Raw genomic sequence first — 144,179 nt, forward strand, 5'->3', positions numbered from 1 at the left:
TTTCGTTCTTCGTTTCTCCTGGCCCCCACCCGCCTGCTCTCCCCCAGCCCCACCGCAAGCTCCCCTGGGGCAGCCGCTCTCCGCCGGCGGACAGGCCGTGCCCTGGCTCCCCGGGGCCTCGAAGAGAAGCACTGGAGCCCCTGCGGCGGGTCTGCGGTGCCAGCACCGCTCGCCGTGGCACTGGGAGCTTCTCCCTGCCCTCATCACCCACCCCTCCACCCCCCCTTTCCCTACCCACACACATCGCCCTTTTCCTTCTTTTTTCTCCCCAGTAATCTCAGATGATTTGGGAAGCTGTGCAGCTTCCAACGCCATGTGCCCGCTAAGGATCCCAACCCAAAGCCCACCGGGAAGAGATGGAAGGAGGAGGAGGGGAGCTCGGCCGCGCTGCACGCACACCCGGCAGCCCCAAAGAGCACAACCCCAAACCTCCTCCTGCCCGTTTGAAGATCTAAGCCAATTTTGATGTGGGGCTGTAATGAGGCGAGGACCTTGGGTGGGGGCTGGGGGAGGGAAGGGAGGAGTGGAAAGGCCGCTGGAACTTTAAATAAGAAAAACGTTTCTAATGCTCTAATAGAAGAGGGAAGTCGAAGTGTTGGGATTGCGTAGATCTAAGGCCCCCCTTTTTGGAGGAAAGCTTTTCTTATTCAAAGCAGCATCACAATGGGCTTCACATTGAGCCTTGCCACATCCCCATCTGAGTAGCAGCCATTCATCAGGCTGGCTGGCCTATCAATGACATTTCTCCCATCAGGGCTTCTATAAAATGATGCTTTTTCCCATGAAACATCCGCAAACATTTTGACGGGTCTGGCTTTGCCCTGCTGGATTACGGAGTGTCCTCTCTCCCGCGCTACACCCCCAACCCCCCCCCCCAAACTATCTGCCTCTGCCCTCCCCCCCCCCCCCCCTCCTCCTCGCCGCCACCCTGCTCCCTCTCCCCGCACAGCTCGGAGACAGGGGCTCTCCACACCCCGGGACCTTGGGGCTCCCGTCCCGTCCATGGGAAGAGCATGCATTGCGGGTTGCTGGAGGAACCCGATATGGACTCCACAGGTAAGTCCTGCCCGTCCCCGTGTCCTGTGTGTGAACCCCCCCCACCGGGCAGCGGGCTCCTCTCCCTCCTTAGGGAGGATTTCTCAACTTGACCGTGGCGGGGGGGCCGCCGGCCTCACCGGCCCCGCAGGGAAACGAGCCCGGGCCGGTGCGGGGCAGCGGGGCCGCCGATGGGGAGCTCCCCCCTCCCCGGGCCGGAGCCCTGCGGCTGCACTTGCAGATGCGATGGAGCAAAGGGTGGTTTTCCCCCTTTCTTGTATTTTTCGTTTTCTCCTCCAAAGGCTGCCGGCCCGCGAACTCTTTTCCTCGCCACTTCTAGTTTTAGGCGCTCGCTTAGGTTCGAGCGGAGCCTTTCAGAGGGGCGAGGAAAAGAGGTTCCTTAGGGACGATTGTCGGTGGGTTGGGGCTAGCCCAGCACCGAGGCCACCTTGTCCCACCGGCAGCACCGGGGCCGGGCTGCTTTGGAGGGGAGGGAGTTTGGGGAAGGGCAGGGCGGGATTCTCCCCCCGCACCCCAAAAAGAGCATTTGGCCGGTCCGACAATCGGACGGGAGAAAGGCGGCTGCACTCCCACCAGCGAGAAGCCCCGGCGGGAGGCGACGGGGACGGGAGCAGCTGCGGGGCCGCTGGCCCCGAGGGCCGCAACCACCCGACGGCAGCCTGGCACGGCCCGGCCCTGTCCGGGGCACACGGCATGGAAGGGCGCCGGCTCTCCCGGGGCAGGGCCCAGGCCTAGGTCTGCCCAGCCTCGCTGTCAACCGGCGGCCTCCCCAGAGCACGACCCCTTCTCGCCGGTTCCCTCCCGCCGGCTGTGCCCGGGTTGTCCTCAGGCTGCGGAGCCCCGTTTGCGCCGCGCTCTGTCCCGCACGCAGCGGAGGGCAGGTGGCAGCCGAAACAACCTTCGCGGGTTTCATTTATTTTATTAGCACCGGAAAACACCCCTTCCTTCCGCCCTGCCTCCCTGCTTCCCTCCCTGCTTTCCTCCTTGCCCGCCGGTCTGGCAGGGCAGAGTCTGGGGACGGTTCCCAACCTGCCCCGTCTCCTGCATCCCCGTGCCCCGCTCCGGTGCCCTGGGAGAGGAGATCAGGCTCCCCCCGCTCCTCCCCAGTGGCCGCGGCGGGCCGCGTCCTGGCGCTCCCCCGGGGTCCCGCAGCTCCATCCCGGCTTCTCCAGTATAGCTGGAGCGGGTGGGGACTGGGAGGCCCCGGCGTTGGACCCGCTTCTCTCCCCTCCGCTCCGAACCCGCCGAGGGCTTCCCCACCCATCGGGCCCAGCGCTGCCCGAAGGGATCTTTGTGAAATTCAAATATCGATTAAAACCAAAACCAAATCACAAAAAGGGAGAGAAGGGGAGGGGAAGGAAGGGGAAGGGAGTCTGTCCGGCCCTGCTCGGCCGCGTCCCCGGAGCACCGGGTGGGCTTAGCCCTTCACCCTCCACCAGCGACACCAGCCGGGTTTGGGGCACTTTTACTGCCGGGACAACCCCAGGGGGGCCTGTTCTGGGGAGAAAGCGCTCGGCGGGGAAGGAATCGTTGTGTTCAGGTCCGGGCGTGTGCGGGAGTTACCGGGGTGTTAAAGCAAGTTGTCCTTCTGCCTAGCGGAGCCGCCGGGACGGAGTTAGGGGCACTGCTGGCAACTTCTCGTTGTCGAGAGTAACGAGTCTTTAGGGAAAGAAGAAAATCAAACGAAACCAAACCAAACGAGCCCGGCGTTTTCTGTTCCTGCCTTCACAATTGTTCATCCTCGGGCTGAGCCTCCGTGCTACTCGTTCCTTAAATTCAGTGTGGTTATAATAAATGGCAGCGTGATTGATTAAGTTAATATTAATCAGAAAACACTTCAGTCTTGCTAAACAGATGGCAAGAAAAGTGGAGCTTTGCAGTTGTCTCATTCAGATACCTTAACCTCCCTTTCAGAGGACTTAATCCAATTAGCTTTTCTCCCGAGTTTCAGTTGTTATGTAAAGATCCGTTTGCATTATGAAGAAATATGGCTTCATTGAAAAAAATCAGTCATGTTTTAATTTATCCTTAACAGGGTTGTTTTTTTTTTCCCTAAAACAACTGGGTAAATAAAAACAAACCATCCGCGGCTCTAACTTTAGAGCAGGGGGAAGCTTTGGTTCTCTCGCCTTCCCCAGCACCGCCGTGCGCTTCCGTCGGGTCCAGCTCATGTCCCCCCACCCCAGGCAGGGACCCTCGGGAGCTGTCATCAGCCTAAACCCGTTTTTGCCGTCTGATGGCCCGAGTAACCTCCATTCCTGCCCAGCGGGGTGGAAGGGCTGGCAGGCGGCTGGCGGGGAACCGGCACCGGCAGCGCCCGGCCCCGGCGGCCGGTCCCGGTCCTGACGCGGCAGCCCCCGGCGACCTTCTGGGCTCTTCCCCTGCCCGGCAGGGCACGGGGAGCGGAGCACTCACCCGGGAAAGGCACCCACCCTTCTCGGGCGGTTTGCGGCATCCCTTGTCTCGTCGTTTTGATGCTGTCGTTAGCTCGGTAAGGCGCCCGCCCGACCCCAGGGCGTAGTTTGCAAAGCCCGTAACCCCCTCACCCCAAACCGGGCCGGGGCCGAGAGCCGCCGGGAGAAGCCCGCAGTCCCCGCCGGGGCTCTGCCGCCCGCCCCTTCGCTGTGGGGCACAAAGGGGTCGCTCCGGGGGACCGTGTATGCCTTCAGGGCTTGCAGGAGCGCGCCCGCCGCCTCCTGCCCCGACATTCCCGTGCCCGCTGCTTGCAGGGTGCTGGGCACGGCTGCTCCAGGACCACCCCCCCCACATCTTTCCCTGTAGAAACCCACCGGGGCCCTAGAAAGGGAGGGCAGCGGCGGAGCGGGAGCTCGGAACCGGCAGCCGGGGACCCCCGGAGGGCGGCTGGCCCCGGGGAGGGAGGCTTGGCGGGCGATGGCGAATATTAATTAATAACAGGTTTCCACAGCCGCAGCCCCCCCTAGTGACACTGGCACTGCGGGTGCGAGGCGCTGCCGGCGGGGGGGGGGGGCAGGAACGGGGCCGAGATGGGGCGTCCTGCACCGGGTGCCCCCCCCGTTGCCCCGCCGGAGTCTCCCCACGCAGGACTCCTCCACGGGGCTCTCGGGTGCAGCCAGACAGGGAGCTGCCTGCAGGACGGATACCCCCAGAGCTGCCTCGCTCCCTTTCCCTGCCTCAGCACTCCGAGAAGCAGGAGCCGAAGGGAACGGAGATGCTTTCTTGGAGTGCAACTTTTCTGCGTGACTCCATAAACATCCCTGTCCGTTTCACTGTCGGAGCCAGGCAAAAACTCCGCTGGTTTCAAAGCACTAGATGGATGAGATCCTTGGGATGTGGAGCTGAGGTTTAGGAGCTGATCCAACCCCCCTTAAAATCAGCAGAGAGCCTTTCAGTACTGTCAAGGACGTTGGGATTAGGCCCTTAAAGCAGCTGGTGTGAATCATGAAAAATGGGTTCCAGTGCCCAAGCTGGACACTTCGAGGCAATGGCCAGATTTCAGTCTCATGTTTTTACCAATACACGGGCATTAGGGCCGTGGTGGGTGATCTTTTCTATGAGCTTGCCATTTAAAAAGGATCTAGCATATAAGCACTGTTTGAAGACAATTAATGGCTTTCATATCCTGGTTCAGTTCATGAAATTGCCAATATTGATAACAAATACTTGAATGCTAGTTAGGAAAGCTGTTGTGACATTACAGAACATTAGTAGAATGCTGAAGCCTGTGATCCTAGAGCTCAATTTTTTCAGTCCAAGTGAGTGGCTGATTCTGCGGCTGGAAACTCTTCACTTTGCTTATTGCAACACACTTCACTAATAGATAAAAACGAACTTGCTATTGGCTTTTTGTCCTTGCTTTCCTGGAGTGCTTTTCGTGGTCCAGCAAAAATGTGATTTATTCTTGTTCCAGCAAATAATAAAAAAAACTCTTTACTGTTCCAGGATTCGTATTTATAAAGGATTTGTGTTTATAAAAGCTCTTACTTGCTGAGCAGCTTAGATGATCCAACAATCCTTCACATCGTGAATTCAATGTGATATGGACATGCAACAGAAACGCCACTGGTCCTTCATATAATTCAATCGGACTGCTTGTCTTATGTTATTTTATATCTTATGAGATTTCACACATGAAAGAAATGGAGCAAAAAAACCAAAACCAAAACCCCCAACAAGATATTCTCTTTCCTGCTGGCTGCAGAGTTCCTGCGGACAGTGTTTGCAGGAGGGCCCGATCCTTGGCAGCTCCTTCTGCCTCCATCAGCAGCAGAACTGGGAGCTAAACGCGAGCCCCAGCACTGGATCAGCTCTTCATTCCTGAGGGGATTTTAATAACCTTGTAAAACCCACAGGGATTTTCAGAGGTTTGTAAATTGCTCAGAATTACCCTGAAATCAGAAGTTTATCTTCTACGTTTGACCCAGGGGAAAGAATGATTTTATGATTTTTTTTGTCTGCTAATCAATTAATTCTAAAGTACTTAGGGAGGGGGAATTGAGGTACTTTTCATTGCTCTGCGATCTGTTATTTACTTGCAGTAAAGGTCTTTGAAAGGATGGAAGTAAAAACCTAAAACAAGCTTTGGCAGAAGAATAGCCAATAGTAGGAATCTGTTTCATTTGTTTAAGTGACTGTTTAGGGTTTACACTCCCCAAGATTTCATTTGGGTAAAGCCCTCATTAAAGAAGGGACTCTGGATTCAGGGGACACTTTTGCCTGTGAGGCTGTAAAGAAACCTGTCTCTTCAGCTTGTCTGTTGATCGCAGCTGCACCTTTACTGCAGTTCAGTACTAGTGACAAAAAGATCTCAAAGTTCCAAAACCATTTTGTGTTAAGATACTTGCAATGTTCTTGGAGCTGTCCCACACAGAGTCACTGGTACAGTATCCTGCTTTCATCAGGGTTGCTGGCTTGCTTGCTGCTAGAAAACAAGGTTGGTTTTCAGCCCATGGTGCGGTGATTGTGCAGGCAAGGAAGAAGGGTAGCATAGCCAAAAAATCTGCAGCATCTCCAAATGTAAACACCTTTACATTTCTCCAGCTCAGTTTGCAAGTGGTTTGCAAGTTAGGACAGCCTAAGGAGGTGCATCCCTTGTGATACTATTTCTCTATGTAGGATTTCACCACAGCAACATGCTGAAATCGTGTGATCACTGAAATCTGTGTGGTGGAGAAACACCAGTACCTCTTCAGATGAAGACATTTAAAGAGGTGGCCTTAAATACAGCTGGGGCTTGGTGGTTCATAACAATGCCTTTAGAGCAGCAGCAGGCTGTCATGTAACTAATACAAATATAAGGTCAGTCCTTTGGGAATACTTGATGTGACATCCAAGTCCAAATAATTAGCTCACAATTCCGGCAGCACTGAGTTTGTGAATTTTCTGAGCTCACTCACTCGTCTGTTTCCCCACATTTGGGCTGGGTTTTCTATTTGTCTCATTGTGTCTGAAAATGAATACCCCATGCGATCCATCCCTGCTGGAGCTCAGTGCCCCAGCGGCCGAGGGGATTTGATTGCTAACATTCTAGTTAGGAAGATGGATAGCATAAAGGATATTTGATGGCTGAGCGATCCTATAGATAAGAAGTGTAGGAAAGAAGAGTAAGTGGTGATGATTAAGCTAACATAGGCCTCTGTAGGTTTGTTTAATATGTCTGTACTAAAAACATGCTTACCCATCCTTGGAATTGTTCATATATTTTGAAGAGTTTCTGTATTTAATGCTGTGACACCACTTGCTGTCAGAGACGGGTCCTGATCCTGCGATGGCTCCAAAAGGAAAACACCTGTTGAATTCCATGTGTGTTCCTTGGAGAAGGCAGGTGCCCAGGGTTAGCCCATAATGATCCCTCCCAACGGCTGGGGATGTGTAATAACTTAATTGCAGCTATTTTACATGCAGAACTAGCAGTCATGGCCTCTCTTCATTTACATTTATTTTCTCCCGGGAGGTTTGCAGCAAGAGCAGTTTATTAGACATGAAACACCAGCCAGGGTTAGGAACAGTACTCAGAGTCAGTGGTGGAGCCCTTCTGGCTTGCTGCAAGAGCTGCGGGTTTGTTCTCTGTATATAAAGAAGAGTTGGGTTAAATACTCCTGGCCATTCTTCCCTTCCTGATAACTTCGAAATCAGGAGAACTGGAGAGGGTTAAATAGAGCCTTGGCTCTCGCTGCACCCAGTAAGGAGAAAAAAGCTCATTTGCAGCCTAAATTACCTCAAGACTGAAACACGGGGCTCAGCGCTGTCTCATTTCCTTCACTTCAGCTACAGTTAAGCACTTTGTTTTCTTTTATTGGTAAGTGAACTTAATTTCTCTGAGATGGAATTTGTTACAGGAACCAAGGAGCCGATTCACAGCTATGAATGATGGCTTCACAATTAATTAGCAGCTTATCCTGGGCATTTTTGCGTGGGATCCAAATATTATAGTAATGGGAAGCAATACATTTTAGATAGATGGAACATTCTCTGAATGAGTGATTCCCTGAAACTTACAGCCATGGGAACCAGAGGCATTAATTGCAGAGCAGCAGGCTGGGGATGCATGTTGGGATTTCACTGGATTTTTAAGCTTGCTGTAGTCTGATGCTACCAACATTGCTCTGAGAAACTTTCTTCTGGAGTTGTGGATGAATCCCATGGCATAGACTCAAGGACTTAGAAACACAAAACCCTCTTTTCTAGGGGTTTTAATTTGCTTGCGGAGATTGTAGTTAGAAGAAATGGAAGTTTGCCTGGTAGTAAGGGATGCAAGTTCTGAGGGCTGGAAACTGTTGTCTTTTTAAGGCTGCTGTTACTGGAACTACTTGTGGTTGCTCACCTTCCCTTTTTCTTTTTTTATAAACTTTCCTACCCGAAAATAACACTGTCAGCCTCTCCTGATTTCTTCAGTGCAGCCATTTTCCCTCTTTTTGCTGCTTGGGGCAAGAATTACAGACCCATTAAGTTGGGGAGAGCCCATTATGTGAAAAGATTGCTGGCATGAAAATGCAAGTTTTCAGACAAGACCCCTAAGTCAACACGAAGGCATGAGTTTCTGGTCTTGTACAGATCTGTAAATTCAGATCTAGTTTGTGCTAAGCTTGTAAGGCAATAAAATATCAGAAATGCAGTTGCAAGGGGAATTTAGAAGTAATGAAAAAAAAAAACCAAAAGTAGGGATAAATACAGATGCCACTAAGTGCAATAATAGAAGGGTTTACATACTTACCCCCTGCCTTCCTAAAATCGTATTGACTACTTAACTATTTCTGAAGTTCTAAAACCACCTCAGCTGTAGCTGAGGGAGGGCAGTATGGATGGGGAGCCAGATTGCTAAGTGGAATCTCAGGAGTGGTCACCCAGTGCTGGGAGAAACCACCTGAGTTCCTGAGCTGGGTAGCCCATGGTGTCAGCAATGCATACCTAATTTGAAAGGCCCTACAGAATATCCTTTCTACAACCCATGACGCTTCCCAGCATCTTGTAACAAAGGTACAAGCTGCTTCAAAAGACCAAGAGTGCCTGTGTATGTGAGGACAAGCAGAAAAGGCTGTATGCTTGATAATACTCTTGAAGAAACAGGCCATTTGTTGATTAAAATTCAGGGATGGTCATAGGAAGCAGACCAAATCCTATCCTTTAAGGGGAGGGTGGTGGGGGGGAGAATTCCTCATCCACCTGACTTGTGGGGTTCCCACCTCTTGTGACATTCAGTTTAACCATGAGCATGTGGAAGGATGTCCTAATGAAGCAAAAGAGTGTTTAATGCTGTTGGCTTCTGCAACACAGCTTGTAGGTGCCCTACTTCTGGCTATTGCCCTCTCTGATGCTCAGAGGAACGTTCTTGTCCCTGTACTGCCTACAAAACTTGAGCAACATGAGGAAACAATTCCTGGCTTAAGGTGTCAGTGACCTAATAGACAGTGGAAAAAAATGTGGTGCAAGAAAATGTGGAAGTGGAGTCCTGTTCCACAGCTGCTGCATGTCAGGGTACTGCAGTATCATGCCATCCTGTGATGGGAGATGCCTGCTCCTGTGACGGGTGTTTCCTGGATGTGTGGCCTCATGTGGTGCATGGAGGAACTGGACTTATCTGCAGAGCCTCACCCACCCCTCAGCACAGCCATTCAGCTCCAGGTCTCCATATGTCAGGCCTGGCTGAGCAGTGGGTCAGAGATTTGCTGGCTAGCATGCTTGGCATGCTGGTCAGCAGGAGAGGAGCCATGCCCAGTGCTGCGTGTGAGACAGAGATCCCGCCAGGGGCAGATGCAGCACAAGAGCCAGACCAGGAATCCTCATGCTGAACACAACAGGCTCACAACACATGCCTTGTGTCCACAAGACACTTTCTTCTGGGCCTCTCAGAGTCAGGGTAGAACGAGCTATATTTTGGTTACCCAGGAAAATTTGGCCTTATGAGAGGCTATGTGCAAATGGCACATTTGCTGAACGGCATGTTGTGTTTCCTTGCCAGCCTGTGGCCCAGCTTTTCCTCCTGGGTGCTCGCTGTGTGACACCAAACACACTAACTCAGAAGAGAACTGCTTACAAGACCATGGAGGTCCACGGCAGAGCAAGGCAGCTGCTGGGTGAGATTTACTCGGTGCCTTATGCAGGCTGAGAGCAGGGAGACACAGCAGGGTGCTCTGTTCCTCTGTGAAGTCCACCTTCCTCCTATCTTCGCAGGTGGTGGCGATAACACATCCCACTAGTCACATTCACTGGCTAAGCCCAGGTTTCCCAACTTTGGAGCTCACATTCCTCTCCTGAACTGAGTCACAAGGACAATACTGGTGAGGGGGCCCCTCTAATGCAAACATTTTTCTTTAAATGAGTCGTGGTAGGGGTAGCAAACGGCCTCCATTGTAATGAGGTGGGGAGAACTGGGGAGGACTGCATTTACAGAGCAGTTTAATCACATGGATGGAGCAGCGTGTTCACCTCTCCTCCTTGCTGGGTCATTTCCACTTTGAGCTCTGCAAACAGACTGTCTATTGAGCAGTTAGTATCCAGTGCTGAATATTCAATACTAGACTCTTGTTTTGATGAGTCTTAGGCAAAAAAAGGAGGAGGAAAGAAGACTTCTCTCTTTTTCTCATGTTCCCTCCCTGAGTTTGCTTTGCATATTGTTCAGAGGAGACTGGAGGCTTCTCAGAAAAGCCAGGCGCCTAGTTTCATAGCACTCTGTAGGGGAGGGAAGAGACAGTGTGGAAGGGACTAAATTAACACAAGGTTTCTGAATCTGTAAGTCTAGGCACATCAGGACTGAGTGAAGACTTTCCGGCAAGCACATTGAGGCTGTAAAACAAATAGCATGCAATGCATTCTCTGTATACACTGAGTAGTTCTGAGAGGTACCAATCTTTGTGGGAGTATGTTATGATGGTTTATTAATGTCCTCTCTGCTACCTTTGGTATGCAGATATTCTCTGGTTGCTTTCTGAGAGCTGAAAGGAACAATGCCCTTTGTTTCTGTCTGGTATGCCATATTTGCTCACAGAATGGTTGTGAATAACGTAATGGCTGCATCCTTTGGTGGTAGAGAGAAACAGCTCAATTTGGAATAGGTATTCATAAAGTGAGGAAAAGTGGCCACCATCTGAGTAAATGTAGTGACTTTTTCCTTACATTCACACTCTTTCAATTAAATGATTTTATTACTGCTATGATTGTGTCCTGACACCTGAGTTTTCTTTGCACGTGTGTATCTGCCTGTCATCTCTTCTGTTGTCAGTCTGCCTGACTGGATCTTGTTTCTAATGAGAAATATTTACCATGGTCCCATTCCTTCAGGAGCTGACCTCTTTTCTCCTAATTTAAAAAAAAACCCTCCTCTCTGTAGTTACTTTCTTTTCTCCTGCCCTTTATTTCTGACCATGCCCTTTTCTTTGTCATTCATTCTTTTGTTCCTTTTCCTTTTCACCTCCTTTGCAACAACCAGCCTTCTCCCTCTTCTCTTGCCTCCCTGAGCCCCACAATCAGTGTTTGGTGTATCTCTCACTCCTCTCTCTCATCTTTTCATTTTGACATCTTTGTGGGCCTGTTTTACTCATGCACTACTGTTTCTGTGCCAAATTGGCCTGTCTGACGGATTCACTGGCTCCTGAGGCCAAAAGAAGTCCTTCATGGGTACTTGATCCAAATCCTGTTTCTTGTTGAGTCACAGCCTTCCTGTTCAGCTAAATGACTCCAGCCTTGTGCACTCGTGAAGTGGAGCTGAACTAAGGATGTGAGGGCTCCATACCTTTTCATGCACACCGGTTAGCCGAGGGACCATAGTAGTAGCAGGGAACCTTTAACTGAAAAGCTAGTGAGCAGAGACTGCTGTAGGGTACAAGTGTAAGAGATGTTGCAATACGTACCCAGAAATGAAGGCCTTAAGAGCTCTCTTGCATGTCTCATATTAATTCTTTATCCTAAGAAACTAATGGAATCTGGGACAAAAAGACATCAAGAAACTATGACCTTTATTCTGGGAGAGGATACAACTGGCAGTAATCAAGGGACATGTTTGCATTTCCTTGGAAGGAAACATTGCAGCTAAATTGGAGACAATGACAGCATTTACACTGGTTCATACAGCAGACTCTGAAGGCCTGAGGATCTGTGTTGTGGAAGCATGAGGGGACACTTGGCTATATGTAGAGCTGGTGCTTGGAAAGCATGTGATTGATGTGTGTGATTATGCTGCTGGTGAACACATTGGCTGCATGTGGCATAGCCATGTAAGTTAAGTACCCTGGGAGAGCTGAATTGGTGGGATACTGGTGTCACTGACTTAAATGATCCTAGGTGAAAGTGAGGAAATGTCACTGCAGAACCAGGTGAGGTTCTCTTTGCTGTTAAATGAGGAATGGCCTTGCCGAAGCAAAACCCAAGAGGTTCTTTACTGGTTTGGTGAAACTTACTTTTCAAAATAAAATGATAGATAGCATCTGTGTGACTGCACCCAGTTAAAGTGCATACCGAGTTGGAAATGTGATAGCAATATCATACATGATTCGAAAGAAGAAAAAACAGATTGGACTTCATAAGTCATCTCTGATCCAGGTTAGAGGCTCCCTTAAATGCCAGAATCAATATGCAGGAGGGATCTTGTGTTCTAGGATAACTGAGAGTGCTTGATCTACATTTGGGATGCAGCTTCTTAATAAGGAATATTATTGACAGGCTACTGTCAACAGTTTTCAACAAAACTATCACATTTAGATCAACTTATGCATAGTATGAAGGGTGTCAAGAATGCAATATCTTATAAATTCCAGTTTTCCTACCCAAGTATTTTAGAGGAGTTAAAAGATGATGAACTATGGTGCTTTTTGTTATATCAGTTTGAACACATCATGACTATTTTTAATACACCTTTTCAAATGGGTTATCAGAAAATCAGTAATAGGAGCAAAGACCTGGCTAAGCACAGCAGAAGAGCTCTTACAGGTTCAAGCGAGTAATTCTCTGCATTCTTATATCTTACAATGCTTCAACAGAATCATGAGTCAAAGAAAAAGAACAAAAACATTCCTGCCAGCATCTAGTAAGTGCCCTGGACCAGTGTCCATTAACTCTGAAATAGCTCCAAGAGAACTGTATGCCAAGAAACAAGAACAAAAGAAAGGACAACAACAAGAGTGCCTGACATTTTCCCCTGTTGGAAATGAAATAAAAAGTTAGATTAGCAAACAAACCACCAAGGTATCTGGCAGCTTGTCAGGGTAGCGGCTCTACCATCTGCACCAAGGCCATGTGTCACTGTCATCCCTGAGGAGCGGGTCTCTTGAAAGAACAGAAGATGGCTATGCAGGACCAAGGAGGACACTGGCATGATCTCCTGTGGAGCTTGAAGATGGTCCTGACAGCTCACACACAGACTGAAGGGTACATGCCTTGCCAGCCAATGCACTGAATGAGGTCATGAAGAGCAAAATGAGGTTTTACATGGCAGGTCTTCCTTGATGGTCAAAGAGGAGCTGTTTTATGAACTAAGAATGTCTATGCGATGGAGCGATCAGAGGGAACAGCAGCTGGATGATGCCCCTGATATGGTCTCGCAAACCTTTCATTTGACAATGGAGAGGAGGGAGATAACATAACCTATGAAAGCCTAAGTCTTAGAAAACCCTCACGTGTATGATTCACTGTCCCTAATAGCTTGTTCTGCTTGATTTTTAGTTGATTTGGATACGTTTAACACCCTCCATGGGAACCAATGACTGCCAAGCCCTGACATGTTACAGGCACACAGCTGTGTGCAGACATTGTGCAGAGGCCAAGCTAGAAGATCTTGTTCAGGTCTTAGTTTTACTGTAGACTGAGGTTTTGGAGGTAAGGTGATTTTTTGTTCTCTTTCTTTCAGGCAGTGTGGTTCTTTAAAAGCTTTGAATGTGCTGCTGTAACCAGCCCTTGAAGCACTCCAGCAGCATTACACTTCTGAGGTGGGAGATGCGCCTGTAACCAGGAATGCTGCACTGCAGGGTGCAAGAGAGAGTCAGAACATGAATCCTGCTTCTAGTCAGAGCAGACGTTAAGTGCAGCAGGTACTAGAATAGGCTTTTTATAGTTTGAGGGACAGATTTCAGGTTTATGTCCTTATTGTTACCCCTGACAGAAAGGGATAGTCTCTTTTGCATTTAAGGGACTGTTTTAAACTAGCAATTTGTCTTCTAAGTTGCTATGGCCAATTGATCCAAGACATTGAAGTGTTATAACGTGTAGTTTTCACTTGCACCAAAGAAAATATTAGAAGTACTGGATAATGATTTTTGCTTTACTTCCATTCATATGGCAGTTAGAAATCAGGTTGCAGCACACTAAGGGATAGTCAAAGAAGACAGACTGTTCAGATGTTATGAATTTAACAGCTGTAGCAGCTAGAAGTTCTCTGTCCATGACAGTTGTGCAACACAGCATGAACAGAGGGAGTTTTGGGTGGTAGCATGTCTCAGACTATGTTCAGCAAGATAAGCTTTGCAGAGAAAAGGCTTGATGAATCATGTAGACCTCGGTATTTCTTTTGAGACAGGTAACAGAAGAAGCTGTCAGGACACTGATGGTTATCCTAGAAAAGCTATAGAAAATCATCCCATCAACTCTACTGAAAAGAAAATGATAAATATGATATCTGCTCAGTACCATGGGCTGGCAAACTGGTAACAGGAGGTTCCATGACCTTCAGTCAGCCTCCTGAGCTTTTGAGGTACTGCTTTCACCTGCTAAATCTGCTGTTTGCAATCACTTTCCTGTGGCCTAACAGATCAGATGAGCAGCTAGGCAGTATTGCTGGCCAGCTTGGTACAGAGAAACTTGGCAAAGAGATGCTGCAATAAGAGATGGGTAACTCTTCCCTCAGAGAACAATGAACAAATAACTCAAAGGGGTGCTAAGACTCTGTATGCATGACAAGAATCCCTCCTCTGTCACAGGAACTAAAATTAAGTCTGTCATCACTTCTGAGTTGATTTTTCCAACAAGTCCTTTTGTAAATCCACTAAAATTTGATGGTCCCTTTGTGTTTGTATTATCTACATATTATAATCTTTAGCTCACAGTTGTTACTTTTTTTCTACATCTGCCTTGAGAAACTGGGGAAAAAAAAATTACAAGAGCATCCATGAACAAAAATGAGGAGCTCGACTGTTGGAGCTGCACCATCCAAGTTGGTACATGGCTTGGGTAGTGGTTCGGGTCCTGGAACGTCTTTTACTCATTCCATTGATAACTCTGTTTCAGTGATGAGGAAACGCTGGTCCATGTGCTGACACTAAATAATTGTCATGCTTGTTGATAAACTGCTTTGGCATTTGGAGTATGTGAGCCAATCTAGAGCTAAAGACATGAGAAGGATTTTCCTGCAACTGCTAGGGCTGTGGTACAACCACATCCAGATCAGAGGATATGGCATAACCAGAGAAAACCAGTGCTGCTAGTACTACTGTTGTGTAATGAGGCAATGCAAAACACAGCTCAGATTAGGTGACCACAGTGTTCTATTCTTCCTGTAAAATCTCTTAATTTCATAGAATCATAGAATGGTTTGGGTTGGAACGCACCTTAAAAATGGTTGCAGTGGATGCAACTGGGTGCAGTTCCAACTCTCTGACATGGGCAGGGACACCTTCCACTAGATTTGCCTTCCCTTGCCTTGTGGCTGCCCCATCCCTGGCAGTGTTCAGCTTCTTTGGGAAACCTGTGCCTGTGTCTCACCACTCTCATAGTGAAGATTTTTTTTTCCCAATATCTAATCTAAATCTCCCCTCTGTCAGTTTGAAGCCATTCCCCCTTGTCCTGTCACTACATGCTCTTGTAAAAAGTCCCTCTTCAGGTTACTTGTAGGCTTCCTTTAGGTACTGGAAGCTTCTCTAAGGTCTACCTGGAGTTTTCTCCAGGCTGAACAACCCCAGCTCTCTCAGCCTGTGTTTGTAGGAGAGGTGCTCAAGCCCTCTGAGCATCTACATGGCTCTTCTCTGGACTCACTCAAGCAGATCCATGACCTTCACACCTGTTGAGGTGTCTTTCTTATGTCTTCCTTCACGACACACACATGCCCACAGAGCTGCAGCTCTGGGAATGCTCACTTCCCAGCTGTGTGGCACAGCCACTCTAGCTGCTTTAGCCATCCTGCTTGGGTGCCGAGCAGGACACAGTGGCTCTCAAAGGCCAGAAGAGGCTGTGATTACAGGTTTTGCTAACATTGAAGCAACTGTTAACCCTCCTGGTGGAACAGCAGCTGCAGAAGCCACCGTTGGTTGTGATAAGCTTGCCTCCTCTTCCCCTCCACACAGCAGAACCCAGGTGATGGTGACTCTCACACTGCTCTTGCTATGGCCACGCACATGTAAGAGCAATGAATGCTTTATTTTCTGGACTGCAACCATGCTAAGCCAATAACCATTATACAAACAAGAGGGAGTAATTATCTCATTAAATGTACTGGCAGTACGCAGGCGCCTCTACTGTGTTCTCCCACCTCAGCTGAGGCTTTGTAGGGAGAAGCCTTTCAGAGGTGTCTTCCAGGAGCAAACCCTTCTGATGGGTGCAATGTGTCAAAATAATTGGTCAAAGATTTATATTTATGTTTCTAAAGTTCATGCTTCCCTTTTCAGGTAGTTCAGGGAAGTTCCTTTCCCTGAGCAGCTCTCATGTGTTTGACTCTATTTCAGGGAGTCCCAACCTGCCTTCCCAACTTGGTGTTTGAAGCATCATACAAACAAAAATATAGTGGTTAGTGTGAAGAGAAGCAGCTTGGTGGGGGTGAAGGAGACAACTTCTTATTAAAAAGGCTCAGTTTAATCTCCTGTTGCTTGAAGTGTGGTGGGCACGTTTAAGGAAGAAAAATACTTTCGTGCTTGAGGTTCAGTGGATGTGTCAGTCTTAGCAAGATCAGCATGAAAAAGGGAAGAGGCAAAATGAGGGCAGGAACTATTTCCGTAGTTGTTTTCAATCCATCTTTCAGCAGCTCATTTGGAACAATTTATTTTTTTTTTATTTTTTTTTTGTGTGTGTCATAATAAGTTATTTGGCCAGAAAATTGACACTGGAAATATTATTGTAACTTGAATAACTATCTCTTTTCTTTCATGTTGGAATCCTGAAGAAGACACAAAAGTGTTTGTAGCCAGTGGTATACAAAATTACACAGTGAAAATTGTAATGCTGAGGGATATTGTTGTGTGCTTCATTATAATTCATTTTTGATCTTTGCAAAATTAAATAGGTGATGTAGTATTTAAAGGGGCATCTTCCAAACACCACTAACTGCACTTTATTTGCATTCTTTTCCTAATAAGGTTGTGATGGTTTCCTTACTGTGTCACAGTAACTAGATGTAAAATACAGAGTAACCACATTTTACTGCTAGATATTAATTAATCTATTTATTTTGCCTGGATGTCTTTTGGCTAGTGCTAGAACAACTCAGGGTACAGTATGCTGGGGCTCAGGGTGGGAAAGAGTCCTAGAAAGCAGAGAGAGGAAATGTTTGAGAGACTGAAAACTCCGTGAATAAAAATACACCTTTTGTGAGACAGGGTATGCTTTCTTTTGTTCTCAAAAGCACTTCCTGCTAGAAATACATTTTTTCTACATGTTGTGTGATTGTTTCATCATTGTTATCAGGTCTGATATGCACTTCTGCTTAGCCACCGCCTAAACTCTTCGTTACTCCGTGACTGTTCCTGATGTGAAATCCTGTTTCTGGGAAGTTTGTAAAGTCCAAGTGCAATAATTCAGGCTTTAATCACACAGACCCTCCATACCGCGTGTCTCAAATCTTGCCTAGAACAGTGCTGTACAGCGTGATTGTCATCAGCCTTGGGAGCAAGTGATGAGAGCTCAGCCTGGAGACACCAGGGTTTAGCCATGGGTCTCTTCCTCCAGCTCTGCAGCTAGACTTCCCGGGGCAGGCCCCAGAGCAGACGAGGTGTACACCCTTGTGTCAGGAGGATGAGGGCGTTCAATGTGACACAGGGCTCTACACAGTGTGTTTGTTACCCTGGGACAGGATCTAATGGAGTTAACTCTAGAAGAACTTCTAAAAGACAGAACTAGTTTTGATTTTTTTCAATTGTTTGCCTCTTTCTCTTTTTTTTTATTGTTCATTTTTGTTTTGTTTTAGGCAGGTGCTATTTTATCTGGGATCTGTAGGCTTCTGAAGGAAGTACTTTAAATTTCAGCAAAACTGTGGTTATATTTTCTCTTAATACTTGAAGGCATTCTTAATATTGGGAGTTAAAAAGAAGTTTTTACAAAGCTTTTGATATACAAACAGTTAAAAATAACTACTTATTAAACAAAGGTATTTATTAGAATACTTACATCACTTGGTTTATGAGGTAAACCAGCCTCTAAATAGCTAGTTGGTTTTGTTTCATTTTGTCATCTGCAAAATCATTTGACAAATTTGCCATAAACTCCCTGACATTTTTGCTCAAAAGAGTTAGTTTTCTTCATTCTTTGCTGCCAGACAGGTCGTGTATCTTTTCAGGCTTGAAGAATTTCTCTCAGCTATTTAAATGCAAGGCCACAAAGACAAAGCCAGACTCAGGCTGCAGCGAGCTGAACCAGGGTGATTCAGGACCAAGGAGTTGCAATACATAATTAAACAGAAACAGTGCCTAACTCCAGAGACTTTGTATCTTGCAGTGTAAACCGGTTGCTTTACCGATGAAAAAGGGGTGTATGTGCAGCTACCAGAGACAGTATGTGAACAAGGATGGTGAAAATTGTCACTGATCAGTGATACTTAAGTATCACTGATACTTAAAAGTTTTTTCCCTACTACTTAGGCAGGGAACATGACTAAAGATGGCTGCTGCCAGTTCCCTGCTGCTGAGGGAAGGGGATGCATCCCAGCTTCCCAGCTCTCGGTGCCGAGAGGAAAAGAAAGGGCAGAGCTGGGCATCGGTCTCGCCTTGGCGCTAATGGCAGCCGCCTTTGCTTTTACTCCCTGCAGCTGGGCTCAGAGCCAAGGGAATTATATACAGCCATGGCTGTGCACTGAAAGGAGGAGGAGGAGGTGGTAGCATAATCTTTCTCAAGGCTTCTTGCACTTCTGATGCTGCCCTCAGCAGCAAGTTTCTCTTCACCTTGTAGTGATGATCCAAGCTCCTGTCCCCCAGCTCACAGTGTTGAAATGGGAAAGGAGAAATGGTATTAGTCAGTTTTAGGGCAGTAAAAGAAATCTGGCATGAAGCAGCTGTACTGTTGTGTTGGCCTTTGGACAAGGAGGTGATACACCCCCCACCCAATGCAGCTGAGTGGCATGAGAACGGAAAGCCTTAAAGTTAGAGCTGCTGCAGGCTTGGGGGGTGGTGATGGAACAGGAACTGATTAGACAGCACAGTCCTCGCTGGCAAGTTTTAAGTTGTAGTTTTAGCAATGCAAAAGTGATATTTCTACAAGGCTGTGTTGAATTTGATGGGAGAAGAAATATCCTGAGAAAATCTATTGACAGCAAGAGTTATTTTTGCTGATTTTCAGAGAAGTACCTCAAAGGAGCAGGCTGTAGGGAAGAGGCAGCATGGTTGGAGGCTTCTCATGCACAGGGCAGTTTCACGGTGAATGAGGAAGATGCACATAGGGACGTGCTTGTATTGATGTAGGCAGGACTGCAAGCATTTTCCTGCTGCGAATATGTGGCAAACGGGCAGAAGGAAAGGAATAGCCTTGAGCTGCCTCACACCTTTCTTGTGCTGCCTGAAAACAAGAAGCACACAAAGCAACGGTACCTGGAGTCTCATGTCAGGGCCTGGAAATCAACCCTGAGGGGCTCTTAGCAGACCCTTTCTGAAGTCCTATGCAGATGCCATTGCCCTTTTGTTTGTGTGGCAGTGGAGGGTGTGTGTACAGAGGAATATACACAAGTTTGTGTGGGTTAAGAAGCATTTTTTCTTGCAGGATGTTTTTCACCATGACTATTCATGTATTAATTTATTGGCATCCATTGCTGAAATGAAGTCCTACCAACTTTTGCCTTCTATAAACAAGATGAGCAGCTTTCCCAAGACACTGGGTTTCTGCTTTCCTTTCAAGTATGCAGCTGTGATGGTCTTTGGCTGGGCAGACTGCTGCCTGTGCTGTTCAGGTAGCCTGATGTTTTTTTGGGGGTGGCTTATGGAAAGGAATTTGAAGCCATTTCCGCGTCTTTGAAGGTTTTTCTGGCTCTGGCAATTTGCTGACAGTGAGGCCTGTTTCCCCTTATTTCTTGTGCATCTCTTCACTCAGTGGGATGGTTTCCTGTCTTAACTTGTGAGGTAACTTTGCAGCCTTCCCACCTAGCCGTTCTTTACCTTGCTTTGACCACAGGGAGCTCTCTGAGCATAAGTTCATTTCTGCCCAAGTGCATGCCCTTGAAAAATAATCTTATGAGGAAAGTCAGCCTGTTGTAGCAATATCCAGGGACTTCAGGCAAACTCAAGGACTCATATTTCAATCTTTGTCCAAGGAAACATATAGGAAGGTGCAACTTTTGCCCTGAAGACCTGTAACAGTAAATTCTACTGGGCCTGCTGCATCCTCTAAAGTCATCAGGGGATGTATGTTACAGCTTACAGAAAGAACATCAGAATCAAATCAGTATAATGCTGTACCTCATGTTGCTGATGTGAATACATGGGGAAAAAAGAAAGAAGGACAGGAGTAGTTGAGTACATGCTGTGGAGTGACAAAGGTTTGAGCAGCTCAGTAGCTGCTGACTTGCCACATTGGACTTGTAGCAGTGTGGAAAAGATCTCAGTAGGGCCTGGGATGACACTAGTGTGAATGGGGCTGTAGGACTGGACTTCAGAGAGCACAGTTTAAGCTCTGCTGTAACAAAAATTCATATGAATGGTTGATTTTGTGCACGTTAAGAGTTTTTTTTCCGAAAGAAAAAGTAGAAATACTCCAGTACATAAGCCTTTGACAGACTAAGAAATTAATGTATTTGATGTGTTTCAGTTCCCCACATGAGATTATTTTTTTAATGTATCGTGTGATGGGGAGGGGAGAGAATATCCTGAGGAGCTCTGCTACATGCATGGAACTGTTTCAGCCTCTGTCCTTTCAAAACAAACAAACAAAAAATGAAACTAAAAAGCAACAGCTAAGTTTGAAAGCAAGAAAGGATTTTCTTGCCAAATTACCTCAGATGGAGCATGTTTGAACAGAAATGCTACGGAACACCATCTGTTGAAAACTGATGCTTTGTTTAGTTTCATGCAAAGACAAACACAAAAAAAAGAGCATCTTTGTTCTTTTACAGAGAGTTGGATTGAACGATGTCTCAATGAAAGTGAAAACAAACGTTATTCCAGTCACACCTCTCTGGGGAATGTTTCGAACGACGAAAGTAAGTAACTTGTCATTCATTTAAACTGAGTGTGAACGTGTCCAAATGCTAATTTCCTGCTATATAAGTTGCTGCATCTTGGAGATATTTTTAATACTAAGCAGTTTGAAGAGTCAACTCACTTGACACATCCAATCATTTCAGTAATTTATTTTTTTTTTCCCTGGAATATTTGCTCTTTTGCATTGTTGAAAATGAAATAACGTTATCTGTTAGTTAAAGCAACCAGAATAATTTGTGTGTCACTGAGTAAAAGTTGGATGACCTCTAAAATATGCTGTTAGTATTAGCTTATGAGTAAAACCATCTGCTTTGCTTTTCACTAGTGAACACCGTGTGGTTGAAATACAGGAAAAATTGTGCTGCTTTTCAATACTACTGTACAAAATCATATGTATAAACCCCTTCTTTTAAGAATTAATTGGATTAAAAGAATTAACATTAAATCATGATATAACTTCCTTTCTAGTCACCGAGAAGAAACATCTATAAATCTAGTTGACTTTAAAATAGTTACTTTTATCTCTTCTATTTATAGCAATTTTAGATCTTGGTTTCTAATAACAGGTAATTAAAAAAATACCCCAAAATACCTTAAAATAACCTAATTGCTTCTTTTTTAAATTTTAGGACAATTTTTAGTTTATAGTTTTGTTTTCCCTGCTCATGAAATTTCTATTCTACTTAATTTGACCAAAGCAAAATACTCTCCATGTTAGTTTTCCTCCCTGCAGTTAGTATGTTAGTTCAAGTTACAAGACATTAATGCAGACTGAATTCTTTAATTCAGAAAGACTCACATTTTTTATGATATTCAAGCACCTAAGCTTAGAAAATGTATTTTTAGTAACTTCTTCTTTGCTGAGTGTCCCTTTTTCATTTTAAGAGAACTACCTTATTCTGATGTCACAACAAAATTCACATGCCTTGCAGCACAGTATTTTAGTGGTTCATGGAATTTGCTATACTGGGACCCTACTCTTATTTGTCCTGGGATCTCTTCTGAGATAATCTCTCTTCAGAAGGAGAAAGGAGGTGTTAGAAATGTGGGTTTTATTCATGACTCCCAGGCTAAGAACAGTGAACAAGAATCCTTACAGATAGACAATAAAACTTGGACAGGTTTGAATTTTTGCTTTTTAAAAAATAAGGAATTAGAAATCAGTTTCTCTTTAAAACTAAAATTGTAGTGAATTATAGTGGAAAAGCAAACAAAAAAGAACATTCACTTGTTAATTTGCATTTTACAAGAGCTTGTGAGACTTATGAAACAAGTTTCAGTCTGATGCCACTGAGAAAGGAACAGAAAGAATCTGTGACGAATGTGACTTCAGACTCTTAATAGGGTCAGAATTTAGGATTCAATCCTATGGACTTTAGTGAGCTTTTCCTTAGACTTACAGTTCAAGGCACTGTTGTCAAGGTAATTATTTAGTACCACTAGCTATATTAAAAAAAATTACAATGTCATAATTATGTTGTCTTCTATGTTCTGTTCTAGATCTGTTACTCTACATAGGTTGTAGCAAACCTAGCTACAACTAAGGGTAATTATATATGCTTTCAGTTTACATGTGAGCATGAGAAATTCCACATACCTAGGGAGAGTAGGAAGGGGCCCTTGCATTATCAAGAGCAGGTGTTTCAGACAACGGATGGGGTTTTTTGGCTGTTTTTTTTTTTTTGACAAGGATGTTTTTTTCATTCTGTTTGCTGGTACTGGAATTAAGGGGCAAGTGATGATAATGGAAGGGGCACATTTAGACCTGATAAAACAAATATATAAATGAATTTATGCCACAATTTGTGCACAGAAGGCATTGTCACAGTATATAATGGAAACCCAAATGAGTTGATTTCATCTAGCTTCCTCTTAATAGCCAATTCTTCCAGATGCTTCCTTTGTACTGATACCAGCATTTCTGCAGTACAGATAAGAGAATTAATCCACCTGTAAAGTCATCCTTGTTTTGGGTGGTGAGGTAGGGGATGGAGAAGGGAAAGAAGAAAGAGTATGAAAGAAAAATAACTCACTTGCCCAGCAATAATCTGTGAAATCCAGAATAAACTAGAATTTTCACCTTAGAAATCATTGTACTATGTACTTCTTTTCAGCAGGAGGCAAAATGTTTGGAGAAAATGTATGTAACCCTATTTGAATTCTTCAGAATGGTGGTCACATTGCTACTGTCAATGGAACTCCAGTTTTCGTCTGCAGCTGAAAGAAGGCATCATCCATCTTTCTCTTGACTACTTTTTTTTACCTCTAAATATATAAAGTAGCTGTTGGCTGGCCTCTACCAGAGAAAATGTAGGTTTGGTATTGGGTTTCTTTTTTTTTGGCCTTGCATCCAGTGAAGACTATGAAAATTTGCACTGTGAACTGATCATATTTGTATTCGGTATCATGCTTTTAGAGTTCATGGGGTTTTAGGACAAGAGTAACAGTTTTGCTGCTCTCCTTTTCTTCAGCTGAAGTATGCTACTGAACCATACTTCAGGCCACAGGGATCCTCTGCAATCTTCTGTTCCCATCCAGGCCTCTTGAACATACATTACATTATGAAAAGAAGGAATGATTCATAAGCGTGGATTCCCATGGTCCCACTGCTTCTTGGAGAGCTTCTTATTCTCTTGGAATCTTTTATGACTTTTCCCAAAACACAGCTTTTACACTATTAAAATTCTACATAAATTTGATTTCACTTTCCAGTTTTTTAAATGTTCTTCATTCCACCACTTCAACACTCTACATGTTAGTCAAAAGATCCACAGGAAAACAGAATGATGCAACCTCATATTAAATAACTGAAAAGCCCCTCACAATATTTTCTGTGTACCACGCATTCTGTCAAATTCTCCAGACTGAAATAGGGGTCTGGAAGAATACAATTCAATGATTATGAAAGTTTCAACATCAGTTCCATGGGGAAGAAGCCATGACATTACATGATGAAGTGGGAAGGTTGCTTGTCCAAATTTTCTCACATGTTTAGAAATGTGAATGTGTAGACAGCCTAAATAAGACAAAAGGTTTAGGTTACCTTTTGTACTTCAAAAGCAGTGTTCAAAATCCATGTTCAATCTGGCTGAAAGGGACTTATCCAAGAGTTTTTGGTTAGTTTTCGGGTTTTTTTTGGAACTAAACCCCTTACTCTTCCAGTGAAAAAATGTTTTTAAAAAAGGGCTGCTCTATTAGAATTATGCTCCCATGCTCCTGACAGGGATTTTAAAAATCCCATTATTTTAAAAGCATAGAATACATGCTAACAAGCCTGAATTTTATTTATGGCTACACGTAAAAAGAGACAAGCTAGCTTCTAACTATTACTTAATTTTAGCTAAGGGCAAGTCACTTTTTGAGAAGAGTCGGAACCTGGTCAGAACCTGGACTGCAGGGGTTATAGAGGACGAAGCTATTTCTCTGAAAGGTGTGGAGCTACCTGAACCAAGGGAAGGATTTTATCTATATAAACATGTTAGCTTCTTAGTAGTTTTGAGACACATGCAGGCAGCACTGGAAACTACAAAAGGGTGTGCTAATGCAGGGTCTTCACTCCACTCACTGTGTTTAAGGCAGCATGCTTGTAGATGTACTGAGTATCGCTCCTATTGTCTCCACATCTTGATCCAAGATGCAAGAAATCCCTTGACCTGTACCTAAAATAAGACAGCAGAACGTTAGAAGATACTACTGAGAGTTCAGGGAAAGCCACAGACACATGCAGAAGGTACAAACTTAACTCTACTGTGGTGGCTTTGAAACAGAATTTTGAAAGGAGAAAGATGGAGCTGTTAGCAAAGAAATTTCCATGGAAGGTGGGAAGAAAAAGGTTCTCTGATATCTCTGGAAGCCAAGTAAATACTACTTTTTGTAGTAATTGATGATCCCAGTTTTTAATATCTTTGGAGGCCTCTTCTGTGCTGAGTACTTGCAACTGTCTAAGCTATTACCTGCTTTCAGTTTGGGATGAGTATACCTTTGCTCGGAATGCTGGTAGTCCTACTGACAGTCAACACATTAGACCTGCTCCTAGCAAATGGTTTCTCCCTGAGGTGCTATGCAGCTGCTGTATGTATGAACACCTGCAGCTGTGCATCAGGAGTAGGATTTTTCCTCGTGATATCAAGTAATTTTGGGTTTATCACAGAAGAATTGTCAGGTCTGTTCTTTGACAATGCCTCAAAGCAAGGCTTCTTCTCAGTGTCTTTATTTCCTTTTTTTACAAAATAGATTGGATTTTAAAAGAACTTTAAAAGGTGTGGGTTCATTTTAATCTACATGATTTTTCTGATGGGGACTGATAAAATGACAGGTCAAAAACTAAGGGAAAGCAGCATTATAGCTCTTTCATGATGTACAAACACATCTGGGACATGAGTCAAACATTCCCTGCTCAATAAGGAAGTCATTAAGGGCCCTGTTACCAACCAAAATATAAGGAGCAGGGATACTTATTATACTTTGTTAGTCAATAACCTGATGAGATTATATTGTTAAACTGTATAAGGCAGAACAAAGTGCTTGTATATGCGATAGTGAAAGTTTGTATTTCTAGGTCCCCTCCGTTCCTATACCATGTGCAACTCTTTCCATCTATTTAATTAAAAAGTAAAGTTTTCTCTCAGCCAACATCTGGCAAAAATGAGAAACAGTTTAGCTGACAGCTGGTCCATTAGCAGAAAACAACAATGTTCTATTTTATTGTACAGACACTTGATTTTGGGGGAGACAAGCACTAACTGTGAAAAATACAGTTTTGTTGAAAGTCCAGTTGTTCAATGGCATTGAAAGAAAATAGAAAATGGCATTGAAAGAATTTTTAATAAGTTCAAAGTCCATTGTTCTTGGTTTTAAGAGACAGTGGAAGGTGCTGAAGAGTCTTGAAGGATCCCCAGGAAGCAAACATACCTGAGGAGGGACACTTAAATTGCAGTTTATGATATCATTGTTTCTGTTGTTAAAACAAATCTTTAGGTGGGAGGAGCTGAGTATGGCTGACTTACAGTGTGTCTGAGGGCAGGTTAGGTAAAGCACCTGCTCACAGGTGCTTACTCTTCAATGTGAGTGAAAAACAACTAGTGGCGGGATGGAAGGGATGTAGAGACTCTAATATCGAGTCTAATACAATTTAGATATTGGCTCAATGCCTAATAGTGTGCCACATATCTAGAGGAAAATTGAGTCTAGTTAGCACACCTGAAAACCATCTAATAGCAGACCTTTTAATACTAGTTCCCTTAAACCAAGAAAGAACACAAAGTTTTATTTCAGGGAGGGTAGAGTTTTGCAGGCAGAGGTTTCAGATGTCTTCACCTTAGATGAGGGGTTATTTACATCAGTGGTTCCCAGTCTCCGCAGTTTGCATCCTTCCAGCAATTTCCAGCAAGGTAGAAACCAACTGCACACTGAACTTAAACCAGTGGATGGAAGGCTTTGACACTGACATAAAAAGTACTGATTAAAAAAAGGGATAACTTTCACCTGAGAAGCAGTAACCTTAATTAGAACAAGACAGTGGCACACAGAGAGAGGATTGGACCCCCTCTTAGACTGGTACCTAAGGTAGCAGTGCCGGTGGCTGTACCTGGCCGTGGTCCCTCCTCCCTGCAACAGCAAAAGCCTAAATCCCTCCAGTCAGTAGAAAGGTGCTGCAGTGCCCTGTGTTATGGGTCCCTGTTTGTGAGGCCACAGGATGACAGATAACATTTTCATTACTAAAGCAGGGGAAATGCCCTCCCTCCTGCACCTTCACTCCAGGACTGGACAGTGCTCCTGCCTGTTGCCCCTCCACGGTGACTGTGATGTCTTCCATGCCAGGTCTCACTTGTCCTCCCAGCAGATGCTCTTGCCCCTCTGAACCAGGCTCCCTCATGCCCTGCTGCCTGTAAAAATGTAAAACTCAATCCAGAAAGCTCTTTCTGCTGCAAAGCAGGGCCAACATGGCTGTGCCCTCCTTCCCAAGGCTCCCTTCAGGAAAGGCTGGAGACAAGCAAGCTCTTCTTAGGGTGTCTGTGCTATCAGTTAAGGGCAAGAAGGAGAAAATGGTGTGAGAGGAGGCAGCTCCAACTATTTTATCCACCCAGTGGTTTAAATCTGTGCCGCACAGCTCTGCCTCCTGCTACAGAGAAGGCATTTGTCCCGCTGCCGGCGAGGCCAGGGGCTGCTGTGGAGCATCAGCAGCCTGCGGCAGCCACGGCCGCTCGGCATTCAAAGCCCTGTGTGCCGAAGGTTTGTTGCATGCAGACTGCTTGTTTGGGAGAAACAAATGAAAACCACAATTTAAAAGTGATTTGAAATGTGTATGTTGGTCCTATGCGCTGAATAAAAGCGGGCCCCTGAAAGGCAGGGAAGGAGTGTGCGGTCCAATAATTAGAGGCCCATTGTCATGCAGATGCAGAAGAGGGGCTGCGAGCAGTGTCTGCGGGTAACTGTAAATCTGGATTTTCCTGACGTTCAGGGGACCTGCCTGGCTGGCTAAAGGATGTTCAGTTAGCTTGACATGCCCTATATGTAATGAAAGAAATATTGTGCCGTGAGGACTGAAGATGGTGTTTTCCAAAGTGGGGTTTTCTTTGTGTGCGTCGGTTCTTGGGACTGCACAAAGGGCCTCCGAACGGGGTCTGATGTTCAGAGGACATGGCCTGGCCTGCTTAAGATTCACTGTCCTAAAGGCTCACTTAAATAACTTTTAAAACTTAATTGTATGATGAAATGAGACTTGCAGCGTGGTTTACCTCATCACTTAGGTATCAAAGCCCTCTAAACTTAATGCTTTAATTGGGGACAAAGTTTAAATATCAACCCGTGTTTGATACAACAGTGTTTTCCAAAGAATACTGTTCTGGAGATGTTATTTGTGCTTCACTCCAGCTTTCACTTAGGATTGCTTTATATGTTTCACAAGTTACAATTTCATAGAAATTATTCTATAAATACTTTTAAATTATTTCAAATGAATTAATGTGAACTAGGAAGAATCCAGTATTTTAGGAGATTTAATTATCTTTCTTTATTCATCTTTTATTCAAATTTTCAGAAAGTCAGCAAATCAGAGAGTTACTTTGGAAACAGTTAATGAGGAATACTATTAGAGAAATTAGCTGAAAAGTAATGAAGTATATTATAGGATGCTTTTAATTTCAGTTTGTCTCATTTAGAATTAATCTTTGTGAATTTATAAACATCTAGTACCTATCGTATATTATGATCCCAACAGTGGATGAAATCCATTAGATTAAATGCTTTATCTAATACAAAACTTGGGCAAGGCTACTGTTGCCTTAAAGCAGGTAAAAGTGTTCTTATGTTCTGACATGCTGCTTGAGGTCTAAGAGTTGCTTTTTTTCTTCATATGAATTTATCCTTTCCAATGTCTTTATTCCTGCACACTACTCTGCTCTTAATATCAGTGATGTTTGCAAGGTTTATTGCCTTAAGCAGCATCTACAGCTTGCTAGCCTAGGGAATATCCTTATTTACATTTCCATAATTCATCTAATATTTTGAGAAAGCTTTGGCACTTGAGAATATTTTTTATATATTGGAGGATTCCTTACCAGTTCATAAATGCCTGAGCAATTCCCACTGAAATTACATAGCATTTTTTTGTTTCTTAACAGATGAGGAAAAAGAAAATAATAGAGCATCAAAACCACATTCAACTCCAGCGACACTGCAATGGTAAGATGCCTTTTAAAAAAAAAACAAGAAAACCTGTTAGCGTTTTTTTCTTCTGATTTTTCCAGCTGAAAAGAATAGAGGTCTTGGACATCTTAGTCAATTCTAAAGATACTTTCACTGTGAGTGTTTAGTGCTCTCATTAGTATCCTGTACAGCATTTCTCAACCAATAACTTAACACTTGCTGGATTTGTTTCAATGTAGGAAACCTCTGATGTACTTTAGAAGTTCTGTTTGGCATATTTGTTTGCCACCTTGCCAGCTGGTGATTTGTGGTTTGTCATCGTTGTTATATTTCCTACAAAAAGAAAACTAGAACTGAGATCTTTTTCTCAAGACATAGTACAATGAAGCCCACCTTTACTGAGGGTTTTACTGAAATGAGATCTCTGTAATTTAAAGTAGAAGACAACAAGAGACAGAGTTTGATTTGTTTGTCAAAATCCCCTTGCAAATTTAGTGAGGGGAAAAAAAAGAAATGTAATTGGGAAAAGAGAAAGAGAAGATGGGGAGAGGAAAGTTTGCCAGTTACTGTGCTATGAAAAATGAACAAGTGCTGCTCCCTGTGATTTACAGCAGTATTTTAGGCTGCATGTTCTGTAATGTTACTTATACTTCTGACATCCCTTTCTATAGGTTATCGCTTAGACTTTTGTTGACTTTTCCCTTAATTTAGGTTTTTAATTCTGGTTTAGTTTTCTTAATATTGCAAGTGATCAAGCACCTTTCAGGAGGTTCCTTGTATCTGGCAGAACAGAGCTCTGTTACAGGGAAGACTCAGAGCATGCGTATCTGAAAACCCATCTCGTTAGCTTGCTTTAAGTCTTTTAAAGAAAGGCCTTCACTTCACCTGTAAGTACTTCTCATAGTTTTATGGGTGAAAAGATAAGATTATTGGCAAAAAATCTGGGTGTTTTTAACAAAATGTTGGCAAAATTATTTTTTCTGCTTCTGTCAGTCTCCTGAGAGATCTCACTGACCAAACAGGAAAGAATCATTTATTCAGTGAATATTACCATTTTTCTCTGCCTGTGAAATCCTATGACTTTGTGAAATACACATAAAAAGATCTGAATTATTTCATCTTTCTGCCTTTTAAAGTTGATCAGTCAAATTTCAGATTTAAAAAAATCCCAAGACCTGTGCATTGATGTAGTAGGTTGCTGCAAGTATTCAGTGTTCTGCCTTGAAGAAACTTGCAGGTACTTCCAGTGCAGGTAACGACATGGACAAACATAAATAAAGGCAGTTAATTCGGAACTATTGCTTGCTTGTCCCTATTTGTATCACAAAAGTGCTGTTTTTCAGAAGTTTAAGCAAATGGAATAGACAGTCTCTACAGACAGAGAGAAAATTATTAAAATAATAGTGAAATGTCATAGAGCTATTTTATTACTTTCCATTATTCACACACATAACTTCAACACAGTTCAAGCAAGATAACAAAGAACTATCTAACTAAAATAAAATAGCAGGCAGGGCTTACCAGTCCCAAATTCAGAACAGTATTTATTTTGCAGTAGAGTCAGTTAAGATCAAATAATGTAGTAGCCAAGAAGTCAGAGTTAATTAGAACATGCCAGTGATACTGTCCCCAACAGAAAACATGCAAATACTGTAAACAGTCTTTTGCCAAATGCTCTCAAGTTTCCTCAGTCATAAAGGTTAGTAAATCCCTAAACTCCTGGGATATTGAGCCCTGCTGGAATGCAGCATGCACGCTAATGCTCATTCAGCAGTGTTTGCAATAGAATCCTAGAATTTTGATTCTGAAAAGGCTGCTTACATCATCTTCCCTTCCACCTTGCTAGTATACTGGCTTACTACCTGTGTGTTGTGTTTGTTAGACATTTAGCCAGGTCAGACATTTAGCCAGGTCAGACACTTTGAGTCTTCTGGAGCATCCGTAATTTTCTCCATTCCATTTTCCACCTAAAATTACACGGAGGAGAAGTTTTCAAGTTTGATTTCTTTAGCTGCTGGCAAACTAAATTATCTGATTGGCTCATTTATTAATAGACCTATGGGTAAAAGCTTCCCAGTTTAGTAGCTATAGCATAGAACAGTTTTTGGGTGGCTTCCATATGGTTTTCAGCCTATGACTGCAGCTTTGAATTGGTGTTTCCTGCAGAAACTGTGTTTGATACATTAAATGAAATTACAGGCTCAAAAGGTATGGTAAATTGTTAAAGTAGTTAGGTTTTTTTTGGGTGAAGATACTGAATTTCTATCTGGAAAGCTGGATGCAGTAGCATCAGGTTATGTGCACTACAGAAGCAGCTAGCAACCCATGGTTGTGCTCAACATGTCCAAATGCTGCACTGAGCACTTCCTGTAGGTTTAGCTTTACATGGTTAACAGTTTTGCCTGATGCTACTATCATTTACAGCTAATGATGGCAATGGAGTGTTAGAGAGCAGAAACAGAGGAAGTATCAGTAGCAAGCAAAAAGAGGAGGAAGAAAGTAGTAGGGTAAGTGAAACAAGACGTAAGGGAAATACATAAAGGGTTCATATTGCCATCAATTTATTAGTTATTCCTTTCCTGACATCCTGCTGAAAAGAACCAACAACATCAATCCCACGGAGATGCTTATGACTTTCCAAAGGCAAAGTGTGTTGAACACTATAAATGTCCTCATTTATAAGGAAGAAGTAGCTGAAGATGCCAAAAAGCATCTCTGGATGACTTTCAGCCTGGCTAAATATCCTTTTCCTGGAAACAGGAATGGTGTTTTTGTTTCGTTTGTGACAGAAAATGAAGTGAAAGGCCTGGTAAATGTCACATTACTGCCAAATACATCATAATTGGGGAAACTAATGTTAGCACAAATTTAACCATTATGGCAATAACAGTATCTAGTATCGTGTTCTTATCCCATGTTCCTGTGCTCATTAGCATTTATAAAGTGATACCTTGCTAAACACTTGGTTCTAAAACACTCATGACCATTTCATTAGTGGACTGGTTGATCAGATTGTAAGTGTGAAACTTTATTTCACCTCATTTGGGGTGTGTGTGTTTACTTCTGCAAACACAGAATCATTCAAAGCACGGACAACCTAATTCCATGAAGTTTAGTTGCTTACAGTGTAGGTGCTCCGCATAACAACAGTGTTGTGAAGCTAAAGTCAACAAAACTATTCTATTTTCTTCAACATTCATAAAAAAAAGTAAAAAAGAGGAAGGTAAAGCATTGCTAGATAATGGATTCTTGCCAGATTATACCAATTTCTGAGAAACTACTAATGCTTTGAAACTAATCTGTTCTAGAATCCTTTGTGATTAGCAATGGTTAATACCAGAGTTGTTCTGTTGCCTCCATGACTAAAACCCAGTCTGACTCTGCTATAGAATAATGTAATTTAATCCAGAAGTATGTAAATGTATAAAGAGGAAAACAGTAATAGGGACAGATAAAATGTTCATTCCTGTAGAAGGATTAGGGGATTTATTGCTATATTGTAGTGATACAAAAGGTCTCATTGAAGACTACTGGATTTCACATGGCTTTATTATAACATTTAAAATGTTATATATATATTATTATATTATATTCTGGTAATGATTTGTTAGGTAGAAGATTGAGTTCATTATCTTTCTACAATACTGTAGAATGAAGCTGAATTCAAAATATGATAAAGTTGTTAAATAAAAGACAGGAAAATAAAAGAAGTGGAGCAAGATGGGTTTTTGATCATTAAAAAAAAAGTTCAGGTATAATGGATCATTGTTCAGTGTCACACTAATGACTCTCTGTGAAAGAGAGGAGAAAAAGAGAAAAATTCATCAGATATGAAAAGAAATAATTAACTGCTTTTCTTTCTGTCCTGTCTTGGTCACGGAAGCTGACATTCCAATTAGCAGCTATAGTATACAAACGAACTCTCCTGGTTTTGAAAGGAGGTTTTGTTAAAGCACTATGAATTTGAGGAAAGATGCCATGACGATATTTCTGTAGAAACCAAGGAAGAATAGATGTTGCCCATACAAACCGATTCCATTCATCTAGCCGGATATCTTATTAAAATAGTTTGCAGTCACAAATGATCACGGTAACTGAAATGGAAGGTAGGTAGGTCCTGAAAAAGGCAATGGAGGAGACAAATTAGATATTTGGAAGGTGTTCTATAGCTATTAAATGACAGGCAGTTGTTTACTGTAAAATTGGAGGTCTTTGAAGATATGTAATGATTTTCTGATACATTTAAGGAGGAAGTTGCACCTATCTTCTCCTAGCCAGCAAGGCAAACAAACACATATATAACTATATATGCATACAAGTGACACCATGGATGACAAGATTGATGGGTTTAAGTTTATTGGTTTAAAGTTAAGCATGTACGTAAATACCTCTTGAACTTTGTTAGATCAGCAATCATTAAAATGTTATTTCAAAGGAATGTTTCTTCTAGTCTGTTTATACTGGTCTTGGTATAAATCTTACTGAGATCATTTCAGATTTAAAGATTAAGCATATGCCTATTCATATGTCTGATGCATAATTTAAAATCTTATAGTTGTTTTTGTGTGTGTGTAAATGAATAATAATTTCTACAAGACAGAGAAGGATGTTATTTCATTATTTTATTCAGCACTGTATTCAGACCATAGTCTTTTTTTTTACATTATCCATAAGCTATAACAAGAAAACATTATACAAATATGATTTTGTGCATATCATATCTTGAGTATTTGCAAATAACTTACTTTAGCCACATCTGCTTCCTCAAGGTAAGGAACTTTGCAGCCGGACAGCAGTGAAAAGAGTGTCATGAACCAAAGGTGACCTGTCCTGTAAAGAATTAGAGCGTGCTTCTCCCCAGTGAATGTTATTTTGTAGTCGTACATTTGTTTACTATAGAATGCCTTTAGGGTATAACAGAACACGAGAAAATTTTTTCCTAAAACTGTCATTTTGGAGCATGTTCAAAACCCAATATCCCTTTGTGCTAATCTCAACTTGCCTGAGAACCCCCCAGCCTATGTTTTTGATAGCAAGTATGAACCAAATCAAGCAAGTAAGTGTTACAGAAGTGAACTGGAAGGAGCATTTGGGAACAAAGCAGGGAAAATTTAGTACACAAGCAGAAGCCAGAATGCTTGGTCTTAAAGATACAGCTTTGTATACTGTTTGTCATACAGGACATCCAACATACTTGCAGTTCTCTCTGTTTGATATTTGCTTTTCAAGGCTGGAAGAGAACTATGAGATTGCAGAAGGTGTTTGCATTCCTCGAAGTGCCCTCTACATGCATTACTTGGACTTCTGTGAGAAAAATGACACGCAACCTGTTAATGCTGCCAGCTTTGGGAAGGTGAGTCTAAACAGCAGTATGAAGCCTTGAGCTACCACCTGGTTCAGATGAGTTCGGATTACTGAAAAGAATTAAATCATCATTTACCATTAGAGATAGAGGTATATAAATGGAATCTTCTGTATTCAAGTTATTGGGGAAAGGCTAAGATTTTAAGTATTTTTATGACTGGGACAATGTCTAATCATGACTAAGCTTCAGAATACACTATTTTTTTTTATGACTTCATTCTCCAGGCTAGCTGATGTTGGAATGGAATACAATATTGGCAGCTTGGAAGTTGAATACAAGCCAATGTAAACACATTTGCATTGTGACCTGCACTGCATTAACAAATACATAGTTTTTAAAAATAGAAGAGTAAAATATCAATAATTGAACTCTGGAGCCTGTCTATGCTATTCTTGTAAGCAGGAGATGGGAATCCCAGAATTAATGATACCAGCTCACACTGGCAAATTCACACGGTGGAGCACAATGCCTCTAGATGTGAAAGTCTAGAAAGCATACAATGATGTCTGCATGGCACTGCAAGTACAAGCTGCCAAGTTACCTTTGCACTGTGACGCCTCATGCTTCCACTTTCCAGTACAGCTCTAGTAAGAGCCAGTGCAGTCAATTCCAGACTCACAGCAGAGATGCATTCTTAGCACAGATGCAGCTGTGCATTGTCCAGATGTGAGAAGTAAAGCTCTTATATTTATACACCACTAGCAGACATTAATGACTGGATAGGATTTCCATAAGTAAGTATGAATGAAATTGTCTGTTGCACATATTACTGCTACCAAGTAGTACATATAGTGGCAACATGTAATTTAGGAACACAAGAAATAGATTTCATTCAGGCTAACACATTTGGATCGTGGGCAGAATTTACATGATGCTACTTTTGCTGCTGCTAAAAACTTCCGTAAATTGCAAGGTGTAAATATTCTGAAATTATTTAATCAGAACACAAATCTGTCAGGGACTTCACCAATTCTCAGTACATGGCAGTCCAGTTACAGTGTACATTACTCCGTCCTCTTCCCCTTTCCCTTGCAAATATACCTATTCATTTGTAGGAGCAGCTTCACCTAGCAGTCAGGTATGGTGTCTGCCATCCAAAACTCATGGCATTCCAATGTGGTTTTCATGTGCTCTGCTTCCAAGTACTTTCCACTTGCTTGCAATAAAGCTCTGAAGCAGTGATGCATGATTTTTTTCCCCTATTTGTTTATGGAGAAGAAAGCATACAGAGTCATCCTAGTAGTCTCTGAAGCTAGTGCTTTGTGTGGCCATTACTTCCGGATCTGGGAACTGCGGCTTCTGCTGAGGTGTGTCCAGGAGCCTCAGACAATGCTGGTACAAATATTGAAGTGAAACAGGCTTCTGCATCCGTGGAACCCAGAACAGATCTTTTCAACCTGTTATTGCAAAGAAAGTATACTGCACAGTCCTGAAGATCTGTAAGGCAGACCCTCATTCGATCAACAGTTTGCAGTCAGCTTCTCCTTAGAAGCAGGATGAAAAGAAAACATGGATGAAGTTTTAGCTTGGAGTTGTTATCATCTCACTTAAATACCATACTGGCAACCTGTGTTGCATGAACACCTTGGAGGCAGTGCAGTGAAATAGGTGCTGTTTGAGGGGTTCTGCACTTCTTAGCTGCTGAAACAGAGACCGCAGACATGGGAATCATCAGGAGCCCTGCAGCTGTCGTCTCCTTCAGAGAAAGGAGCTAGTTGTTCTGTGAAATTGTAGACAGTTCGCCTTTCAGTAGACCACATTGAATTTATGATTCATCTTTGAACTTTAGCTCTGTGGGCAATGTTAGACATTTAAACTTCTTCTTTACCAGACTGGTAGTTTTTACAAAGAGACATGGAGTTCAGCACATTAAACCAATCTGTAATAAGTAACATCCTAATGTATTGTTACCTACTCAGTTACATCTCCATTATCAGAACAGTGTTGCTTTCCCTTCTAAGAATAGCACTGAAGACATATGAAACTTGCCTGAAAGTGATCTCTCCAGATTAAGGTTTTGTAGACAATGCTTCAGCCTATGTTTACTCCTTAAGCCTGAAGTGAGTCAAATATATCCACAACAGAGCATGGCATGGAGAACAGACAAGTTGTTTGTGAACAGCTGAACTAATGGATTTTGTTTCCTGCCATCTCTGATGTTCTCTAAATCCATAGCCTTACCTAAATCTTGTATAATATCTCCATGTTTCCCTGCAGTATGTTCAGTTATTTCCAGGTCCTAGTCGCTACATCAAGATCTTGATTCTTTCAGTTTTCTGACACATCTGCTGCACCTTCTTTCTACGTTACTTTTGGATTCCTTTACATCTCTCTATCTATTTGCCTATTTTTCTCTCTTCCCCCCACATGCCAACAGTTGGACAAGAAGCAGCACAAGCGGTTGCTGGTTCAGAGCAATTAAAGTGTTGCCTAGTTGTCTCACACTCATGGCTGTCCAGTCAGGTAGTGCCAAATGGCTCAGCTACAGCCTGAGCTTTCTTCCCTGTCTTCTCAGTTTTAACTAAGCTCTCCGTACTACCCAGCCAGTGTTTTCTATTAAACCTCTAGGACATGGACTGGATCCCAAGCATTTGGTAATATTAGATTAGTGAAATAAAAAATGGTCTGGGAGGTGGAGAGATTAAAAGAGACAGTAATATCTCATAGACTGCTTCCTGAGGAAACCAGGCTAATAGCAACATAAATAAGAAGAGGAAAGAACACAATCACTGGGTAAATATACACCTTTTTAAAAGCAGCTGCTTAAAGTACAGACAAACCAAAGAAGACTAATATGGTTATTAATGTGATATATTCTTATATGACACAGGCAGCTGTAGCTTTAATATGATAGCTAAGATTTCAGTGCTTTACTCACCCAATTAACATGTGAAAATTACAGACAGTTTTGTTGATACCAGCATTTGCCAATCTGCTATGCTACCTAGTCTGTCATTACAGAACTTTTTTTCTGCCTGCAAAAGACAGGACTAAGCACTCTTTTTTACCCATATACTTTAACTAAGCAGTGACTTGGAAGGGCCCTGTGTTTGCTGGATACAGCTCAGCATCAGCAAGTGAAGACTCCAGTGTTAAACTTCTGCTCTTACTGAGGCAGCAAAGCATATCGTATTCAATGGGATCATGATTTCATCCAAAAGTGAAGCGGAATGAGTAAAAACATTCCTTGCAACCAGTGAGAAGACAGGGAAGTACTGTGAGGAGGGGTAGGTATGTCACTGAGTTGTTAACAATAAAATGTTGTATATAAGAGAAAGCTTTCTCACAGTGAACATGATTAGTCTGTGGGTTACTCTTCAGGCAGAAGGAATGAAAGCCCTCTTGCTGAGGTCACTTAGAAGAGTTGGTAACCCTGTGCTGCAAATGCCCTGGGCTTTGCTCTGGGACCCTGTGGTCTTGGGGTCATTCACTGGAAATTCTGCCACTGCCTGCCACAGGGAAGGCTGAGAAGGTGTATGGTTTTTTTCTTTCTGGACAACATGCTAACGTAAAATGCCAGTGATAATTCATACATTGAGCTAGGAATTATGGTGGATGAAGGCTCCAAGTCATTAGTCTCACTATGTCTAGTTGCAAAAGCCAAATCAGTCTGAACTGGATCCTTCACTGAATCAAAGAAAAAGCAGGAACGTTCTGGGCGTTTCCAAGCCCCTCAGTAGTTAATTGTGTATGGATGGATATCGTAAGGCTTATCAGTTCTCTCCTAGCTCTAGCATGTAACCCAGCTGCTCAGGTGGGTTGGCAGGTCTTTGAGCTTCCTTTTCACTTTTATTTCCAACACAGATTTTTGTTCATGTTTGTTTTGCAACCCAGTATGAACCTTATTTTCTTAAGCCCCTTGGAGATGTAATCTTCCTCCTCTGCACAGGTTTCCCCTATACTCCACTTCCTCAGTTCACTGCTTTAAATTTACTGTGTAGTTCTAAGTCACTTCCCAGACACTGCCACATCTCTCACAGAGAACACTTAGCTTCTCATGATGCAACCTCTTCTGTATCCCCATGAAGTGTTCTTCCCAGAACACTCATATGCCCCCTGGAGGTTAAATACTTTCTTCTTTTGTTTTGCCTTAATTGTGGCGCTTTCCTGCCATGCCTTTTGACAAAAAATAATAAATTGAGATCTGAAAAGGAAAACGAAGGAGGTTGACACTTTGCAGGCTGCTTCTCCCCCAGCCTGAGGTCCATTTACACCCTTCTGGCAGCACAAGGAGGTCTAACAGGGATGCATGCTCCCACAAATTTTAGAGCCTCTTTGTTGCTCCCTGACTGGCTTTGCCGTAAAGTACAAATTAGACTCCAATAAATTTATTTCACTAAATAAAGAAGGGTAAAGTCCACGATCGATTTCTGATATTGGCTAGGAAGAGATCTTTTACATTTTTGACCAGTATTTTCACCCTGCTTCCAAAAAAAATGGGCTGAGACGCAGTTATACCAGCAGAAAGTGTTTTCTTTCCAACAGTTTTCTTTGCTCCAGGGAGGTACAAGCTGTACCAGCCAGAGTCCTCTTTTATCACTATGCACTGTCTCTATGCCCACAAGTTTTGCCAGCAGGACTGCTCCTCCAAGCATGATTAGCATAAATAAGATTTACAGCTTCATGCTATCATACTTTATGTATTTAATGTTTAAAAAGGACAGACGTAGCCTTATTGAAACCTTTTTGATAATGATATTGCAATGTGATTGTGTTCTGGTTTGTCTTTGTATTGAAAGGCACGCCTCTGGAAATTGCCTGCTCTGCATAAGGAGATACTTCTCTGGAAGGTGTGGGGATTGCTCCTTTGCTTTCCGTTTGCTTCTAAGTAGCCTCAATAATAGTGGTACAGCAAAACCAAACTTACTCTTAGTGCTGTCTTCTCATAGACTAAAGCAGCGCTTGCTTTATATGAACAACTACTACACATAGGATCTTTTTCCTGTTAGAATTTTTTTTTCTAGTCACTACAGAAAAGAACTGGGGGAAAAATTCAATCTAAAGCTGAGGATGTGGTTCCTGTTATTGCATGGAAGGACTGTATCAGTCTGTCAGTGTTATCCAAGCAGTCCGTGCTTCTTCTTCATCCCTTTTTAACAGCTGAGGCTCCTGATGGAAGGACAGTTAACACCAACATGACTTTTCTTCCAGATCCAGAATCTTCTAAGCTCCTCTGAGGAGTCCATAACCCAAATGCCACAGAAGCAAGCAGTCATGCTGGTGTGAGGAGTGAGGGTTCCACAGTGTAGTTGGAAAGGTTCTTTCACCCTTGGCTTTGCTTCACTGATCTCTTATATTATTGCTGACTTTTCTCCATGGGCTTGGGGAGTAAGAAAACCAGCTGGGACACCTCAGTTTCTTTGGAGTGATTTTTCCTTTCCCAAAAGTTTGCTCTTTAGCAAAGAGATTTTTACTGGCATCTGGCTTCTAGTTAGGTCTTCAGCATGAAGTAGAGCGGCCTCTGGCCTGCTTTACCACATGCCTTGTCAACGCATCCCAGAGGCTGTTCTTACAGCACAGGGTCTGCCAGAGTGCAGGGATCCTGGCGCTCAGCCTTTTCCCACAGATACGCTGGGTGATGGCAGTAAGCATGCTGGCACCAGTACAGAGCAGGGGGAGTTGTGCAGTGTTTTAGATCTGCTTGGCTTCAGCAAGTCAGCACTGAAAGTGGCTGAAGCTCAGCTAAGCATCTGAGTCAGAGCATTTGATGCTTGCATCTTTTGTTGGGATGCAGTAATCTGTTTGATCATGCCTTAGGCTGAGTTCCATCTGGCCAGATGAGATGCTGAAGGACGATATTGTTGTATGTAGATGAATCTGAGGAGAGGTCTCACAAGCTTCACTAAAGGGTCCAGTTCAGTTGGAGCTCCTCACAGAGTCTAACCTCCACAGCAGGCAGAATTGGGCACAGGCATTAGGGAGAGTGCCAAAGGCTCTCCTCAGTTGAATCAGTTATAGAAACAAGTTCTTACCCTATAGCCAGACCATGTCCTGTTCCACAAAATTATAAAAGCAAGTGAATAGGCATGGGAAGGTTATTGAATCTAAACAGAAAACAGATCTGGAGTCAAGAATACTGGATCTGTGCACTACAGTCTTCTCTCCTGGGCCATGCAAGTAAATGAGCAAGGATTAGAGAGGGTATAGACACAGTCATACCTCTTCTTTTCTCTGCACAGTTTGGTGGATTTGGGGGACAGAAATGCTATTTTCATAGAATCATAGAATGGTTCGAGTTGAAAGGCACCTTAAAGATCATCTAGTTCCAACCCTCCTGCCATGGGCAGGGACATCATTTTGCAACAGACTAATTTGATTATGCTCTCTCTTATTAGTAGATGCTTCTTGGGCATAGCTTTCTTGACCTTTTTCTCAAGGTAATGTGGTGTAAGGCCAGCCCCAAGCCATCTTTGAGCCCACAGGTACTTGTTAACGCAGATGTTAATAGTAACAGACTGTCTCAGGGCATGATTTTCTATGGGGAAACCTCAAAATGATTCAGCTGGAGTAGTATCAGGCCAAAGATGAATGAGCCTAAAAATTCTACTTATCATTTAAGCACACTTATTATAAGTTATGGATATCAGCATTGTTTATGTTTCACAGTAGTGAATAAGGAAAGCATACTGTGTGGGAGTATAGTTATATTTGTCATTACTGGTTTCTTTCCAGCTGCCATGGCAAAGAAGTTTAAGACAAAAAAAACGCAACAGAACTTGGTCTTCTGTGCCTGACTCTGTAGAATAAATGCATGACCTCTAGATAGGGGTCTTGAAATCTGAGTTGAGATAAATAGAGCCAGACCCTCACAGGAATAATGGTTATCAGAGGAAAGACAATTTATTCCCCTATATTTAGAATCTCTCTAGAACCTCCCTGAACTACGGAGTGTAGAGCCTGAAATCTGTTTCTCATTCTGGCAGAGTTGTGGCTGCTCCATCCCTGGCAGTGTTCAAGGCCAGGTTGGATGGGGCTTGGAGCAGTCTGTCTAGTGGAAGGTGTTCCTGCCTGTGGCAGGGGAGTTGGAACTGGATGACCTTTCATGTCCCTTCCAACCCAAACCATTCTGTGAATGATTCTATGAAGACGTAATATGCTTTATAGCATGGTTTTGGTTTTGTTGTTTTTTTTTTTTCTCCTAATTTGTTTTGGTATCTCATGTCATAGGAGATACAACAATTGGGAAACAAATTTCACAGTTTGATAGTAAACGCAATGAGGAGTGTTAGGATGAAGGCAAAATAGACAATAGATTCTTCATTTTAAAGTTGCAGCTGGCCCTGGTTGTGCTGGAGATGTGAGGAGAGATGCAGTAGTAGAAGTTACAGCTGGCAGTAATCAGGATAAAGGAATGCACCTTTGCAGCTATTTGTGGGTAACGGAACAACTCCTGCAGTTAGCCATGTCTAAGGTTAATAGATTGTGCAGATTACAATACAGACCTTTACAGAGCAAGTGGATTTTTCTAGGTGTTGCTCATGAAGCTTTCTGTGTTTTGCATGGATGCTCAAGTAACTTGTTTATTTTTTGTTGCATTATTTTAAGAACAACCAATAATACAAGCAACCAGATATTTAATTCAAGTTTATTCAGACACTTCCACTAGATTTAAAAAGCAAAAGGGATAAAAATCCTGTTAGCTCCAAGATTTGTGCAATATGTGTTGAATGTTGTACTCCCAATGTTGTAATCTCAATATGAGAGAATATGAGAAGACTTTTCTTTCCTGTGTTCACTTTGGCTGCCCCATATATTCAGAAAGGAAAGGCCTGTCAGGAAGAAAAAGGTCCCCTTATGCTCCACCTGCATAGGCGTTTCTAATACCAGGTATAAGGAATGTCTGCAAAAGTGTTATGTTGATGCGGGTCTACTAGACCCCTGAAAACATATAAACTATATATATGTTTTATCATGTAACGACTTGTATTTGGCTCTTATGTATACAGTAGGTAATCACCAAAAAAATCTATGGAGTTGCAGATGGGCAGTTCTTAATTATTTTTTTAATCAAAAAAGGCATGAAATCTTCTATAGGCAGAAGGCAAGATCAGATCTTGAGCAGGGCTCAGAAGAAAGAGAGGGAAAACATGACTAAAGTTTAGTAACTGAGAATGAAATTAAAGGGGCATTGGTTTCTGAGGCTAATATAGAAGGGACACAAGTTATTTGCACATGAAACTCCTGGTCTACATCTGTCTCAAAACCAAAAAGCCAAGTAGCATAAAATAATGCCTAACAGTCAAAACTGCCACATATTTTAGGTGGAATTTTACTTGGGAAAAAAGTAAAACCTGTACCCTTTTACTTCGCATATCTCATAGGGCAGCTTGATTTGTGGTTACTTTGGAGAAGTATGGTATGAAATTTCAGTCCCATTGAAGGACAATGGTAAAAAGCCTGTCCACTCCAAAATCCCCTTGGTACCACCCATGAGATCTTTTTACCACTGCTTCTGTTGAGAAGCCAGCACTGCTGTGAGAACAGGGACTGGTCTCCATTCAGAAAGCAGCTCAAACTGCATGGTCTGGTCCTGATTCGTTTGATTGTGCAAGCCCACTGCAGTGATGGATGGAAAATGATCCAACTTGGTTTTTAGACTGAAACCTGAATTTTCCTGTCTGACAGTTAGGAGCTCCCTTCCTTCCCCACCCAGCTGTAAAATTAACTCATTTCGTCTGCAGATCATTAAAAGTTAATAAATTGGAACACAATGATGATGTATTTTATAGGGTGACTTCTCAGGCTGAAGGTATGACTCTAAAGATCAGCATTTTGGGCCCTCTGCTTTTGCGATTGATTTCAGCACACAGTGAACTCCACATTGTCCAGCCTTGATCTGGCTGCATCTCTCCTTTTGGGGAAACCTCACTCCCTTTGGCAATATCCTTGCACAGGGATTTGCATAAAAGTAGCTGAATATAAACTTTTATATGAACAGCTAGTTCATTTAGTACTTCATTTGTTTTATTCCAAACACAAATACCCATGCTCACGTGTATGAGCACCCATGCATGAGTATGCCATGTTATACATACTTTACATATGCAGCATTAAGTCAAAAGTCCTGACTTGTTTTTTTTCCAAAGGTTTGCTACATTACTGTCTGTCTTCTTTAAATTACTGGTATAGAATATTTGAAGTGATGAATACTTTCCAGCTGCATTTTGGAAGCTGTTTTTCATTGTTTAAATTGTGCTGGGATTAAAAAAAGAAACAAACAAAGACAAGAAAAAAGGATCATCTGATCAACTGCTCCATTATTCTTCTCTTTTTCCTGATCACCTCTGCCCTGGTATGTAGAAATTGGCTGATTTATTTAAATCCCAGGAACTCCCATGGCTTATGGTTCATAAAGTAGCATTTACAGTATGCATTGCAACACTTCATCACTACTAGGAAGACTTGAAAGTAATATGGGTTTATGTTGTTACAAAAGAAAAAATAAGGTAAAAGTATCTCTAATATTAAGATTTACTTTTGATTCTACTGCTGTAAAATCAAATTTTGGAGAGGAATGGTATTTTCTGAATGACAGCTACCACCAAAAAAGGAGGAAATATTTATTTTTTTAAATCCCCTAGCCCCAAACTCTCATCCTCAGAAAGAAGTTCTTCAACACTGCCTTTTTTCCCACAGCCCTGTGGAGCCCCCAACCCTGTCTGCAGAAAATGAAAGGGAGAGGGGTGGGATTAATGTGTAATTAAAGGGAATTTGGAAGGCTGAGATGTTGCGGAATGTTAGATCAGTAGCTGGAACAGCATGTGGTGTTCTTTAGGCAGGCTTCATTGAATCCATACAAAAAAAGAAAGAAGGGCTGCTTGCCTGTCTGCTCATTTATCAAACAGCTAGGCTGAACTTTCACAGCTCCACAAAAGTGTTTTACTGTTTGCTGAAGTTTTGCTCAGAAATTAAAGCTGAACAACCTAGCGGCTCTGAGTCTATGCTGTGTTTCTGACATGAGCCACGTTGTGCAAAGCTCTTGGAAACCAACACAGGTCAGTTTTTACACGACACAAAGAGAGGCTGATTATACATTTGCTGAAAAAATAAATAAAAAATACAGAAAAAATGGTCAAATATGTGACATTGTAATGTCTTTATTTATGTAGCACCTTTTGATCCAAATATGTGTTCCAGAGCTTTCAGTCATCAATCAGGATTAAATATTTATCACAGTGGCAAAATGGCTAATGGAGAAAAAAATCCATATTATTTAATCAATTTTAATTGACGTTTTCTTCTAGATGAACAGTTACATTTCTTCTTGCATGCTTGTTTTCCTTTAATATTAGTTGATGTTTGCCCCAAAGAGTAAACATGTAGTGATTTATTTGATGAAAATACAGTTAAAACGGATTATAAATTTAAAGAGGAAGAAATCCCTTTTGGAGGTGAATCTTCAAGGCTTACTGAAATCTTTCTTGCATGACTGTTCTGCCAGAAGAGCTTTCCTCCTACTGCAGATCACACTGAGAATCGGGTTCAATCCTATGAGGTGCTGAGCCCCGCAGAGCTTTTTCATCAGCACTAGTCTGCTTGTCAGAGGCTCTGATTAGTGAAGGCACAATCTGCATTCATTAATCCATTTCCTTAAACGCGTCTGGCACTAAAGAAGTTTTGTTTTACAGTAGCAATGTTCTTTTAATCTCTGCTGACAGACTAGAGTCCAGATTCTTGATGATACCCTGCTGTTTCTGAGATGCACTTGTTTTCCACAGAGGATAAATTGATTACAAGTTCTCTTTGCAAACGCAACAGTGAGTCTTCCCTGGTAGAAGTGTTGCCCCTGTCAAGTACCAAAATCTTTTCAGTGAATCATCTTTTAGGAAAAGGAGTGTTTAATGGCAGGATTGTGAAGGTCTTTAGAGAACTGTAGCCTCCAATACTCTCAAAAGGAGATTTTCCTCTATTTGTAGCAAACCCAAGTTTGCTGATCCTCCAAACTGACATAAATAAATAGTAAGCAAATTCTAAGCATAATTCTTCTTAGTTTAGAGGCAGAACTAACCTTAGATTTTTTAGGAAATTTATTCTACTCCAGTAATTCTTGAATTTTTTCTATGTAATGTAATTGTAGTTAATGGAATTATACTGAATCCTAAAGTCTTTCTCCTCTTTAAGTTACGGAAAAAAATAACAGCTTTATTTCTGATTTCTCCTGTCACGTATTTTGCTGACATTGCAGTACAGTTTTTCTGCTGTTTTGCCTTAGCAGTCTATATTAGCTACTATTTAGTGTGCTTTTCATTTTTTCTAATACAATTTCTATTTATTTGCAGATAATAAGGCAACAGTTTCCACAGCTAACAACAAGAAGACTTGGAACCAGAGGCCAATCAAAGTAAGCAGTGTATGGTATTATTATCATCTCACGCAGGGCCCCATCTGGCTCTGGCTTTACTGAATAGAACGGTATCAGATGAGGGAATAATTTGTCCACTTGGGGACTTAAACACCAACTTTGATGGAGGTTCCATTATAGTCTTTACATTGTCTTATTGATTCAGTGGTGATCCTGCAAAGGTAGTCCAGTGGAGGCCTTTTACTGATTTCATCAGTGTTATTTTCCATAGTGTTGCTACAAAGTCTTTCATCTCAACTCACTTTACACAGTGTAAAGGACAATCACACCCAGGGGTAATGGAGCTACTGCTGGAGGCTCGGAAATCACAGCTGGTTAACATCATGCTTCAGTTTAGAGGACAGGTGGCAGAATGTTATCTGGAATTTGGGTAGTAACATACATTGGCCTAAGACGAAATTGTTTCCAAACCTGGATTTAACCACCATTTTTCCTGTGTAAATGAAATCCAATGTATCGTTTAAGTGATCAAGGAATTAATTTATTTCTTTACCCAAAAGATTGTACAGTTCATCCTAATACCAGAATGAAAAATTGATTCAGAAAGAAGAATGCACTTCCTGGGGTATTTGACTTTTTCCAGTTGTTGACAATATATGATTCTACCAATTTATAAAGAGGATACAGTGGTGGTTTTATACGTCCTTTTCTGCTTGTGGACTCCATTAAATTTTTCCAGTGGAGCTGGATCTTTGGAGCTTTGAATCTTTTTATGGCAAACATAAAGCCTCCTAAAAAAATAAGCTAGGGGTCTGCTTTTATTGGTTAGCTTTCAAAGAATCCTACAGGGTTTTCTAAGGATAGCCCCTATAGATCTAAAGTGGAAAACTACATAGGGGAAATGAAAACCTGGAGCAGAGTGTTTGCAAAATTCTGCTGGCAAAGTTTCTCTTTCAAAACAAAGCCTATAAACACAGTATTGCTAAATGCTGAGAAACAAATATGTAATGAGAATTGAACATACATGCTAAAGATAGGATGACCCACTCTTTAAAGGAAAAAAAGAAAAGAAATTAAGATGCTAAAAGAAATGCCATTAAAGTTAACTAACAAGTGGTCCATGCCAAGCAGTATCTCTTTGATGCGACTAAATGTCTTCTCTCCTACCTTGAGCTTCTCCTAGATTATATAAATCAGCTTTCTCAGTCTAGACTAGCCATATTTAAGCAGCTAACTGAAGACTTAAAATCTCTTCCCAAATGCAAATTCAGAGCTACCATAACATGACTCATAATAAAGGTACCAGAAATCTCTTAGGTGCAATTTCTGGGCTAGACCAACAACATGTGAGGAAAGCATGGCAGGTCCAGACTCAGAGAATCAGGATTTAGCACTGAATATAAGTTCTGTGGAGGTTCATAAAAATGGAAAGTATGCATAAGTTGCTTTATGGAAGCATTTGTATGAGAGTAACCATTGTTAGCCATCAAATCACTTTGACATTGGCTACAACTTTGGTACTTGTCCTCCCCTTTAATTAAAGGAATGAGAGCTGCTGTATTTCCAAACTGGAGCTCCTCCTACAGGTCCAGTTTGTCTGGAGTCTCCCAGAGGGGCAAGATGCTCTTGATTTGCTGACTGAAGATGTCTTATGTCTTCAAGAATTACGTCTCTTTACTCTCAATGAGATTAAAAAATCAATGAGACTTATTATTTCTTGCATAGTTCCACCCTAAACTTCATATCTATCAGAGAGGCTTTCAGGTCACATACTCCTCCCATGCCACCTTTGCAATGGTTCTGCTCCCTATGTAGCAAATAAGGGGTTTCTGTAAAGCATGCTGGTTGTGCTGTACAAGATGCTTGGCCCCTGAGAGTCCCTGGTTACTCCTGTGAGGGAGATCACAGTGACTCAAATCTTGCAGCCTCATAAGTTATGAAATTAAGTTCTGCTCCAAAAGAGGATGTCTGCATCTTCATCAACGGTTAACACCCCAAGGATTATAAATAGCATACAGAGGAGTCATTCTCATTGCTTCCAATGAAAAGGATATATTGTACAAGAAGTATAAACACACACAGAGCACGCGCACATTGTACTTCTTTACAATAAATACACTTCTTGCTAGATGCAGCACAGATGTAACAGATCTCTGGTTTTGTTTTCGGGAATATCTAACTGTATTGCAACTAAGAGTTATGTAAAGACGTTAACGCTGAAGCGTTAACGCTCCAGTCTCTTTATCACCAGCTGTGGTGACCAATTGCTGCCAGTATGATTTTCATTCCAGTTCCCTGCTACTGCCAAAGAAAATTTGGCCATAGAAGTGGTTAAGATTATCTGACTTCACACTGTTCTGCCTTCAGTCTTTTTATAGCACTGCTGCTTTGTAACATTACAAAGTTCAGAGCTACAATGGTGCTATACTCTTGGTCACCAGTTCTGAGGCTTTCTTTTTTTGCAGCTGGGTTTATTGCTGCAAGCATGCAGCTGTTCTCTATTGCACTGAGCTTAAAAACAGTTCCACCGCAGGTGAGCCGTGAGAAGGCAGCTAAACATGAAAGCCAATTTCTTTCTGTAGTTTAGTTTGAAACTCTACAACTATGTACACAAGAGGTTAGTTAAACTGATGGAAACTACATGTCGTGAAGGGGAATTTTCTTTCTTTCTTTCAAGGAATGCTGCAGATACTGGATCCATGAGAGTAAAAACCATTCTACTATTCACCACAAAAACGATTGTATTGTCTGCTTATTATTCTTCTACAGGTCAAACTTTCAGGCCCTGTTTACTGAATTAAGTTAGTTTTTTTTCTGATATAAATACAGAGAAGGGCTTGGAAAAGAATCTTTGTAAACTGCACCAGTGAGTTTTTGCCATTTGGGATGGTAGAATTACTGAAGGAGGAGGGTATCTGGAAAACCTTTGGAGTTACTTTGGCTATTGCTGTCTATATGATTTTCAAGCTTCCTGGAAACCTTGGATTATTTAACACTGTGTTCAAGATAGCTTTTATTTTCAATGGACAATAAAGATCATCCTCAATGGGCATGGCAAGGGAGCTACATCCTAGAAGTTTGCTTCAACCCCCCAGGCCTCCTCTCAGTCCATCTGTTCTGGTAGACAAGATTAGGGCTTCCATCTCTTTGCCACCACTTTCTGCTGGAGATTATCACATGCACTGATCTGTGGGTGGATAACCCTGAGTGAAAAAAAGGAAAAGAGTCACCTGAGTTAGTTTAAACTACTGTCTCTTAGACGGTACTCTCTCACTGATTTAATTGGTGACATTTGTAAAATAAGTTGATTTTGCCCAAATCAAACTCAAGTCTATTCAGGTGAAAGTGAACAGATCTGCTGGGAGTGTTCTGAAATCACTGTCTGGGGAGTATAACAAACATCTGGAGATGGCAACTTCTCCTGCCACCATAGTGGGATCCAGAAGACACTCTCTCACCGTGGTGTGATAGGCTTCTGATAGGCCATAAAGGGAAAACTGGAAGTTCATTGAAAATCCCCTCTAGGAAAGTCAGGTGAATCAAAAGTATGTGAGCAATACAATCTTGTCATGCATTTTGTAATCATTAAAAATCGTTGCTTTGATGCCAGAGTTAGACTGGATAATCAGTGCTTCTATTAACACCTACAATAAAGTTAAGTTGTAGAACAGATTGTGCTATAAGGATATCAATCCATTCTTATAGCACAGCCACACTCTGTAATCCCCGCTATGGTCTGCACAGAGTTACAGTGCTGTGTAGTATCCGTTGCTGATCTAAACCCAGTGCTGATGCTAAGTTAAGAAGCAGATAATTTGAACTGTACATTTCCTACCATTCATTGCTTTCCAACATAAGCCTTTTTTTCCTCTTTCTCTTTTCATTAAAGTGTTTTCAATTTTTGAAACATTTCTGATCAGCTCATTTGCAATAAAGACTCGGGCTTCTCAGGGATCAAACCAGCCCTCAACAGTCTGAGAATCAGGGAGCTGAAATAACAACAGAAGGGCCAGTCCAGAGGGTCTGTACCTCTGCTTATTGCTAAACTAAAGGAGCAGCTGCACGGCAGAGCTCTGCCAACAAGTAGCTTTAGGATGCTTTTTTTTTTTAATAATAAGAAAAAAGAAAAAACAAGTCCATTATTTTCCTGCCCTGCAACAGAGTCAGCTTTATTAACTCTGAAGAGAGCTACTTTTACCAGAAGGAAAGATAATTGGAAGCCCAATATATTACCTCAATGTTCTGCTACTGAATCAATGCTTATTAATAATGTATAAACTATTAAACAATCTCTTTTGCTGTAGAAATCACTGGCATTATCAGTTTCTCTTTCCCCATTTTTTATTATTTACTTTTCAAGCAATCTGTTCCATAAAATATGCTTCTCTATGTATCAGGTACCACTATTATGGGATTGCAGTGAAAGAAAACTCACAGTATTATGATGTGATGTATTCTAAAAAAGGAGCAGCCTGGGTCAACGAAACAGGAAAAAAAGAAGTAACCAAACAGACAGTGGCGTATTCACCACGATCCAAACTGGGAACATTACTGCCAGAGTTTCCAAATGTCAAAGATCTAAATCTGCCAGCCAGTCTGCCAGAGGAGAAGGTAACAGTTTGGAAATCTTTTCTCAGCTTGTCTTGTGGCTTTTTTCCCCTGCTCTGGATGAAAGATTTATCTAAAACATAAAGACTTTAAATCAGAGTAAGTTTAATAATGCTTTGAATTTATTTATGGGGGACTTAATTACTTTATATAATAGGAAGAAATGTCTTCCCTTAAAACAGGCAGCTGACACTATAGCTGTACAATATGTCTAAAGCTCATGCACACTTATTATTAAAGTTACATTGCATATAGCAAGTGAGGTTTGAGGGGAACTGTTTTTAAATATATTATAGCTCTTTAACCTGTGAACACATTTGACAAACTGAAAATCAGTTCTGATGCTTCCATGAGCAGAGAGGGACCGAGTACATTTCTTATCCCTGTAGACTAGAAATTAAGAGAATCCTATCTGCATATATGAGAAAAGTGCTCTGGCTGCTCTTGGCTGAGCTTGCTAGTTTTCTGATGCTATTCACATGTGTAGTATCAATGTAAAGTGGACAAAAGAATAGGGTTTTATAGTTCTTTATGTCCTAATTAGGGCCACATTCTCGTCTTTGATCTCACTGAGGCTTTTTGCTCCTCTTATATTTGAAGAATCCCCATTGACATAGAAAAATCCATGAATTCAAAGGGAGAATTTACTTTTAAGAAGAAAACTCATCTTAAAGCTAATCTAACTAATCTAACTAGACTCTAACTGATTTCATTTTTTTTTTTGCAATTGTGCATAGGTAAGATAAAACTTGGTTTTTTGTTCTTTATATTCTGATATTTTTAAAAGCAGATTTCTTAAAGTAGAATGATCTTTTGTGTGTTTCCTTCTCATTCTTTTTCAGGTTTCTACCTTTATTATGATGTATAGAACTCACTGTCAAAGAATACTAGACACTGTAATAAGAGCAAACTTTGATGAGGTATGGTTAGAAACTACAGTTGTAGTTTAATGATATGTAAGGTATTAACGGATCTGAGAGCTTATTTTGAATGTGGTATTACAAACTTATGGTTTTGTGGTGAAAGATCCTTTTCATGAGTAATGAACAATGGCTACACTTGAGTATGTAAAGTGACCAATAATGTTAAATCTCATAACACTGTGCAAGTTAGAGGAATGAAAGCAACGGGAAAGTTTTTGTTTCTTCATTCTCCAGCCAGAGAGGCTGGTAGCAATATCCCCTTATAAGATGCTGGACAATCCAGTTCTTACAACTCAAGAAGTATGTCCATGACACTTTTCTAAGCTTTGAGTTGGGGCTGAGCTCTGTTTGAAGGAATCCTTCTGAGTGTTCAACACAAACCCAGGGCAGGTGCTCCGCTGGTCTGTTAACAACGGTGCAGGGTGGTGGGGTGCCTACAAAATCCCAGATATCCCAGAAAACTGTACTGAAGTCTCTGATTGCTCAGCTCTATGTAAGTGCAGCTAGGAAGACACACACAGCAGTTCACACCATCCGTCAGCTCATCCAGCCATTCATACCATCCAGCAGCTCAGCAGTTCATACCATCCATTAGAAATGGATAAGGTTTGTACCTGCTATGTATTTAACTGACTTTGAGGGTTTTCTGGCAGTGCATGCAATTAGAGCTGAAAAATAAAATATCACTGGAATGCAAGCAGGTTTATATTACATGTGGAGAAGGCCTCTAGTTCAGGAAAAGAAATCTGGAGAGATGCTGAGGGCCTGATTCAAATATGACATCCAGGTCCTGGAAAAAAAAACAACAAAACAAAGGAAATGGGTCTTTTGATTCTGCCTCCTGAACAATGGCAAGAAATCCCCTGCTTTTCTTCCTTTCAATGTTTAATTCTCATACTCTTTTGCTTTAAAGCTGAGGGTATTTTAAGTCATTGTACCCAGTCTAGATGTTTCCATGTGAGAAATACGTGACGCATGTTTAGGAAATGTTGCTGGATGAGTGTCAGAATACTTTCTTAAGAGCAGGATGTTATATTTTATTAGGGAATGAGTCAGGATCAATGTTGGGGAAAGAGATGAGCAGCAACAATATATGAATGGCAAATACTCTTTACTGCACCTGGTTTTATTATTCGTTTCAGCACAGATTGCATGCAGAAGGTTATCATATATGAATGCCAGTGTTCTGACTCTTCTAGAACTGAACATATCATTCACTGACTAATACCTTTATTTCCTAAATGAAAATTTTCAGAGGTATATTTTGCTGTGTCTGAAATCTCCTCCCCATTTTCTTTTTTGTCTCTCTCCATTCTTTCTCCTCTTTCCTTCATAATGGAGGAAACAAAAAATCCAAAAGTGTAGTGTTTCTTTCCAAAACAAAGACAAAAAAATGGTATATTTACCTCTGTAAGCCATGTGCTATCCTTCTCTCCCTTCTTACACCAAGCCCTAGATTGCATTCCTTTGTATACAGGGACAGAGAGCAAAGAGAGAGAAAAAGGCTTGACATGTGGAAGCCAAAGAGTTACACTCACCAGCCACTGATGGAAGGTAAAAATACGGTGGTTCTCATGGGTCTCTCTACTGTAGTAGCACAAAGACACCCTGGCACCAACTCAGAGTGTCTCCTCACCCTTTGGTTGATTATCCCATTGTGTGCTGCATTACAGTATAAGCCTGTCTAGTTAAGGAATATGCCTTCCCTGTGTTATACACCATCAGTCCACACCTGGGGTTGAAACAAATGCTATGTAAGCAGGATTGTTTAAAGAAAATGGTATTTGTGGCCTTTGATTATTTTAATTTAAACATCCCTGCTTCTTCTCATGATTGCAGGTTCAAAGTTTTCTTCTGCACTTTTGGCAAGGGATGCCTCCTCATATGCTGCCCGTATTGGGTTCTTCAACTGTAGTGAATATAGTGGGAGTTTGTGATTCAATTCTGTACAAAGCAATTTCTGGAGTTTTGATGCCAACTGTACTACAAGCATTACCTGACAGGTCAGTATAGCTAGCAGCACTGACCACGTTTTAGCTCAGCTGTCTTTGCTGCATGTCTTTTCCTCTAGAATGGCACCAGTTCACAGAAAGCTGCTTGCTGCCACCAGTTTCCTGAGTTTAACTCACAATGTCACTTCAAAGGAGTTGAAGACCCGATGTGATCCTGAAGAAAAGTTCAGATTTTAACAAGATTTGTATCATGAAAAACTTGTTAATTTTTGTCTGATAAAGGATACCACCTTCTTCTTGGTTTGTAACATCAAGTTAATAGTTGTATCCCAGCTTCCAGGGAACATCAGAAGTCTGCAGGCTGCAGAGTGCCACGCTGTCTTCTGAACACTCAGACATTGTTCTGCTATTCTGGGATAACAACATAGCAGTATTCTGAATTACAGTGACTAGAGGAGCTGGCCTAGCTGCTCCTTTTGTTAATACATGAATATTTAGGCACTGCAACCTAAGCATTTGTCTCTGTATACGCTCTTGGAACCCTATTGTTATTCTGCTTGCCAGGAGTATAAAACATGAACATCATGCTTGTGAAGTTTTGGACAAGCTGGTTTAACTTAAATACTACCCTATGAAGAAGAGATGCATGTTTATTTTAGAATCACTTTAATAATATTAGCAAGCATTTGCCTCTTTCGTTTCAAAGCTAAATTCACTTTTTTCAATCCACGTGGCAGATCTCAGCTGTTCTCTTCCTACCTGGAGCTCATGTGAGTCCAAGAATTCTTGTTTATATTGGTAAAGCAGGACAGAGATCAACAGTTCATAGCAAGAAGTGTAATCACTGAGTGCAGTCAACCTGTTTTATCCTTTGGTTTTCCTAATACGAGCATAAGGAAACTGATATTTTTCTAAATATATGTGAACACCATTAGTATTATTTGACTGATGTGTTCCTGAAGTTGAGTAATTTATTAGCAATATTGCTCCAGGAGTTTCTTAATGGTGCTGTGTATTTGGCCCTCAAGTTTTTAAAGGTGTCCCTAATCATGGCAAATGTTTTCAAGATGTTGTTCTGCTCTTCTATGCGCACTGCGTGACGGCTAAAGTACAGGCAAAGTGTTTTTTTTTCCACAAGAAACCTGTTATAAGCATGTGCTTTCCTTGATAAGACACGTACATTTTTACAAGCTTTGCACCTCAGGCCCCCCAAATCTATTTCACTGGAAGGATTAAACAGAACAGCAGTCCTTTTCTCAAGCTGCTTAGTTCTTTCATAGCAAATAAGGAGAGACTTGAGTGTGAATATAGACTTTTGTAATGCATATAAAGGGCCAGATTGTGGCTATTAAGCCATAGCCTGCACTGGAGGGGGTGAAGAAGGGTCTCATTGCAATGGAAGCTCCCGAAGTAAATCTTGCTGACTCAGCCAGAATCCTCCGAGGGTCTTCCTGGGAACAGACATTGGCTGTCCAGAAAAGCTGCTTTTTAGTGGGTACAGCAGTTGTCATCCATCCCCTGTCCTCTTAAAGTGTCTGCGTAGAGCACAGCAGTCCTATGGCCGTGTTTATTTTACCAGCTCTGTTCTCTGTGCAGCACCTTAGGTGTACAAACAGAAAAAGCTGCATGGCTGAAAGGCAAAGCTCCTTGCATTTTTCCCCTCTTACTTGTGTATATCTCTAGTATTGCTACAGGCAGTGCAGCTCAGCCTGGTAGAACCAAGTGTTAGGGTCCCCTGCACAACACCCTGCAACTGTTTTTGGACACTGTCACTTTATACTGAGTAATTCCAAGAAGGGCAGAATGAGCAGCCTACGAAGTTTAGCAGGAAATGATGGAGCCATCAGGGCAGGGTAGTAAGGAAGTAGAGAGAAATCTCACTTGTCTGGGAGAGTTCCTGTCCTGTGCAGAGTTAAGCAGGCAGGTCCTGTTCCACCCCCACTTCCCCTATCTGTGTGGGCTTGGCCTGGAAATTCCTCCCCACCATCATCACTCACTCACTGGCTTCAGCCTGCAGCATAGCTGGTTGTTGCTTCGCTTGTACATCCCCGTGTGCACCCGTATAAATGTGGGCACAGATGAGCTGAAACCTAAAGCTTGATCTATTGTCTTCTTTAAACAGTTGTGACTTTATGTCTTTATGTTTGTATAGAGTGGGAAGAATATTGTTTGTAAGCATCAAAGCAGTGCAGTACAGAGAATTTCATTCTTTATCAGGTTTTGAACATGTTTTCCTTTTCCTCCAAATGTTTTCAGAAGTTTTTCTTCATGCTTACAAACCAAAATACATCAGTAACTGCATAACAGTGAGTTGTAAATAACTGACTCATAGTGTTTACATGTTCACAGATTTGATAGCATAAAGCACAGAGTAAACCTGCTCTGATGTAGTGATTTTTCAGTTTGACACAGGTGATCCGGAAGTTTGCAAAGCAACTGGATGAGTGGCTGAAAGTAGCTCTCCACGATTTACCAGAAAACCTACGAAATATCAAATTCGAATGTATGTATTATGCAATCTTTCTCCTATTAACCTGGGATGTATCCAGTGCTCATTGATTACAAATTAACTGGAAGTGAGACTAGTATTCTTTTTAGGAATTAAAACCTGTCAGCATTATAAATCTTGCATTCACTTACAGCCTCCACTTGCTCATGAGAACCAATTTCATTTAGTGAAATGAGCCACTGCTCAAAAAGAGATGATTTGCTTTTTCTTTCTTGTGGATTCTGATAAGAAATTAATTTTGTTGACAGTAAGTAAGCATTAGTGACGATATTAGGCACAGAAAATTATTAAACAAACCTTTAGGCTAGCACAATTTGAATACAGCTTGAGGCCCTTACTCAAAAAAGTGCCAGAGTTAAAAATGAAGGAGATCAAATTACCCTGTCACCACAGGAAAGGGCACTAGTCCTTTTCAGATGTGCTTTGTAGATGCCTGCAGTGCACATCACCTATTGATAAAGCCTGCTTTATTTCACGGCTCTCAGTTCTTTGCCTTTCATGAGCACTAAATTCCACAACCCAAAGTTAAAGGGAAAAAAAAAAAAAAAATCTAATTTAGGAGAAGGATTAACTATTTTGATCAGCGTGGAAAATTAGGTGTATATTTTACTGAGAACAGTCAGATTGTAAATTGGAACAACTAATTTTAGGTTTTTTTTTTGCACTGTTTACTAATTTATTTTAAAAGCTACACAAAGAACTGAGAATATGCTTTATCACATCTTGGTCAGCTCAAAAATATTGAGAATCTGAAACAGCAAAATCTTTTCCAATCTGATAGGGAGAGAGAAAGAGATGGACTACGCACTTTCTAGTCATTCTCAATCTCTATGCCTTAACTGCCTCTGTGTAGAGTACAGAGGGAAAACCTACTCTGTGACTATGCCTAAGGCTTGTATGGATAGATCTGCAAGTCTTTGGTGATTTTAGTATAAGTAAGTGAAAACTTGAGTGCATCCTACCTTTTACACAAGCCTTTGTTGCTTCTGCAATTGATCCCTCCTCATCAGAATTTGTGATAGTGCAGGCAGCCAATGGAGGTACTGACAGGAGCAACTGCAAGCCTTGGTCATGTTTGCATTTCTCGAGTCACAGATTTCAGACAAAAGATGTACAACATAACATTTTAAGTTCATTTTCCAAGCTTAGAAAATCATCTTAATGCAAGGTCCTTATTACTTGGAAAGTGCTAAAATAAGAGCATCAGCTGTCAAGTATGTCATGGGCACCCTACCCCATAGCGTATTAGTACTTCATGTAATCTCTTTTAGAAACTCTGACCAAATTCTACCTGAAACTGTATCAGATTTTAGCTCCTCCTAGTCTAGTCAAAAAACCCTTCCAAAACTTGTTTGCATTAACACTTGGAAACCTTTTCTAATTTCCACACATAATGTATCTACCATTATTTTATGCCACTTGTTCTTGCACCAACATTTTTCTTTGTATTAAATAGCTCTCTCTGGCCTTCAGTTCCTTTGTGTATCAAGAGAAAATTTGCTATGCTGAACAAGCAAAGCTCTTCCATTGTCCTCTACATTTCTCTTGTCACCTCATTATTCACAGCATCTATAAATCATTGCTGTAATATGCCTCTGTAAAACTGATTGAACATCCAGATTTAAGGCTTTAGGTCAAGGTTTAAACACGATTAAATCTGGGCTATTTGAATGAATTTTATGTGGTTGTAATTGTATGCAAGAAACTGGATATATTTTTCTGGTCCTTGTTTTAATTTAGTAATTTCAGAAGTAATTTTCTTTATTTAGCACAGTGTGTAAATTATGTATCTTTTTTTTCCTGCAGTGTCCAGAAGATTCTCACAAATACTCCGTCGTCAGACATCGCTAAATCATCTCTGCCAAGTAAGTATTTCAGTTCATTAAGTTTGCTGAATGCCACTTTTACTGACTTTTGAAATGATTTTAGGAATTGGTAGACTGGACTTTACTCAAAGAGGAAGAGATCACGTTTAGCAGTCTGTCTCCAATATTTATTGTGAACACCTTTACAAAGTCAAGAAGTAATCAGCAAAAAATACTTTTCTATACAACCGGCAACCCCTGATTATTAAATTCAGCAGGGTACTTTTATGAAAAAAAATCACTATTTGATTTGAATAGATGGTTCATTTCCAGGCAATAAATGAAAAACATTCAATTGATTTCAGAGCAGGCAGTATTATTAGTAGGTCAACTGCAAAGTAAGAAATATTTCTATATGCCTGACAAGAAATTCCAAGGCTAATTGTATATTATAAATCATGCAAATTAGTAAAAACCCAAACAGTTGAACTGAGGTTTTAAACAGAAATAGTCTTGCAATCATAGCAAGTGAATATAAAACCTACTCTGAAGTGTTTGTTTTTCATCAATTAGTTTAGATCACAGCTGCCTATCAAAAAGTCATGAGGCCAAATTCTGTGTAGTATAAAAAGGTGGAAAACGTATTCAGTTAATGAATGTTTTACCCGTGTAATGGAGCAGGCAGTTTGATTTCTTTGTCACACTGAAAGCTCCACTTTTGGAAGGTGTATCCAACACCCCTGTGAGTGGTGAAGTCCAAGGGAAAAACACTCCTGCAAGGACGTCTTTGTAGACGTCTTCCTCCATTATTTTAGTGGTGAAGGCAGTGATACTGGTGCTACCTTTCCCCAAATACAGTGGACCATCACTGAGCTTTGGAGGTCCATAGGGATTCAGAGGAAATCAAGACACAGAGACCACAACAGTCTTCATCACACCTGGAATGAAACAGTTTACTTACATGAAGGACTATTCAAATGCATCACTTCCTTGGGGAGGCTGATAACCTTGGTGTGGGTTATCATCTCTGCTTAACTTCCAGAGACCTGGTGTATATTATATGACCATGACTTTGTGTCTCAGTCCATCCTCCCCACTGTCAACAGCAGACCTGCATCTCAACCAACCAAGAAGCAGATAGGGTGCAGGGGCAAATGAGCTTTAACCTTTGCATGTGACTGAGGGAAGAATCAGAGCCTTCATAGTTTGGGAGAAGGGTGGGTGCAAACCCGAGTGGGGTTGGTTTGGTTTCATCTTGATTTTTCTTGTTGCTTTTTGGTTTTGAACTGAACCTGGTAAAGAAAACCAGCAGAGCTATTAGAAACTGAGAAGACCAGCGACAGCAGATTAGGGTTGTTCATCAGGGTTTGTGGTGGACGCAATCGAAATACTTGCACATGATTTTAGTTGGCAAAATTACTTGGGAGTTAGTTCTCTGTGGTTAGAGGGCCTTGTAATGTCCATAAAACATCAAATTGGCGGGTGGGGGTCCATGAGGAGAATCAGCAAGCCTAGCTAAGGAAGCGTAAAAGGGGATAAAGTCTATTTTTAACCTAATAAACCATGAACTAATGAATTGATTGGATTGGATTACAGGCATCAAGAACAGTGATCCACAGCGCAGACATCACATTTCAAATGCTGGAGGACTGGAGGAATGTGGATCTGAATAGCATTACCAAACAAACCCTCTATACTATGGAGGACTCACGGGAGGAACACAGAAAACTCATCATACAATGTAAGAGCAGAACCCTCAAACAAAGCCAGGTGAACTTGGTTTCCTCCTGGAAACAAAGCTCAATGAAAGTAACACTGTTTCTACAGCCATTGGTTTGCTTTGACTCTCAAGGTAAATAGGCAAGGGAAAGCCCTGTCTAGGTCTTATATTTTGAGGCATATATCTGGGCACAATTCCATTAATGAGTTTTTTTCTAGTATCCAGAACACCCAATGGCATAAAACTTGCACCCAGATTCAGGAAGACTTTTTTCCATAAACCTGAGCAAGCTAAATCTATGAGTTAAAGCATTAAATTTGATGAAGTTTGATCTCTACTGCTGTAGAGCTGCAGGAGAGTTGCCTTTTTAATGGCTTTGACACTGTGTATCTGTAAATTTTACTTATGAGAAGGTCCACGTGTATTTTCATAAGCAAGTTCATTTGATGGGGTACGTGCTTTCATGCTGAACTTATATGAGTAAGCAGAAGTCCCATATCAAGCAAGCTCACTGGCTGATTTAGTCTACTAGTAAAGTGAAGGGCTTGAACTGAAAAGTGACTTTGGAGATGCTGGCAAATTGGTTTTAGAGTCAAAGGTCTTTTGCAAATATAAAATTTAAATTGCACTATCCAGCAGGTGTGTGGGGTTGTAAGCTTAGGTGTAACCCTAAGCACATTGAATTTGTCTCTCTGAGGTACCAGAGTCAATCAGCTTTGTCTTTAGCATTGTTCATAACCTCACTTCCCTGTGAACCCACCTGTTGTGTTGTTACCTCTCACCTGAGGAGGACCAGTCATCTTTTATCCAGAACCAGCCTTAATGGGGAGCAACCTGGGCAACCACTTGTGGGAGCCCTGAAAGGGTAGGTTTGCCAGTAGGGCAACACTTTCAGTGAGTGGCTGGGAAGAGGAAGGGTGACACTTTCACATGTACGCTGTACCTTGCAAGGTTGACTTTGGCACTTATCCCACTATGCTAACACTAGAAGTCTTCTCCTCAGTTTAGGGACTGGTGTTGTATTCTCTGTTACTTCGGTTTTCCAGCAAGAGGTGCTTGGTACTCTTTCCTCTCATTCTTAATCCTTGATTCATTTCCTGATGTGGCTTTCTCACCTTTTGAGGAGATGGAAACTTGATGTGGTAACAGGTAGCATATAGTGAGACTGGAGTCCAGAAGCTGTGTGCATCCTTCAGATATCTGCTACATTTTCAGTATCTACCCAACATCCTCCTACTGGTGAGGAGAGTTCTTAAAGTTATCCCTAGTAACAGCAACAGTTTCCACTCTTGTTCAGAAAATATTTAATTTTTAGGAAAGCTTTTTGTATATGTGCTAACTATTTAAATACAAACTTAAGTGTAATAAAATGAAATGGAACCTTCCTGAATGTTAATGGATTTGGACATGTTTTGCCATATTTTAGGCCTGTATAAGCAATTCCTTAGAAATGGTAACCAAATATGAATGTTCATCATGAGATGGGATTCCGCTGAGGAGTGCAGATATACAGAGAGATTATTCTAGAACTTAGATGGGTTTTTTTCCCATCTCTTTGATGTTTATTAGTGGAATAAACAAAGATCTTTTCAAATATCATATTCTGTATGACTTCTATGACATGGAGTTAAGGCTTGGTTTCATGTTCTTGGTATTAATAAACACGAAAGTACAATTTCCAGCTACTGTAACTGGAAAAACATGCTTATAAGCTTACAAGCAAGCTTTGAGATAAACAGAGTAAAGTCACTGGCTATAGGAGAACCTCTTTCCTGCTCTAGTATGGTAGCTGTCTCTGACATGGTTTCATCTTTCCTTCCTTTCTCAGATCCTGTTGAGGCATTTTTAACAGTCACTAAAGGCTAAATAGTTACTTTTCCCAAATAGGTCATTGCACATGGTTGCATTGCTCCAGCAGCAAACTGAACTGTTTTTCCACTCTTGTTTCCCTCTTTGCACAGCATATGAATTACTTAATTTGCTGTATCAGGCAAGGGTTTTTTCAGGTAAATATTCAGGTATGGAGACAACATTTAGGTTTCTCTGTGATCCTGTTCTGAATAAAGGGAGGTTGCCCATTCAATAAAACAATGAAACAAGACGAAGGTGGCCCAAACATCACTATTTTCCTTCTTCCGCAGGTAGTGTTTCTGACATCCAGCCTTTTTGCAAGCCTGAGTTAACAAAGTTGTAGTCAGGTGTGAAGCAAATGCATTCCTGCTCATCTTGCTGATCCAATTTAGAGACCAGGGAGCTTGTTCTTTGCATTATTGTCAGCCTCTACGGCTCGTTTCTCCAGCTATTACCTCTAAGCTTTGCCTTCTCCACCTCCCTCACTGTCTTTCCTATGGTGGGAAATTCCTTCTTCCTGTTATTTATAACCAAACATAAATGGAAATGAATAGCACATTGAGATCATCCTGTAACACAGCAGGTAAAAAAGTATCTTTATTCTTGACTTACTGGGCCTTTTATTTTAGCTGAATTGAAGAATAATTTCTTAAGATGCCAAAGCACATGAATCTTCGTCTTCCACCTATTGATTCTATGAGAATCAATTAGAGACTTGCAGTTTTGAGAGCTGCAGTTGAATGACTTGGTTGTTTTAACCTTCTGTATTAAAATATGAATATGTATACTTAGGAGAGGTTTAAAAGTACACAGGTTGCTTTTGAAAACTCTTCTTGATGAATTAAGTATAGCATTTGTGCATTGGTAGCAATTGATTTTGAAGAAGTAGAAGTTTATGGAAATTCTTTGTGTGTTTGGCATTGCAAATAAATGATTTGCAGCAGTTAAGCCACATTTTTGCAACTAAAGCATTATACAGATGAGAGCCCTATCAACAATACTCATCCACTTGATGCTTAGAAGATTCTTTATGCATTTCTAAATCAATTTCATGCATGACCTTTTTTCACCACCAGGGTCAAGGCCTAGCTTCACACTCTTCATAGAGAACACCATAAACGTTTCACTTCCGGGCACACTGGATAGATGAAGCTTAAATCAAAATCTTAACTTTAAACAGTGGGTTGTGATTTGCTCACGTTAAAATGCCACATCCAATGACTCCATCACTTTCAATAGAAATGAGATAGGAGACAGAGTAAACTTACTGGGTCAGCATCAAGAAAGCTTGTTGTATTTGTTGTAGTTGAGCAATGTATTATGAAAACCATAGCAAACTTGTGATGTTATCAGCAGCCCTTTTGTGATTTGTTTTTATTTTGTTCAAAATGGAATCCAAGTACTGAGGTGGGCTGTTTTTTGTCTGCCAGTGTATCAGGAGTTTGATCACCTTCTGGAAGAGCAGTCCCCCATTGAGTCGTACATCGAGTGGCTGGATTCCATGGTGGACAGATGTGTTGTAAAGGTTGGTAAGCAGGAGTAAGGACTGCAGTAATTTATGTGCATTTTGAGCTCTATCCAGGTCATAGATTTTTAGCAAAAACAGAAGTAAAAAAAAAAAAAGAGCCAGGCATTGGTAACAAGCAGGAGTAAAGCAACAGTGGGTAACATCTCACCAGTTTTCATGGAGAACTGCTCACAGTCATGATTCTGCTTCATTCTGTTTTGTCTATTCTGTCCCAAAAAGAAGATATAACTGTATGACCAGCTATTTTAACTTCTGTCACTAACTATACTTTGTATTAGGATGTTCTATGAGAATTTCAACTCTTCATACCAGTTGTTAGAGCTAAGAAGTAACAAACAACCAAACCAAAAAACCTCACTGCCTCTCTCTGTGCAAAAGATACATACTGTAAACAACAGATGCTTCCCCACATTACTTGAAATACTTTGATTGTTTGGGGGAACTTTCCTTCTAGTTGGTGGAATGTAATTTGAAATTCAGACCATAACTGTTAATTTTCATGGAGAACTTGACATGGATTTTGTTAGCTGATGGGATGAACCTAATTCTTTATCTCACATATAATATAGTAAATTATATATTTTTAGAGTTAATGCCTAATGTGGGCTTTCTGGGCAGTGTTTTTCATCGTAAAATGAATATGTGAATTCCTGAAAATCATGGAGAGATAAAAAATTTATATTCAGTAGTAAACTGGTTGCAGTGTTAATATAAATTTTCATTGTGGATCAAGCATTCTTGTTTCTAAATTGCTTCCTTGACCAGGAAGTAAGAATGAACATGTAAGTAATTAAGATGAAGGTCAGAGCAATGTTTTGGCAGTTCCTTCATCTTTTATAAGGGAGATTCAGTCTTGGTGTTGAATAATACTTACAATTTCTGAAGGCAGTATATGGTTACAAGATGCTTTTCTGTCTAAGGTTGTTTTGTTTTTTTATTTTTAGTGTTTATTTTAATACAAAGATAACGGTAAGTAGTTTTTCTGTATAAAAAAAAGGATGGATATGTACATCATTCCTCTGCATTAGGTGGTAGAAATAAAAGTTTCTCCTTGACAGATACATCTGTTTCCTTGCAGGTAGCTACCAAAAGACAAGGCTCTTTGAAGAAAGTAGCTCAGCAGTTCCTCCTGATGTGGTCCTGTTTTGGCACTCGCGTGATTCGGGACATGACTTTGCACAGTGCACCCAGCTTTGGTACTTTGATTTTGTTGTAATAGTTGTATGCCACAGTCAGAAAATCTGCATCCTGGCTTGTAATGTACAGTTTAAGTGAAAGCATAACCAATTTTCACATGTCCAGGGCTCTATTAAGAAAAAGAACTTGGCTAGTGACATTTGGAAATAATGCTCAGAGAGGTGTCCGTCTTCAAGATCTAGCCAGGGAGCTGAAAACATTCCTTTTGTTTGTTGTAAGCTAGTAGCTGGAGTTATTAGCTACAGGTCAGCTGTAGGAGTTGATTACCAGAGTATTCCCTAACTTATTTCAGTTCAAAGTGAACCCAAACCCAAACCACTTTGACCATGTGTTATGCCTGAAGAGACAACTTTGCCTTGAAGTGGATGAAAAGCTCTTCAGTGAACCACTTTGCCAGCTCTGCTTTTAAAGGACATAGCATTTTAAACTACAATGTGCAAAACAAGTATGTTTCTATACCCTGGACAGATTCTTTTCCATTCTATTAGAATACAGTCAGGGTGAAAAAACAGACTTCTACTTTTTACATTAAAAAGCATGTTACTTTTCTACACAGTTTCAAAAGGGGCTTTGTCTTGAATCCTGGGATACAAACAGTTCAGATTAAATTCATTTAAAGCAGTAATGATTGAAAAGGGATTGCTTGTCATGAGTGTGAGGATTTGCAGTCACTTGGGACCAGATTTGGCATGAGGGATGGTTTCTGTAAATGTATATTTGTCCCAATATATTAGTAAAAGATTAATAATGAATGAATTTAGAAAGGCACTGCATTGAACAACTGCAAGGTTTTCTCCCCATTAAGCTTTGATATCCTTTATGATTTTAGAACCATCTAATAGCATAAATTCAGATACCAGCAGAGACAGGCAGAGTGTGATCTGTATTTATGTTTTAATCTGAAATTACTTTTGTTGGCTTCCCACTGTAAGAAGTTTTCCAAGCAGGTATTAGTGAGTCACCCTTAGACATCAGGATAGTGAGTGTTCCCAAGATGGTCACAATATCCATCTGCTAACTTGTGCTTTCAGCGCTAATATCCTGGTCACATCTAATTTTCACTTCCTCTAGGGCTCATTTTCTCCCTGAATCCTGCAGCTTTTCTTTTGTTGAGGGCATAAAAGTAGGTGGTAAGGCTTAACAGTATACTTTCCCCCAGCGTCCAAAAAACCCTTTGCATGAGTATTGAGTAAATGATGAAGGTTTTTTTATAGCACTTTGGGCTGCTACACTTTTCTCTGCAGACATAATCACAACCTGTAAAACACAGTGCTACTCAAGAAACGAAAACACATCCTGCATTCGTGCAGTGTTGAGGTAACACCATTACAAGTCATGAAATGCTGACATTAAACTGCCCCTAAGGATACATTATTGCTACTGAATTGCACATTACAACATTATTTTTATTCCTGTTCAGGATATGTTTGTAACCTAATCAAGCATTCTCTGTTTCAGAGCACCAGTCACCAAAACATCTTTAATCAAACAGGGATTCCCCAAATAGCTATTAAACCACCAGTTGTCTGGATGGTCTGCATAGTGATCCTCAGCTGTGATTTCTTACTTACTAATGGAAACATTCATGAACTTGCCACATAGAGAGTAAATGAGAAGATTGAGAATTATTTGTTGGCTTGAGTTTGGAACCCACTACCATATAATATATCAGATCTACAAAAATAACTTACCTATTGCCTCTGTTATAAATTTGACTTGTGAATTTCTCAGTTTTGAGAACTTTAACTGCCTGGGTAAGTATGTAGGATTTATGTGGGGTATTTTTCCTTTTTGGTTCACTGGGTATATCAGTGTGTACAACTGCATGAACCTCTGCCTTATATGGATCCACAAGTTTGAATTTGATATTTTTATATGTTACCACAGGGAAATTATGTACTGGTCATAGCTGATATACTTTTCATGGGTATGTGGTGTTATAATTAGAACTGGATCAATAATTGATTTTCAACTTGGTAGGAAAAGCAAAAGTTTAAAAAAAAAAATCGTGCTCAGTGTGAAGCTGAGTTCGAGATTTTCATCAAATTCAGAAATCTTTATTTTTAAAAAAGTAAAATCAAAGAGAATTCTTGTGCATCTGCCATATTTTGGTGCATAGATGAGAGCTGCCAGCCTCAGCAGTCTTGAAGGAGTGTTGATCACTGTCAGAACAAGATCTCTAACCAAAAGGCTAAAGGGTTTCTCCTGTGGGAGGGTTTTCTCCTCTTTTCTGTTGAAATTATTTGCCTTTGTACAAACCACGTAACCATTTGTTGAGCTGCAGAGGTCTGCAGCCTGCTAGGTGGGCTTTCCCTGGGAGGCAATGTGACAGCCCTTACTTATACAGGGTGCAGTTTTCCCTGCTCAGGTGTAATGCCAGCAGAGGTAGGGAGGAGATCTGAGCCTTAGGTTTTCAAAGGTGAGAGTGATACCAAAACTGTATCCTCATCCTATCAGGCAAAAGCCTGGGCTATCCCTACCTTCTTTCCCCCAAAAAGTTATTTAGCCTCAGACACACATTTATAATTTGTATTAATGATGCTACTCATTCACTGCGAGGACATTTGGCATATTGTTCAGGAATTTGAGTTGTGCAAGTTCTAAAAGGTTAACCCCTGAACATCAACAGGTCTGAGCTAGATGGCAGAAACTCTTCTGTGCTTAATATAACATAGTTCCTTCTAGCTTTTCAGCTAGAAGTGAGCATTTAAGTGAACCCTGTGGAGAGAAATACTTATTTCACTATTCTGAATATTTACATCTATATATCTTTGTTGTTAACTTAGATAAAAAGTTTTGCATTTTTACTGCATTGGAGACTGTTTCAGTGAACTCAGTTTTAATGACTTTTTTTCCACTTCAGGCAATATAGAGACTCAGATGCTCACAGTGTAGTTTTGGGTTGGTGTTTTTTTTAAGCAAAATAATGTGTTAAATGATGGATTCTTTATTATATACAGGACAGTATGTTTTTACATTTGAAATATATGACATAGAAATCCGAGTGGAGGAAGATGAAATATCTGGCACAGGGTGACTGGCATAGGGATTTGACCCTGCAAAGCTTTTAAGCATGGTGCTATAGGCAGGTTGAAACAATCTCTGGCAGAAAAAGAAGTTCCTCACTCTCCTGCTTGCCCTCCCTTTTTCTCTCTGCCTTCCTGCCTCCTTCCCTCCTTCCTGTCTGCATATCAAAGGCACAGTTGGTGGCAGTGTTTGGGTAATGCATCCAGTGTATAAAGTAACTAATTAGTAATAGAAGCCCCATGATTTTCTCCAGATCTGGAAACCTCACTGTTGTTTTGCTACTTATGTGTAATTGCTGTATCTGTTAATAGCTGCTGATACTTACTGTACATTATCTGGGTAATTATTGCCATGATTTCTCTTAACTCATGAAAATTAGAGTCAAATGCTGTTTATTACTGTAGCTACAGTATCTTGAATGACTTCTTACCTTTTTCTTAAGAAGTGTATGGTTTGCCTATCACAGCTGGATCCATTTCAGGACTGAAAGACACACTTGAAAGGACCAGTTTCATGTGAAAAACAGTAACTTGCAAACACAGAGTAAATTCTTGTGCATCGTGCTGAATAGGTATTCACTGTGTAGCTGAAATGCTTCCCCTGATATTGGTTTCACTCTATAGCTTACATTTCATTCCACTCACTTAAAAATGTAAAAATATTGTATTCAGTCAGTACCAACAACTTGTTTGTGCAGCATCCTTCACACAAATTCTGGGCTCAAAAACTCTATGCAGTGTTTAAAAATCCACAGAGGGAGAAATAATAGAAGAGGAAGAGAGAAATTCAAAAGAGTGACAGGGGCACTGGAGTGTTTTTAAATGCTGCATTCAGTATTGCCAACCCCGAGTCTTCAAAATAAAGTATTAGACCCCCCCCAAAGCAAAAAGACATTTTTTAAACCAGAAAATCTTGGTTTCTTGTCATTTGCTTGTTAGCATCGCAGTGCTCAGGCTTCGCACTTCCAAATATTTTTATGAAACTACAAGCAACTTTCCTTAATTTGTGTTTTTTTTTTAATTAAAGCTGAGAAAGGAGTTTGATCAGAAACAGAAATACCCTGAGTTTTATACCACCACTTCAAGTTTGCTAGCATTTAGGCCTGTTTTTCTTACCTTGCAAATAACTTATCAATAGTAACTTCACTAAAGTCAATAGAAACTTCCCACTGAAAAACTGTAGTCAGAAGAAGAGTGAGCAATTTACGGAGATTCTTGATAATAGAAGTTTCCACTGGGGAAATCCTAAGTCAGTAACAAGGTGATCAGCCAGGTCTATTGTATTATATATGTCTATTATACTGCTAAAATAAATCGGATTTTATTTAACAAGACACTGAGTCCAAAAGATCCCTAAAAACAAATTCTGTGCAGTAGTTGAGTGAAGATTTCCACTATTTACCCTTGAAAGGCGAGGGAAACTTTTCCCAGTTTGATTTGAATTGACATGTGAAACAAATGAAAAACTGAATGCTTCAGGTTCACCAACAGCTAAAGATTTCTTCCCCATAGCAAAGGTGTTGCAATTACCTATGTCCTTTCTCTGTGCTGCCTTGCCCAAGACACAAAGGCACATGTTAACTTCCCAGTGTGTCTGCTCAGCCCGTATCAGCGATGATAGAAGCCATGCAGGCGTGGACTGAGAGAATAAAACACAAAGACCATCCAGGTCACAAAGAAAAAGAATGTGTTCACAGTCTCTTTGAAAGCTGAACTGCCAGCTAGAATTGTATAAGGATATAGGCTCTTTCAAACCACTTCTTCTGCCCTTCAACAGTATGTTTGAGTGCAGAAGTTGGAGTAGGGGTGGTTACACTTCCTTGAGATAAAAATTTAGTATCCCAAGATAAACCTAACTTTCCTGTGAAGGAACTGATCATCATGAAATTTATTTGAATCTGAAACTTGTTGTACCATTTTCTCATGGAAGAATTTTTCATCAAACAGTAGTAATGGAGTTTTAAAAGGAACACATCTGGATTTTTTGGGGGTCTGGCTGTAGTTAATCTCTGTTTCCCTCTCAGGTGATGATCTTTCTCTGATTTAAGCTAACTGCTGGACTGCCTATTATTTTAACCTGACTGCATTTGCTCTTGCCAGAATTATTTAGTGACTTACATGAACATGTTTTAGATATTCCATGGAAGTCTACATAAACATAGGAGCTTTAAAATAAAAGAATAAATTGTATGATCAAATGCTGTCTGGAGCTATTATGGGTACTGTGTGTCATGGAGTCTATTGCATAAACTGACCAAATTCCGTCTTGGTACTAGTCAGTCTTCCTCTGCAGATGAATGTTATTCCTTTCAGGAGGACATTACACAATGTCTTGGCTCTGATGCCTTGCTCCTCTATTTTTCCCCTGAAATGCATCTATGGTCTCTTCTTACATATCTATTTTTGTGGCTATGTGTGCTTTAGGGCAAACATTTCTTCACCATCCCTGACATGTATCCTTCTTTATAAATTATAGGAAGCAACTCACTTCCTTTCTGCAAAATGAAGCCAGCCATGCATTTTTAGTCATTTAAAATCTAATATCTATTCCCCACATCCTCCTGGTAATCTTCTCCGTACCAGTTTAAACTTGTACTAATTTCTGTTGAACATGGGTGACTGAAGTTACATGCAATATTCTAAGTGAGGTTTTACCAGTGCCTTGTGCAATAGTATTAATACTTCTGTTTCTACAACGGAAGTATATAAATCAGAGGATGATATAAATCTCTAAGGGCAGAAATTCTTACAGTGAACTATTAGACTTCATTTCCCTTATTCTAGTCTATAGCATCACCCAGTCCTTCTTCCTAACAACATTAGCAAGTTCTGCATCTGTACTTAAATCTTACTTGAGGATTTGTAGCAGATAGCTATCCTTTTACTATTAATTTTCAAAGTGTTTTTTGACTCCATCCCCCACATTTTCTTTTGTCCTTACTTTACCTTTAAGTCCTTTTGTCCTTAATTTTTCACATTCCTGTCATGGCAGTTAAGAAATAATATCAAGGACATCTTCACAAGTAAGCACAGAAACAGGCCAAATTTTATGACAATAATATGATTCAACCAGGAAAAGATGGTGTAGTAGTAGAAGTCTTTATCAGAAATCTTTCCCTTTAAAACATCCAGAATTGCTGCTAATGCCTCTAGTTTTGTCAGTTAATGGATGTCTTAGTCCAATGCACTGGAGACATGCTATCAGGAAATCTGGAAGGGTGTTTCTACCTTCTTATTGATTGGTTTCTAATTTCTTTGTCCAGTGACACAGATAGTTCAGAAAATTCATGCCAGGACATGTTGCTAAGGCAGCCAATTTAGGATTCTGCTTCTGTCAGAATCTTATATCTGGTCCTTTAGATAAAAGGAAACAATTCCACTGTAGTGTAATTGTCTAAAATTTTAGTGCTGATGTAGGAAAAGAAAACTCCACAAAGTCCCATTTCTCAGCTAGACAGCCTTCTTGAACTCTGAACAGCAATAATCGGTCATATAAGCCTGTAGAAATCCAGGAGTGAAGAGAGTTTGATGGACCCTAGGTTTACTTTTATCCTCTTTTACCTTGAGTAAGAGAGATACTTCAGTAGCAGTAGTATATGGAGACAGTCCTACTCTACTGTTTGTGTTGAATACTGTAATCATCGGTTTAATGAGTGTATTGAGACAGTCAATGGCTTTTTTGTTTGTTCGCTTTATTACCAGGGTCTTTTCACCTTATTCACTTGATGTTCGATGACTACGTATTGTACCTGCTAGAATCACTCCATTGTCAGGAGAGAGCTAATGAGCTAATGAGGGCAATGAAAGGAGAAGGAAGCACAGGTGAGTTTGTTCTTCTATTCATCTTTTGCTGAATTCCAGTGGATTCACTATTTTCTGTTAGGACATTTCTTTAACCTCATTTAACCCAGTGAGGCTTATCTAGGAGCAACAGTTTTGCAGTTCCAGTGTGATTTGGAATACATAATTAGTGAGGGCGGCATGCCTGGTTAATACATTCTGAAAGAGGTCTGCTTGCTTCATGACGTAACTCCTGATGTTTGAAACCTGTCATGGTTTAAGCCCAGCTGGTAGCTCAGAACTACGCAGCCACTCTCTCACTCCCCTGCTTCTTCCCCTCCACCCCGCTCCTGGAGGGATAGGGGGGAGAATCAAAAGAATGTAACTCCCACGGGCTGAGATAAGAACAGTCCAGTAACTAAGGTATAACACAAATCACTGCTGCTACCACCAATAGTAATAATGATAAGGGAAATAACAAGGGAAGAGAATACAACTGCTTAGCACCCGCCAACTGATACCCAGGCCTCCCGAGCAGTGATCCAGTCCTTCTGGGTAACTGCCCTCAGTTCTACATCCTGGGCATGACGTGCTGCGGTATGAAATACCTCTTTGGTCAGTTTGGGTCAGGTTTCCTGCTTCTGCTTCCTCCCAGCTTCCCCTCCTCCCTGGCAGAGCATGAGGCTCAAAAAGTCCTTGGTCAGACTAAACATTACTGAGCAAGAACTAAAAACATTGGTGTTATCAGCGCTGTTCCCAGGCTGAAAGTCAAAAACACAGCACTGCACCAGCTACTAAGAAGGAGAAAAATGACTGTGACTGTTGAACCCAGGACAAAAACCCATTCCTAAACACATACTTGGTGTTTCAGTAAGAGATTTTTGTACTGAACCTTTTACCTTAGTTAATCTGTTTAAGCCACCACTGTTTTTCAGTGGACCCAGTCTTGGTTCTTGTTTTTTTCTCACTCTCTTGCTCTGGTTTAACACTAAATAAATTCACTGATACCAGTGAATTTGTACCAGTCTAAGTAAGAGGGAGAGATAGAAGAAGTGAGCAAAGTCAAAATCCAAAGTTATTGTTTCTAGTAGACTTATGGTTCGAGTGCCTGTACAGAAGCAGATTCTGAGTTCTGCTCCACTCTACACTGTCTTGCCAGAAAGAAGCAAACAGAGATTGTCTTTAGTCCTTCTGCTGAGGCCAACCACCTTATAATTAGGGGTCCTCAGTGGTCTTCCTTCCTTGCATCTCCCACTTCTTTTGGCAAGTTAAACCCATCTGTCACCTTTGGAAAGTTCCATTCTCCATTTTAGCTGTGGCTTAGTTTGTCATCCTCTAGATTTATGAGAAGAAGAACATTTTGGTGATTAAGGTAATATCTCTTATGTGTTGAAAGACCTGGATTTAATTCATTGCCCTGCCATAGCCTCTTGCTTTTTGACAAACAAGTTGCTTATCTTCATATACTTTCCACATATCTTTAGCAGCTAGAACTATCCAGAGGGCCATCATCTTTAGTCAGTGAGGAAAGGTCATGACCAAAAGCCAGTGGAATCCCCTGAAGATTTATATTTCTTTCCAATGTCTCTCGAAGGAGTAGGAGTGCCTGATTCAGACTGGACTCTTAATTTTAGGTATCTAATAGTATGTCAGGAATATAAGTTTTAAGCTGTCTGTGAACAGGTTTCCTATCTATACAATAGGAAAAGTAGCACTTTCCTTTAAGAGGCCTTATAAAGTTACATGGTAAGGCTGTAATGCTGAATGTTATAGGAGAATTTCTTTCAAAGATTTGTGATTCTTGTGATGCACTTCCTGAAATACAGCCTACAGAACTTAACTGCTTGTGATAATTTTTCTTGTAGTTTCTCAGTGTTCCTTGACTCTACCTTTAACTGTGTTTTATGATTTTTCTCTCATTCTGCAGCAGAAATACGAGATGAAATTATTCTGAGTGAACCAGCTCCTCCAACTCCCTCCCCAGTGCCATTCTCCCCAGCTAAATCAGCCACCACAGTGGAAGTGCCCTCTGCCCCCTCACTCGTCAGCAATCAGTCCCCAGAGTACAGTGGCATATCAGCTACAACAGGTAGGTAGGTTTATGGCAGCTGGATCTGCTTGAACATGGTTTTTGCACTTGGTTACCTGAAATTGAGCCTGAGAACATGATGTGCTTGCTTTCAAGAGATGAGTAGCCTTCTCAAACAGAAATCTGTTTAAAGTATCAGTTATGACTTCACTGTATCCAAACATGATGTGCAGTCTAACAGGGAAAAGATCGGATGTTTGGACGTTTTACATACTTCAAGGAAACATGCCAGATATTTTAAGGTTCAGTGAGGTTTTCAAAATCCCAATCCACTTGTGGTTCAGGAATTCCTAGTGGGTAAAATGGGAATTGGATATCTTTCCATATATTTGAGGTTTAAATTTGTCTAAATAGATGTGCAAGTTTCCCTTGGGAATGTTTTACACATCATTGGTAACTTCATCTTTCATGCAGTAGGAACTGCATGTCTGAAGTCTGTTTTCAGTTGCATACTTTATATAGCAATTTATGAAGTAGCTGTGTTCTGGTGCAGAGACTGGTTCAGAGACTGTTTAACTCACAGGTTAAAAAAACTGTGCTTAAAGGTACTTGTGGGCACGACTGACAGAAAACAGTAAGCAAAAAAAAACCCCAGTAACTGGCTTCTTTTTGGTCTGTATAAACAGGCAACTACCATCTGTACTCTAATGTGAAACTTACTAATTACCTTTAGGATATGGGCAGGACATTCTGTCTGTATGATCAAAAGACAGTGTTTTCCTAACTTGTTGAAAAGAAAGCAGAAATGTGAATGACTTTCAGGCAGTGAAATTCCTGCTTTGCTTCTCAGTGAAAAGAGTGTATGATCAGAATGTGGAAACTATCACTTTTGTTGCATACTAGAAAAGCTATAAAACCTTCTTGAAAGAATGTCAGAAAGTGATGATTTACCACACTGGGGAATCTGGCAATGGCTAAATCTTTCTGACAAATGTTCTTCCTGTTTCAAAGGCGCCACAGGGGAGCACAATGTATAGTTGTGGTGGGAAGAGATTTAAGAACATTCATCCCTTCATCAAAGCTTAAGGTTTTATCACTGTTGGAGAAAATACAATATTTAGGAGGGAAATAGGATGCTATTATCCCCAGATCAGTTAGAGGCACATGATTCCTACATACTGCAGGTGACCACACTGCTTTAGATCAAGCAATGATGGAGGTGGTGTATATGTTTGAGCCTTGTTGAAACACTGATTTTGTGAGCAACTTGACCCAACAGGATTGTTGTGATTTTATAAACCAGAACTCTCTATGATGCAGAACTGTACTCAGAAGTAAAAGACACAGTAGGGAACTGTACTCTCCAGTGGCATTGACAGGAATGGAGAATTGAAGGACTTGTGCTTAAGCTGCAGAGACTGTAACTCCGTGTGACTATCATAACTATTAACCAAAAGCTTATTCCATACATTAGCCTTTGTCAGCTATATCTGACCTTCCACCTTCAGCTTACTTGACGTGCAGATCTGGGCAGACCTGGGAACTGCATGGATCTTACGTAACCCTCCTGAGTCCCACCAGTAATGCAAGGGAATGGACTCACACAATCATTGCAAATTAAATTTGATGATGAGTTTTTTGTTTTCATGTTATTATTTTATTATAGTCTATTTTATTCTTTCCCTCTAATTTTTTATGTCTCAGTAAGGCCCAAGTCTGCTAGTATGAAGTTTCAAGCCAGAAACAGGATCCTTTGGGAACAGTGGTTGAAGGACCTACTCCCACAGTACAGGCAGTAGAACTTGACGTAGTTGTTCCCATAACAGAAGTTCTTAGGCAAGAAATCTATTTCTGATTATTTTGGCTCTCTGTTTTTTCCAGCTTTTCATTTTTAGGTTGTTTTAAAAACTTTTGTTTCACTGAATTGGATTTTATTCTTACGGTCTGGTATAGTCTCACTTTTGTGAAGGGGAAAATGATTTTTGCCTTGCAATTAGCCAAATTTGTCAATGCAAGTAGTGGTCAAGATTAAAGATAAGTATATGGCTATTTTGTGGTCTTAATTTGGGCAATTAGTTGTACCTCCATTTTCCATAGTCATCATGTAGATGAACTGATCAACTTTTTAGTTTGGTAATCATTAACAACTGTGTTTGAGCTATAGGAAATCATTATCCTTTAAAATGGGAGTGCTGAAGATGTATTACATCAAACTATTCCACATACAGATTTGTGGCATTAAGATATAGAATATTTTGGAAGACAAACCTCTGTTGTGGAGAGATACATTTAAAGTAAACTCTTGATTTTCTTACGTGTCTTTTACAAGGTAAATGTAAAAGACTGCAAATGTTTTACAGATCGTGAGAACTAGTGCCATTGCTTACCACTACCTCTCAATTCCCTAATTTAAGGCATCATTAACTCTTTCTTGCTTGTGGCATTAGCAATAAAAGTTAACTATTAAACTTGCATTTTAACCTTTTTGCCTTCAGTCAGTGGTCAGTATAAAACCATCAATTTAAACTGTTGCAATTACATGATACTGAGCAAAAGAAAAATAAATCCTATCCATTCTATGGATAGAGAAATCCTATCTATTCCGTAGTAGAACATCTGGCATGGCTCAGCTAACATTGCATTTAAAACTTTTTGTTAAGTTACGAGACATTTAAAAGGATAATTAATCTCCATCCTTTCTAAATCACAAAGGCCAGATTAATGATTGTCCAAAATGCAACAATATTGTAATAAAAGTAATAGCTATATGGCTGACTATGCCATTCTTTCTTAAAGCCCCTCTTAAAGCTGTGATTACTCATTTGCCAATGCAATGGCTTTTAGACAACCTAAAATGAACTCTGAATTGTAAGTATTACAACTTGTAACTCCTAATATGTTAGTAAACTTTAGTTTCAAGAAAAGTCTGTGTGATGTAAGTCTTCAGATCAGCAATGGTCATTTAAGATCACTGTTCTTCCCAGTCTAGGCTAGGTATTAAAGTTCTGGGAATCTGGCACAGGAGGTACTTGCACAGAGCTATCACCTCTCATATTTGCGTGTGTAAGTAAAACAAATTTCTATTTTCTTCCTAAAGCTTCAGCTCCTGGACTTCCATGAGTATATAAGAACATCAGCTCTTGTTCAACAATCAATTTAATTCTCATAGCTGCAGAGTGTAAAAGTCAAAGGTTCCAACTTCAAAAGGCAATTTTCCCCTTCAAAATGGAAGGGTTTGTGGTTTTATTCTAAAGCTGATAGTTAAAGTAATCTCTTCATTGTGTAAGTGCAGATTGGGTGTCTGACTACAGGTTTCTGATTGCTTGAGGTTGACAGTACCACTTTTACTAGCAGAGATAATGCACAGTGCTATGAGTGTCTTGCTTGTACCTGGGTGGTCATTTGCACCAGCATAAAGCAAAGATAAAATGAGCATCATGAAGAAAGTTTTGCTTCTTTCTGCAGTAGTGTACATGATGGCACCAATAACAACAGGAATGTTGTTGGACTGATAGCAGTTTCATTTACATTTGGCTCTCCTACAGGTTAGATGGCCTCTTGGTTAGTATCTTCAAAATCAATTTTTTCATTAGAAAGGAAAAGAAGGAGTGATAATAAATGAACTTCCCTATTTTAATCAAATCCTGAATATTCAGAACACAAAGCAGAGCAAAATGTTGCTCAATCACTATTGTTTTTGCTTATTTCAGAAAGCACTTCAGTTGGGTTGAGCCATATCTAAAAAAGACTTCATCTCCTGGAGTTCAACTCCGCAGCCAGCTGAGGAAATTAATCATGCAGAACTGGGGCATAGGCTGGTATTAAAAAGCTGACTATGAAAAACTTCCAACTTACCCAATTCCTCCTTTTCAATCAACCACGTTGGCAGTATCCTGGTTGACCTGATATATACATACACACAGTCTGCAAACCTGTTGTCACTTTCTGTCCTTCCTCTCTGTCTTTGTGACTAGGTCAGTGAAAGTAATGGGATCCCTTCCACAGAGGCAGAGAGAGTGAGGCAGCTGTAGATTCCCAAGAACATCCTTAAAAAAAAACACATTTGAACACCCTAAACATTTATTTTAAAATTGAAATGCCAGTTAGAATTGAATGCCAGGAGTGGCCAAGTCCTCTCATCCGAGGAGTCTGACTTCCCAAAGGGAGCACATGAAACAACTTGCTGTTCTGGACTGGCTCATTTTCCTCACACTGAGATAAGATCCGTACTATTTTTCAGACAAAGAAGAGGAGGCTGTCACAATAGCTAGTGGCAGACAAATCCACCATATTTGGTAAAATGCAAAGGATCTTCTGGCCCTGTTATTACCACTTCTTTATAGACCTAGGAAGGTTATGAGACTTTTGGATCAATGGCAGTTTTTTTCCTTGGAAAAAATAAAATCAAGTCAAAGTAAAACTTTTGTTTTATGGTGAATTTAAAAAGTAAAAAGAACCTCAAAACCCAACAGTAATGTTACCTAAAAATTTGGGTTTTTTTACCATCTTTGTTATTCTTCTTTTCTTCATTTTCCTTTTGGTTTTGCCTTTTGAATTTAGGCCTGTTCTGAAAGAAAGTTTCAAATTTTCTTTTGGAAAATAATACAAGGAAAAGAAGTTGAGCTTTTGACATACAAATATTTCACAGACTAGTTGTTGATATTTACATTTTCAACAGTTTTTCTCCTGCTTTCAAATGAAGCTATTTGGTGACTATATGAGTAGTTTTGCCCCCTTCCACATAAACTCTCTTTCTAGTGAAGATAATTTTCCTTAAAGATTTTCTTCAACTCAAGGAACCATGACATCCTCAGGAACCCTGATGCACTAGCTTCTCTTTGGTCTCAGGAATCTCAATGGTCCTCTGCAATGGGAGTAGAGAATCAGTCACAGAAAATGCAGGCATGTGAAAACAGACCTAGCCCAAATATCTTTGACAATAACACATCCAAGGATGTCTGTAGCGTAAAGCACCAAATCACACCATGCTGGAGTATTTGATGCAGGACTTGGCTTGTGGGGTTTAGAATACCTTTGCTCAGCCCCAGAATTCAGCATCTCTCACTTAAAAAAAAAAAAAAAATATATTGTCTGATTTTCCTGAATAAAATCACACACACCTGAAGAAAATTATACACATCCGAGATAGGCTTTTCATTCTCCAAAACCACGGACTGGACACAGACCTGGTAATACAATCACTTCCCCTACTGAATTAGTCCCTTTCATACTATAGGAAGTCCTAGAATTCACACTGAAAAAAACAAGTCACCTCCTGCAATTCCTTTTAGCTAGTGAAAAAGAGTCAAGAGTGCCCAGAGACCCCCAAACTAGTGTTCACATTGGGTTAAATTCAGTGTTCTGGTCCTCATTTGCAGGGTAATCTCAGCCAGTATGGTCATGACCTCCAGCAAGAGCTATGTTATACTGGAACAATGGATCTGTCAGCCTCCTGAGTGAAAGGGGTGTGGGCAAAGGACAAAGGTTTCTCAGCAGCTGGCTCATGAATCTGGAGTTCCTGCCTGGAAGGGATCAGGATGATTAAAAAACTCAGCACCTTCCAAGCAAAATGGAAAACCCACTTCTTTGCTTTGCTCTTCCCACAAATGCTCTACATGAAAAAATAAATTAAGTCCAGTCCCTGCCACCTCTAAAGAAGAAAGAAACATTATTTGTGGGAAGAAAAACGTCTAGGCTATTTCTGTCCCTATGTATTTGTTATAATATGGAGATCTACCACTGTGTTGCCACTACAAAAGCTGGTACCTAGTTGGGTGGAACAAGTACAAACTGCAAAAGGAGTCAAGAAATTTATTTGCGCAATACCCATTTTTTTTAATCCTTCATTGTTCCGATCATACTTCCTGCCTCAGTCCAGCCTGATCAGCTTCAGAGCTAAACAGGCCAGCAGCCCACTCCATGTGAGAGAGACCTCAGGGTTTGCTGCATCATGCCTCAGAAATTCTAGCACTGGTGTTCCTCCATTTCTAAATCCTATCCCAATTCTTGCTGAAAAATGATTTCAAGACCACACTGAAGTTCACAGGCTGAGCCATTCCAGATACATCTCTTACCTCTGGACCTTTGCACGCTCCAGATGATCTATTTGTGTTCTTATTTATTCCTCAGATATGTCTGTTTAATTCAACGTATTTGATGCTGTTTCTGTTATCATTGCCTGATTGGTTGCTTTCGTATAACTGTCTCAAAGCATAACATCTCTATAAATGAAAGCCCATGTTCCTTTAATGCTTGTTTGCCTGCAGGGGCTATGCAGTCCTACACGTGGTCACTCACCTACACCGTGACAACAGCTGCTGGGTCGCCTGCTGAAAATTCCCAACAGTTGCCCTGCATGAGAAGTCCACACGTACCATCATCATCTGTCACACACCGGATACCTGTTTATCCTCACAGAGAAGAACACGGGTAAGTCCTTTCCCAGTGTTTTCGGGGTTTTTGCTTTTTTGTGGATTTTTTTGTTTTGTTTCAATAAAATTATGATTAGTGATTTATTGGGAAATACAATGAAATCAGCCTCTTGATAAGTCTGTAAGTAAGTCTGTTGCTAGTATCATGATTCTTTGGCTGTTGTTAGTGTTGCATGCTTATATTATATATCAGTTTTATAAGCTCATTTACTTCTACTTTAAAACACAGTAGGCCTGGAGAATACTTTATGAAAAAGAGGGCTTCAGTAGATTTCTTCTGATTCCTGTTTTCCTGTGCCCAAAGGCTAGATGTCCCCAAAGAATGACCCTAATATACCATGTTTCAGGTGAGGTAATCCTTGTCCTCTACTCAGCACTGCTGGGACCGCATCTGGATGCAGTTCTGTGCTCCCCAGTACAAGTCAGACACAGCCATACTGGAGTAATTCCAGAAAAGGGCCACTTAGATGACCACAGGACTGGAGCATCTGTCTACAAGGGAGGCTGAGAGAACTGGGATTCCTTAGCAGTAGGAGACAATGAACCATTCCTCTGCTGTAGGTGAACTTCACACTAAATGAAGACTCCTGGCCACCACCACCCACCATACCTGAAAGTTTCCTAACAGAAGTTCTACTGGACTTCCTACCAGTCTTGCACATTAAAGACGATCCTCTGTGAATTATAAAGGCTCCAAACCATCTTGAAATAGAAAGAGAATGCATAAAAGATCAGAGCACATTATATCACAGTATTCCACAATGCTAAGACACTTAACTGAAACCTCATTACTCAATAGCTATAGATGTGGTTCAGAAGACACTGTAAGACATGGTACTTGGCAGAAAACTTTTTTGTTGGATTTTTCTGGTACACTTTCTTAGAGAAGAGAGGGTTTCTCAGCCAAGCACTTTCAAATCTAGGCAGAATACTAGCCTTGAAGGAGCAGAGTCATCTTCTCAGGTTGTCAGTGCTCTCTCTTCTGAATTTGAAGAGAGAAAGAGGAAGCTTCCTGGACCAAAAGTACACGATAGAGATTAGGATAAGAAACTTTATCACTCTATGCTCAAGAGCAGTAAAGTGCTATATTTTAGCAAGCGATGAGTGAAAGAAGGAGACAAAATTAGCAGCAACCAGACTAGGACACAGCATCCTTAATGACTGCAGAAACCATGAAGTGCAAATACTGCCTTACAGGACTTAGTTTCGTTTGGGAGTCCAAGAATACCCAGACTACAGGAGGATTAGACAGGCCAGCACCTTCTTGAAGCAAAGAAGGCTGCTCTGTCCATGTCAGGCTTATGCGGACTGCCAAAAACATCTGTTGCACATCTTACTTACGAGTTTATTGTGCTGAAGGAATTAAAACACAAGATGTCTGCCTGCCACAGTGTGCAAGAGCTCCATAGCATAGCCATTCCTCTCCTCTGCTCTGCACAGAGAGACTATTAAAGTCATTTTATTTGGGCACCAGCTTGTCTGAGGTGGATTATGGAAACCACTCAGATTTACAGCTAAGCCTAAGTGAGCAGAAGAGTGAAAACTCAGTGTTGAACAGTGAAGATGAACATAGGGCCTTATGCCCCAAAAATATTTTTAAAAGGGGTGCTCTGCCTTCATTTACAATCTACTGCATTGTACAGTGTAAGGCAGGATGTGGTAGCTCTAGAACACCATCATAACATCAAAAGAATAACAGAAATTTAAACTGCACCCAATGTAAAAATTATATTGAACTTTCCAGAAAAAGAGTAAGTCTGTACGAATAACTGTCTTCTCCTTCACAAAATGAATCAGTTACCTTGAATCAGTTACCTTGTTTATTTATAATGGTTTGTATTTCATTGTATTTCATCGTGTTTCATTGAGCAGGTCAAGAGAAGGGGCACGAAGATGCTCAGGGGACTGGAACATCTTCCCTGGGAGGACAGGCTGAGAGATTTGGGGTAGTTCAGCCTGGAGAAGTGAAAGCTCTGGGGACACTTTAGAGCAGCCTCCAGTGCCTAAAGGGGGCCTACAAGAAGGCTGGAGAAGGATTTCTTATTAGAAAGTGTAGTGATAGGAGTAGGGGTAATGGTTTTAAACTGAAGGAGGGTAGGTTTACATCAGTTATTAATTATTAGGAAGAAATTCTTTACTGTGAGGGTGGTGAGACACTGGCACAGAGAAGCGCCTAGAGAACTGTCCAGAGAAGTTGCAGCTGCCTCATCCCTGGCAGCACTCAAGGCCAGGTTGCCTAGGGCTTTGACCAGAAGGTGTCCCTGCCCATAGCAGAGGGACTGGAACTGGATGATCTTTAAGATCCTTTCCAACCTAAACTATTCTATGATTTCAAATAGCATTCTTTTAAGAACTTTCAAACTTCTGTATTCCTCAGTCAGCTGTGCTAAAGCTGTATGTTCAGTGCTTTAGATGCACATTAATACATCTCCCTCCCAAAAAAGGGACCTCTGACCCCAGCACAAGGATATAGCTGAACTCCACAGTATAGTCCTTTAAGTTAAATCTCACCATAGTTCCGCAGCCTGGATAGCAATTTACTAGAAACACTGCAATAAAATAATAATAAAAGGGAAAGACACTTTCTTCTTAGAAAGGGCATGAATGAGCCTACAATTTAAAACAAGTCACAGAAACATGCAGAGTCTCTCTGTTTGTTGTTGTGTTGAATGCATAATTTCACTAAGTGGCATCTGCTTCCCATCTGAGCTGGGAAATACCTTTTTTAAAAGGTTATTTAAAATACCATTCTCCTATTCAAAAAGAGTGCAACTGCATGTTTCATAAAAGTTCTAGAATTATTAGTGGGAATACAATTGTTATGCATACTAAACAGTGTTTTTTAATGGATTTTAGATACACAGGAAGTTACAACTATGGTAGCTATAGCAACCAGCATCCCCATCCAATGCAGAGTCAGTATCCATCCTTACCACATGATACTGCTATTTCTGGACCACTTCACTACTCAGCTTACCACAGAAGCTCTTCACAGGTAAGTTGGATTTACTACTTGATAATGCTTACTATAACATTTTAAGTTGTGCTTGTAAATTTATCAGTATATTAGCTGTCTGAATCAAAAAGCTCTCATCAACCTAATCATTTGTGGTCCTCAATTTTTTCTTTTCTAGTATTACCTAGATATCTTTTCATTTCGGTGCAGACTCTTTTATCTAGAAGTAGCTTTAGATTGTGAATTTAAAGTGGTAACTATAAAATTCAGGATTCTGGATCATAGAAAGTATTTCTGGGTTAAGGAATAGCTAAAACAAATTAAAATAATTAGTTGTATGTTTCTTAGCTGTTGGGAACAGGAAGAGATTCCTAACAAGAAATAAAAGTGGTATTATCTAGTTGAAAGACGATGCAGAGGCCACTGTGAATTCTTCTGGGGCCTCTGCTTTTGAGAACACATGTGTTTAGGAACTGTGAGTTCTGCATGTAGGTTGAATAGCTTCAGGACACCACTGCAAAGAGGTTCTGCTTAGCCTATGTTATTTAGCCTCCTACTATAATGCTGCAAAATTATGTCAGTAACTATTTCAAGACTAATTTTTCCATAAAACTGAGCCAGTAGGAGCTAGCACAGGTTAATTGTGAAGTTGATATTTGGCAACAGTTCAAACCCAGTGTCACCGTAGGAGAGCTTTTAGTACATCATGCAGTTGGCGCTTCCCCAGTGTAGGAAGCTGCTGTCTGTTAGAAGATTTGCAAAGTCTGGCACAGGCAGGAGGTGATGGCATTGGGGTATTCCACCCACATGGCACCTCTTAGGCTTCATCTACTGGAAATTTATACAAGTATATTAGGGACCACCATGTCTAACTATTGTCACTGGACTGGAACAGTTTCATACCAGATGCAAAGATGTGAATTTGGTAGTGCTTTGGACTAGAATATACAAACCCTGCACCTCATTCTTTGGTGTCAGTCTGCCAGGTGAACTCAGAGTAGTAATTTCTCTTCTTTATGCTTACTTTTTCCTAGCTGTAAGATTAGAATAATGGTCTTGAGCTCCTTAAAGCTTTTTGAGATCTGCTGGGAAGATTGTCCTATAGAAACCCCATATGCTCATTTCAACTAGGCCAACAATGGCTCCCTAGCTTATGGAAATAAGTCATCTACAACTTCTCACCCATTTGTGTAGCACCTGGTCCATCACACTACATGAGGTGTCAGGATTTGTTTGAATGCTGTTGCAGCTGCTGTATTTTCAGTAGGAACAGTGAGCGAACATTTAAGTATGGTGTTCTGGCTCACCAATTTTCTCTGCTGTCTCTATTCCTTTACTGCAGAAAACCCATATAAGTGCTGGTTCTGAAATGATCTGTGAGGCCATGAATCTGTGTGTAAACAGGGAATTAGGCTCTTCCTGTTTGGAAATGTTACCACCCACACAAAGAGTTTCTTTCTACCCTCTGACAACTGTCTGTCACACTGACATAGACAGCACAAGTTAAGCAAGAAATAAATAAAGCAAAGCACATTTTTAGTTTGCTCATGTCCTGGTTAATGTGTTATAGGGAAACAGTAACATGCATTAAAATAATGCAAATATTTTTCATACTGTAGTAGGCTGCCTCTACAAGTGCAGATGTCAGATCATTTCTTCCTTTCTTGCTAGCCCTTGAACTGTCCTGAACATACCTGAAGAAGAGCTACCCTTTAATGATCATACCTGAGAGTAAAATGATTTCAACTTGTATTTAGCGTGTTCTTTCTCATGTTGCTTGTAAACTGAGATGGAATCTCACAGGAGGACACAGCTAACAAAACCCTATCAAATGTGCTTATTCTGTATTGAAAGGAGCTACAGACTGAAACCTTACTTTAAAAAATAATCTGTAAGTCTTGAACAGTTTAATATGGAATTTGATTACATTCTTTTCAAAGCTAAATGAACTTTTATAAAATGCCTGCCCTGATGATAAGTTCTTTGCTAGCTACTTTTAACAAAAAAGGTTCATAAGATGTCCTTAATAAGATGTTAGGGAACTACTCTTTTCCTAGTGGACTTTCTGAGAGGAACATGGGGAAAGGAACTGCAGTAGGACTCATGATGTTGCAAAATCAACATGCAGGAAGCCAAATGTGCAATGAATATATAAACAGCTGCCACTACACTAAAACTGGAGGAGATGCAGTGTGTATGGCTGTGGTAATAAATCAGTTGAGAAGAGGAGACATTGACTGTAATTCTTCAAAAGAACTCTTTGTTATAATCTACATTCAGTCCAAATATAGAACTCTGGCTCAACTTCAGCTAATATTCTTCATGCTCTTTAGGATAGTGTCTATGGATTAACTCCTAAGGAAAAAATCTGTGTGGGAGTAGTTTGTCCTCTACAAACATGGATTCAGAGAGAGACCTTGTCCCTGACAGGGGTCTAAGCTGAAAAAGGCGAGGTAACTGAGCTGGGTTTTAGGCTGCAGCTATAAAGTGCTATCTTGGTCTTGAAGAACACCATGTCCAAGGTTTTTCTGTGGAAGAGTTACATACTCCAGGTTTTATGAGGTCAGATATTTTGGGGCTATTTTCAATCCCAGAAAAACATTCCTATTGAAAAACAGAGTTGTAATTGATTTTCTGGTGGTTTGCTTAGTAGAACTTAAAGATGGATCAGTTCATAGAAACAATTTAGAGACCATCAACAAACAAAGTGGAATTGGAGCAAAGGGGATGGAGGGAGTAACTTTAGTTTGGTGAAAGTGAGGAACTGAACAGCTGGGAAAGAGGCAGGGAAGGGAATAAGTGACCCTTTAAATTTCATTTGCCAACATAACAGCATGCTGATGTCTACCTGAAAATACAATGATAGTTGCATTGTATTAATTTTGGGATGTCTACTGTGGTTTTGTCCCTGTAATCCTAACAGTGGGGATGTGCTGGGGAAAAAGTCCCAGAGCTGTAGATCTTGTACCAAGTACAGCTCTTGAAACATACAGGTGGGGGTCCCAAGCCAAGCCTCTCACCTGACTTGTGACATCCGTGTTGGTGGGAGGCTTCTGGATAATTTGAATTCCCTAGTGTTAGAGGAAACAAGACAGCAGTAATTGCCAAGGCTGATACTGCTGAAGCACCATGTGTCACAGCTGTGTGCTCATTCACATCCTGCTCTGTAACAGAATGGTGAGAGCCCTTGAGGTTTTTGCTATCTCCCATCTCTGAGGTAGTCTTGGAGCTTACCTTGGCCCACAGAGGACTTTGGTAAGTATCCTGTGACTCTTGGATAAATAGAAATTTTTATAAGCAGCACATAGTTTCATAGAGATCACTGGCTTTCAGATGGACAGGAAGGGGCAAAAATGGAGGAGATGGCTTGTAAAAAACTTCATAGGGGAGTAATTGTTCTCCTGAAGTAGTATCTGCAGCTACTAACCCAGCATAAGCCTAAACCTGGCTCCTTCTGGAAGTATAGGCTGACTAATTCCCACTGATGGCTAAGAGCCTTTTTGTTGACAGCGACAGTCTGTTCAAACCTTAGTCTTAATCCGACTTTTTTTCCCCCTTTCATCAGCATCTGTGAATAGTTCTCAGAACAGTTGCTTCCTTGTAACTCCAGGCCTGATTGCTCATCTCTTGACTTGGCTTACTGGCCACGAGCCTGTCACAAAGAAAAATGATCAGCAGATTGATTTCTTACTACCTAATTCTCCAAGCTGTATCGCAGAAGTGCATACAATCCGATGATGCTGTTCTATCATCATATATAAGGGGACTGTGTAATATATGTACATAAACACATCTATACTCACACTACATTTTGTCAGTTCTCTGCCTCTGAAGTAACAAATGCCAGGGTAGAAAACAGACATCAGCTCTGTCTAAAAACCTGTGAGTGTTCTTATCAATCTATGCTGAGCTTAGCAGACAGGTACCTCCTTCAAAAGTAACCCCTTCACAATGTTGCCACCTAATCCACACCCACAGTGGACACTTGACTGGCTTTTGATAACAGTTTTTGCCTACAAGTTCACACTGGCTGGACAGGTCTTGATACTTTTCCAGGCTATCCATAAATATTTCAATTCATATCATTCCATCTCTTCCTTAACGTAACTCATGCTGCAGTAATTTTTCTCTGTAAATTACAAGGACAACACTTTTAGTAGGAATAGAGAAATCTGCAACAGTATATATATATCCTCTATATTTTTATATTTTAATATATCTGGTAACATATAAAGATGCATATCATATGAATGTGCATCCATATATTTCCAGTCCAAAAAAATCAAGCATACAATATATATGTGTAAGTACTCTAATGTATAGCTGCAGTGAATCATATTGCAGGTCCATTTATTCAGGTTTTCTCTCCAGTAATGGCCAGAAATGTATGTGTCTTAGAGTAAGCAGACGGTTGTCCTTTCACCAGCATAGCCCCACTGTCTTTGGCAAGAGCTGACCTAGGGTCATGCTGAGTAGGAAGCAGAAGCTGGACTGTTGGATTTTGTAGCAAACTGCCCTCCACTACCCTGCCTATGAGCTTTTAAGTTCATTTAGCTTTTTTTTTTTTTCTGTACTGATAGATTTAGGGATGCGTTACATGAGACATATGTTCTCTTATTAATTTTAAGTCTGTTATCTCATAATTGCATTGGGTGCCCTGTGTTTTTTGGGTGATGAGGAATAAGTAATATCCATTCCTTATTTATGTACTCTGGCCATTCAAGACATTATAGATCTGAATCATTCCTCTCACCTCCTTCCTGTCATCTCTTTTGCAGACTTAAAAGTCATCCTCTGTTTAGTTTCTCTTGTAATGGATGCTCTATACACAGGAGTTATCTAAGGACAGCATGTGCACTGTAGGGCAGGTGTAGTCTGGGGAACATGCAGTCATCCTATTCTTTCAATTGGGCTGAGTAGGTACCTGCTAGAGCTGCAGCTCCCTTCCAGCCTTCCTGTGCAAACCTGACCTCAGATTAGCCAGGAGGGACTCAGTGAAGAAGCTGCCAGATCAGCCATTTAAATGTGGGACACACTCCTAAACCCCCTCCTGCCCACGGCCTTTTCTTTCTTTGTATTTCCAAAATGGAGCAACCACATTCAAATGGTGTATCTCAGGTGGAGGCACTTAACAGAGACCCGTAGAAGTGGCATAGTAGTGTTTCCCTTTTGTTCCTTGAGATACACTTCTCACCTTAAAGACAAGCATTTATTTATTTATCTATTTTCTACTTCTAAGCTATCTCCTGCTGTGCTCATGAGCATAGCCAGGGTCAGTTGTTCCTGAACTGGGGCTCTATCCTCAAGAGTCACTAGTCAACTTCTGGTACTGGGTGGAGAACATTTGCTATCAGCAAGTGTTTGCAATGCTGTTTTGTTGTTGTCAGATTTAGTTTATGAAGAGCATATTTTACTTCCATGGTCTGGACAGAACAAATCAGTCTGGAAAATACCGTAGTAGTAGAATCTGCTGTTACGCAGTAGGTTGGGTTTGCACCTCTTAGAGGCAGAGGGCAGAGTACTGGGGCCATAGCTTTAAGCAGTGTTTGTACTCTGACTTTCCTAAACTGTTCTGAGGACTGCAGTGGTCTCACATAACTTCTGAGAGTTGCAGCATCACTTGGTTTCTCTGTGCAATGTTGCATACCACAATTATACCCAACTAAGTCTTCACTTCCCTTCATATGCCTCTCAGAATAGGATTTATATGGGGACAGTACTGGAAGAAAGTAGTAACTGGCTTTTGGTACAGTGAAGGAGCCAAAGAAATCCTCTTCCAGACAGAGCCAATGCTTTAGTGTCCACTCTTGTTGTTCTGGCCCATGTAGTTCACAAAAAGGAGAAAGCGAAAAGCTCTTGTCTCCCAGCACATACACAGTATAAGCTTGTGACTGTACCAATGCAGTAAGAATAATATAACCTTCCCAATAACCACCCTGTCATCAAACAGCTGGTAATGACAGAAAGAACAAAAATACTGGCCACCCATGCAACAAGAATCATTGTTCCTAACTCTATGGCTTCATAACGGACTTGAGATTGTTAGAATGTAATTGAAAGTAATTATGTATTGAATGCAACAGGAAACAGATGTCTTCTTTCTAAATAATTACAAACTGCTTTTTCATAAGGCTCCAAATGCCACTCCCTGAAGTACCAAAACCACGTAGATTGACCGGAAAGTTTCACCCAAACTATTTGACAGATGAATATTCAGTAAGCTTCACTTTGGGGAGAAAAGGATCAAATTAGGGGTTATAAAGATTCAATCAATCAATAGTTTAGATTCTGTAATTTTTTGAGATTATAAGCATATTTTTATGAAGTTAATTTATAGCCGGTTCTTCACAATTGCTGTAATTTCTGGTTGAGTTATTTGCAAATGCTAAAGTAGTGCCTACCATACAACATTAACTTAAAGCGCTCTGCAGAAGTGTGAGCGAATGCAATGTAACGTCAGAGCCACATTCACAAGGAAAATATTTTGCTGTTTGGACAGAGACACCTTTCACCTCCATGCATAATCAGTCAGTGAGCTGAGGATAAGAATAAAGAGATTATTCTCCATCCTCACACTGCAGGAACTCAGTCTTCACTTCATTTGAGGACATCCTTTATGTATTTTCTAAAATAATACTAAAATAAATTGAATTAATTTTACATGATTGGGCAAGGCCTTAACGGTAATCTGCTCAAAGATTCCCAGACTTAAAGGGCTTCTTGTCTAGGTCTAACAGCAGCAGTAGCAGCAAGTGTGAGTTAGCCCAGAAAATGGCAATTTCCTGTCAAGAGCCCTCCAACAAATGTCGCTTTTATATCTGGCAAAGATCACTAGGCCCCAGTGTTTTGAGTTCAGCATGCTTAAGCACTCTTCATCAAACCGGACGTAGAGTGTGAAAGGTGATTCAGGCAGCATGGGCAGGCATCCGCCCAGATGGCTATGCTTCGGACACTCCAACAAGGCTGAATAGATGCTTCATTGGGTGAGTTAATAGTCAGGCAGGGGCCAATGAGTACTTTAAAAATATTGTCTTTCAATAGTCTCTTCACTGTAGGGAAAAAGAAGTCACTGACTCATTTGCTATTAGCTGACCTACCATTACAAAACTTTCCATCTTGCATTCAGTCATAACAGAATTTATTGTAAAATACTAGATATTTAGAGTCCATGTTATTTTCAAGCAATTATTCTTTTTACGTTCATGACACATTCATAAACACAGCTGCATCGAGTGCGCTTGATGAAAAGGAAAAGCAGCACACTGTATCCTGTCCCCTCATGCACAGCCATCAGCCCTGCCTTCTTAGTAAGCCTTAGCATGGCCTCTTGACTGCAGATAGGAGGAGGATTATCTTCCTTTTTCAAGGCATCCTGAAGTTTATTCTGTGAGCCAAGGTTTCATTCCCCTAACAGCACAGGTTTTGTGGTTCCAAACTACCAAAAAGATGTTATGTGGCTTCCCCACATAATGCCATTTACAACCAGGAGACCCACCATAAGATTCCCACAGTTCATTTTGTTCTCCTTGCTCATAGATGAAAGTTTTGCAGTCTGCAAATTATCAAGTAGCAAATTATCCCAGCTGAAGCTGGAGTTTTCTCTTGGCATTTGTAGGGGATATGAAAGCAAGTAATTCCCTTGATGTAAGTCACAACCTCAGTTTCACAACCTCAAAGGAAAATTGCACTGAGTCAGGATGGCAATGGATTCCCTTACTTTTAACAATGGAGTAGGTCAATCATCACAAAGGAAAGGAGACAAGTGATAGTCATTGGTGTATTACGGCAAAAGTCTAGATTTATCTTGTTCTTTAATACAAGAATCTACAGTGAATTCAGGTATAGATCAATGGATAATAAAGACAAAGACCCGGATAACTGGTATCAGGTAAAACAGTACTGAAGACAAGAATGTTTCTAGATTGGCTCACATCTTGCAGCTCCACAGGTGGCATACAGAAAACAGAAGGCTGAAAATGTATTATTTGTGTGGTGTGGCTTTTTCCCAATGACGCATCCTGGTCCTGACTTCTACCGTCTCAATGCATTTTGTACATTTGAGATCAGCCAGGAAATACAAGTTATGGATTTGACAACTGTGGAAAGGGACTTTTAACTTGAGCCAACCTAACTAATGGATTACATCATGTAGCAGGAGGAAGAGCCATCTTCTGAGGACTGCTTATCTTCTGTCTTAAATATTTACCTTGAGGTTTGATAAATTCTTCCGGTGCCTGTAGACAGAGCGAAGATGAGTCACTTTTATAAGACGCCTGACATTTTAACAACTAAAGTTAGGTGAGATGAATTCAACTCCAAAGCTATAGGGAATCACAAGACAACTTGTTTCCTCTGTATTCATTATGGTGAGAGTTTTGTTCATGGCGATGTTCAGGCAGTCAGCAGGCACTGGCATGAAAATGACTTTCAATTATTGCCAGTGCAGACCAGGAAAGGAGCATCCTAACTTTGTTAGCTATTCTCCCAAACATTAAAAAAATGAAATTTGCTCAACTTTTTCTGGAACCTCTTATATTTACTTAGAATATTTGAAGGCTGTTTGTCTTTTGATAGAGTGCCTTGTCTTTAATAAATTAATTAAATGAGAGAACCATGATCTTAAATCAAATCACCTAATTTAAAACCTCAGAGCTTGAGTTTCATTGCTGCTGGGCATTGGCAACTCGTATCTTCAGCAAAAGCTTCCAGAAAATCAACAATGCTAAACACTTCAGTCCTCTGCAAAGGAACATAAGGCCTTCTGTGACCAATGCCTAAGGTCTGCTGAGTTGTCCTACTGAAAAGCCTTTCTCTGGGGTGAATACCTAAATGGGGACTACAGGAATTCTGGAAAGGGCTTTTTACAAGGGTATGTGGAGGGTAAAGATAAGGGGTAGTGGCTTTAAACTGAAGGAGGGGAGATTTAGGTTAGATATTAGGAAGGAGTTTTTCCCTATGAGGGCAGTGAGGCACTGGCACAGGTTGCCCAGAGCAGCTGTGGCTGCCCCATCCCTGGCAGTGTTCAAGGCCAGGTTGGACAGGGCTTGGAGCAACCTGGTCTAGTGGAAGGTGTCCCTGCCCATGGCAGGGGGTTGGAGCTAGATGATATTTAAGGTCCCTTCCAACACAAAAAAAATTCTGATTCTGTGAAGGTGGAAATTTAGATGATCTTGTATAGACTCATTGCCAGTGTTACCATTACAGCTTATTCTGATAGCTGTATTAACAATACCAGTTTAAGTGTTGACACATTCCAGTATGGTGCTGCTATTTACCAGCCTGTTTCAGCAGCTGATTGCACAGATAAATCCAGTTCCTATGGCAATGAGAAGTACATGCTAAATATCGCATCATACAGCTTTGATGTCCTTCCTCTCATAACTGGCCTGTCTCCCCTAGGACACAATGGAATGTGTGTGGATGCTAAATCACTAACTATAGTAGGTTGGTCAAAAATAGTCTTCTCTTTCTCCTCTCTAATTAGGAGTGTTTAGAGTGTAACTTTTGAGCTGCCTGAGGCTTTGTGAACTGTTTGAATATGTTTGCCAAGGCAGGGCTGCCTTCCTGGCTGTGGTTTGAAGGGTGTCAGCAGAAACTCCTCATGGAGATATTGCTATAATTGCCTTGGGGTTATGCAACAGCTGCTTATGAAACTGATTAACCGCAGCTCCATCCGGCACTGGGGTAATGTAACAAGACCCTTTGGGAATCACTGTCATCTCCCTCCTAGGAACAACTACGGCAGCTCTTCTCTTCATGATCCTCCAAAAGATGGGGAAGGTATTTCACAGTCGTCAACCATATAAAGTTTTGGCACACAGCTTGCAAGGCTTGTAAGCATCAGAAGAGGTGATAGTCCTAACTTTGGTGAAACACTGTCAAACAACCCAAAAAGATGAAATTTTCAATTATGACCCTTTTTGTAGGAAAGGTATAAAGGTGTAAAATGTAGAACTTCTGAAGACACATGGCTGGTCAAGGGGAACAGGGATCCTAACAGTCTCTGTGATGCAGATGGATAATAGGATTGCAAAACAAGGACAGCACAAGGATGATCTACTCCTGTAAGGCAATAAGAGAAATATATGTTAAGCAAGCACTCATAAGCAAAATTTACTTCATGTTGCTAGGCAGCCTGCGGCTATAGAAAGCAAAAGCTGTTCTCTGTTTTCCTTCCTATTCTTCCTATCCTCAGTACATCTTCTCCTAAGTGGGAGGCATTTGTTGAGCTTCTTTGATTCCTAGTTTCCAACTGTCGCTGTGAACAGCTGGGGAATAGAGAGATTCTTCTTCTGCCCGCCTCTTTTCATAAGTTCTTCAACTAGCTGCCCGCTCTGAGGCCAGACTATAGTATTTTTCTGCAGAAACTGGCAGGACAGCTTGTGAACGTTTAAAAGGAAAGGCACCTTTCCAGTAATAAAGACCTTTTACTCTCCTCCCTCAAAACTGAGCTGAGTGAATGGGAGTCGGGAGATTTCATGCTCTGTTTTTTACTGAAGAGCAAGTTTTCAACTAAAAGCAGTGAGAAAAAAGATGAATTAAACTTATTTTTCTGCTCCCAGATATACCTGCCAGTGCAAAGCCCTTTGATAAATTAAGCCAATATTTAAGTGCAGTGATCACCCTCACACTGGTTTGACCACAAGCACTAGTTATCTGATATTCCACCTTCAGTTGCTACCTACTTGTTGGAGGTCCATTAGTTCACATGATTTTGGTTTTGTTAAATACAGCATTGTGACACCATCAGCCCGTATTTTAACATCAAGTATGTGGTAGATAATGCTTTAATTTGTTTATCTTTGCTTTTATTGTAGTACCCTTTCAATAGCCCAACATCAAGAATGGAGCCCTGTCTGATGAGCAGTACTCCAAGGCTACATCCCACACCAGTGACTCCTCGCTGGCCGGAGGTCCCGGCCGCAAACTCCTGCTACACGAGCCCATCCATGCACTCCACAAGATATGGAAATTCTAGTGACATGTACACCCCCTTGACTACACGCAGGAATTCTGAATATGAGCACATGCAACACTTTCCTGGCTTTGCCTACATCAATGGGGAAGCCACCACAGGTTGGGCTAAATGAAAATGACTGGTATCAGCTAAGCCCATATACTTAAAAGGGTTATAAAAACTTCATGTTATGTGGGAGTTTTCACAGACATTCTTCAATGGAGGTGAAGATGGAAAAGATCCTGGGCAGATAACCATAGTTCATATTGTGGGCAGATTGCAGACCGGTATGACTGAACATTTCTGTAGCTGAAAAAGAGTTTTGTTCTATTCTAGACCACTTCTGGGGCCAATCTGTGCCTTTTTTAATTCTGGCATGTGGGCCAACCCTGTGTGATGTCAGTTTGAGTGAGCCATTTTTGCCCCCCCCCCATTCACAAATGTTAATAAGTGTTACAAAAAAAGTACCAGAACAGGACCTATTTATAATTCTAATTGAAGACAGGAAATTCACCCTCAACAAAGCTCTGTCATCTGTTCTTCTTTTAAGCTCTTAATGCCTTCCTTAAAAACCATTCTGCCAAGTCATCACTTATTCATATCAACTCCTTTATCTGGCTCCTTAAAAGAGACGTGGTGTTGTAGGTTTCAGTTTACACCTAACTTTGTATATTGATGCACCTTTCTGTGGATCCACTAAGTTTGATCTTTACACAGGAGAAGACAAGACATGTAGCATTGAATTATACACTGCCTTAAGTTGACTATTGTTCTTATTATATATGTATTTGAGTTAAGTTTGCACAATCTGGAAAAATCTAACTTCTCTGGTCAGAAATGACAAGGTAAAGAAGGGACTTGGGGACTGGGAAGATTTGGGATTCAGAGCCACATATGTTAAATATGAAGCAATTATGTAAAGAAAATGACAATGCAAACATGATTATCACTTAATTACCTATTGACAGGTATGAAACTATTCTCTCAGTTCCTTCATGTGATAATAATTCTATATACTTCTACAAAATCAAAATTCAAAGCTGTGCCTTTGAACTTATTCTGTACTGTGTATGTGTGGAAAAATGTATTGTATTTTGGGGAGAATTTTTCTTAGACATTTTCTGTCAGATTTCTAGCTATTTGTGAGTTTTTGTTAGATTTTATTAACATAGCTTTTTCTTCTGTATTATAAAATGCACCAAGCAATTATGGTGGACCTATTACCCTATGGGTAAGAAATAAATAAATGGAAATATGACATCAGACATTTCAGTAATTGTTCTGTAAATAAAATCTTTGATAGCACCCAGTGTGATGATAACCATGTTTATGAAATGGACATAAGTGTTATTTGTACAGTTGTGCAAGATATATGAGGGATTTTCACACTCAAATAAAGTTCTTGAAATTAAATAGATGACATTTAAATTTACTTAAAACACAGAAACTTCTGCAAGCTGCAAACCTTCAGAAAATCCTAAATGTGACTGTTTTTATTCAACAAAAAGAGCCTGAGAACATACATAACTGAGAGCAGATGAGTAGCCTGACACCTGTGCTTGTGGCTACAAACTGCTCAAGGCTGGGACTGTACAGATGACTCCAGGGGGCTTTCTGTAAGCTCTGCTGCTGTTGCTCACCCAAGCCATTGTATTCACTGGGGCAGGTAAGATGTGTTCTCTTCTTTACAGTACCTTGTAACAAAAGTGTTGCCACCAGAATACTGGAAACGGAAAAGTAATTTTTCCTTAGGTAAGTAAATAAATAAAGTGGCAAAATTTTCAGGTCTTGTGTATTCAGTTAGTGAGTAAAATGGAGAGAGTTTAGGGCCTAAAGTAGCTAAAGGAGTGCACTGGAAATCTGCAAAAGGCTGAGAGAGGAAGGATGTTCCAGGCCAAGTTTGGGAAGTGTTCAGGCTCTTAAATATGCAGTCAAAGACCCAGAGGGATTTTCAGAAAAACATCAGGAGCCCATCTCCACCCCTAGGCATCTGATAAAAATCTTGTTTCCTCAGTTAGTGTCACAGACCTTCTGAAACTTTTCTCCATCAGCTAGTGTTATTACCCAAGATACCTTTACTTTTCACTTTTGTTAAGGACAGAGAGATCAGGCATAGGCTAACTCATCTATTTTATACTTATTCATGTTATCTTCAGGCAAAGTTGTCTACACACAAAGAAAGTAAATTATCTGAGAAAGTTTTTTTTTTTGCAGTCAGTCTTTTGCAGATGGAGTTTTGATGTGTTTGAGACCAATGTCCTGCATTGCATTTTGTTATAGAAGATGTTTAAATCAAAGCATGGATTCTGGCCTATTAATTAATAACAAGCATAGAAATATCTGCCTCATCAAGACTGAGAAATTAGTACGAGAAAAGCACTAGAACAGAAAAATCCACTTTCTTTTCCCCAGTGAATTCCAGTTTTCTGTACTGCATTGCATCTGATGCGAGCCCACTGTGACCCTGTTCACTCATTCATTATTGCTGGAACATCGATCAGTCTCCCATTACCCAACGGACTGTTGACCATGACTTGCCATGGTCAACAGGACCAGAGGCATTGGCAAGATGTTTGTGTGAAGAATGGACCATTAACTCTAAGCTAGGTCTTTGGAAGGATCGAGATGGAGATGAACCCCAGCACCACTTGACGGAAGCCAGAAGCCCTTTCCATATTTTTTACAATAACTTGTTAAACTAAACAAAGTATAATCCCCACTGACTGAAAGGAAGGAGAAGATGAGACTATTTTAGTATACAAATATGCCATATCCTTCAGTATGTTCGAGGACAATTCAGTAACCCTGATTTCAAGAGCTCAGGGAGAAAATTCAGGAAGGAAGAGGGATACTGGGCACAGTATCAGCACCAGAAATAGTAAGGACTTTCTGAGCTAAGAAATACAACACCATGCACAAAATCCTGGGAGAGGCAGTTTTGACCAACAGCAGTACCACAAGACGGTTCATAAAAGAGCCACAGAACATCATCAGTCAGATAGGGCTTTGAAAGGCTTTTGCAACAGAACCTCCACAGTCTGTCTTTTCCTTTTTTTTTTTTTTTAACTGCTTCTTGATGAATGCTCTGAAATTTAAACTGCATGTTCCTGGGTAGCAGTATCTAGATTACCAAACATAACTCTACAGAGGTCACTATACCCATCTGTATCAGAAGCGCTGCAAGGGAAAGCAGGCCCTCCCCCGTGACCACAGTTTGGAACTCACCATATTAATACATACTGCTGCAGCTTTCAGGTCACAGGGGTTTAAACCAAGTGGTGAAGTGCAGCAGCTCAGGAGAGGATGATAACCTCTGGGAAGAATGGCTGGTTATGGGGAAGAATCTCTTAAATCATCCTAGTACAAGCTGCCAAACCTCCTGAGTCAGAGTCTGCAGCCTTCCCTTGACCATGGTTATTGAAACTGCTACTTCTTGACTAGCCACGTATTTATGGGTATATAAAGTAAATACAGAGTTTAAATAAAAGACTACACAAATCTTTCTGAAGATTTTATACTACATATCAAAGCACTCAGTATCATTTTCACTCTATTTTCTTTTTTTCTTTCTTTTCTGTTTTCCTTTTTCTTTTTCCCCTTTTCCCTTTCTCTTTCTTTCCCTTGTCTTCCCCCATTTTTCTTTCTTTTAATTTTCCTCATTTTTCCTTTTCCTTTTTTCCTTTTATTTTCCCTTTTTCTTGTTCCTTTTCTTTTTTTTTCTCCTTTCATTTTCCCTTTTTCTTTTCTTTTTTTTTCTTGCTAATTTTCTCTCTATCTTCTCACAACAAATACACATTTTATTAAAAGTGTGATCTTTTTCATGGGCTAAAGCATAACAAAAGATAGAGGTATGTAATATATTCCACATAATATATTGTAATGTTATTTATTACAGCATAACTAACATATATATATAATATTTTTAAACAGCTGTACACATACACACACACATACATGTATGTCTGCATATAAAAATCCATTACAATGCTTCAAGATTTTTCATTACCAGGTAGAAAAAAGACTCAGCGGGGGAAGAGCGGTGAGAACTCCATTCACTGGCATGAATCCTGTTTTTGTCAGGCTACCTCTTGCTGCTAAGGTCACTACCCTCTAACAAAAATGGCCTCTGACCTCCCCAGCCCCACAATTCTGTTGTGACTGACCCTGAAACCCATGAAATTCAGGGGCAGACATTGCTTTGGAAGGTTTAGATAAAGCTGACTAACATGGGAAGGGCTAATGGTATGCACCCATCTGAAAAGGTCTGGCAGTCCTTTGGTAGAGGATGCAATTTATTCTGTCCCCCTCTTTCATTCAGATCCTAATCCTTCATATGCTACATAAAGTGGAAACTAAAACTCACCGATGATGAATAACAACGTGCCTTAAAAGGGCCAGTAACAGTCTCCAAGTTTTTATTTTTTGTTTTGTTTTTTTTCCAATTACAAAATAAATAAATTGGCTATGTACAAGTAAAATGGGTGTTTTGCTGCTCTGGGAGGGAAATCTAAGCAATCTCATGCATTATTATAGAGTTATAAGCAGAGGATTATTTTACTGGGTTCCTCTCCATAGCTGCATTAGTACACACATGGACCTGACTCAGAAGAAAGGGCTGTGCACTTCGGGCTGGATTTTGTTACTCCTTGCAGCCCAATGACCATGTTGTTCTGGTTCTGTATCTCAGTTCAATCCACTGTGGCAAGAAACCCTGATCAGAAAGTTCACATCCTAGTTTGGGTCTGCATCTTCAACACACACTGACACGCATCTCCTTCATTGCTCCTTGGAGCCACTGCCCACCTGCAGATGAAACCTCCTTGCCCTGATGGTGCTTTCCACCATAGAGCTGATGTTTTGTGAGATGAAAGGCTTCTCTTCATGACCAGAGTACCTCCAGAATCCCTGCTGAACAAATAAATACGTCAAGGAGAGACTGACCTCAGCTGTCTTTGAAGTTTTATTACCCTGGGTTTTTTTCTGTCAATACACTGTTTCTGCTATTTGGACAGTGAATTTTGATTATCGGGCACCCTGAGTATGGAAATACTAAGTTTCTTCTCAGTGTAGTTTAAACCTATGGCTCTGAAAAGCTCTTTACAGACACAGTACATCTTTCCCTTAATACACAGGCAGTTTTGGCAAGGCAGAGAGAGGGGTTTTGTCTCCAAATGGAAATGGTGGATGTTCAGGTACCACCATCCCCCAGACGGGTGAGACTGGAGAAAGGTTTGTTTTGCTGCCAGACATTATGGTGAAGCCCCACGTCAGGAAATCGGCACAGACTTCACTCAGGCCACCCCTTAGTGCCATTCTGTGCAGGGCTGGTGGGTAAGGGCAGAGCGGAAGGCAGCTCTGCAACCATGTCATGCTGGAGTATCTGCCCCGAGGCAGGTGTGGTTGAAGGCACCATAAAATGCAGCACGTTTTGCCTAAAAACTTGAGGGAAAGTGGCCAGCCCTCGTTTTGGCCGGTAGCTCTCGGTGAGACAGGTATGGGAAGTGCAGGGTGAGTGGCAGAGAACACACAAGTGGACAAGCCTAGCGAGGAGGGCCTATGTCGGGGTAAGCTTTGCGTCACTGAGCGACCAGAGGGCACCCTCCCCGCCGGCAGTGGCCGCTGGGGACTCGAACTCACGGTCTCGTCCCGCTGGCCTGTCCCCCTCGCCTGACTCCTCCGGGGCTGCCCAGCGAGACCACAGCACCCATCGTGCCCTGCGGCACCAGACCCTGCCGGGCACCGCAGTGCGGCGCGGCGGGGCGGTGGCTGCTGCCAGCGGAGCCGAGCGGGGCGGGCGGCGGCCGCGGGCATGGAGCTGGGCGCGGTGCTGGAGGCCGTGGAGGGGCGCGGCAGCGCTGAGGCGGTGGAGCGGGTCCTGGCGCGGTACAACGAGGAGGTAACGGGCCGTTCCCCTCCCCTCGCGGTACGAACCGGCCCCTCAGCTCCCCCGGCGGTATCGCAGCCCCGCGGGGCCCAGGGATGTCCCTGCCGTTGTCCCCCGCGTTCGACTCTGCGGCGGGTCCGTCGCGTAGATCGCGTCTGCTGCCGCTTCCCCGGCGTCTCCCAGAGCGCTGTCCGCCTTCTGCGCAGGGGTGTCGAGCGGGCCCCGCGCCTGGCGGAAGCAGGCTCCTGAGGGAGCGCACAGCCAGCAGTATCGCGGGTAGATAACGCTCAGTGCCAGGTTCGGCTCCCCGCGCTCTCTGTCTTGCTTGTACTTTACATGCCTGACGTGAAGCATCGCAGGTTATCGGTTATCAGGCTCTAAAAAGAGCTGTTCCACAGTTTGTTTCCGACGTCTTTTAACCTGCATGTACCCCAGGGAAGAGGCTGGGAGAGGAACACTGAAGCCTCTCGGACCATTGTGTACCTGCTCGGCTGCCCGCAGTGCTGCCCTTTGCAGGCAGTCGTCCGTCACCAGGTCTGGGTTATGTACCGGGGAGAGGCCTTCCCTTTGCACTTGCTTCGGCAGTGACAGGGTGAATGTGCAGGGGAACAGCTCCGCAGTGGGACTGGGGTATGTCTGAAGTGGACTGCAAAACCTCACTTGGTTTTATTACATTTCTGGGCAAGCAAAAGGAAGAAGGGAGACAGCTGAAAGCAGGGTTACAACAGGTTGAGCTTTTAGTGCTGACAGGTATTAAGAGTACCTAGTACTGCCATTGCAGCATGGTACATGTGTGCTGAGTGAAAAAGTGAAGGGAAGGTGGTGTTGGGAAGTAGAAATTGGAGTGAAGCTAGATGTTAGATGGATTCCCACGTTTTCTCTCCCTCCCCCTCTCTCCATCTCCCACCTTTGATAGGGAGATCTTGACACCTGGAATTTAATAGAGCAGAACAGACTGTCTCTAAAGATCACATCTCAACCCATCAGGTGTCTGTGACTGGTACACAAGTATCTAAAGCTTGTACTGACTCAGAGTTTGGCTATAGATGTAAATGCTGTTGAGTTGAACTATCTGCTGAAATTTAGGAATCTGCTGCAGGAATAAGCATTCAGGTGTTTAGTTAAAGATTCCTGGCCCTGTCATTAGAGGGAAACCAAACAAATGTGGACTGGTGTATGGTTATCCTTCAGCCTCCAAGAGATGGCTTGAAGTTTTCTGTCTTACATGCAATATGTAGTTTTAACTATGTTTTAAGTCTAGCAGTGGCAGTAAGTGGTATCTTGCAGTTTCTGTTCTGTCTGTATCAGATGTCTATATCAAAGACATTTAAAGTCTTTGAATGAAGTCTTGGGGTTACATGTGTAGCTAAATACTTCTTCTGAAGTCTCAACATGACATTTCTCTTGCTGTGTTTCTTGTTAAGAAGTTTGCCTTAATGTTTCCTACATTTCTCTGTGGAACATGTTACTAACTTTGTTATCTTGCTTGTGGGCCAGCAGAGACAGGCAAAGTACTCCAGGTTCCAGATCTTTACCTATGCCTCTTCTGGGCTTTAGGTTTCCTTATTTTTTTTTCCCAAATAACAAATTAAATATGCCTCAATTGAAGAGAAAAGATGGATTAAATATATTTCAAAGGTGCAGGTTGCTGTAGAATAACTATGAGAGAAGTTCATAGGTCTCTTCTTGGTCCTCTATGCTGTCTTGCTTGCAATGAGTATTTCAAAGTTCTGTTCCTCCAGTGTTTAGACTGAAGGAACTGTCACTACATTTCTGTTGTAAATTTCCAAGAATGTTCATGTGCAAATGCAAATACTGCCTTCTCTTGGTTAATTTCTCATCATTTAATGTTAACTTGCTTTTGGCTGGCATTTTGCTTAACTTGTGTGGTTCAGTAGTGTTATTGGGAGCCCTGTAAGAGAAAGGAAAAGAATTATTTTCCTACTGTCATCGAGGATCTAACTGATATTGGTAACCTTTGATGGTAGAATAGATGTCCAAGGCCCTTCTGTAATTGTCGGCTTGTGTCAAGAAAGGTAAGAGGCCACTAATGTGCTATGAAGGGTCACTTAGTTTTCAGTCACTTACATGATATACCAAGTTGTATACTGTAAATAATATATTATCAGTAATGGAAATTGAGAAGCTGTGTGTCATGATTAATCACTTGGAAGGTTTGAAGATGTTGTTAAAATAACTGCATGGTATTATTGCTGTTGTCTTTGACTGGCACAGTAAAGCTTGTGTCCTATGAGTAGTATTTCACTAGTAACATGCTTCAAGAAACTGAGATAGAACTAGTCTCAACTACTATTTGAGGTGTTTAACAGGAAATGAGTACTCATTGTTAGACCATGTCTATCTTATGTTTGACTCTTCTAGAGAAACAGGTATCTTGCTAATGTGGTTTGGAAATAGCCACAATATGGAAACTGGTAGATTTTGTAGTGAGGCTTATTTGATTTGCTCTACTTGTTTTCTGGGCAAGATTATACTGTGGTGGTTCTGATACGGGACATTTTAAAGTACAGTCAAAAGCTTGCAAGCCAGAACTGCTTGGGGAAGAATCTGAGTAATAAGGCGTTTGTAAAATACAAGGCTATAGCTAACGTTTTTTTACATTGTAAAGTGCCATGTGTGAGGTTGTTAATGCACATCAGGAACAGCCCAAAGATAAAGGGTTGCTCTGTACTGATAGTGATTGTGAGATTGTTACTTGGAACCACTTACTGAAGCTCATGCTGTTGGGTTGAAAGGGAAAGGGACATGAGTTGGCATGATTGTGGCCTCATTATCTGAGGTTGGTTTTTAGCAGGCTCCTAAAGTGTTACAGTATTTTTGCAGGTATTACATACTTAGCAGCTGATACTCATGTAACAAATGCAAACTGTTCTCTTTTTTTGCAGAATCGGACCATTTTCAGATTTGATCCAGCAGATGAAGACAAAAGAAAGGTAAATACAATAGGCCATCAAGCTGCATCCCTGCTCTGGTTAGAAGTAAGAAAAGTAAAAGCAGTCTCTTAGCTGCCACTGTGAAATGGTGTGAGTAGTGATTATAAAGTTCTGGTTTAATCTTTTGTTTCTTCAAAGAGATGTGACAACTACCCATTCCCCTTTTTTTTTTTTTCTGAAAGAGAAAATCAGATGCCTCCAGCAGAAACACCTGTCTTGACTGAAAGTAGTAACAGAAAAAAAACATAAATAATTGTATAGGGTACAGATTTGGGATGGGCTGGAGGAATAAAACCAGTCTTATGTATCTGCTGAGATAAAAGTTTTGCAATACATTTTTCTATTTTCTCTCTTCTTGCCAGGTAGGAATATCACAGCTATATTTCTTGTCTATGTTAGCTATTTAAAGAATACTAGAGATTAAGAGACAAGTGCAGAAGAAAGCTATGGAACGATAAGGGAGACAGAGCTACAGAAGTCTGTTAATCCAAAGGTAGCTGTAGTCAGTGGAATGTGTGCTGTGTGTGTCAGGTTCCAAAGATGGGAAATGTTTGTGTGTTGTAACATGGAGCTGTACAGGTGTGTTAGGGCTTAACAAGTCTCTGGAGATCCATTCACAGCCTCGCATTTAAAGCTTGGACATGGGTTTTTTCTTTCCTGTTGTTATTTTTATGGTGTAATGTGTAATGACAAGACCCTTCCTTTCTTTTTTCTAATTAGATTTTGGGCTGATTTGCATACTTACTCAGAAATGTTTGTTAGTGAATGAGGCTCCATGTTTCCACTATTTCTGAAATAACCTGAGCTTGAAACTAGAATTGCAAGGTTCCTGCAAGGATAGCTTGTCTCAAATTGGACACACATTGATTCATTCCATGATTTTGTGCAAAATCTAATATTTCCACATGTTAAATTGGGGGTTTTATGGTAGAAATGGGTGGGATAAGTCTGTCCTTCGTATTTATACGAACCCATTGGTTATGTGTATTCTAATTTTAAGTTACAGTTCTTCACTATTACTAAAAGATGTTTTAGCTTGGGTTTATCTATGGCTTTACTCAAAGTTGATGTTGAGTAATGTGGTGATGGACTATGTGTGTCCTTTTTGATCTGTAGAAGAATTCGGGTGGGATCTTCATTTGGTTTTCTTATTGTGTTTGTCCTCTTCCTTTTTTTCCCTCTCCATCCCTTCCACCTCTTTTACCTCGAGAATGAGAAAGTGTCTAGTCTGAAAACTGAATGCTAAGTAGAGAACATAGGAAAGGAGAATAGATCAGAAGCCAAAATTGGCAAAAGCTAAATAAAGACAATGAGTGGCGGGGTGTGTGTGTAGGATTTTCTCTGTGTAGTTGTATTTGTTTGCTGGGTTGTGTTTTTTTAACAGCTACTCAACTGCACATGTTCGATATCCTTAGTATCTGTACATCATTGAGCCACTCCCCTTTCATCCTTCAGTTAAGGAAAAAAAAAACCAAAAAATGCTTTAAATTGAAAGGTAAAGTAGTAGTACATGCTCTTACTAGGAGCAAACTAGTGAAGTTGCCACCAAAAGTCATGAGGGTTGCTCAAAGCCTGCATGATGTAGTTTCATGCTAGTTCAAAAACAAGTTGCATTTTTTTTTTAGTAATACCAAAATGCACTTGAGTTGCTGGTGTTTGCAGTTCTGCTGCTATTAGCTTGGCATGACTGCAGTGAAAGAATGTTTAGACAAAGGGTCACAATGCATAATGAAGTCATGTGGGGCATGTACAGAGGGACTTCAAGATTTTTGTCTTTGGCTTCTGGTGCTATTGGAAGCTTGCCATATAACCTGATGAATGCAATACATGCCTCTTACCTGTCTGTTGTTGCATATTGGGTTTGTTCATGCCTAGGAGTAAATTTGCTTTTAGTTACTTCAGCAAGACTCTCAAACTTTTTGTAAATCATTCGTGTGTATGCAAGAGTATAAGTAAAAGAACAATAGTAATGCAAGTTTTTTTCTTCTGCCTTACCACATGGCTTTAGTCATGACCTTGGAATTACAGCAAGGTTGTGTAACATAGGAGTAACTGTGCATTATGCTTTTCTAGTTTAAATACTGTTTAGGGAGAGGGCAAGTTGTATACAACAGTGACACATACAAAATAGGAAAGACAGGTCAAAACTGTGGCTTGATTACAGAAACTGGGTACATTGGACAGCAAAAATTGTTCTCCTGTAATATGGCTATCATCATGATGCTTTAGACTGTGACTAAATTGGCAGTGAGCTTGTAATGCTGAACTCCAGGAGGAAAGTAGGTTGTGTCCTCTAGAAGGCAGGAAGAGAGGTAATGCTATCAAGCTTGTCTATCTGGACACAGCCACAAGATTAAAACCCACAAGATTTGAATGTGAGTTATTACTTGTCCTGGTGGTTCTCTTTAATGATGTATATGTCTGTATTGTCCCACATGATCCCTGCTATGGATATAGATTAGTTGGCAATCTGTGTTGTACTGTATGATCTACTCGGATACCAGCCACATCAACTTGGTGCCATTCCTTAACTTGGTGTATACTAATAAAAGATATTAATTTCTGAAAGCCTGTTTTCGGTTTGTGTGTGTAAACAGTATAAAAGTTGCCAACCAGAGGTAATGTGTTCTGGAGCAGAGGTTGAAATGAAGGCATTGCAGTTGTTTCAGAAGAGCTTAAACAGCTCTTGGAAATCTAGAATGCTTACTTGTCCTGACCAGTCCAGAAGTTCTTGACAGTGTTTTGCTGGAAAAGGTTGAATCTGCAGAACTGCTGTGCCTCACAGCAGTGTTTTATGGTTGACACAAACAGTTGGTTCTTCAGGTCTATGCTCGAATCAGCTCCAGAAAATTAATATCTGGTATTATGACTAGGCAGTCACCTTGGAGAAGGGTGTCAAGCGTAGTCTCTGCCTCTGGAATTGACACAGCAGACACTTCAGCTCAAGACTTACGTGTCCTAATACAAAAAGGAAAGGGTTTTTTTTAGAACCACTTTTTCATCATTTAATAGCTTTGTTCTCTCTTATTTATACCTTGACAAGTCCAAATCCTGCTTCTGAGGTAGCAACACATTTGTGCTGTTTACAGACTTAAAAGGCTGAGAAAATCACAGCACCGTTTGTGTCTTGGGAACATCTGTCAGTACTGATTCCCTAGCTATCCATGGCCTTCCACAGCTGGAAGGAGCTACAGCACCATTTACCTAGGTAATATAATAGAAAAAGTAAATCTGTCCAAGATAGCAGTCAAGACTGACTTTCAAAATTGGATGAAGATGCTGAATTTAAAGGAGGAAGGGGGAAAAAAAAAAAGGAAGGAGCAACCAAGTATGAGTATTGCTCATAAGCCATATTCTTACCAGGGTCTTCATGATTGATGTATTTCCTCTTTAACTCTTGTGTTTTCTCTGCTTCACCTTTTGTAGGGCTTTTAACTCCTTGTTAATGCTCTACTGATTCTGCCTCACTTGTTGGGTCTAATCTGTAATCTAAATCTTTAAAAGCTGAAATCAGTTTTCTTGAACTTAATGAATCTAAAATGCAAGGCTTTCTTTAGTGGGAAGACAATCAGCAAAACAGTCTTTTCCCCCCATGCTGCTCTTTGAAAGCTGGTGAAATAGATGATGGTAAATCATATCAAATATTTTGTGGGCCTTTCTCTTCTAATTAAATTCATGATGTGAGGATATTCCTTAAGGCTGTGGACTGTACCATATTTGAACCTTGGAAGGATGTGAGCAGTAAAATATGCTGATGGGGCAAGATGCCGTCATGTTCTAAATCTCAGCAGAACCTCATTATTAGATAGTGCTGTTGACACTGTGACGCTTCTGGGAGGTCTGAAGGTTCCTGCAGCCACAAAGACGCAGAGCTTTTCTCCTCCCAGTAACTTTATTTGAGCTTTTAAAGTCTGTTAGTGAGTGACCAATAAAAATACTAAGCTCAAGTGCTCCTGTGGACACCCTGTGTGGTATCTTAGTATTAATTGCTGTTATTGTTCTGACTTTACTGGAACCCTCTAAAGGAGTACCGATTGTTAAGAGGAGGAAAGTTACTAAGTATCCTTTGTTAATACTAAGCATTTGTTATAATTCCCTTGGGTCCTGCCTGCTCCCATCCTGCATTTTTCAATTTTTGTATCTCATAAGGTTTCTGCCAAGCCATCTCTCCTTATAACACTCTTCTTTCACCTCTGGTTACAGAGGTTCTCCCTCTCCCAGTTCAGTGGAGAGGGCAAGGAGGGCTGCTGAGAGTGCAGCTATGCAGAATTTCACCTTTCTGTGACCTGAACCAAGGGTTTATTCCACGGGTTCTGACAACACAGATTCCAGTGTGTTCTCCTTGCCTTCCCTACAAAGTGCCATCTCACCTGCGACTTGGATTTCTGATATGTCAGAGCTGGCTGACTCCTGCCAAACATGTCAGCCTCCTGCTGTCAGTGTGGGCTCAGCAGTGAAGTTTTCACGTGATGAAGGCTAAATCCTCAAGGAATACAAGTGTACACCTCCCATTTCCACCCACATGTGTCCACAAAGACTAGGCAAAATTTGGGCATGGCCTTTTCAGAGCAGGTTATCTACTTGTCAGCACAGTTCATTATAAATGTTATGTGGCTGTTGTCTTCCAGAGAAATTGAAAGCTTGAACTAACTTTTGATATATTTTTGGGCTTACTTTCTTACTTGGAACCTAATAGCAGAATAAAACAATTATTTTATTGTTTTGATGCTGCTCTTGTTAGCAGAAATGTAGTACTTCCAAATTATGCCTCTGTGCTCCTCTAATCTCTTATCTCTAACTTGCCAGAAACGTAGTTTCTCTGGTTTTCTGCAGCACTGGTTTGCATAGTCTACTGAAAATACAAGAAATGAGGAAAGTGCTTAATTTTGCCTTATACGAGGTGGAGAGGCACTTGTGTTTTAAGAGAAACTTCAGAAACATTGAGAGCTACAGAAACTTGAGTTATAAAAATTCATGTACAGTTTATTGTGGTTACTACTAACATTCCTGTCCGTCTACCTGAAAATTGAGTAGAATCTGCTTTGAATCTTCATGTTTATAGTAAAGTAGAAGGTAAGTTTGAGGAATAGATAACAAAACAGAGTTGGTAAACAGCGGCAGACCTATGTGACCTGTTGGGGAAATACAGTTCCTTGTGAACTTTCTGTTTGGCACTACACTTGGTCTCATTAACCATTCTCACCACTGAACAGCAACTGAACTAGGATGAATTAAATTAAGAACATACTTCACTTGAAGCCCTAGAGACAACTTAAATAAAACTGAAATTTGAAAGTCATGAAAAGCATGGGTCAGAAGACAAAGTGAGCTAGAGAGACTTAAGCCAGTGCGGGTGAAGGAAAGCATTATTTAGTGCCACTTACAATGTTCCTGTTCTCCTAAATAAATGTTCTCTGGCATATAATACTTGGAAGAAGCCAAAGACATGGTGGCTTCTGGTTTATCCATGCTAAGAGTGAGCAAGCGCTTACTGTTAGTTCTGTGACTTTTCTTTGCCAGCAATTAAAGAAGAGTGGGGAGGATTAATTTGGTTCTTGTGGGCAGTTCTTTAAAAAGCTTGATTTTTGCTTAAGTTAAGCCTAATAAGTGCAGTAAGAATTTGGTAAGTCTGACATACTCATATTGCTCTCCATGTGCTAATACACTGTTCTGTCAACATGTATGAATTTATGCCTTGAAATGTACGAAGAAGTCTTAAGACTGTTGATCCTCAGAAATGAGTGAAGGTGATACACAACCAAGCACACTTCCAGTGTTCTTCTGTTGTAGAATTCCTGTTCTTTATGGGCTTTTCTCACAATTTTGTTACTAGTATGCTGTATTACTGAGGAAAGTGGAAAAATAGGAGCAATGTCTATTTCCAAGTCAATATGATGACAGGTTGGGGTTTTTCCCCTTTGCTTTAGATTAAACTTAATTGCTAAGAAGTGTACCGCTCCTGGTACTTACAGCATCTATGGCATAAAGAAAAAATAAAGGTGCAGAGAAAAATAGATAAAGTGTGCACTCTGTTTCTGTAATGTTAGCAGAACTTCTGTTGCTCACCTTTAAATTGCAGCTTCTCTAGCACTGAACCATCTGTGTTTAAATTAAATGCTATGTTTAATAAAGCAGTGGTGTTTGCTTGGGTTTGAAAACTTGTAGTATGGAGACTCTATTCTCTTGCTCCTGCTCTAATCTGAAAGCCTGTATAGGAGAATGATTTGCCAAAGGGAAAGAAGCAAATAAAGGGAAATTGTCTCCTTTTCTCACCAAGACACTTCTTACTCTGGTGTTGAGAAGCTACAGTAAATTCAGCTGACATAACATAGCCAAAGTTTACTGGTCTTTGAATTGAAAAGAAGTTAATATAGGTCAAGCATGCTTTCTAAACATCTTTGAGCACAAAGAGAGGAGGTAGAAAAGGACCTTGTGTGCAGGCACCCCAGGGCCAAAGAGCAAGATCATGAAGTACCCTGTTTTTCACAAGCACTAGTATCCCTAGCTGAGGTTGAGCCTGGCAAATAGAAACACCTGTTAATAAGCACTTGGAGTGCTTTCCTTTCCTCTTTGCTTCCCTCTTCTTCCCCTTCCAATCTAATTAGCCTGTAAACAAAGATGGCGAAAGAAAATGGAAGTAAAGAGGTGATACCTTTTTGCCCAAAGCCACACAATAGGTCTGTGGCTGAGCAAGGAAGAAAATGCAGGTCTCTTGTATCTCAGGATGTTGCTTTTTTTCATATAGGACTGTGTTGCTGCTTAGTATCAAGAGTTGTTGCTATCAGGATAAAGGACCAAAATGGATTGATATTTTACTTGTCAAGATGACAAATGGATATTTGGGGGCTTCCTTTTTTTAACATGAAATAAAATTTGAAAATATTTAATTATTGCACTACAGCATAGACAAAAGAAACAGCATAGCAAAAGAAACTGGCTTAACCTTACTGAAAGCAAGGAAGCTGAGAATTCTTGAATTTGAGAGAAGCGACTGTATAATTTTTAAAAGGCTAGAAACTGCCTTGATTCCATGGAAAAAGTACATGAAAAGCACTTTTTTGCTGTAGCAGAACTGATGAAAGTCAAACTCCTTTCCGCATGTTGAGAGAACTCAAAAAAAAGAAATGTTAAATTCATACAGTAGTTTAGGGAATAGCAATAAGCCTCCAAAACTAGGACAATCATCAGATGATATTTTGTGTTTTCATTTTCAACCAAATATATAACATCTGTACCCCTTAGTTTATGCCATGCTAATAGTCTATGGGGTGATAGAAAAAGTACCACCTGAAGAAAGAAAAGCATAATAATGCTTTTGTGGTCACATCGTTTCCTGTTTCTCTTCTCTCTGGGGATCACTTCCCTCACACCATCAAGGAGAAAGCAGAAAATGTGCTGTATAGCATTTGGTTTAAGTTGTCTCCAAGGTGATTTCCTAATAGGGTGAATTTTGCGTCCTTCAAAACTTCCCATGGATAACTCTTCAGCTGTAGTTAGATGCTGTACTTTTTCCTAAGCTCCTATTGGCACTTGAGATCAGCCAGCAATGGTTCACTGTCATGGATTTTGGCAGTATTGCAAGTGGTATTATCATAACTGAATGCTGGTTCCTTTAAAATTCCTCTTGATGGCTCACCAGGGTCTAAGTCCAGAGAACTTTGCCAGCAGTTCCTAAGTGATTTTCACTTATGAGAGTCTTAGATCTTAAAAAAAAGTGGTTTTTGCTGTAATGGCTAGGAAGCTTAGTAACCTGTTCTTAAGTTTGTGATGGCTTAGTTGTTAATCTAGTGTGCTAGTCTAGTAGCGTAATAATTGCTGCTTTTAAGAATAAATTCTAGCTTTGTTTATGTTGGGAAATCTTTTACACAGCCAAGGCTTCAGGAACTTTATTCTATTTAGTCTCTATCTTTTGTACAGCTATTCAGAGTTAAGAATCCTCTGTTGCTGCATTTCACTAAAATTTGAAGCTATGAGATGGTGGTTTTTATAATCTTGAATTAAATTGCAAAGGTAGTCTTCAAATGTGTAGAGGGAGGGTTAGGCTTCCACCTTCCATGGCAATTCAGTGGGGGTTTGGTGCCCCTTGGGTTCTTCCCTGCAGTGCTTTTGAGGTTGCAGTTACACTTCTGTAGCAGCAGGTGGGTACAACTTACGGGGTTGGAGGGGAAAATCAGTCTGAATTTGGGAGGTTTGGTCTCCTTGTAGTCAAATGAGTGTTAAGGTTTTATCTAATTGAGATTAAAGGCCAGAGCACCAGATGGAAGATGTATATAGACTCTGCTGCTAACAAAACCGAGTTTAAACTCCCTTCAATTTTGGTGGGTATTGATCAGATAATTTATGAGGTGATCCTTGGTATTTAAAGTCCTAGAAGAAACCTTCAGCACTGTTAATGAAAAACCAGATATATTTCTGTGCTGCATTTATTTACTGATAAGGCAGGCTGTCTGGCCCAGTGTCTCTGAAGTGTTTCTTCATCATCTTGGTTTGGGGAAGGCTGATAACTTGACTTCTTATGATGTTAATATGGTACTGCTATACAGTTCTGAAGAGTCCAGCTGGTAAACCAGTGGGAAAGTTACTGCAGACCACCTTGTGGCAGCTGATGTTAACAAGGAAGGATGTAACTGCTAAGTCTAAGAAACGGGTTAAAATGTGCTTAACAGAATCAACTGTCCTTTTCCTGGAGTTCTGTGAAGTGTCCGTTCAGTTCTGTGTTATTCTTCTAAACCAGACAGACCTGGTTGCTTCAGCAACTGTTGCTTCAGCCTGCAAAAGCTGGGTTAATTGTATGGAAAACTCTTTTAACAATAGAAACAGAATTCTCCTAAGGCATTGAGCTGTGACCAGGTAATTTGACTGTGGATCTAGACTGGTGATTTTTTTGTTTCCTGGCATCTCTTAAAAAATGCTTCAAAGATGTCACCTTCAGAAACATTTAGTGCAGGTCTGACATGCTGTGCTCAAGTCAAGGGGTTATACAGATCTGTAGGAGCAGCATTAGGTTAATGTTGAAGAACACTGGAAACTCTGTACTTGAGTATCTTTTTCCAGGTACTTGTCCATGAAATTCCCACAGTCAGTATCTGTATACCTGTGCAGGTGGTCAGATGTGGATTTTTTACTGCTGCAGTGCCTGTAATGTTCTGACGATGACTTCTCATGTTGCCTGTGTGATAATAAGAGGTGGAGCTCACTCCTTGTTTTCAGACTCTTACTGGATTAATCTAGTCAGGGCTGTGGAGATGCAGTTACAGTCTTGATTGTCTGGCTGGTGCTTTTGGGTGGGCTTCACCGCAGGACAAGCATACTGGAAATCATATTGTGAGTTCCTACTGTCTGACTTTGTTTACAGATTGTCTTTTAACATTGTTGAAGACTTGGGTTGTTTTCTCCCTTATTCTTCTGATGTGTCTGTTCTAGATTTGCTTTAGACTTAATATTTTTTTTTTTATTATTATTTTTTTGGCTTTAATCACAAGTGATCACAGTAACAAAACTTGCTTGGGTGTCCCAAATGGAACTTTTGTTTGGAACTTTAGGCTAGGGTGATAAGCAGCTTTGCTCCTGACCTTATTTTTGTGGTAGTGGTGAAAAGTGCAGTTCTAGAGACCCTTCCCAAAGAACTTTTTTGGTTTTTTTTTTTTTTTGCTCTACTAGTATTCCTGTAGTTTGGGTTTTTTTATCACTTTCTTATTGACATATACTGCTTGAGACCACAATATGTGTTTAAGGTCCTAAGTGGTTCTTCTGCACTAAGGCTGTTCAAATCAGTTGCTGCTCTGACATGACATCTTTGGTAATTTATTTGTGTTGATGGTCAACACACAAAGCTTGGGGGTGAAAAAGGAGGAGGAACTGTGTTCTAAAAGGAAGAGCTGTAAAGTACAATGCCGTTCGTATTGCATTTATCTAGGAATTTCTTTGTAACTATCCTTTTGGCTATGGAACCCATGAGTAGTAGTGTTGTCCTGAGCTTAATGCATAAAAAGCATATGAAGTCTTCTCTCATCAAGCAGTCTCTTCTGTCCTATCTTTTCTCCCTTTTGATCATCTAATTTTCTGTTTCTGTCTTATAAAAGGCAATTCTTCTACAATTCAGTGTTACTGTTCTGACCCACAGATTGTTCAAGTGTTATATTTTCCCATACTGCATTCATACGATTAATGTTTACCCCTGCAGTCATGTTGCTATAGAGTATCAGTGAAGTATTTCAACTTTAAGAACAAAAAACAGCAGTTTTGTTGATTTATTTAAACTGCTGCAGCCTGAGTCTTCCAATAAAACTGCATTATGTTTCTATGTCAGAGGGAACATTTCTAAGGCTCTTACTTAAGATGGGAGAAGTCCATAGATCAGGTTGACATGGCAACAAATTATAGCTGTTACCAAACATGGAGTACTAATAATTGTATGTTGAGCAGCATTTAGTTTGGTTTGGTTTCTTTTTTCCTCAGCCTTCTGACTGAAACAACTTCAACATCATTTTGCACATACTGTAGGGGTGACTGTTCTACTTTGATGTATTTTTAATACCACCTGTTTCTCTCTAGCCTTATTACTCTGGTACTCAGGTTTTTAGTCCCAATCCTGAGAAAACTTCTTAACTGGTGATGGTAGATAGCATCTGCCTTTTAGCTTAATGCTTTTGCCAATTTTTTATGTATTTAGATGGTGTCTGCGAGGAAAGCTTTTGATGATCTTTGGAGGTCTTGCAATGGTTTATTTTTTGAAGGGCTAATATTGGATACCTAGTTTCTCAAGTCAGCTGAAAACTAAAAAGCTATATGGAAGCTTAGCAAAAGTAGTTTCCTGTTGCCACCGACATCTTGATGCTAAAACTGTTCCTTTTTTGTCTGTGTTTGCATAGAAACTGTGTGAGGGAATTCTGAACATCCTTGAAAAAGACACAGAAACTTCATGTCAAGTTGCCTGCTTGGAGGCCCTCCGGATTCTCTCCAGGGACAAGAAGGTTTTAGTGCCTGTAACCACGAAGAGGAACATGCAGATCCTCATGAGGCTAGCAAAGCTGGACACTGCAGAAGATCCTTTGGAGAGAGTCTCTGAATTTCCTGTTATAGTAGAAGCTTTAAAATGCCTCTGTAACATAATTTTTAATAGTGCTGTTGCACAGAAGCTCAGTTTGGAACTGAATCTTGCAGCTATGCTCTGCAATCTTCTGGAAAAATGTAAGGACCAACAGTTCGTTGATGACATTAAATGCTTTGATTTGCGTCTCCTCTTCCTCTTGTCACTTCTGCACACAGATATCAGATCACAGTTGCGTCAGGAACTACAAGGGGTGCAAGTTTTGACTCAGGCTTTGGAAAGTTCCCTAAGTGTAAGATGGACAGAAGAATATAAAGCAGCAGAAGATCGTGACAGGCCTCCTCTGTCTTTGCAAGAGACGGATTGTGCCATTGAGGCACTAAAAGCTCTTTTTAATGTAACACTTGACAGTTGGAATGTCCACAGCGAGGTAAGGCTTAGCTGAAGTGTTCTCTCAAAATGGTTTTGTTTAGCCTGCTGTTTACTGATAATCAGCTGGCTAGGAAAAACTATTTAAGTGTATCAAGATTGTGGACTGTAGCAATGGGGTAATAATTAGAGCTGGGAAGTCTGTCTAGTTTTCTTCTGGGTATTTTTGGGCATGATGATAAACACATCAACTCTAATTTTTAACATATAACTGAAGAAAGAGGAAAGAGTGGCACTGGTTTTAATACCTTTATCTCCCATCCTCCCAACACCAGCTTTGGACTGAAACTTGATCTTTCAAGGTGAGGTCAAGTATGAGAACCAAATGCACTTTCATTGTTAAGTCTTACAAATAGGATTTATCTTGGTTTTTTTCATTGTAACATCAGATCTGCTTTTTTGTTCTTGGACAGATATGCTTCCTATGTGTTGCATCCCTAAATTTCTGAACAGAAATGGTAACTTTTTTTGTTGAATAGCCCAAGTCTGTGCTACAGTAATAGAATTATATAGGGAATCTTTCTTTATAGTTCCCATCATATTGTCTCTAAACCAGTGTTGTTAACTTTTCACTTGTCATTGTAAATATGCAGCATATAAAGCTAAGCAGAAGTTTACAGTGGTTAAAATTGACACAATTGTTCTCTTTACTGCACTGGACTAAACAGCAAATGTGACATTAATGGTAACAGTAAGGGATGTAAAAGTCTAAAGCTTATTCTTTGCTTCAGTGCTTCAAGGATACCCTGAAATCCTGAAATTTAAGATGGGAGGAGGGTCAAAGAAGCTCAAACTGTGAATTTAAGGGAAACAAAAAAAAATGATGGACTTTTCTCTTGTTTCTATTCCTGGCTTAGACTTTCATTAAAAATATCTTTATCGGGGAAAGTTCTTTGTAAAGGCAAGTGATTGTTTTGGATGGAGAAATGACTGGAGAAAAATTACCCAAAGTCAAGTGTGTAACACAGCTATATGAATGTTTACTTGTCTGGAGTTTGGAAAGTATTGTCTTTGTGATTAAGTTATTCTGTGAGGAGGAATAATGTCAGGTGTTAAGCTGGAAAATGAAGCTGTGTTACATGTGCACTTCATAAGAAGTATGCTCTTGAAATCTGGATCTTGAAGTTGATGTAATCTTACAAAACACTGGGAATCCTGAGACATGAAAAGCCCAGTTTACTGCAGGAAGGCAGGTGGGAGGTAGCACAAAGTTGTGGCGTTACCTGATGAGGTTTCATGTGTCCATTATATGAACGAAGAGCCCATGCATGCAGCTGTCAGGAACTTTTCCTTTCTTTTGTTTTTTTTAATGAGAGTTTAAAACATTCTGAGGTGGGAGAAGCTGATTTTATGTTTTGCGACAAAGTTTATATAATGTCTCTACTAAAAGTTCCTAAAAGCAAGGAACCTTTAAATTAAATCACACTTTAGTGATGGTTAGGTGTCTAAAAATTACAAACTAAAAAGAGAACAGAGATGTTTGGTGTGTGGCTAAAAAACTAAATGAAGTCCATCCTAAGAAGGAGAGAACCACTTGAACCATCAGTATATATAATGACTGGAGATGGTTTCAAAGTAGCAGAGCCAGACAAGAGCCGCATGTGGTACAGCTGGCAAATTTGGGTGCTGATGTTACAAGAGATGCATTGGGATGCTTTGTGCTAAGTCAAACACACCAGAACATACGGTGGATGCCAAGAAGAGCTAATGAAAAAGGGTGAGGACAATGATAGACACAGTTAAATGATTGCGGTTACTGGTGTACTTTTGTGTGCTGATGTCTGGTTGGAGATTGGAAGGGGAAATCACTTGGAGAAAGCAAAAGTAGGTCAAATAAAGGTGCTGATAGAGAAGTTACTAATGAAATGGAGAAAAGGTATCAAAAGAACAGAGGCAAGTGAATTAGAAGAAGAAACACACTGGGTGGGGGAATGAAACTGTTGGCAGCAAAAGGTCTAAATGAGGAGGAGGCAAATGAAATGAAGAACATAAGTAATCTAAATGGTGAAGAACGTCCATGTGCCAATACAGGAAGAAAGATAGTATTGGTATATTAGGAATAGTGGTATTGAATTGAGCAAATGCTTTAACAGGGTTTTCTGGTAGTGAAAGCTCATTTAACTGGAAAAAAGTCCCCAGCAGCTTTCACCAGGCCTAGTTAAAAGGACAGCATATGACAGTTATGTTGCATTAAGCATTCAGAGAACTGTAAGGTACAGTCCTTTTATTGATAGGGATGGATGTTACAATCTAATAGGTATTTTCCATCTTTAATTTTTATTATTCTAGTGACCTGAAAGTCCCACTTGCAATCTTCAAAATGAAAAAATATCTTCATAATTTATATTTATATAGAATGAATCTCATCAATTTCGTTACATGGCTGCCATCCTTCGACACTGCTTATTAACCATGGGCCCTACTGAAGACAAAACTGAAGAGTTGCACAGGTGGGTAAAATTGCAGAACCAGTCTGCTTTGAAATGTTTTCTTTGGGGTTTTTTGATAGGCAGAAAAGTACTTTGTCTAAAATCTAAAGTGGAAACAATGAACTTAATTTTGAGTAAAATACTAATAATCTTTTTTGATGTAAACTATTTGCCTGAAATATTGTTTAAGCATGTCCACTATTCGAGAAGGAAAGTGGCTGGTAAGATTGTTAGTTTTGATCAATAATAGTGAAGCTGACCTTGTCGAAATCTTTTTGTGTGTGTATGTAACTGAGAATGAAAATACATATGGAAGTTGTAGGGGTAGTGCAAATTGAAGTGGAATGCAACTCCTGTTATTTTGCACAGAAGCTGATGGAAAAAATGTGTTTGGAGAATTTCTGTGTGGAACTTTTGCAGTTCTGATAGATTGGGATGGAAATAACAAGTTGGGATTTTATTTCCAATTGGTTTAGGCTTCCTTATTAAAAGTACAAATATCAGTTCCCTGCTAATAATATTTTTTTGCCAAAGATGAGGGATTCATCTTGCAGTTTTAGGTGCACTAGGTTTTTTTCCTCAGTCCTGCACCCAACTGTTTGTTATGTATCTACAGCCAATAATGCAATCAAATTCAGAGTATTTTTAGTGAGGTGGTGGTTCTTTGTTCAGTGTTACTCTTTTTTTCTGTGATGCCCTATTTTTATCCACCTAGGTCAGGGACTGACACTCTGGTAGCTTCAAACACTATTCCATGTTATCTCTCTGCAATGAAAGTTAGTGTTGCCATTTTCTTCAGAGATGTCTGTATATCTAAGCATTGGATCTTTTGAAGATCATCTTCTGAACTGGCAGTCTCCAGGAGGAGGGATATAGCTTTTCACACCCAGCAGTCTTGAAAGTGTTAAATGAACTTGATTAAAGTCTTGGAAAGCTCTTAGAGATCAACAGTCTTAGTAGGTGAACACTAAAATCCTACATCAGAGCCCTTCGCAGTTGGTGCAGACTACTTTGGAATAATTTAGGATACCGGTGCAGTAGTTGCCATGACTAAAGTTAGTGCTGTGTCCTAAAAGGCAGTCTGTTTTCTCTTTGCTGCTGCTTATGGTGGGTGTTTTGTGCTCTCATCCTTCTTTAAGGGAGGGACTGGTAGGTTCCCCACTACTGGGAAAATTGCAGAGACTTGGATAAATTCAACAACTACAAGAAGACAGAGATTAGCCTTTAAGCATTTAAGTTTGTACATAGTCAGCAAGATTGCCTGATATGCTAGTGAATTATTACACAGCTGATGCTCATCCTGTGAAAACATCATCTGTTGTCTTGTCCAGTAATCTGACTAGTCTAATCACTCTGTAAAAATCAATTCTTGTGCTGTTGCAAAAGGATGTATATTATGCAGGTCTTCTTGGTTTTAGCTTTTGCAAACACTTGCAGATAAAATACAAAAAGGGCTTTACATACAGAATTAGGCAGCTTTAGAGAATATGTAGTACAGGTGTGATTTCTGTCCTCTTTTCAGTCAGAAGGGATGTTTTGTGTAGAGATACTGCCCATGTGGACTTTACTGAGATGCCAAGTCAAGGCAAAGATTCTCCATAATTCCAAGGGGGAAGCAGAAAAGAAATGAGAATGGTTGTCATTGCCTGTGTCACTTCAGTTGTTTCCCCTTCTCCATCAGACTCAGTATGGCACTGCATCAGTCTTTGCATCTGTTATGCTGGGAAAACAACTTTCTCCCTTTGTTAGCTGTTAGCTACCCTCTGTAGCTAGTTTGTTTAGCTCAAGCTAATGGAAGAAAGAATGCAAGTATAGTATTGCTGCAGGTAGTATTCGATCTTGATTTATGTCAAAGTCTGTTTTTTAACATGCTAGAAGAACACTGGGCAGATTTTGCCTTTTTGATACGGATATTTCAGCCCATTTGCAGAGCCTAAATTTTGTCCATGAATGCTGCAAGATGCAATAAAAGCTGAATAATTTAACATGTTTTTCTGCCAAGACTATTCATCACAAGGCTGCTCTGGAATAGAAAAGGTATAGTCAGAAGTGGTGCCCTTGCAAATCCTCAAGAGGGATCAGGAGCCTGGATCAGAGGGCTCCACTTCAGTCCCCTGGTGTACTTGGTCAAGCAAAATTTTAATTCCTGATAGGAACTTCAATAATGAATGAGTAAACTTGTGTTAGCAGTCTATAGCTAACATACCATAGCTACAAAAATGAGGCTGTGTTGTCATTTGGGCTCTTTAGGATGCCAGACTCTGACCATGCAATCTGTATTGCTTGAGATGAGGTGTGAGCTGGAGAGCAGAGTGCGACTTCTCACTTTGAATTCCACCTGGAGCCTATCAGTAAGGCAATTATGAAAATAATGTTAAAAAGAAAGTAAAATATAAGCAGTGTTGAATGCAGAATGAACTTTATGAAGCATCAGGGAGCGTAAGTCTATTTCTTAGAATTGCTGAGCACTTGCACTTCTCTACGTTTGTAAATCTGCAGAATGTAAGATGCTTAAATGTAGGGGTCGGGCAGCCTGTTAAAGCACACTGTATGAATGCTTATGCTCTGAATTGAATGCTTATGTTCTGAATGTGTAAATTGAGGATTTATTTTATGTGAGCATCAGGTGTTGGATGCACGCCCAAAGCTGTGAGGTGCTGATTGTCAGTGTGGCTCTATTTCTAATAAATCAGAAGTTACCTATAAAAATATCTTAACTAATTTAGTAACGGGTATTGTTGTCATTATCATGGTTCTGTCATATCATTACTTACTGTTCGAATATGAACAGCTTAAAGCACCACATATTGAGAGTAAGTGCCATTTTTGCCCACTAACAAGGTTTTAATCAAGGCATTCAGCACCTCTAAATAGGCCTTTGCTTCTGAATTTGCATATCAGGAGGGGTCTGGGAGCATGAGTGGGTGGATGTCATGTCCCAGTGATTAATGATCTCTAGGAAGCCAAAAAGGGGAGAGTAATATACGCAGTATTTCTACCCCCTGGAGTAGGAATGCAAACACTATTGTGCAGATCTGTGCATAGTCACTGACTTCCTGGTAGCTGGAGAATTTCATACACTCCTCTACCACAAATAAAACTGTCAGTGGAGTGACAAAGATCAGAAAGCCAGGCTTCTTTTATTGAAAAGAATAGCTCAGACACAGTGATCCAGAAAATTAATTTTGTAGGTGTTCGGGAACTTGGTTGTTTAATAAGAAACTGGTAAAAAGAGAACTTTTGATGAAAGGCCTGAAGCCACCAAATTTTTGTTGAATTTCAGTCTGTTTTGTTTCTGGCTATTCCTGAATTATTGGAGAGGAATAACTTCCATGATATAAAAGATGTACCTTAAACAGGAATTAGAAACAAAACAAAGAGAAACAAGCTTTCCAAAAAGTAGAAGTTGTCTGAATTTCAATTGCTAATAGAGCAAAAGGGAAGTGGCACCATGTGGCACAGCCACAGAGTCTGCAGACCAAAACCAGCACACTTGTTAGAAATCCTGCTATATTTGATTGCCACAGTTTGCTTTCTCTTTCACTAGTTCTTTCTTAGGATTATATTAATAGCATAGAAACTTAGGGCAGCTTCTAAGTAGGTATTATTAAAAGTGAAAAGTTTTCTCTATTCTTGGAATGCTTCACCAGTCCCTGAAACTTCAGTACTTGTTTCGTTGACAGCTTTGAGGTCTGCACATGTAAGATTAAATAGTTCTGTAGTATTTGTAAGTATATCTATTTTTAAGTTTAGTTGGGCATCAGCAAGTAAATAGTGACAGAGTTCTAATTTTTGCAGCGTTTGTGTAATTCAGCCTCATATTCAGGAAAAGTACAAACACAACTCTGTATAATGAGAACAGAGATGGCAAACGCAGGGGATGTGTATGCACCATACAAGAGACCCTTGCAAAGTAAGTTCCTTCTTACTCCACTGAATATGAGGGAGAGACCCTGTGGTCTAATTTAAATCACTTAATGGATATTTGGGAAGTGCACTTCTGTGTGCTTTGTAACATGCAGAGACTGTCAGTTACTGAAAGTAGTGCTCAGGAAATAAACCTGGATCTTTTTTTAATCTGTTAAAAGCCTTCTGTATTTCCAGTGCACTACAAGCCAGGTAAAAGTGAAAATACTTTGGGGGACCTGAGAGATTGCCACCATGATCCACTGTTACAGGAGGAGGAAATGTTTTCTGTGGTGTACTTGGGCTCATTAATGATCGTAATGGAGATGTTTTGTAAAATGTTTTAAGTTTCAAGGAAGAGAAAGCTCTGACCCCTGCAAATCAATGTGAGAGTTCCCCCTGCTGTCCTGCAAGATCAGCTGCTGTAATGCACTGCTGGATGCTGTGCCTTATTTGTGGGATATAGGATACTGTGGGGTTTGGAAGTAATAATGCACTGCTGCAATATAGCTTTTGGAGCTTTTGTCATTCTTTTTGCTTGTTAGTTCTAAGATAATGCATTCTGCCTTCCTTAAAACCCAGGGAGTAGAAAATAAAGCATTGTTTGAGTTGCAGGGCCTCTTTTTGGTTGCAATTGTACTTATGGTGAGTTGTACTCTGGTATTAATTCTTTCTTCCAAATGAATAATAATTATTTTATTAAATCTGTTTCAGCAATGCAATCAACCTCTTAAGCAATGTTCCCGTTTCTTGCTTGGATGTTCTTATTAAACCATCATCCCAAGAGGAAACAGATATAAAATACAATGGTATGAGTATGGGAGCAATCCAGATTTTACTGGATTTCATGGAGAAGAGAATAGACAAGGTATGGGCTGCAAAGATTCTACACAATGGGGGCCTTTGTCATTAAAACAAAAAGTGCACACATGTAAAGCTTCTTACAAACCTTTCAGACAGTATTTAGCACAGATATGGATGTCCTGCTTCTAGACTGTGAAACACCTCAAAATTGAGAGCAAATTCCTATGAATATCTGAAGCATATTTCTGTATTAGGATGGACTTCTGGCTCTTTGGTTTTGGCTGTCATATAGGACTTTATTGAAGGGTTCATAGGATTTGAAAAGGAAGACTTGCTCTTTAAAATGTTTTATCTGTATTTGGTTTTATTTTAGGGAAGCAGCTATAGAGAAGGTCTTACTCCAGTTCTCAGTTTATTAACTGAATGCTGCCGAACTCATAGGAATATCAGGAAGTTTATCAAAGCTCAGGTAAGTAAAATATTCATAAAAATTTGAATATGAAGCTAATGATAAACTTTCTGAGGTTTGTACATCAGTGTAAGACACTGACACTTTAAGAGTACAAATGGTTTTGTATTAAGTACCCCCAAAGTTCTCTGCAGTAGTTTCTTCTGTTAGGTCTCTGACAGCTGTCAGCTGTAGAAATAGTTTTTCAGTCATGTAAATCAATAGATATTATGGCCTAAGTTCCATGATGCATTTTGTAGAGCTGTAAATAACAACATTAGGGGTATTCTAAAACTGTGATCACCTGACACAGGGGCAAAAAACTCAGTGAGGTCTATCACCGTGCATCCTGCATATATATAAAACTAAAATCAGTGCATTTAATAAAACTTTGCAAAGCTGCGTGGTAGCCAGTGAGGCTACAGGTGTTTTGATTAGTTCAGCTTGAGCTTTAGTTTGATCTCAGCAGGCATGAGTCATCGGAATTGAAGCCTGTGTACCAGTGTGTGTCAGCTGTTCTGTCATATTAAAACTGTCCCTGAACAGAAGCACACTTCATCACTTCATCTTTTATGAGAGCTGTTTAGTACAGTACAGACCTTGGGTAGGCTTTTTGTAGAAAAAAAGATGTCTATGCCGCAGTTAAAGATCTAAAGGATCTCTGTGCCTGGGTATGGTGTTTTCTGTTTGTTTTGCTGTTTTTCCTGAAGTCAGAGAGAAGTTAAAAGATGAGAAGGGGGAAGGCTGAGAAATGTTCTTTTTCGTAAGCAGAGGTGATTTTTGGTTGCATCATAGATCAAAGCTGTGCCTGAATTCAGAAATGGAGTTTATAATGAAAAAAAAACATGTATTTTCTGTTTCTTTCATCTGTACCTGAAAAGTGGTTTTGAGGAATTTAAGAAACTTGTTCTGGCTGTTTATTGTTTTTGTTTGCAGCAGTTCTTTCCTAGGATGCTCTTCTGATCTGTTAAATAAAATAAATAAGTAAATTGCAGAGCCAAATGTTCAGAAGTTAGGAAATGAAGTTGTCTGCATGTTTTTACAACATCTTGGCATCAAGATGTCAGGGTATAACTGCATGCTGTTTCCTGCCACAGACTGCTGCCTCATATAGTGCACAGAATGGATGGATACTGCTAACTGCATGACTGGATGTTTGATATTTTGAATTACCCTCATTGTTAAGTGTTGGCCTTAGGCTTTATTTATTGTGCACTATTCAAATTCTGATCTGAAGACAGAATGATTAATTTCCTCATGGACTGTCCTATGACACTCATCACTGCATTAGTATTAAAGTACTCTGAAAACATTAATTTATTCTTACAGCACTGTGAAATAGCAGTCATGGTAGTATCCCCATTGGGGAAAGTAAGCAGGGACAAGCTAAAATGCTTTTGCTAATTGTTTGAATACTTAGTTTGAAAAAGATGGAGTCTGTTTTCTTCTAAGTATTCAATAGTGTAGCATTCATTTGTTTAAGTATGGGTTCCCAGGGAGGCTGATTTCAGTAGTAACTGTGCAGTAATTTTGCACAGAACATGACATTTTACATTGGACACCCAGAAAAGAAAGGACCTGCAATTTCTTGTGACAGTTAGTGACATCTTTGGTTTCATTCCTTAGTAAAATACTGGAGTAAAACTGTAGGAGTCTTCAGATCATTAAATCTTTCATGTTATAGCCCAGGTTGGTTTGTAAATCATATCATATCCTTTGAATGTGAAAAACTTAATACAGGTTTTGAGTCTGAAGGCATATGCACAAGGAGGCAGAAGCTAGGTTGCAAAACCAGCCATATTTCAATCACCTCCTGCCTTTCTTCAGGTTGAAGTTAATGATATTAATGACATTTGATGAGAAAATAGTGTGTTTGAGGAAACGTTAAAAATGTTTTCTCCAAAATCGGTCTGAAATTTAGCTTGAGCTTTCCAAAGAGTGTTTTCTGGGAGAAAAATATATTTCCTTTATAAATGTTGAGCTAATTTTTGAAATTCATGGTAGTAGAACTTGCACTGTGACTTCTTTTCCTGCTTTTTCATCATAAGTATATTAATTGTTCTGTGTAAATTACCCGTCATGTTAACATTGTAAGTTTCCTTAAGCTGGTATTTTTAATTCGAATGCCAGATATCTGAGCAAAACAAAGAAACAAAGAACATTAGGTCACTGATGCCTTTTGGCCAGCTATTTGAGAGCAGTCATTGTGCTCTTAAACTCCTAATAGTTGTCTTTCTTTTAAAAGTCTGTGTTTGGGACAGAACTTTTCTGACCAGGATGGCAGACCAGACATCCTGAATATGTTAAGAATATATGCGCATGAAGCATAGTTGCGTTGATGTTATTCCTTCTTTTGAAGGAGTGGAGCTTACAGTATTTTCTTGTTCTATTGACTGTCTCTGCAAGGATCGCCTAGGTATTGCCATGCATTCTATGCTGGTTTTCCTTTTTTCGTACTGCTAGGTATTACCTCCATTAAGAGATGTATCAAATCGTCCAGAAGTTGGCACAACAGTGAGAAACAAGCTTGTGCGTCTTATGACACATGTTGACCTTGGAGTAAAGCAGATTGCAGCAGAATTTCTTTTCGTTCTTTGTAAAGAGAGAGGTAAAAATTTACTTTTTCTTCTCCCTTTTATATAAGGTCTTCCTGTAATTAGTGTATTTGCCTCTTGCTATAACTCTCTATTCTTGTAATGTTACACTGGTTTGGTTTTGTAGCTGATTATAGCTGGATGATTTTCTGTTTCACCCTTTGCAGTTGACAGCTTGTTAAAATATACAGGCTATGGTAACGCGGCGGGATTGCTGGCAGCAAGGGGCCTGTTAGCAGGAGGAAGAGGAGATCAGTGGTACTCAGATGATGAAGATACAGATACAGAAGAATACAAATCTGCAAAGCCAAAGTATAGTATTGTTTTCAATTCTGCATATCCTGTTGCAGTTTAGATGTTTTGACATACTTTTATTGTTTCAACTTTTCCAGAGAGGCCAGTTTTGGAATTACATGTTCTTGTATTAACTATTGCCTCCTGTTGACTTCATGGTCTAACTATTGAGAAACTAGCCACTGATAGTGACCATCATATAGTCATATATCTCCATGGGGCAGGGCTAGGGTGAGTTACCATGAGAATGATTTAACTTCAGTCTGAAAACCTATTTAACATTCAAGTGTGAAAAGAGATTTTTGAGCAAATTGTAGGAAAAAAACCCATAGTAACCAACTTAGCGAGGGTGGCTTTTGCCCCAGATTTTCCAGGAACTCACATGAAGTTGCCACACTACTATTGTTTGTGGGGTGTATCTCTATAACAGGAAATGAAGGTGTCACAAGTGGCTCAGGGTTTTAAGCAGGACTTTGTAAAAAAGAAACAAACCAGGAGGTCTAGTTTCAGCCACTTGGATTGCCTGGTAGTAGAATTCTCTGAAGGATCGATTAGGTCCATAGAAGTCATGCATCAGGAATCCAGTATATGTGTTTGAAGGATTCAGTGATCAGATAGAAGCGCTGTCTGTTGATTTTTATTAATTGTATTTGATTTGGTGTTAGAGGTTTCAGTTTGCCATGTTACATCTGTGCTTTTAATTCAGTTCTGAAATTGTCGATAGTGGGCATCTGAAGGATGTTCTTTTTCTGCTTAACTCAGTTTTCACGGAATTACACAGACATGGTTAGGTGTATGACAGGTGGTTGTAGCTTACTGGAAGATTCTTGTTAAGGAACATGAACAATAGACAGGATTAAGTGTATAAGAAGTTACAGGAATTATATTGCTTCTATGCTAAGAAAAGAACTCCGAAACATGAGGTTTCTTTTTATTTCTGAACTTCAGGGTTATTTTTTCCCCCACTCTTTTGTCTCGGATCTTCTTTCAAAAGCCTAATGTCCAGTTACATGCATCTATTTAGTATATAGTATCTATTTATTTAAAAGCTGACAATTAAATGAAACATTCAAGACAACTGTCAGTTGATTTATGCATCTGATTTGCTGTACTGCTCTTAAATGTTTGTGGTTTAACTGCTTGGAAAGAGAATTTGCCCTGAAAGTGTTCTTTAAAACTATTTCTCTGCTTTTTGCTGCTATTTCTGTATAGCGATTCACTTGTTTTAACAGTGGAAATAAAACTGACATTGTAAATTCTCAAAGTAAAGTAACCTTAATTTGGTTTGAGAAAAAAACCAGCATGGGAGGGCAGTAGTCAACTAATTCAACAGATCTTCATGGATAAGAAAATGTAAATGGAACCTGTCTGTATTTGTAAAGTTAAGCCTGTACAGAGTTAGTTTCAAAGATGTATCTGTCCCTGTTCCCCATCTATGTCATTATTACTAATGACACTGTCATGTTTTACCATCATTATTCCCCTGCTTTCAAACTGCTTGTATATGTGTTATAAACATAACAAGTATTAGTAGACTGCATATTTCTGAGTAACTAACAAGAAATTAATACTGTGAATCAACAAGAAGATAATATCATGATTAATGAGAAAAGGCTACAAAAAAGGTATAAATATGAAGCTCTTTAGTAAAAGCTTTGATGTGCAGTTCAGATAGTCTCGGTTGTTTCTGTTGGTGTGTTCGTCTTTCCACCTATAAAGAAGATAGAAAATTGACATATTTAGGAATGTAAACTGTCTTGTTTTTCCACCTCCAGCATTAACCTTATCACTGGTCATCTAGAAGAACCAATGCCCAATCCAATGGATGAAATGACAGAAGAACAAAAAGAATATGAAGCCATGAAGCTTGTCAACATGTTTGACAAACTTTCCAGGTATTGCATTATAGCTGCTTTTGAGGGTAGCAGCTTGTATCCTTGCTCTTTTCTGGGGTCTAGTCCTTCAAACTGGTGCTATAATCAACTTCTTTGCAGGATTAGGACCCCTTTAACTGCAGAGAAAAATCTTTAGCACTTCAAAGAAAAGAGTAATGTGTAACAGGACTTCAGAGGAAACCTGTTTTGGAGAGCATTGGACAGAATCAGGAAGATCTGGTGGTGAGGGGACCTGCCTCCTAAATGGATGGGCTGGTAAATGAAAAGAATTTCTCCTTTTAAAGTGCGGGACACAATCCAAGCCCAAGGCAAGTGTACTCATTTTCCTCAAGTCAATGAGCAGCATCTCATGGTAACTACTTATGTCTGCTGCTTATATGAAGAACAAATACGGTATGAAAATACTTCTCGTCAGAAGCAATAATTTATATAATGGACCAATTAAAAGGGAATTTACAGTTAAGAATGATTGTGGATTTTTTAGAGTAGAGTCAGTGTGGGCTGGATTACAAATGAGCCTTTATAATTTCTTTTAAATAACTGAGGTAAGGCCATAAAAGAAGATGGTACTTAATGTGGCATAAAGGTGTACATTATTGATACAGGAAGTTTATTTTTACTTTATAGCTTTCTGAATACAAAAAGGGAACAGTCCTGTGCTGTTAACTGTAGCTTTTTTTTTTCCTCTTTGACTCAGTATGCCTAGAATTTCCTGTTTTTTCTTCCCCCATACATGTAGCTATATTGGAGCAATTGCTTGTAGTTTGATTTCTGTGTAAGCAGTTTTACATTCTTAAGGAACACTTAATGTAATACTAATTTACCAGTGAATTGAGCTGTAGGAATTTAGGTAAATATATTAGAGGATCATTCTTCAAATATGGGAAAACTCAGCAGCTAGACATGTGTTTGTGCTTGTGGGAGTCTGTAGATAAACAAGATCTGTTGAGAGAAATTAGCAAGCCAAGTGTTTTTACATCTCTGTTAAAGATTAGGAATACAGCAAAAGATGGGAGAATCTGGATTTTATAATAGCTGACAAAGACTGAATTATAAGCAGGAGTGAAAGCAGGGAAGGATCTTGGAACCTGACCTGAGACTGTCAGTGAAGTAATTGGATACTTTTTCCACATTATTTGCATGGAAAACAAGTGTAGTATGTTACAGTCTTTTTAATAAAGAGAAGAAAATGCAGTGCACATGCAGTGTTCATTGAACTACTGTGTAAAATGGGATGAGTGCTATGTAAGCTAGAGAATTAAGACGCTGAGCATTAGGGGTACTGCAATAAAATGACTAAATGGTCTAAAACTTTCTTGAAAGGAAGATTGAGACCAGAGATAAGCTAAGACTGAAGACAAGTCTGTTGCTATCACTATAGCAGTTACACAAAAGTCCAAATGGCCTTACTGTAGCATAAGAGCCTTTTCAGTTTGGAGGATTGGAGGCACCTGCTGTGTTGCCTGCTTCAAACTGACAATGACTAAGCAGCTGGTGCCCTGTGTCACTACTTACCCTCTGGGCCAGTAGCTTTACTTTCACCTTGGGCTTTCTGTGTCAGTTACATCCACCTGCAGTTTTGTCTATAGTGTTTAGGCTGGAAACTCTTCAGGACTGGGACTCTCTTTGTTGCAAGGGTTTTTGTTTGTTTGGTTTTTAGTATAGTGATTACTGTGGGACAGTGCTGTTGATGTGCCCCCTTTTTAGGTGCTGTGATAACATGAATAAAATCACTTGACTGTTCTTCCCACCCTTTTTGTTTACTGAAAATTGGGGGGTGAGGGGAAATGCTGGCAGGAAGGAAAAAGAAAAGACTTTGTCCTGGGAGGCTGTGGGATGTTTTTAATGAATGTAATTGAGTGCAATTGTAGGGTTTGCAGATGTTAAATGAAATGGGAAGCTGCCAGTCCTGTATGCAAGAAGAAGGAGTTGTAACATGCTGATAGTAGTGGGAGTTCCTCCATGCTTTTTGAATTGAACACTTCTGCCTCCAGCTTGAGCCCTTTGGTGCTCGAAGTTTTCAGATACTTAAATCTACCAGTGGAATGCGCTTTTTCCTTTGGTTTGCAACCTACAAATTTAAACTGGAGCTTAATTCTGGGGTTTGAATCTTGCTTTGAGGCAGGCTGTTGGTGGCAGGTTTCCTACTTCTGCTGGTCTTTGTTGTCATCAAAGGAGGGGACATACACCATGAACTGAGCGGTTTCAGTTTGGTGCAGTGCTTTCCTTATAAAAGAGGAGGAAGTTGGACAGGGAACAAACAGCTCCTTCTTTTAATCTTGAATGAGTTTATGTATCTGTGCAACTTGAACAAGAGCTTAGGGTGAACTTGGATGATGTACAGCAAAACTGGTTTGCTTAATACACTTGTGTTGTCCCGGTAATGGAAGCCAAGCTTTGAAGAGCTAGCATGCTTTTTTTACTGGAGAAAGGTATGAAACAAAATGAAGCTGAAGGTCTGAAGAACTTGCTTTCCTTCCTGACTGATGAGGATAATCAGGCCAGTCTGTCACTGGGGTGTTCTAGATTTGGCTTTGACTGGATCTGTATCAGTTTTGAAATGTTATCTGATGATGGATTGAAGTCAGAAGGCAAATTTACAAAACACTACTACTTCATCGCAAAATCATAGCCTGCATTAATGGCTGCTGTTTACACTGTGCTCTTTGTTTAGGTTTATTGAAACTCTTAAGTAGTAAAGTGGTATTCTTTCCCTTGTTCTATAGGATGCCAGTGGATTTTTATTTTCAGCACTGGCACTGAAGAATTGAAACTGGTTTGAGATGATGTAAAACTAATGCATGCATTTGGGTATTTCAGGTCTTAGTTCCAAATTGTTTCTCTTCTGTTAGGTTGTTGGTATTAGGCCTGTTTGTGGGGTCATTGACCATTGACAAGGCTAAATTAAAATTAATCACCCAGTTTTGTTTTATCAAAATGTATGGAAGTAAGATGAATATTGTTTGTGAACCCAGTGTATTAGGATAGACTTGGGTTCTGTGAAAGCTTTTATAGAAATTAATATTTTGCTCAAATTCAGCTAGATGAGATTACTTTTAAAAATCATTATATATAAATTATAAGTGTAAATGAAGATGAAAAATCTTGATACTGCAGCTCTTGGAGACGTAGATGTTACTCAGGTAGCTTGCTGGGTGCCTGAACTTGGCCCTGAAGTAGCTATATGGGCTTTGTCTGGAGTAAGGGCTGATACGATCTTGTTGATTCATTGCGAATTGTTTGGTGACTGTAAATCGGTGTCCTGTGTATGTGATGCACATCTTTCAGCTTTGAAAAACTCCTCAAATCTGCAAAAAGATTTAACTGAACCTTTAGTTTTTGCAAAATATCAAGTTAGTCACCTTAAATCAGTGTGGTACGGTATTCTGTCTGCTGATATAATGGATTATTTGAGACCCTCCGTGTTAATTAAAATGTCTGGAAAAAATGCTAGCAGTTTTTTTCTATTATAAATGGTAGGTAGAATTGTATATTAATTGACTAATTAAAATGTCAGGGTGTTTTTTCCAAGCCAACCTTGTATTAATAGCAAGAATCCTTTTGCTGATGAAATGGTCTCCAATTATCACGGCTTGGGTTTTGTTGTACATTGAACAGAAGTCAACAAAATGAGTATGTAAGAGAACCTGTCTAAATAAGCAACCATACTCATTAAAAACACAAAATTAATCATAGGATCAATGAAGAAGGCAATGTTACATAGGGGTTTTTTTTCCTCCCCTTTCTAGCCATAGAACAAAATAATGTTACATGAAAGGATCGGAACTATTATGTAGTACTCAATTATAAGGAGGTGAATAGGTTCCTAACATGCCATTTTATCAAAGGTGGAGACTGGTGTTTACATGATGGCTGTTTGATTACTGACACTGTCATTAATTCCGTGTGTCAATACTGCCTTATACACATAAAGCAGACAAGAAAGCGTTACCCTTCAAAACAAGGGAATGATTTTTGAGTTGTTAAGCTAAATGGCAAGCAGGAAGCTAGAACTTGTATAGCTACATTTGAAGGGACTCTTGGGAGATCTGGAAGTGGAAGAAGAGAATGCATTTTACCAACTGTTTAATTATGGTGTGTTTCTAAGTACACTTGAATAGAATGCTTTGTTTGCATTAGAAAAATGAATGTTGCAAGAAGGTGTATTTGACTATATGAGAGGTCACATAAGGATGTTCAAATATTTCAAATATGCATAAATATGCACACTGTGTACTTGCATATATCTTCATGGATACAGAAGTATTCCCACTGCCACCTACTGGGCTGAAGCAATCTGTTTTCTGCCCTCTATAGATGCATTGGAAACATCCAGTTTCTGGATAGTGAACTGTCTTCTGAGGCTATACCTGCCAGTTTCTGGTGCTTTCCTTGCCACCTTGTATCTCACCTTAAGTAGAACTTTAACTATGTACTACTTAAGGTGCTATTGCTCACCTTAGCACATCCTCAGCTAACCCAAGTTGTCAAAGTTCAGTTGAGGTACCTCAGTGCTGAATGGGCAAAGTTGCTGAGGCAGGCAGAGCTGAGACCGTTTATACCAGGTAAGGATCTGCTAACTTCAGTATGGTACTGAAGCGATGTCCTTTGCAATCCAATCCAAAATTCTGTTATTTAGCAGATAGTTGTTCCAAACTTCTGAAGCTAGCTTTGTAGTCAGTCCAGATCTTTTCAGCTGTTTGTTTCCCTCTCTATTTTTCCACTTTGAAAACCAGGAAAAAGCTTGTGTGGAGTTCAGAGCTTGCAGTCATGTCTTCACTAGTGAAAGGGTGCCATGTTTTACACAATTTTAGGACTAGATTATAGTTAGGAAAAACCTAGGCTGATACCTGCTTCTTCTGCTACTTTATCTTTTGGTGGCCTAGAATATTTATGTCATCATTCACTTCTGTTTCACTGGATAGCATTTGTCTGAGGAAGGATGCATGGAGTTCATCCTTCTCATACAGAGAGACCAACTATCTTTCATCCTGCCAAGGATTTGCAAAGCAGGAAGCTCCTGCAGGAGCAGAGAAGTAATTGATAAATGTCCGTATTATTCTATGAAATCTGAGCTCAGCCTAGCTCATAGTTGAAGCCCAGAGAGAAGGGAATGCATTGGGAATGAACCTCAAATGCACTACAGAATGATTCATAACGGTGCACTTTGAAATGAGTACAGTGAACTGAGAAACAGGCTTTTGAGCATCACCAAAGATACAAATGCATGTCAGTGACTCAGACTTCTGCAGTACATTGCCATGCAAAACGTGTAGCATGTCATGCAAAAGACCCCCGCAAAAACCACAGACCAGTACTTGTGCATATGGATGTTTTACCTAGTACATCTGGTGTTCAGTGTCTCTCCAGATGACTCACCAGGAGAGCAGACTTTTGTGTCAGGTTCTGTAGTGCATGTAGCAGGATGTAAAAGGGAAGTAGCTGGGAAAGAGCTGTGTCTTTGAAATTGACAAATGGTGAGATAGGACTTCTTGACGATATTTACAGGTATGTTGTAAGGATCCTTACTTACATGAAGAGAGGGAGGCCCCCACATAAGGGGACTTGGGACCATGTTTTTCTGTCTCTTTCCTTTGTCTTGAACTGTTTCTTTATCCTTTAGTAGCCGTTATAATTTATTTATTACCAGTAATAAACTGTAAATGACTAGTTAATGATGTGATTCTGTGACTTTAGGTTATAGTGTTAAATGTTGCAACCTAAGAATATCTGTTATGGTTTTTAAACAAAAATCTAGGATCCTCTGAGCTTAGAAGGCAAGCAAAGGTGATTTTGTTCTTTGTAGCTATGTTTTTACTTTTAGGACTTAAAAAATATGAGTAAGGACTTACCAGGGTATTCTCAAATATAAGTGTAATAGATCACTATTGAGGCTTGAACTTGAGTAAGTGACACTGAAGAATTGTTTCAAGATTACAGATTTCAAAGGACAATTGGTTTTTATTAAGGCGTTTGAAAGCCAAAAAGGCCTTAGATATACAGGGAGGTTTTCCTGTGAAAGTCTTTGCTATTAGATGCAACTCCAAAGCCTAGGCTCTTCAGTATGGTCATTACAAACCTTCCCTGGCCCCCAGCTTCCCACCCAAGCCTCCTTAGCCAAACCACAGCAGTTCCTCCAGGTCCAGTTTCTCATGTATTGAAATGCCACAGGCAGTGGGATTTGTGAGCTTATCACCGTAGTATCTGATTGCCACATCTGTGCAAATAGCCAGCCTTTATCTTGCTAGTTCCTGCTCTTCCTGAGCAAAAAAGACTCTTGGAGACGTAATTTAACTGCTGCTTGACTGTACCATATCCAGTGTATGCATGCAATTCATAGAATCACAGAACAGTTAGGGTTGGAAAGGACCTGAAGATCATCTGGTTCCAACACCCCTGCTGTGGGCAAGAAAGCCTCACACTAGACCTTGTCACCCAAGACCCTGTTCTGGCCTTTCTTGCTGTTCCAGTGGTTGTGTTAAGGTTAGCTTGCTAGCTGTGTACAAACAATTTCTGTCCCCTTTTTCAGCCAAGGTAGTAGTGCTGACCAGGCAGAGAGCTGCTGAAATGTCTTTGCTTCATAGAATCATAGAATAGTTAAGGTTGGAAAGGACCTCAAGATCATCTAGTTCCAACCCCCCTGCCATGGGCAGGGACACCTCACACTAAACCATGCCACCCAAGGCTCTGTCCAGCCTGGCCTTGAACACTGCCAGGGATGGAGCATTCACAACCTCCCTGGGCAACCCATTCCAGTGCCTCACCGCCCTTACAGTAAAGAATTTCCTCCTTATATCCAATCTAAACTTCCCCTGTTTAAGTTTTAACCCATTACCCCTTTTCCTGTCACTACAGTCCCTAATGAAGAGTCCCTCCCCAGCGTCCCTATAGCCCCACTTCATATGCTGGAAGGCTGCTATGAGGTCTCCACACACCTTTCTCTTCTCCATGCTGAACAGCCCCAACTTCCTCAGCCTGTCTTCATACAGGAGGTGCTCCAGTCCCCTGATCATCCCCGTGGCCCTCCTCTGGACTTGTTCCAACAGTTCCATGTCCTTTTTATGTTATGTTGAGGACACCAGAACTGCACACAATACTCCAGGTGAGGTCTCACAAGAGCAGAGTAGAGGGGCAGGATCACCTCCTTCGACCTGCTGGTCATGCTCCTTTTGATGCAGCCCAGGATACGGTTGCCTTTCTGGGCTGCAAGCACACACTGAAGCCGGCCCATGTTCATTTTCTCATCAACCAACACCCCCAAGTCCTTCTCTGCAGGGCTGCTCTGAATCTCTTCTCTGCCCAACCTGTAGCTGTGCCCGGGATTGCTCTGACCCAGGTGTAGGACCTTGCACTTGTCATGGTTAAACCTCATGAGGTTGGCATCAGCCCACCTCATAAGCGTGTCAAGGTCCCTCTGGATGGCATTCCTTCCCTCCAGCCTATCAACCGAACCACACAGCTTGGTGTCATCGGCAAACTTGCTGAGGGTGCACTCAATCCCACTGTCCATGTCAGCAACAAAGATGTTGAACAAGACCGGTCCCACACTGATCCCTGAGGGACACCACTCGTTACTGGTCTCCAGCCAGACACTGAGCCATTGACCACAACTCTTTGCGTGCGGGCATCCAGCCAGTTCTTTATCCACCGAGTGGTCCATCCATCAAATTGATGTCGCTCCAATTTAGAGACAAGGATGTGTGGGACAGTGTCGAATGCTTTGCACAAGTCCAGGTAGATGACATCAACTGCTCTACCCCTGCCCATCAGTTCTGTAGCCCCATCATAGAAGGCCACCAGGTTGGTCAGGCAGGATTTCCCCTTAGTGAAGCCATGCTGGCTGTCACCAAGCACCTTGTTGATTTTCATGTGCCTTAGCATGCCTTCCAGGAGAATCTGCTCCAAGATTTTGCCAGGCACAGAGGTGAGACTGACTGGTCTGTAATTCCCTGGGTCATCCATTTTCCCCTTCTTGAAAATGGGGGTTATATTTCCCTTTTTCCAGTCATCGGGAACTTCACCTGACTGCCATGATTTCTCAAATATGATGGCCAGCGGCTTCACAACTTCATTTGCCAGCTCCTTCAGGACCCGCGGATGGATTTCATCAGGTTCCATGGACTTGTGCATGTTCAGGTTCTTAAGATGGTCTTGAACCAGATCCTCTACTACGGTGGGCCTAAGGTCTTCATTCTCTTCCCCACTGAGCGATGAAGTTGTATGGTCTGTGGCTCGGAAGGATGGTACATGTGTGTTAAACTGGTAGTTTTAGTGGGCTGCCATCAAACCTCTGCTCCTTTATTTAAGGTGACTCCTGAATATTTAGAGGTATTCTTTTTTTTTTTTTTTTTAAGCAGGAAATCAAAATGTTATCTTTGCCCTTACAGCTTTTGCCATAATCCACATATAAATGAGGTGATAAAAAGTAAGGATTAAATAAATCTTTGCTAATACTTTTTGATTGGCTTAATCAATAATTAATCATCTCTTAGATGAGGCTGTAGCTTGTGGAGTAGATATAATTGGATTAGCTGCTGAGAGGCCTTTGGAGCTTTGAAGAGATTAAAATGGCTGTCAATCCTGTAATTAAACTGCCACAAACAAAAGCAATAGTATTAGAATCAGTCAGCTTTTTTTTTTTTATATGAATCAACAAGTACTTACCCTTAATAGTGGTGTAGACCGAGTCTGTTTTTGTAACTGATTTATTTCCTTCAACAGGGTGAATGTGTATCAAATCATTGGTTTAATTGCCTGGGCACATACAGGCCAGAACGGCAGGTGAGATTTTAGGAAGAAATGGCTGTCAGGGAACTCTCAGAAGAAAAGCTAGTTTGTGTATCTAAAACAGGGAACCTGCTCCGTGTCTTGAGCCTATTAGGCACTGACTTTTCATGGTGTCTTTAATTGGCTAAGTAGGTTTGGCCTACATGAATGAAGTCTTTATCTATCCTGCTCTTCCCCTCCCACCTATTTTGGAAGGTTTTTTGTTCCTCTTTCTTCAAAACAGAGGGCTTTAGCAGAAATAACTTCCTTTTAAAGGCTCATTATGCATTAAAGCATATACTGTATGTGACTGTATTATACACATGTGAATTGATATGTGTGCATATGCTAATATATATTCTTCTTTTAAATCTCTTACAGAGATGAGCTTATAAAACCAATGGGAGTGCGGCCGGATGGTACAATGGCTCCTTTGGAAGAAGCAGTCAGCCAGTACCATACCAACAAGCAAGACAGTTCAGATTCAGACTAAAGCATCACCTGCTTCGCTCTCAATTCTCCTCTAATCCACACATTTCCTTAGAGCCACAACATCTTTTATCTAGGCATTTTATCCTCACATTAGCCAGCATTACTTTAACTCTTTTATTATTGGGATATTTAAATATGGTATAATATCTGAATTTTTATTATGTATGTTTAAAGAACATACCAATGTATTAGTTTATGGACTTTATTAATTTAAAACTAAACATACTTCAAAGGGATAAAAAGCAAAAGCCTACAATGTAAAATAAAATTCAAACACTTCAGTTTTCCAAAATCCTGTTTTCTGAACACTGTAGGTTTTCCCATTCTTGATATTTTTTTGTATTGTCTTGCCAGTCTTCCCCTTTATATAATTGTAATGAAAGAAACGTGTTTGTTGAATGGCATTAGGAGCAGAGGGTGTTTAAACTTGGAAGTCTGACTGACCCTGTGAAGCTGCTTTAACTGATTTTTTTAAATGCCACTGGATTTCTTACTGCTACACACTTCTGTAGTTAAGCTGCTGCTTAGGATTTTACCAATGTGTCAGTCACCGACTGCTGCTAAAATTACCTTTAAATTGGGAATATGATGATGTATGGAGTTTGTTCTACCTCCTCTGCCCTGTTAAGACCACACGAATATACCCCGCCCCTCATCTTCAGTTAAGTCTTCAGTTAAAAACATCCCTACTCAAAGCAGCATTCAAGTATGTACACTTAAATGTTGCCATGAATGGGAGTGAACTAAAGTGAAGTGCATGTGCGAGTGTTTTACTGAACTGGAGCCTACTTTTGGAGATTAACGGGAATGCCTCACTTGAAGGGAAGTCAAACTAATCAACAAAGAAGTATTTCCTTTTATGGAGAACTTAGGAAGCGATGGGATAGAGAATGGGAAGGTGGGAAGGAGAAGAAAGTGTCTTCTTCTTTTGACTCTGTACTCTTTAAAACAAAGATTAAAGTTTTAGATGTGCTGCGCCACTGTTGTTGCCTCTTTGCCTGCTTGGTTTCTTCGTCTGTGTATTAATGAAAGAAGTGTTCTTACAGCATGAATTACATGAAGAATAATCCATGTCTAGTTTGTAATTCCTGGCTTTCTTGGTTTGGGTTTTTTTTATTAGAAGCAGACACATGCCATTCCTTATGAACCTTTCAGAGGTTGGTGGTTTGTCTTTGCTTCCTATGACTTGACACTGGTTCACTCAATTAAAGGAGTTGGTGTTTAGAGACCTTGTGAAGGGAGGACGTGGTGTGAAATCATGCTGTTGTTTCCCATGTGAGGAGCTTCCACAGATCTCCTTAGTCTCCTGAAAAGACTTAAAAAGAAACAAAATAGAACTGCCCTCTCAAAAGTCAGGTTTGTTTTCACAAAGGATGCTGTCCAGCGATAGTAATGGTGGGGTTTTGGGGTGGGGGAGGTGGACAAACAAACCCCAAGGAAACTCTAGGGACACTGATTGTAAACATTTCTGTGTGCTGGGTCTCAGAAATGTAATGCTGGGTTTAGCATCATCCACTGAGGACTTGGAGCCCAGTCAAGGCAAGCATTAAGTGCACTGCAGGAGCAAAGACTTTATGAACCCTCTCTGAGGAGCAAAACTTCACTAGCTCTGTCAGTGAGATACTGAGTGTTGTCTTGGCATCATCTGAGGCCATTTCTTGGGGCTGGAAAAGCAGTTCTGTATGGGTTGGTATAGAGACATGTACAGAGCATGAAAAAGCAAAATCTCCATTTGTTGCTTCACAAGTTGTAGAATATGCTTCTACAGTTAGCTGGCTAAAGAGATGAATAGAACAATCGTGGCTCCAGGGATTTCATTACAGATGGTATAGCATGAGGCTTTTGTGGTCTGGCTTCTGGCAATTGCAACAAGGCAACGATAGTTGCAATAAACAGTTCTTCTGTTTAGTTTATCTTGGAAATTACATGCTTGTAGTAGGTTTTAGAGACATGGGATGCTGCTTCAATTAGAAAGACCAAGCGTAGGAGTTTCTGTTTGAATGCCCTAGCTCAAGAGTGATTTTTGTAATTGGGTTGCCTGTAGTGCAGGTTGATCTATTAAATTAATAACTTCCACTAGTACAGCATCCCTAAGCATCCCTTGCTCGAAAATGAGTTTGTGGAAGGGGTGCTGCAAGATTTTTGCTTTGTCTTTGAAACATAACATATGTCCATCCTTAGCTGGAGATCTGGGAAAATCCTGGGAAAAAGTTCCTCCAACACAGCAGAGCCTCTGCTTCCTTGTGTGATGTTTGCTCTTCAAAGTAACCATGTGGGTGTTAAGATGGATGGGAGTCTGGAGAAAAGTAAAATGACTATTTGGTGGTTTAATAAAAAAAAAAAGTAAGGTCTTCTTTAAATTCTTTGCTGAGAAATTACAATTTGCTCCTGTGTTTATTTTCAAAGATGAACCTCCAAAAGTGGAGGCAACTGAACCCTATTTAAACCAGCAAATGGGGCAGTGAGCCCAGTCAGATTTGGGAATGCTTTCTCTTTCCTCCCCAGCAGAACACAGAGGTGCCACATCTGCATTTGAAGTTCCTGTCTGAGGGAATCTGTGCAACTTGCAACATTTGGATGCTGGGCAGTCTCAAGCCTGGAGAGCGATGAAAGGTTAGCAGCCTCTGCTCTGTATGGGCTATTCTGTATTATGTGAAATATTTGATTATATAAATGTATGTTTCCATTTTTCCTCCAAAACACTCAAGTACAGTTGACATAGAAAATGCTGTAATCAGAAAAAGGAAATCTTCTGAGTAAAATGCCAAGAGGTTTACTGGTGGGTTCCTGAGATGTGTGCCTTTCATTCCCTAAAAGCATTTCTCAGTCAGTCCCACGTATATAAACTTGTGTTTCAGTCTTTGTTTTGGCATCAACAGTCCAAAGTACCACAGCTCTCATTATAGCTCATCAGTGATTTGGAAGCTTTGCTCTTTTTTTGTTTCCCATTAGAGTCAGGAAACAAAAGATGATGGGGAATTGCTGAAATTTGTCAGGATACTTTGTTCTTTTGCAAGATGATGCAGATCCATTTGTTTAAATGCTCATGAGAATGTCCTGGCAGGTATTCCCAGATGCTAATTGAAACTTCATGTGACCCAGAAGTGATTTTCAGGAAAAAGGGACGTTTACAATCTGTTAAAAATGTTGTCATGAGAAAATTAGCAGAACTTTAAAGAAATCTGCCAAAGATAAAAACGACATTAGCTTCCATATTCTGAATAAACAACATTGCTGTATGTGAGTGTGGCCAAGAGCTTTCACCCTCGATCTAGAGTTTTCCCAAGTGCCTGGAAGTCTGCAATGGCTTAAAACAGCCCCAACCAATTAAAAGTAAAAAAGAGAGAGAAAGAGACTGGGTTATAATATATTTCTCTCATAGCTCTTCAAGCAATAGTTTTCTTCTACCTGAGTGAAAAACTGGTTGTCAAAGGTGGCTTTAAGGAAGGGAATATTACAGTGAAGCTGTCGTATTAGTTGGTTGCCAAGCACCCTAGGTCCGAAAGAGGAAAGTAAACCCCAAAGTATACAAGATCCCAAATCTCCTGAAGGAGCATTCCACAACATTGTACTTCACCTTATTACCACAAAACAGCTAATAAAATCCTGTGCTTTATTAAGGCTGGCTGTAAAAAGACTGTTCCACTGTTCAAACAGTTGAGAGCCAGACTTTGCAGGTCTTTGATGAACAGCAAGTTAAACAGCTGCCCAGGTCAGATTCTTTTCTGCTCAAGCATGCAAAAGTGATGATTTAGTGGCAGTGCAAAGATGCAGCTCACTTTCAGACAGCAAAATTAAAAAGTATGATTTAATCCTGCAAATTAAAATCTTTTAACATCTTAGTTACTTGGATGCCTCTGGGTCTTACGAAAAGTGATAGGCAACATTTCCTGGTTTCTTCATGCAAAAGCTTTTGCTCATCCTGAAGCTGGTTCTCTCCAAAATGCATGTTCTCACTCTGGTGATGTAATATTTAGACCAGCAATTTTGGGGGGAAGTGCTGTCCTTTTAGCTTTGCCATGTGTCCCTCAGGTAGCTGTGCCTAGGAATGCGGAAGTGTCTCTCAGTGCTGGCTGAAGAACAGGCAGAAGAGCCTGGAAAGGTATGCTGTACCTCCTTCCTGACCTCTGCTGCTAGTCAGCTGCCTGAGGGTGACCTAAGGGCAGCAAAAGCCCTGCCTGATGGAGGTGGGACCTAGGCAGATACCCTGCCTGTCTCCCTAATGCCTGTGGGTAACGGTGGCAGGCTCAACGCTACAGGGTGGCCAGGCAGATAAGTGAGACACATGTGGCTGTGTGGCCTGGAAAATGGTGGTAATTGCCTGCTTGTACTAAAGCTGAGTGTTTTTCAGGGCTCCTCCTCTCAGCACCACCAACACTGTCTGCAGGTGAGTCTGGTTAATCCTCTGCTTTTACCTGTTACTTGGGTCCATGGAAGGCTGTGCCTTTGTTAGGGTGTTGCCTTTGTTTGCAAGGATCAGTAATTCTTTGGGTTCCTTTTTTTGGAGGTGTGCCATACTTCCATAACTTGCTTTCCTTCTCGAGAGTAAACACCTTTTTCTCTGTGTGAGGATGAGGGAGAGGGGGTCCCACAAGGAGGGACCAAACTCATTTGTTTGGAAGTAGAAGCAGCTACCTCTCCTGTCTATGCAGCAGGAGCCACTTTCAATTCCACCGAATTGAAATTGGCCTGAGGATCAGGCTGTCCCATCTCAGTGTCCTCTGGCCAGGCTTGAGAGCAGTAGATGCAGTCTGACAGATAGGGGGAAAGAAAATCCCCCCAAACCTGCCCACAACTCGTCCAACAGCATCATCTGACAGTGCGTGGCTCAGGTCAGCAACCTCTCCTGGCTGGGAGCTGCAGGGTCCAATAGGATCAAATAAGCTCCTTGAGCATCCTGGCTTTCTCTTAGAGCAGCATGAGCACAGATTACTGAACTGCTGACGTGCCTGGGAATCGATCCCTCTGACAGCATGCCAATCTCTGTGGGGTACCCAGGCAGGCTTTTAGAGGTTGGTGGGGAAGGAATTATTCAGACCACCCATCTTTGCTGGCTAAATTACCCGGGTAGTCTCTTCAAACTCCTTCTCCAGTCACGGATGAGAGAGAGGACAATTCAGAGTAAGGCTAATTTGGGTGCACTGAATGACCCTCTGCAGGAGCTTTGCTTTCCTTCCCTCGACTTACAGAGGGAGCCTGGGGAGACCAGCTGGTTACATTTAACTGCTAAATTGGTTGCCAAAAGATGGGTGGTGAGAATTCCTTCCCATTTCCCCTTTGCCATGGACCATGCTCTTCCCAGAGCAGGATGCTCCCTTGCTCTCTCCTGCAAATTCAGAAGGCTCAATGCAATAGGGTACAGGCCCGCAGGAGCCATGACTGACAAGACAAATCACAGCAGTTGATAGGTACTGTACAATATTATGTGTACTATTGCACAGACTTTTGCTTAAATAGATCCCTTAAAGCACCTTTGCTTTTGGGAGCCTGTTTTAACAACTTGCCTTAGTATAAGCCAAGTTTTGCATGTGTTTTGAAATTTAAAAGGCAAAGTGCAACCTCAAGCAAAAACCACAATTGGGGAGGTACAGATAAGAGGGAGAAAAGACGTTAGAGTTCTCCCCAGATGTTACAAATGGAGAGGAAGGTGAAGCCATGCAAAATAAAGCCTGCTGAGATTGCCCCTTCCTCTGTGTCTGATAAACCCATTACAAATTAAAACAAAAGCAGGATTTGGGGCATCTGTAAGCCCTCTTTCACCTTTTAGAGCTCACAATGGGTTCTGACTGTGGGCGTTAGTCCTCATCTAATCAAAAAGATCAATTCTTTCTTCTGGAAGCTTGAAATACAAGATTCTGCCATGTATAAAAGTCAGCAAGTGTAAGAATCCAAACCTGAATCCACCAGGATTGTAAAGCTTCAGGGTTATTTTATGTGCAAGAAGGGATCTTGCCTGGTAAATCACAGTGCTGCAGCACATCAAACTCCCAAAGGCATTTGAAAAAGCAGTAGTTTACTTTTTTCCCCCTTTTTTGAGAACTGAGTAGTGCCTGCCTGGATTCCCTCCTATTTGCTCAGTCCCTGAATGTTCGTAACACCCTGTTGGGGAGGAATAATTCCTGGCCAAGTTGTAAAACACACTTATAAGTAGATGGGAAAAGCATGAACAGAGCTGCACGGAAAACAAAACTGCCAGGAACAAGATCTTGTTTTGCATGCTTCTCACTGTTGTATTTTTGCCCCAATTAGCATATTTTAAAGCCAAGCCTCTAACAAAAAAACAACCCCCCAAAAATCGTGCTATCTGCCTGAACCCTTCTCAAGCTTTGAACTTTTCCATCCTTTCTATTGATTATGGCCAAGTGACCCATATTTAAAAAGCATTTACACTAAAATTATAGCACTTTCTTTTGTGCTGCCGCCTGGCCCGGTGAAAAGCGAAGATGTTTTAAAATTGTCACTTTTTGACAGAGGTAATGGCTGTAATATATTTAGTCTCTTCCCCCTTGTTGTGCCTAAAATGGCTATGCTAATAAAGGGCACAGCTGTCGATACTTTATGGCCTGCTGGGGGGAAGAGGGGGAACGAAGGCGAAAACCAGATTGACTGTGTGTCAACAAATGCAGCTGGGAAAGGAAAAAAGAAGCCCCTTGAAGGCCCCTGCAACTTAAAGTCCAAGATAAATGATGTCCCTATGCTTTAAAAAAAAAAAAAATGGAGGTTGGAATTCAATAAAGGGAAACTGAAAAGGAAACTGCTTAAAACTGAAAGCCTTTTCTCTGCCTCTAGACAGCTTACAAGAGAAATGAGCAAAACTGACCACAGAAAAGAGGGTGAGCGGCCAAGAAAGAAAACAAAAGCCCATCCTGGAAAATATATTGCGTCAATGCATTATCTGAAGTGCATTATCGCCAGCGGGCGGGGAGCATACAGTTTAATGGAGATCGCACAACTTCGACACACTGCTGCCTTTTGGGGCGCGGGCTGCTATGTGCCCGGGGAGGGGAAAGGGGAGCTGTAATTATTCATAAGAAATAAGGAAGATGGCCGGGGGGATGATCCCTGAGGAGCCGGGGCCCCTGCAGCTCCTGCCCTTCACAGGGGTGCCTGGTATGCCCTGCTCCAAGGGGATTTTCCCACCTCTCTGGGTGGAATAAGGTGGTGCTTCTCCCTTTCCTGGGCACAGCAGCTGTAGGAGGAAGCGCCATTTTGTGTCCTGTGAGCTGCAGTGAGCCAGGCCCAGGTGGCCACACAATATGGCACAGCCAGCCCTTCGTGCCCACCTGTACCACCAACAAACAAAGCCACCAGAGCCTAATGGCTCTACACAAGGCCTGGAGTGGGTTAAGTGGTGGGAGCCATGTCCCAGCAGGCTCGGGATGGCAGAGGTAGAAAGGCTGTTGCCATCAGGGAGCCCTGCAGGTAATGGAGGCTCATCCTCTCCAGAGATGGTACACCCCAAGGATATAAGTGGTTGTTGTGACTGGGGTGGGTTTGATACTCCTTAACTAGTGGACTGTCTTTGTTGTGTATGGCAGGACCTAGCTCTATGCTTCATACAGAAATGACCCCTCAAATGCCCAGCTGGGAGGTGGAAAACCCTCAGGCTGTCACAGCGAGGCCCTACAGCAGGTCCTGCCCTGCCAGCCATGGGGCACCCGGGCACACCATGGGACCCTTCCTGAAGCACAGTGAGAGGAGCAACAGCGTTGTAAGAGGCACAGGGATGGGGAGTTTGAACTGCTGTAGTGAGGAAACGGCAAGATTGGGTGCAAATCTGCAAGAATAAGGCGGTTTTTCATTCCTTAAGTCGTGATGCAGCTTGTTCATGTGGCGGCAAACCCATAACTGAATAATGAGTGATGGGAAGCCATTTGTTCATTGTCATTTCTTGGACAACTATGGAAGATGAGGACAGATTTTTCCAGCCTAAGGCAAAATGGCTTTGTAAGTATGTCAAGAGTACAGGTAAGGCTGTGTCAGTGCCAGCTTAGCTCCTATATCTGAGAACCAGGGTCCAGACATTCCTTCTACCTGTTCTGGGCCTGGAAAGAGGCTTTCTGGGAAAAAAAATGCTTGGCAGCAGGAGAAGCTAGGAGAGACAGTCAGCCTGAGAATAACCTCTGCTTCAGGAGGGTGGAGAGGTGCAGTCTGGGGTGGGATGTCCTGCTCTTCTCTTCCACCTTCCCACCTCTGTCATTCCACACCGCTTTTTCAAGGCCTTTTTTGCCTGGTTGGTTGCTCCCATTCAAAAACACTCGGAAAAGGTAGTCAGATGAAAAAAAAAGGATGATGTTTTCTCATTTTCCCAGTTTGTGTGTGTGTGTTTTCTTTTTAACCTCTGCAAATTCTCTAAGAATGGGAGGAAGGAAAAATGAGTAACTAAAAACAAGGCAAAATTAGGAAAACAGCAAAAATCCTGAAATGAAATAAAACAGTCATGTCAATTTTCTACTAAAACAGAAAACATTAAAATGGCACAGAAAGTTCTCGTTTCCTTCTGTAATTGTTTGGAAGAGTTTTAGAAGGCCATAATTTTTACTATCCCTGCTAGATTTCACTTGGAAAAGCCCTTGCACTGGTAGAGGTCAATACCTCCCAGAGTTTCTATGTCTGTGGGATAAGTGGTTTGGCTTTGCTTTTCTCTAGAGAAGAGTGGAGTTTGGTGTGGCTGATGTGCAAAAGCTGAAGCTGAAAGGCAACTGTGCTCAAGGACAGAAGAGGTAAGAGATCCCCTGCCTACACTTTGGTATCTCTGATGCTGCCCTGTTTTGACTTTGGGAAGCAAACTTCTTTGCCTGTGATGCCGACTCCCTGTGTGAGCCCCACTGCCTCTTTGTAGCCCCACTACAACACTTTGTAGTTGATAGATGAAAAAAAAACTGGAGATAAGCAAGATAAAAATACCTGACCACTGAGTATGTGATACAACAGAGATGTCCACTGATGTGAGTGCATATGATTTTACAAAGGCTCTCCTGAAGCTTGGTTAAAGGTGGAAATGCACGGTCCAAGCTTAAGTAAGAAGTAATGTTAGGAGAAAAAGTGATGCTAATGTTGCTGCAGTGCATGCAGCATGACTGTAAGTAGCTCAGCAGTATCTGTTAGAGAACATCGTCTAAAGGAAAATGCCTAACAGGTTCCTGGAAGATCTGTGTCCCTGGGGGACTCAACGTCTATATCCAGTTTGGAAAACAACCTGAAAGTGCTGGGAATAGCACAGAGATGGTGTGTAATAGTCAAAGCCAATGAGTTACACAGAGGCTCCATAATCCCTGCACAGGGAATGTGAGAAAGTACTGTTAGCCATAAGGAGTTGATCCCCTCCATATAGTGCTGGTGAGACCATGACTGTGGCCAGCTTCAGTGCCCATAACCACGAATGTGCAGAGGCCTGAAAAGCCCAGTGAGATGATTTACAATCATGCTGCTTAGCACACCCAGGGGAAGGCAAAGAGGAGGCTGTGTGGGAGCCAGAGCAGATGGTTTTTGTAATTTTCTTTTGCAGCCCACCACAATTTTCCAGGGGAGCTGCAATCCCGGGATAGCGGCTGTTGAGCTCATAGACTTGCTTTGTTTAATTATCATTCACAGAGTGTTTAATAGGGGCCTGGAGACCCTAGGAATCACCAAGAGCCAGAGGCTGACAACCACCAAATGTCTCTGTAGGAAGAAGGTATGTAAAACTTTGATTTGTTTCATGGAACTGAAAGAAAGACCTGGAATGATATTTATGTGCATAACTGGGCATTCAAGAAACAGACTGTGAGGTCTGGTGGGCTTGCTGTCACCTGAAGCTCTTTGG

The 144,179-nt window shown here is 40.8% G+C and overlaps 2 protein-coding genes across 4 annotated transcripts; both read left to right on the forward strand.

Moving 5' to 3' along the window:
* Nucleotides 1-522: 522 nt before the first annotated feature.
* Nucleotides 523-93,842, forward strand: RFX4 (regulatory factor X4). 2 transcript variants are annotated; one of them, XM_062602618.1, is made up of 18 exons: nt 523-1,056; nt 20,756-20,842; nt 28,466-28,526; nt 33,720-33,843; nt 45,135-45,196; nt 49,555-49,768; nt 50,608-50,685; nt 52,528-52,691; nt 55,043-55,143; nt 56,956-57,014; nt 58,551-58,695; nt 61,956-62,050; nt 63,132-63,249; nt 69,979-70,098; nt 71,987-72,145; nt 78,352-78,514; nt 81,373-81,511; nt 92,290-93,842. In XM_062602618.1, the coding sequence occupies exons 1-18, from the start codon at nt 1,014-1,016 to the stop codon at nt 92,560-92,562; spliced, it is 2,205 nt and encodes a 734-aa protein (XP_062458602.1). In that variant the 5' UTR covers nt 523-1,013; the 3' UTR covers nt 92,563-93,842. The 2 variants fall into 2 exon arrangements, with proteins under 2 accessions (XP_062458602.1, XP_062458601.1); XM_062602617.1 differs by having other exon boundaries at nt 525-1,056; nt 71,984-72,145.
* A 4,341-nt stretch (nt 93,843-98,183) lies between these two features.
* Nucleotides 98,184-135,350, forward strand: RIC8B (RIC8 guanine nucleotide exchange factor B). 2 transcript variants are annotated; one of them, XR_009961580.1, is made up of 11 exons: nt 98,184-98,325; nt 101,220-101,267; nt 112,139-112,747; nt 115,102-115,196; nt 119,796-119,949; nt 120,259-120,354; nt 122,797-122,941; nt 123,095-123,239; nt 124,997-125,116; nt 125,216-125,371; nt 134,264-134,392. XR_009961580.1 is itself a non-coding variant. In XM_062602712.1 (10 exons), exons 1-10 carry the CDS (start codon nt 98,239-98,241, stop codon nt 134,373-134,375), a joined length of 1,611 nt encoding a protein of 536 aa, XP_062458696.1. In that variant the 5' UTR covers nt 98,184-98,238; the 3' UTR covers nt 134,376-135,350. The 2 variants fall into 2 exon arrangements, 1 of the variants encoding a protein (XP_062458696.1); XM_062602712.1 differs by lacking the exon at nt 125,216-125,371 and having other exon boundaries at nt 134,264-135,350.
* The last annotated feature ends 8,829 nt before the right edge of the window (nt 135,351-144,179 follow it).

Source organism: Pezoporus occidentalis, unplaced genomic scaffold (assembly GCF_034315485.1).
Source record: "Pezoporus occidentalis ecotype Australia unplaced genomic scaffold, CSIRO_AGI_Poc_V1 ctg78, whole genome shotgun sequence".
NCBI lineage: Eukaryota > Metazoa > Chordata > Aves > Psittaciformes > Psittacidae > Pezoporus > Pezoporus occidentalis.

Excerpts from the sequence above, each read along its gene's own strand:
- RFX4 (XM_062602617.1), top strand. The coding sequence starts at position 1,014 with ATGCATTGCGGGTTGCTGGAGGAACCCGATATGGACTCCACAG. Across the intron at positions 20,843-28,465 it reads GAATGTTTCGAACGACGAAA|ATGAGGAAAAAGAAAATAAT; the intron begins GTAAGTAACTTG and ends GTTTCTTAACAG. Across the intron at positions 81,512-92,289 it reads ACCACAGAAGCTCTTCACAG|TACCCTTTCAATAGCCCAAC; the intron begins GTAAGTTGGATT and ends CTTTTATTGTAG.
- RIC8B (XM_062602712.1), top strand. The coding sequence starts at position 98,239 with ATGGAGCTGGGCGCGGTGCTGGAGGCCGTGGAGGGGCGCGGCAGCGCT. Across the intron at positions 98,326-101,219 it reads TGGCGCGGTACAACGAGGAG|AATCGGACCATTTTCAGATT; the intron begins GTAACGGGCCGT and ends CTTTTTTTGCAG. Across the intron at positions 115,197-119,795 it reads AAAACTGAAGAGTTGCACAG|CAATGCAATCAACCTCTTAA; the intron begins GTGGGTAAAATT and ends AATCTGTTTCAG.